This window comes from Pseudochaenichthys georgianus, chromosome 24 (assembly GCF_902827115.2).
Source record: "Pseudochaenichthys georgianus chromosome 24, fPseGeo1.2, whole genome shotgun sequence".
Classification (NCBI taxonomy): Eukaryota; Metazoa; Chordata; class Actinopteri; order Perciformes; family Channichthyidae; genus Pseudochaenichthys; species Pseudochaenichthys georgianus.
This window is the reverse complement of record NC_047526.1, coordinates 24,052,919-24,174,747: the sequence shown is the minus strand read 5'-3', so window position 1 is coordinate 24,174,747 and position 121,829 is coordinate 24,052,919. Positions and strand designations below refer to the sequence as shown.

General features: G+C 40.8%; 4 protein-coding genes, 1 long non-coding RNA gene and 8 other non-coding genes across 13 annotated transcripts; 9 read left to right on the top strand and 4 right to left on the bottom strand.

Moving 5' to 3' along the window:
- Nucleotides 1-12,394: 12,394 nt before the first annotated feature.
- LOC117440398 (U1 spliceosomal RNA) lies at nucleotides 12,395-12,558 on the top strand. The gene has a single exon (XR_004551258.1). It is a non-coding gene; the product is annotated as a U1 spliceosomal RNA (small nuclear RNA).
- A 48,355-nt stretch (nucleotides 12,559-60,913) lies between these two features.
- LOC117439522 (uncharacterized) lies at nucleotides 60,914-66,769 on the bottom strand. Its single transcript, XR_011642627.1, has 3 exons — nucleotides 66,421-66,769; nucleotides 64,214-65,297; nucleotides 60,914-61,548 (listed from the first exon to the last, which is right to left on the bottom strand). It is a non-coding gene; the product is annotated as an uncharacterized lncRNA (long non-coding RNA).
- A 982-nt stretch (nucleotides 66,770-67,751) lies between these two features.
- On the top strand, nucleotides 67,752-67,915 carry LOC117440401 (U1 spliceosomal RNA). Its single transcript, XR_004551261.1, has one exon. It is a non-coding gene; the product is annotated as a U1 spliceosomal RNA (small nuclear RNA).
- A 2,033-nt stretch (nucleotides 67,916-69,948) lies between these two features.
- On the top strand, nucleotides 69,949-70,112 carry LOC117440400 (U1 spliceosomal RNA). The gene has a single exon (XR_004551260.1). It is a non-coding gene; the product is annotated as a U1 spliceosomal RNA (small nuclear RNA).
- Nucleotides 70,113-72,146: 2,034 nt separating this feature from the next.
- Nucleotides 72,147-72,310, top strand: LOC117440399 (U1 spliceosomal RNA). The gene has a single exon (XR_004551259.1). It is a non-coding gene; the product is annotated as a U1 spliceosomal RNA (small nuclear RNA).
- A 2,030-nt stretch (nucleotides 72,311-74,340) lies between these two features.
- Nucleotides 74,341-74,504, top strand: LOC117440416 (U1 spliceosomal RNA). The gene has a single exon (XR_004551274.1). It is a non-coding gene; the product is annotated as a U1 spliceosomal RNA (small nuclear RNA).
- Nucleotides 74,505-76,537: 2,033 nt separating this feature from the next.
- LOC117440415 (U1 spliceosomal RNA) lies at nucleotides 76,538-76,701 on the top strand. The gene has a single exon (XR_004551273.1). It is a non-coding gene; the product is annotated as a U1 spliceosomal RNA (small nuclear RNA).
- Nucleotides 76,702-79,848: 3,147 nt separating this feature from the next.
- Nucleotides 79,849-80,012, top strand: LOC117440414 (U1 spliceosomal RNA). Its single transcript, XR_004551272.1, has one exon. It is a non-coding gene; the product is annotated as a U1 spliceosomal RNA (small nuclear RNA).
- Nucleotides 80,013-81,666: 1,654 nt separating this feature from the next.
- LOC117440409 (U1 spliceosomal RNA) lies at nucleotides 81,667-81,830 on the top strand. Its single transcript, XR_004551268.1, has one exon. It is a non-coding gene; the product is annotated as a U1 spliceosomal RNA (small nuclear RNA).
- An 8,088-nt stretch (nucleotides 81,831-89,918) lies between these two features.
- On the top strand, nucleotides 89,919-92,469 carry LOC117439645 (uncharacterized). The gene is made up of 5 exons (XM_034075630.2): nucleotides 89,919-90,212; nucleotides 90,317-90,505; nucleotides 90,913-91,394; nucleotides 91,483-91,615; nucleotides 91,733-92,469. Exons 2-5 carry the CDS (start codon nucleotides 90,331-90,333, stop codon nucleotides 92,467-92,469), a joined length of 1,527 nt encoding a protein of 508 aa, XP_033931521.1. The 5' UTR covers nucleotides 89,919-90,212; nucleotides 90,317-90,330.
- An 8,306-nt stretch (nucleotides 92,470-100,775) lies between these two features.
- On the bottom strand, nucleotides 100,776-101,859 carry gtf2h5 (general transcription factor IIH, polypeptide 5). The gene is made up of 3 exons (XM_034076039.1): nucleotides 101,780-101,859; nucleotides 101,318-101,404; nucleotides 100,776-101,161 (listed from the first exon to the last, which is right to left on the bottom strand). The coding sequence occupies exons 2-3, from the start codon at nucleotides 101,350-101,352 to the stop codon at nucleotides 100,981-100,983; spliced, it is 216 nt and encodes a 71-aa protein (XP_033931930.1). The 5' UTR covers nucleotides 101,353-101,404; nucleotides 101,780-101,859; the 3' UTR covers nucleotides 100,776-100,980.
- A 325-nt stretch (nucleotides 101,860-102,184) lies between these two features.
- On the bottom strand, nucleotides 102,185-109,178 carry serac1 (serine active site containing 1). Its single transcript, XM_034075923.1, has 17 exons — nucleotides 109,091-109,178; nucleotides 108,488-108,588; nucleotides 108,266-108,302; nucleotides 108,027-108,169; nucleotides 107,502-107,591; nucleotides 106,717-106,848; nucleotides 106,512-106,633; nucleotides 106,040-106,168; nucleotides 105,766-105,879; nucleotides 105,217-105,379; nucleotides 104,843-104,993; nucleotides 104,599-104,734; nucleotides 104,280-104,380; nucleotides 103,999-104,096; nucleotides 103,462-103,644; nucleotides 103,226-103,369; nucleotides 102,185-103,008 (listed from the first exon to the last, which is right to left on the bottom strand). Exons 2-17 carry the CDS (start codon nucleotides 108,579-108,581, stop codon nucleotides 102,872-102,874), a joined length of 1,974 nt encoding a protein of 657 aa, XP_033931814.1. The 5' UTR covers nucleotides 108,582-108,588; nucleotides 109,091-109,178; the 3' UTR covers nucleotides 102,185-102,871.
- A 710-nt stretch (nucleotides 109,179-109,888) lies between these two features.
- myct1a (myc target 1a) lies at nucleotides 109,889-112,824 on the bottom strand. The gene is made up of 2 exons (XM_034075924.1): nucleotides 112,493-112,824; nucleotides 109,889-111,606 (listed from the first exon to the last, which is right to left on the bottom strand). Exons 1-2 carry the CDS (start codon nucleotides 112,545-112,547, stop codon nucleotides 111,059-111,061), a joined length of 603 nt encoding a protein of 200 aa, XP_033931815.1. The 5' UTR covers nucleotides 112,548-112,824; the 3' UTR covers nucleotides 109,889-111,058.
- Between the last annotated feature and the right edge of the window lie 9,005 nt (nucleotides 112,825-121,829).

Genomic DNA, 121,829 nt, shown 5'->3' with positions numbered 1-121,829 from the left:
AAAACGAAGGCTAAAGCTAACGTTAGCAGATAGTGATGCTAGTTTGCTAGTTAAGTTTGCTCAACGATAATATTGCGACAAACACTTTTCAGTGCACATCACGCTCTGCGCTCCGACAGGGAGCTCTGCTCTGAACACCTGAACGGCCCGTTCACAGACTTCTGGCGTCTTTTTTGTCAACAAGCCGAGGCGCAGCGGCAGTTGCACTCCCACTTGCAGCCATGCTTCTCGTTTTCTCACATGCTCTGGCAGCTAGCGCGTGGCCGCGTGCACGAGAGAGGGGAGGGACTTAGAGCGTGCTTGAGAGGAGCGGGACTGCAGGCACAGCTGCAGTGCAGGGAGTGGAAACAGAGCGCTGAACACACACGGCTTTTTCACGGGAGTACTTTTCCCCGTCATTCTTAAAGTACCGATACTAATGAAACGGAGGAATCGTACCGTTTTTAACGGCAGGGTATCGCGGTACCTTTCAAGTATCGGTACACTGTGCAACACTGGTCGGGTCACTCATTACTGGATCCGCGAGCTGCATGATACTGGCATAATAGATTGCCCGATCGGGCAACCAGCAGGTGAGGCTTCATTGCCCGAGCTAAATGCTAGATGGCCCGGGGCCATCGGGCCATCCTTAAAGAGCTTACGAAATGCTTTTAGCACCTGTTAGTGGGCTTAGTATATGATAGAGGTTGCATTTGTATTGTGGAATGTGCCATATGATTTTTTTATTATTGATCTATTTTGAATAAATCACGATTATAACAGCATACAAAAGTTGTCAGTTAGTAACAATCGTTCGTTGCGCCGGAAACATCAACTTCGGCCATTTCCGGCGGTGACGTCATGAGTGGAACACAGCTGAGCTCAGTCCCGTTTGAATGCATTGAAGGGCCAAATATTACGACAAAGGATGCACAGCAATAAGACGCCAAGAATAATTGGCAAGCGATATGTTGTATGGGGATGTGGGGCCGTCTCAACATCTGGTTATGGGATGTTTTTGTGGCCAAAAAATGATCAAATGTTGCGTATATGGACAAAACAAGTGCGTCGTACGAGGCGGACGTTTGCTAGACCAGGTAACCCGGGGTCGATGAAACCGACGATGTGTGGGGCAGCACATCAAGAGATCGTGTTTCGAACAATCAACAATGCCCACTAAGGAGAGAGAGTAAACGCTTTCTCGAAGGTTCGTTTTGCTTTCTTACAACGTTACGTTAACTCAACCTTACGTTTGCCATGAGGCTATGTTACTAGCTGTCTTAGCTAACAACAGTTAGCAGCTAACGTTTTCTGCAGTTTGTGTTTCCACTGAAAAACGTGATGTAGTTATTTAAGGGTAAGTTAACTAAATGTTATCTTACAAGTAGAGAAAGTTAAGTTGTGTTTAAAATCGTCAATGTAATGCACGTTAAAGGTTTTGTGTTGAGCATGAAGTTAGCTTTACTGTAGCTCACCAAAGGTTAGCATGTTAAGCTGCACTTTCTGTGGCAGCTCGCTTAATACAAAGAGGGATTTTGTGCTTCATTGTAAACATTTCTTACAAATGTGTGTTAATCTACCTGAAATTGTAGGGACAGTTTTTTTCTACTCGACTATACAGACCATTATTGAGGAGATGCAAAACATACTGTAAATGAGTTGGGTCTGACATATACTTTGAGTAATGTTACTATGCTGCTAAAAAATGAAACATTATCAGATGAGGACATCACCAAAGTGTGTGAGTCTGTCAGGGGATTTGATCTGTTCTTTGCATGTCGTACAGGGCCTGTACACACTGCTCTGGTATGAATTAAAAATATAATTGTAAAATGTATGTCTCTCGCTCTTGTCATCATTCAGGCTTTGCATTTGAACTCCTATGACTGGTTGCGGACTTGAAGGGAACGACTCCATGGCCTTCCTGACATCCAGGAAAAAGGTGAGATTCTAATCCATTTCAATGCCAACAGCCAGTCATTGTTTTTAACTTTTTTAATAGGATTTTTTGGGGAATTTAAGTTGTATTGGACAGTAGAGATGTACTGGAAACAGTGGAGAGGGAGGAGATGATATGCAGCAAAAGGCCGAGCCGGATGGTTGCTGCTCCGTGTGGAGCGTGTTCTATCAGGTAAAGCACTTTGGTACCCAGTTATTTATGGTATTGAGTTTAAATTTAGCCTTTGGAAGGTCATTTCTGCATTGTAAAGACTGAAAAATCATTTATTTGTCTCAACATTCCTGTAATAATTTGTTTTTTTTATTGTTGATATTGTTTTGTTCTTTATTTTTGTTGTGAGAATCACTTTGCAATTGTGTAAGTGCTATATACATAATTATACATAATTATACTAATATTATTGTTGTTACCATCATTACCATTATTTAAAAAAATGTCTTTGTTTTCTTTATTTATCGCTGCAGAAAGGATCATGCCAGCCCACATCAAACACCTGATCAAGAACTTGTGAATCTTCAGGCAGAAAAGATGAAAACACCTGTTCAAAGTTCCAGTTTCCTGTACATGGAACCATGCCTGTCCTCTGTTCCACATGTCTTCAGTCAGTCCTGAGGCCTGTACTACGAAGCAGGATGTTCTCTTCGCGGCTAACTTCAGGGAAAACTCCGGCTTTCCGGTCCTACGACGCTGGTTCTCTTCTTAGCGGGCTAGATCTCCATGGTAACTTATGCTGAACGGCTAAACTGCCCCGGAGCAGGTTATGTTGCAGGCTAAGAGCTCAACTCAGTGAAAGCACCGCCTGCTGACCAATCAGAGCTCAGTGTGCGGAGTTTAAAGCGATCAAGTCATATTACAGGAGAAAGGAAACACAGAAAAGCTGCCGTTGCAGGAAAGACGGCCGGCAAAAATCACCGACTGTGTGAACGTGAACATGAACAGAATATCACCTCCCATCTTCAGAGCAATCTGACTATTATAACATTAGCGTTAAGAAAGCTTACTTAAATATCTGCCTCAACATCAGTAACCGGATCAGAGTACATTAAGTACAGTCCGCGGCATATCACTTCATAATGTATCATATCTCCTGATCTGAGTCAGCTGAGCCGTATATGGCCGTGCAACACTCACAGCGTCACGTATACTGTATGCAGAAGTATTATTTTAGCAACACGTTGAGTTGAGGAAACACTGGAGTCAGAGGTAATGAAAGTCAGATGGTGTGTTAGACGGGGCAGTGATATCATAAACCTGTTAATGTACGCATTCAAACACTTGTTCTGTTCCCAGCTGTATTCACCTTGCAGGTGCAGCTATGTGGCTTTGTTCCTGGATCAAGTGTTTAAGTCATGGATGTTTAAAGTTTAACTTCTTCATATTTGACTAATATTAAAGTGCACTTTTCATTCAGGAAGTATGACGCTGCGCTGTCAGTACGCTTCTCCATGTTTGTGATTGGTCGAATGCTCCAGATACCACCCCTTTCATGTGAACGCGCACCTAACTAGATGGGACACGGCTGGCTTGAGCGATCCACTTGATAACCCGCGTCGTAGGACAGTTTAGCGAGAGCACGTATGTTTTGGATTAGGCCAACCGGCTAACTCGAACATATCCAGGTTAGGTTGAACCGGCTTCGTAGTACAGGCCTCTGGACCCTATGACTCGGACACTAGTTCTACCAAGGCTTATTAGAGGTAAGAGTGGTAGGAGAGGAGTGGAGTTATCTTTGTATTTAGGCTGCAAGTCGACAAAGGTGATCAGATGCTAATAATGATCCGATTCATTTGATATTGATTGTCTGCCAATACCGAATCCTGATCCGATTCTTCTATTTCCCAGATAATACAGCTGCACCGTGTACACTAGCTCTATTTGTTTTTGCCATTGTAATTCACCATAAGCAATTGTTGACTGTAACGTCTAGACTCTATGCCAACCAACTGTAATTTGTAATGTATTTATACTTTAACGGTTCTGGCAACCACAGCAGCCCAAATGTTAACGTAAATATTAAGTTATCTTTTTACAGTGTACTTATATCTGTACATTTCTTTTCAGTTTGCTTCAAGAAGTGGCTTCAACAGATAGAAGTGCAGGCCAGATTGGGAAAGGCTGGACGCTACACAACGGGAAACATTATAGACATGAACAAGGAAAAACAACAAACACTTTCTTTGTTGCCTTGTTCTTATCATACATAGTGTTACGGTTTTTGTTACCATTTAAATATTGAATTCTATGTATTACTTTTATTTTAAATCAAATGCACCGGTTTTAGATAATATATTTATTTTGATGTGTAGGTTGATTTGCAGGTTGGTTGTTATTTGTATAATTATTGTATTGTTACTGTGTATTTTATTATATTAACTAGCTATTTATTAAATTAAAATACTATTATGAACACTATACAATGTCTTTATTTTGTAGATACCAGAATACATGACACAATGAATCTTTGTAATATATTTATGTTCTCTTATTTAAATAATCATACCAGTATTTAATGTATGCTGGTCACCTGGAATCCTGGTAAGCTCCCAGCAGGGTATATTTAATACTATTATTAAACATAAGCTGGTGATAGATGGATAAACCAGCCATCCTGGCCAGCTGAAGTGTCCAAAACCCCTCTCCAGCCAACCATTCCAGCCTAATATATACTGGCTGGTCAATTTACAACAGCCTGACCAGCTACATGTATCTAAACTGGTTATTTCAGCAGAGTCATTATTATTTATTTACTATTTTTTGAGAATCTCTATGAATTTTAGTCAAATGTATATACCAGTCTCTGTTCTGTTGCCTGAGCCAAGTTTGCCTGCTACATTACGATGTATTATTATTGATTTACTATTTTTTGAGAATCTCTGAATTAAAGTCAAATGTATACCAGTCTGTGTTCTGTTGCCGCATCGGATCTCCGCCAAATGAGTCTTGTCTGTCACTCGATTCTGTCTCCAGAGTCCGACATCAGCCACAGAGGTAGTGTATTATTCAACAGGTGTTCTACTCGTGACGTGCGTGACGTCACTAACCGGCAAAAGCTGTTTTGTTCGGAGCGGTCGTGTAACATCGGAAGTGAGCATGGAAAGTTGTAATAAACCACGATTTATAAATACTGCGGGCATATTGTCATGAATGACATGAATTCCCATTAATAATAGTATATATATTATCATAATAAGAAAAGTATTGTCCTTCATTTCGTAAGCTCTTTAATGTCGAGCCCTGGTAATGTACTTAAGATGGCTGGCATTCTTTATACTTTACGCAGGACCATATCTCTGGAACCCATTGGTCGATTTGGGTGATTTACACCTTTTTCTTAACCATTACATCCAATAGAATCAATGGGCAGTTCCCAAATCCACGTAAACATTACCATTGCGGACGTAATAGAGAAGCAAACTAAGCATATCTGAAAGTACAAGCCTGGACGGCAAAACTTTATGCCCAGTATATTGCCATAAATATGATGATGGATTATCAGTAAAAATGTCTACGTGACACAAAGACATTGGATTAACCTTGAGCGGCGTTTTTATTCCGTTGAACACAACTTTTGATCACAACTCAAAAAAGGTAAGACGTAATTATTGTAATATTTTTGAAACCGGATGTTGTTTACTTTCTCTTTTCTGGCTGATAGCTCCAGGAATTCGGGGTCGTATAGTGATGACATTACATGTGTGGAATCTGTGGAGTCTCAGCTTTAATCGGATATCTTGTTTGTGCAGTTACGATAAGTAATAAGGGCATTTCTACCGTGAGTGCTGTGCAAAAGTCCGTTAGCATTAGTTAGCATTTTTTCGCTACATGCTAATTCAAAGGTTTGGTATTACTCTTTCTTTTAGCTAAAAATGGTTCACATTGTCAGTTAGCTGAGTTTCTTACCGTTAAAAGGGTATGGAACATTAATAGTTTCATAAATGTTAAGAAGCCCTGAGACATAGTCTCGTAAAAAAAACGGTGGGAGGGGTCCACTGGGGGGACCCTCGGGCTTAAGAGGTTAAGGGCAGCCGACACAAATGAATGCCGTGCTTCCATGAGCGTCAAATCCCGCCGCAGATGGGAATACATTGCAATCAGTTGAAAGCTATTTGCGTCCCTTTATGAAGCTGAAGAAGCCTAGGAGCGTCACAACGGCACGCCACGGACACTGACCAAACGTCGCTCCTGGACGATTGTGGTGTGAGAGTGTGTTGGCTGACCCTAGCCGGACAGGGGATCGTGTCCGTCTCTGTGGCTTCAGGCTTGATTGCCGTTCAAATGACAGTTTTTTTTTTTTTTTTTATCACGATAGATACGATATCTCTGAAAAAGCATATCGTGGAGACCTAATATCGTCACGACGATATATATCGTCATATAGCCCACCCCTAAAACAAAGTATTATATTTCCATCTTACTGGAGTAACACAATTCAAATATAAAATGTAAACAAAAACATGGATATAAAATTGCAAGGCACTGGTTTTTTTGTTTTGTTTTTTAAATCAAGGGACGGTCAGCTCTTGAATGTGAGCTGCACTCTTACTTCTTACTCACTCTCACTCTCCGGCTTCACAATTAAGTGGAGGTTTTTTTTAAGGAAAATCAGCATCTCTACCCTGTCAGGTGAGAGCCGGTTCCGTTTCTCATCAAGAACGTTGGACACTGCACTAAAGAGTCTCTCACTGTCCACAGAGGTGCAGGGGGCACAGAGAAATCTGGTTGCAACAGCAGCCAGTGAGGGGAACCGTGAAGCATTATCTTTCCAGTAGTGTAGAGGATTGCTTTTCCTAGGGCTGGTTTTCTCTGAGATAGGTCTGTACCTGGACATCAGCTGATGTACTCACGGACCGGGCCTCTAGCTGATTCTCTTCCAAGATCTCGTCCAAGACGCTGCCCAGGCTGCTGCTTGCTTCTTGGCGTGGTGTCTTGCGCATAGGCTCTGCTGCCTCTGGCTCTTCACTGGCAGCCCTCTCTATCTTCGCCACCTCCAGGATGAGGACTTTGTGAAGAATCTGAAAATAGATAAATGTAACAATTACCCACAACAAAGAAAAACATAAGACAAGACACCACACAGCAGTTAAGTCAGGCAACGGCCTTACTTCTATAAAAATCTAACAGACCTACATTTAAAAGGAAAGAAAAATAGAAATTGGCTTGAATAATGAATACTGGTGGTTGGTTTGATATACATAATTCATAACGTAATAGATACGATTATAATAGCATTCAAATGGTACATTAATTTAATGTACTTGCCTGTCTTTGTATCTTGGATCCACTAAAGTGGCAATGCTGTACAGTGGCTCCTCCTCTACCTCAGCAAAGCGGGTCTCCACTGCCTCTAGGAGCGTGCTCTTCATTGTTCTGACCCCCTGGTCAGTGGTCTTCTCCCGAGAGAGTACACGTTTGAGGGCTGTTTGAATGAATTAAATGAATGGATGAATGGTTTATTTAGAATATAAAATAATTATAGTAAAATAAAAACATTTCTATTCTTTTATTTAAAAATATAGAAAATTATTATTATAATAACTACCTGTTATTGCAGGGATGACATCAGCTGCAGATGCAGTGGGATTGCTCACATCCCTCGTGAGTTCCTCAAATGGAGCCAACACCTCAGCTGTCTTCTCCATCAGGGTCCACTGGTTGGCTGTCAGTGTGGCTGGCAGGCTGTAGTCAGCTGCATACACAGAGAGAGCCCGCTTTTGCTCCAAGATGCTCTGCAGCATGTAGAGCAGGGTTCTCCAACCTTTCTCCACCTGAGAGCTACTTTGAAAAAATGAAAGTGGCCAAGAGCTACTTGCATCGCATCGCTTACATTTATTCACATGGCACTCATCAGTTGAATTAAGCTACTTTTGTACACGTGTGAAATTGCAATACCTAAAGCTTATCTATAATTTTAACGTCACATCAAGGTCCACAAAAACGACAATTTCTCACATATTATTATGGCCCTCATAGTAAATACATCGCCTTAATCACCACATTGCAAGCATCTTATGGCACATGTGTAAAATAAGTGCATTCACTCTTTTTTACAGTTAGTGAGATGAATGGCGCTGCATGGAGTCCACCATAGAGGTGTATGCTGGAGTGTACCCACTTAGGTTCACTCTAATAGTCATTTAAATGTTGATCAGTCGGTCTTGTTCTGTATTTAGATTTCATGACATTCATGTCAGAAAAAGCTGCTTCACAAAGGGATGTAGAGCCACATAAAGCAGACAGTTTCAGTGCTGCTTGGTGAATGTTCTCAGAGTTTTCTGGGTCTAAAAGTAGGGCTGGGCGATTTGGTCTAAAAATAAAATCTCGATTTATTTTTTTCCAACTAATGGACCATTTTCGATTTAAACCTCGATTTTTTTCTAAACAAACCAGACCAAGGCAACATTTAAATACATATCTTCTTTATTAACACAATACAAATAAATGAGATTACCAAGTAGCCTAGGCCTATGTGAACAAATCCGTTGTTCAAGAATAAAAAAAATAAAATAAAAACAGCACCAAGGCACTTGGCTGTCATTAATGTGCAAAGATTTTTTTAAATCAAACTGAAAAAAAAATCTCTTGTCGGCCATCCCTGAAAAAACTTGTAAAATGAAATACAACAAATAATGATAATGAAATGAATAATAAAAAAATACCCTCAAACAAAATAACATCCCTTTAACTTTCTAGGAAGTTGTCTTTCTACAGACCTTACACAGAACAGTTGTTTGTTCTATGTATGACCGCTTGTACCCGAACCACTTCCATACAACTGAAGTAGCACCTTTTTTAGGAATGAGTTCTTCATCTGTGTTTGTGGACATTTTTATGGTACATCTGTCGGTGAAGCGGTGAATGTGATTGTAGTAGGCTATGTGACTACCCGATCTGCAGCTCTGCACATGCGCACAGTGTTATAAATTAAAATCAATGTTTTTGATGGCATAAAGTACCTTAAACATACCGTCAGTTTAAATGCTGTTTTATACTGAAAAACCAGAAGTTCTCGTGCTCAGTTGTTAAGCTTTTATTCTGAAAATCCTTCATCTCCGGTTAGCATTTAGCATGTGGCTAATATACCATTTACTATAGAGGTGAATTTAGTAGCGATTTGACACGAGTGTTGCACACCGAAACCTACTGATTTCAACACTACAACTACTGTATAGACGTTGAGATACTATTATTGCTAAATATTAGGGATGTCCCGATCACCTTTTTTTGCTCCCGATCCGATTCCGATCATTTGATTTTGACAATCTGCCGATACCGATTTTTCCCGATCCGATCTTTATGCAATGCATTAAGAGAAAAAAAAGGTAACAGATAACGGCTGGTCATCTAACGCGATGAATTCAGCTATCTTGGCTGTTATTGTGTTGGCCTTTTCACTGTTCTGGGGCAGTTTCTCTTTCCTTTTAAAAGTGTCGGTTGTTTCAGTGCCGTTACCTGAGTGGCCGCTGTGTACTCGCCGTGTTGTTGTTGGTGTTTGTTTCTCAGGTAGCGTATTAGATTGGTCGTGTTGAACGTAGCTCTGTTCTTTCCACCACGCGGAACCTCTGCCTTGCAAACATTGCATCTGGCTGTTACACTGCCTTCGCTTTCAATTTTATAATACTTCCAAACTCCTGACATTTTCTCTGTCCCGACTCCCGAGTCACCAGCTGAACGTAGCCTCTCGTTAGCTTACTGCTACTATTAGACACTGCGCCCACTATGTTGCCAGATTTCAGAGAAATAAGCAACCAGGTCTGAAAACAAGCCCAAAGAAAGCAACACATACATGATGTCCGCTGTCATAGCCCCCTGCGCCGCGCACGGAGAGCCTCTTCCCCTACCGCTATTTTTTTCTTCCAATTTTTTTTTTATCACGATATGACGATATCTCTGAAAAAGCATATCGTGGAGACCTAATATCGTCACGACGATATATATCGTCATATCGCCCACCCCTAATGTGGGTGCATTCTGTCTTACTGTTGCATAAATCCCATGAATGTATGAGACTAAGTTAGCTTCATCATATCTCAATAATAAAGTTTCTATCGGGTCACTGTCAGCCATTAGGGGAGGGGGTGGGGTTTGGAGGAACGGAGAGGAGACTGTGATCGCGGAAGCTTTCCTCCTGCCTTCACAAACTTTACATACGTATTTATCAACTGAAAATAGCAAGAGGACATTCATACTCTGCAATCCAAGACTTGATTGAATCCACCAAAAATCTGACATGACGATAACGAGTGTTTTTCAAAAACACAAATCCCTCCCTGTGTGTCTCTGAGCCGCTGCGACGCGGACTGATTCAGAGCGGGTCATTTTGCTGTTGGTTCTGGACTGGTGTTGCTGGAGAAAGCAGACTGCTCCGTGTGTGGTGTCGCTGTGCCGCTGTCACATCTGCTCCTTGATCTCTGCGTCACGGACCAATTTTATATTTGTGTGACAGAAACAATTCTAAAATAAAAACACTTTATTGTCCGGCCGCGGCCGAAAAATCAAGAAGCAACGTTACTACGCTATAATCAATAATAGAGCGGCAAGCTACTGAAAAGCTGATCGACGTGTTGGAGACCCCTGATGTAGAGGCTGCTGTTCCATCTCACTTGCACGTCCTGCTGTAGACGCTTGACGTCCATCTTCAGATCCTTCTGGATATCTTCCAGCCGGAAATAGGCCAACGGGGAATGTTTGAAATGTCCAACAATTTTCCTCGCGGTGGCCAGTGCGTCTATGATGCTGCGCTGAGACCGCAGACCCTCATGCACAGCAAGTTGGAGCGTGTGTGCGACACAGCCCACACTCGTTACTTCCAAATCATCCATGGCTTTCACCATATTTCGCGCGTTGTCCCGCAAAATGACATGGACCCGTGGCTTATCTATTCCCCAACTGTTAAGCTGTTAAGTGGCTCCAAGTGCTCCATGAGATGGCGAAACCCCACGTTCTCCACCACAGATAACGGCTGGTCATCCAACGCGATGAATTCAGCTATCTTGGCTAGGGATGTCCCGATCACCTTTTTTTGCTCCCGATCTGATTCCGATCATTTGATTTTGACAATCTGCCGATACCGATTTTTCCCGATCCGATCTTTATGCAATGCATTAAGAGAAAAAAAAGGTAACCGATAACGGCTGGTCATCCAACGCGATGAATTCAGCTATCTTGGCTGTTATTGTGTTGGTCTTTTCACTGTTCTGGGGCAGTTTCTCTTTCCTTTTGAAAGTCTCTGAAAGTGTCGGTTGTTTCAGTGCCGTTACCTGAGTGGCCGCAGTGTACTCGTCGTGTTGTTGTTGGTGTTTGTTTCTCAGGTGGCGTATTAGATTGGTCGTGTTGAACGTAGCTCTGTTCTTTCCACCACGCGGAACCTCTGTCTTACAAACATTGCATCTGGCTGTTACACTGCCTTCGCTTTCAATTTTAAAATACTTCCAAACTCCTGACATATTCTCTGTCCCGACTCCGGAGTCACCAGCTGAACCTAGCTTCTCGTTAGCTTACTGCTACTATTAGTCACTGCGCCATGCCCACTCTGTTGCCAGATTTGAGAGAAATAAGCAACCAGGTCTTGGTTGCTTATTTCTCTCAAATCTGGAAACAGAGTGCCCAAAAGAAGCAACACATACATGATGTGTAATTATAAACCAAAACTAAGGCCTCAGGATGACTTTAAGATGTGAACATGGTCATTTTTGTTTTGTAACATTAAATAAAATAATAAAAATAATTTATAAAAAAAAAAATCCCAGATCTTTTTCTTCCGATCTTTTAAAAATCACGTGATCGACTCCGATCACGTGATCGGATCGGGACATCTCTACTTGTAATTGAATCATTATTTCATATATATTAACAGCTCATGTTTAGTTATTGTTCTTAGAAAGATGTGTTTATTTTGGAGGCTGCTGATTGTGATGCTGCTTTTCCTTTATATTTGCACAACCATCATTGTTACCACTCCAGACCACTAGGTGGCAGTACCAGGCATGTCAGTTGCCCGCCACCAGCAGAAAACAAAGAAAGAGGAAGTGTTTGAAATGTGAGTTGAGGGGGTGGGGGTTGCAAATGTGGGACATGTGTTTTTTGCATTTTCTCTAAATTATAAACGTGAATAGAACAACTTTTCAATACAGTATTATATATTCTCAATTTATCTAAACTTACCGGTTGATTGTTTCTCAATTGTTGGAGTAAAATTGATACAACTAGTGATTTTTAGTTGTCTTTCAATGTTGAAATGCAGCATTGCATCATGGGATATACCCCTGTTATATCCAAGTTAAATGTAAAGATCTTTGTCATCTTACGCACAAAAGACAGTATTTTGTGTTAAATTACCCGTAGATAATCCTCCCCTTTTTTACATGTCTTTGTTTTTGGTAGTCTCTATAATTGCAGCACCTTTATTCAGTGTATCATGTGTGTGAATGAGCTGCCTGTCTCCGATGTGTACAACTCATACTTACCTGGCAAGGGAGATACCATGATCAAGAAGGTGGTTCACCCAGGGTGAGGCTTGGCCATTGCACACCGGTCGAGCTGACCTCTGCGAATTCCTCAAATGTGGGAATCTCGATTGCATAATTTGTGGTAGTGGGGGACTGCGTTCGCGCTCTCCCCTGATAACTTGTAAAATGAAAAAAATATTGTTAAAAGTCTGCAACCCATTTTGAGAATCAATGTAACTGTAAGAGGTTTGAAGTTGACGTGTCAAACCAGGAATTTGGGAATCCACATTTTTTGGGAATCCAAATTTGAAAAAGTCTGCGCTACTATTTAAAAGACTTAAGAGTGCAGTTATAGTGTTATTAATATTCACTCACACATAGGCCTGTCACGATAATAAAAAAAATGTTGACGACAAATGTTCCCGGAAATTATTGCGATAAACAATAATATTGTCGGCACCGTTGTAAGACCATTTTAGACCACTGACATAATGATAATATATAATAATAATGGAAGTACATCCTTTCAAACAAAAGTTTTTTATTGAACATTCAACATTGCAAATGAAATGTGAAATAATATTCAATTATATAAATGATATACACTGAACAAAAATATAAATGCAACACTTTTGTTTTTGCTCCCATTTTTCAAGAGATGAACTCAAAGATCTAAAACATTTTCTATATACACAAAATAACCATTTCTCTCAAATATTGTTCACAAATCTGAAAAAATCTGTGATAGTGAGCACTTCTCCTTTGCCGAGATAATCCATCCCACCTCACAGGTGTGGCATATCAAGATGCTGATTAGACAGCATGATTATTGCACAGGTGTGCCTTAGGCTGGCCACAATGAAAGGCCACTCTAAAATGTGCAGCTGACTCGCTGACAGGGCTGGAATCAGAGCTTGCACACTAAAAAATGCTGGGTTAAAAACAACCCCATTTGGGTCGTTTTTTAACCAAACGCCAGGATCAATATTGGACCAACCCAGCGGTAGTTCATTTGACCCAACGAAATGGGTTGTGTATTTTAACCCAGCAGATGGGTTATACTACATTTAATCCAAATGCTGGGTCAAATTAATTACAGCCATGAAATTCTACCATGAATTGGGTTAAATATTACGCCCAAATGCTGGTTCATAATAGCTGCGATGGGTTAATTTTACAAGTTATTATCATGTTTTTAATGCAATACCCATGTCTCTTAAACATTTAAATTACAAACCCTTTTAAAATACATCCTATATTTGGTCATGCAAATAATATAATATGCAATAAATGCATTTAAACAATGTTGGAATCTTAGAAAAATATTCATTTTATTGTTATAACAATTGACAGTTCAATAAAGTGCAAAAGATTCAATTCACAATAAAGTGCAAAACTTTCTTTAAACAAAACTTAACATTTATGCATGTACAGTACAGCCTGTAAACAACATGCATGTCACTTCGTGCCACGCTATGAGCTTGTAGATCTGCTAGGATGCGTTTGTTCTAATGTGTGTTGTTTACAGGCTGTACTGTACATAACACACATTAGAACAAACACATCCTAACAGCATCCTAGCAGATCTACAAGCTCATGGCACGTCACTTTGTGCCACGCTATGAGCTTGTAGATCTGCCATTTCTAAATCTCAAAATCTTTGCTTCTGGTTTGAGAACCACTAATGGCAACATACGTTTTTTCAGAAAACTGTTAGATTTAAAAGACATTTGTAGAATCGGGTACTGCCAAAAAGGCTTTACATTCCCAATAAGGGTATCCCACCCACACCACAGATTCCCTTTTTTTCCTTAGATAGGCAATTAATAAAAATGTGCATCTAGTACTCGCCCTAACCAAAGCAGCATCTAAAAGGCATGTTTGTGTCAGACAAATTTGTCACCAACCATGATGAAAAACAGCAAATATGCCAGCCAGCATACCAAATTACTGGTTCATATACTGGCTATGTAAACGTTACAAAGAAAATCCTCCAACATGATCACAAAAATGTACTGCTCCTTTAGGTGATCCAAACTACAGGAAACTAAGATGTGCAAATAAACATTTTAACAATTTATGCTTCCACCATTTAGCTCTTTTAACTCGGCACACAACTTGCTCATAAAATACTTTGAGCATGAGGTAGTATTTTGAACATCACACACACACTTCACAAATCCAGCACCATTTGATTTGACCAGATATAATATAACTCTACTCTGAGCCAAAGAGCAGCAGAATAAAGAGGAAAGAAAAGGATCAAGTCCACAATATAGTATTATGAACATGAACACACTTCACAAATCCAGCAATATTTGATTTAACCAGATAGAACCCTACTTTGAGCCAAGCAGCAGAAGAGAGAGAATAGAACAGGAGGACCAGCAGAGGAAAAGAAAAGAATCAAGACCACAAGTCTACTTGCAAGCAAGTATTGCTGCACGCAAGGACGTAGCAGGTTTTGACTTCTCTCCTCCCTTGATTTCGTACACTGCCTTTTGGAGGAATTTCCATACAGCTTCACACTGCTTTGTGTAGTCGATGTCAAAGATATAGAATACCTTGAAACAGACATCTACTGCCTGAAGCAATGTGTTTTGTTCCAACGCCTCCCCATCAAGAATAACGAACGCCTGAGAGGTGTGCCAAATATCGTTTCCCAGGGACAGGACATATGGGTATGGTCTTGACACTAGGGATCGACCGATATGGCTTTTTCAAGACCGATACCGATTATTAGTAATCAAGGAGACCGATAACCGATATTTGGAACCGATATACATTTGCAGTAAAATCAGAAAATCTTGGTGTCAAAATGTAGAATAACACAAACTCCAACACAACTTCTTTGAAATGCATTTAAGCATATATTATGTTTAATGAACTTTTAAACATCTTACAACTGGTTTCCTCTCTGTGCCTTTTTCTTTAGTGCAGTCATCTGCAATGAGTTAGAGAGAGAGAGACAAGAAGTGGGGCTGCAGGCTGACATGCTTAACTAACAATAATGCTCAATTTATTAGATCTGTCTATCTAGCATAAAATCCCAATAAGCTGCTAGCAACTGCAAAACACTAGTGCAGGGGTGGCCAACCAGTCAGAGGTTAAGAGCCACAATTTTTCTCTGTTACTGCAAAGAGCCACATCAAACACAGTCACTGATGCCGCTTGTTTCAGTTTTTAGTTTTCTGGAGACAAGATTTCAACCACGTCACTGATGCATATTTGTGGCATTGTGATATATATTTTTTTAAATCCTCTGGAGCAGAGAGAGGAGCTGTGGATTATTGTTATTGATTAATGCATCAGTGTTTCTTAGGGTCAAAAACCCTAAACTCACAACTTCAAATGAAAGTGTTTAGTTTATTTAATAAAAGAGCACATGTTCAATGTGAAAAGTGACAGTAGTTATAGATTATTTGCAATTTGGTGCTATATATATATATATATATAAAAAAGAAATTATATATATTTTTTAAACACCTTGAATTTCAGGGGTGGGCTCCGTTGGCAATGGTAGGGGAAACACTGGATAGTGTTTAATCAACGATAGGTTCCCCCCCCTCAAAGGTGATGGGTTCACTGCATCGCAGGTATTATTGTGATTGGCTCTTGGGCCACATCAAAATTAGACGCGCTGTCATCCTCTCATACTGACACATGACACCACACATAGCCTACACACGTAGGGAGAGCCGGGACGAAAGTAACACGGGACGAAAGTAACACGGGACGAAAGTAACACGGGATTCTTAAAGTACCGATACTAATGAAACGGAGGAATCGTAACGTTTTTAACGGCAGGGTATCGCGGTACCTTTCAAGTATCGGTACACCGTGCAACACTAGTCAGGAGTCAGTGTCTCTCCCCCAAACTCACACATATACAATTCGATATGAATTGAAGAGCCACATGAAACTAGGCAAAGAGCCACATGTGGCTCGAGAGCCGCGGGTTGGCCACCACTGCAATAGTGCTAGCTAATGTTTTGCAAACTATTAAAAGTGAGGCTATTACAGTAGACCTAACGTTAGTCTAGTAGCCTCACTTCTAATATTTTGCTAAACATTTGCTAGATACATGTTGGCTAGCTAATGAGCTTCACATATCAACCTGAAAAACTTCAGAGTAATTTGCTCCCATTGTGTTCAACGCATAGAGCGAGCAAGTCAATTCATTGGACGAGCTGGTCAGAGGGATGCGTTCAAATGTAGTCAGTAATTTGAGGAACTGTCGAAATGGCGAACGCAGATAAAGTTGAGCTCGAAAATCCTCCAGCATCATTGAAGTCTCCGATTTGGGAACATTTTGGTTTCGCAGTTACGTACAAGGATGACGGACAAAGACAGGTGGACCGAACCAAAGCTGTTTGTCGGCATTGTTCAACTAAAATTGGTTACGCGGCTGGCAATACATCAAACTTGCACACTCATTTGAAAAGGCATCACCCGAACGTGAATATCACCGGTACCAAAAGACTGAAGTGCAAACCCAACTCCCGCTAGCATTTAAGCCTCCACCACTCGCAAAAACTTCAGACCGAGCCAAAGCTAATACAAACGGCAAATATCCTTATGTTGCCATGTTAGCAAAGCGCTACCTGGCTGTATCTGCTACTTCTGTCCCTAGTGAGAGGGTGTTCTCCACAGCAGGAGACATTGCTAGTGCCAGCAGATCTGCCCTTTCGGCAAGCAATGTGGACAAGTACATTTTTCTTTAAAAAAACATGAAAATACAATGACAAGCAAGTCATAATGTCAAGCTGGCTGCTTAGGTACTAGTACAGTAAAGTTCAAATACAGATTATTTCAGTTCATCGAAAAGCTGCACCTTAATGTTTATTTTATTATATTTTATATTTATTTGAGTGAATATTCATAGTTTAATAATAATTAAAAACCCAAAACTAATAGTTTATGTTTTGTGAGTACTAGTACAGTAAAGTTCAAATACAGATTATTTCAGTTCATCGAAATGCTGCACCTTAATGTTTATTTTATTATATTTTGCATTTATTTGAGTGAATACATTATTCACAGTTTAATAATAATTAAAAAAAAATATGTTATGTTTTGTGATAATTTTTTCTGCTTTACCGAACCGAACCGTGACCTAAAAACCGAGGTACGTACCGAACCGAAATGTTTGTGAACCGTTACACCCCTAATAGGTATCAATATGTGGCATGGCATATCTGTGAATTGGTCATTTAGTAGCAAAATAAAGTCTGCTGTACAATATAACAATGTATTACCGGGTGTTAATCCATCAAGCGACGAGATAAGTTTCCCTTCCCGTCTCGCCAGGTGCAGGATCTTGTCTTTAAACAAAGGTAGCCAGGTTTCGAAGAGCTTAGGCGCAGTCTCTCCATGTAGGATCTGAAAGTCCTGTGCAATCTAAATGAAAAATAGAAAAAGAAAATTCAATGTGGCAGCTGACATACTGATAAAAGATTTTTATAAACAATGCATCCACATCATATGTAAACTAGGGCTGTCAAACGATTAACATTTTTAATCAGATTAATCACAGCTTAAAAATTAATTAATCATGATTAATCACCATTCAAACTATGTCCAAAATATGCCATTTCTTTATGCATATTGTTGTGGGAATGGAAAGATAAATGAAAGAAGGCGGATATATCCATTTAACATACAGTATCTATGTTTATTATAAAAAAATTCTGTGTGTCAAAATGAAAGACAGCCCACACACCTATCAATCATCAAACCGTGGGGTTTTAATTCATTACGTGTTGATTTCTATCAACGGGGGAGTACTTCGGGAAAGTCGACAGGGGGGGGGGGTCTAGTGAAATACTTCGTGACCACAGAGTGTGAACGTTGTGATCAGCTGTTTTAGCGCAGTTCTCCAGTGAAGGGGGGAGTCTCCCTCCGCAGCCGGTTGGCGTAGTTTTGGCACAATTCCGTTGTACAGACCGACGTTAACAGCAGCCCTGTTGCATTGCAAGTTGCTGTACTCTGTCCTACCCTGAGCCATCCCACTATAGCATCATAATGAGCAGGGGTTAGGTCATAGGTGTGAGAGGTCTAGTAGTAGTTTGTTTTGAGAAGTCTGTACTTCAGATTTGAATGACTTGAGGTGCTACAGTACCATGAGGTGCATGCATAGGCAAAATGACATTGAATGAGTGCTGCAGCTAGTGTCCTCAGTGCATTCCTACTGACCTGTACACTGCTGTATCCTGCATGTATTGCTCCACCTGGTTGAGGGGCTGCGAATTGTGTTTCCGCCATTCTTTACACTGTATGGCTCTTTCTTCCGATATGGTACATTCTATAAAAGTACACAAGGATATTAACAATCTCAAAATTATATGTCTGTATTGATAAAACAAATTATTCAGTTCCAACGATTACCTGGTATGAATGTCCTATGAGTGCCAGCTTCACTACTGCTGCGTGCTCTGTGACCTGGCCCGTTTTCTCATCCTCTTTCTGATGTTCCGAAGCCTCTCTTCGAGGAATCCAGTGGCTGGGCGGCGGTTCCGTCCTTTGGTGAACCAGTATCCCTGTCAAGAAATGAAAGTCTTTGGTGAATAGAGATGAGGCACATTTTGATAGCGTGGCGACAACATGTGGCTGAGCCATCTAGAACAGGGTTTGTCTGTATGTCTGTCTGACAACACCGGGCATCAAACAGCACAGAAGTCCAGTACTCTGGTGCTGGGAGATGAGTTATATTGTGTTCAACTGACTGTTTTAGCATCAATTCCTCAATAAAATTGTAATACTTACGAAGCCACTGCTTGAGTCCAACTCGTCCTTCAAGGAGGGAAACCCATGAATCAAAGCTGCAGCCAAGGCCTTTTTTGTCTCACTGGTAGGACTGCAAACACAGAATAACTAAATTACCAGCAGAGTCAAATTAGATCTTAAGTATTTCTAAAACATGTGTTGCACCCCAGTATAATGGCTGTAGCATATTCTGCAGCTAATAGGCATCCTAATAAATTAAAAACACTACTGAACGTGTGTTTTGGTACATGTGTTGTGCATGTTTATGTTGGTGGTCTAGGTAACTGTCAGACTTGAAAGTAGTGTCCCGTCTTATCTTTTCCCCTGAAAGAAGATTCATATACCTTTTTCAAACTAACATATCATTCCACAAAAACAAGACAAAAAAAACACTATTTAATTACCTCTCTCCAAACTTCTCCATGAGGTGAGACACCGAAATACGGACAAGGCACTTTTCTTTGCGAAGGGATGATCACATCCTCATCAAGGCTCCCCAGGATCAGCTTGCCTTCAGTTGAGCCTGTGAGAATCTTGCAATTATCCTGAGAAAATTGCAAGAAGGGACAACATCACAGATATCGTTTATTACTCTTTAGTGTTGATTAAAGAAAAAAGTGAAACCCAAGTCTTCAAAAGTGGAGCTTACAAATTGTGGAATTATATGTATTGTATGTGTTTGAGGTATCATCGCTGGTACGACAGGTGCCGTTTGGTCCTCCATGGAGGGTGGACGTGTGGCAGTTGCCAGTCCTTCCTACATGAAGGGTGGAGTTGTGGCAGTTGGTTGGACATCAGGACTTGTAGGTGGCACAGCAGGTTAAATCTAAACAGAAAACCCAGGTTAATGTAACAAACAGTGACAGCCATCTAGAATTGCCGGGTGAGCATCAGTAATGTAAATCAGTGTACCACACCAGCGGACTCAGAAGACTGCACACAGTATGCATGGTGTGAGAGATGTGCACCAGAAAGGACACTGCCAAAGTTTTGATAAATTCAGAGACCTGTGTAAAGTATGGTTTATATTGGGGATGCACGGTATTGTTTTTTTGAAACCGATACCGATAACTTCCTGCTTCTCAAGACCGATAACCGATAATAATAATATAATATATATATATATATATATATATATTAAATGTACCTGTAGTTTTTGCACACCTGGTGGTAAAAAAAAGACTAGTAGTGAGCAAATGACATGAGCATTACTACTATGAACAAAACAAAGCCAAGAACAGTTTTGACTCTTCAAAGTGACCATATTTATTTTCCCAAATAAAGTTCTTGCCTTTTTCAAAAAGCCTCGTCGATAGGTAAAAGCCCCGGTGCCTTTGCAGCTGGCTTTGGATTCACCGCTAGTTTAGCAGCGCAGGCGTCTTCGTACGCTTTTAACACACCATCGTAGCGATGGTGATGTTTCAGGTGACTAATTAGGTTTGAAGTATTATAGCTCGTTGCCTTTTTCCCTCCTCGTGGAACTTCTGCATTGCATTTGTTAATACAAATAGCAAGCGAACTATCTAACTCTGAAACTTTGAAATAGTCCCATACTACCGACGACATGTTTGTTTACTGTCCTGGCTTCACGGCCGCACACCATTTACGTCACAGCCAGGCATGAGTTAGGGAGCGCTGGATTTGTGAAAAACTCCTCTCTTCCTAAACCACTAATACCACAGTACTGGCAAAACGGGAGGAGCCGAGTGAAAAACAAGCGCCCCTCATCCCAATCCACCCACATCTATCTTTTTCTTTTTTTTACCCAAAAAATATATTGTATATTATCGGGGCTATTAATACTTTTATCGGGATGACGTCATAATTCCTAATATCAGACCGATAATTATCGTGCACCACTAGTTTATATTGACCCCTAAGCAGACACAAAACCACTCACAAACCCTTCACCCGAGTGAATGAAAAATGCGACAAGTTTGGACCATGCAGATCTGCGGCAAATTGAAAAAGATATAAAACAAACATACTTCTTAAACGTAACTTCTTAACTGACAGTGACTACTACTGTACATCGTCGCCGTCGGGTGGAAACCGTGTATGTCCAAAATTGTTCTTTTTATGATTTTTAACATTTTAAAATTGTGAAATAGCCAATCGACAAGCTCTTGACGTTGGGAGCTTGTAGATCTATTTGTACTACTTTTGTACAACACTATGACGAATTAGTACATTTACAAATATAAAAAACATAGTTTAAATATGGAGTCACAAGGTTTCTGCCCAACAGCAACGATATGTACACTGTAAAAATATCCACCGTGAATTCACAATAATTACCTGGTAACTTGTTGCATGACTTTCACAGTAAGGTTCACAGCAATTTACTGTGAATGTCTTCACAGCAATGTATTGTAATTTCACATCCATGATATTACAATGCATTGTTGTAAAGGTACAACTGTATACTGTAACTTCACAGCTTCAATTACTGTGATATTACAGTATGTTACTGGGGAATTACATCATTTTGTTGTACATGCATTACAACAAGGGCCTGTACTTTTACATTTATATTGTGAAAGTACTGCAGGAGTAGCCAGTAATTTACTGTGAATTTACAATGTGTACTGTGAAAGTACTGCAGGAGTAGCCAGTAATTTACTGTGAATTTACAATGTGTGCTGTGAAAGTAATGCAGGAGTAGCCAGTAATTTACTGTGAATTTACAATGATACACATGCATAACTGTAATCCCCAGCTCCAGTACTTCCTGGAGGAAGCTCATACAATGGTTTCCTGTCCAAGTTTAACAGGAAACCAAAGTGTGAGCTTCCTCCTGGAAGTACTGGAGCTGCACTACAAAAATGCACGTAATCTTATTGTACAAAACAACACACCAAACGCACAAATCAGGTAAAATCAATGGAAGCCCACTGGCATATTTATTGACAAAATAAACAACAGAGTAAACAAACAGGAACATGAACTAGTTCACCTCAACTATCCATAAAAAACAGATGAAGCCTTAACGGATCCTTTAAACAAATAATCCCTCGCTGGTGAACTGACCGTAATGCTTCCCCCCGCACACCATGCAGTCTATGCAGACCATTCTACAGGGTTCGTACGGGTGCTTGAAATCCTTGAAAATGCTTGAAATTTGACGTGGTGTTTTCAAGGTTGGGAAAGTGCTTGAATTTTGGAAATGGTGCTTGAAATTGAGAAAGTGCTTGAAAATGTAAATGCTTTACTTTTACAATAAATTGCTGTCTGACTGAATAGTTCGCTTTTTAGATTAAAAGAAAAGCATTGCTTCGCTTCTACATAAAACAACTCCGCTGCGGCCTTCCCGCGCTATGCGCGCGACCTGCAAGTGTTTGTGTTACGTGTGACCTGGGCATTCTGATGAGAGATAGATGACTGTGTGCCAGGAGGTTGCCGTTTCAACGAGCGTTAGCTAGCAGAAGACAAATACAAGCCATGGCTAAGACGAGGGTCAAGCCCACGAGTATCCTCCTGCAAAGTGTGCAACATAACGATGCAAGAGTCTGCGCTGACGAGCCATGAAAGGTACGCCGTAGTAGAGCATTTTAGATTAGGCTAACGTTGCATGTTACGTTTGTTTAAGCTAACGTTAGCGAGCTGAATAGCGAACTCGATTGAGGGATAATAATAATTGCAGGGGACAATCATTTCAGAGGAGCGTACATATGTTATGTGCGTTACAGACGCCATCCTGTGGTCTTCAGAGGATGAAGCTCTAACGGCATTTCGTGTTATAGTCATGAAATATAATCTATTGATTCGACACAGAGCGATTTTGAAAGCGATGTATTTCTACTGGTAGTATGTTTCGTGCCTAAACCAAATGTGACTTGCTCTATCGAAATCAGTCACATTGACCCGAAGACACATTTTCGTTTGTATTACTGGTCTGGGGGAAGCTCGCGAGTGTGTGTGTGTGTGTGTGTGTGTCTGTGTGTGTCTGTGTGTGTTTGTGTATTTTTGGGTTTGTGCACCGGGGAAACACTCACAAGAAACACCGGCTGCTGTTATGCCTGCTGTGACGTTGCATTAGTCCGTTCTCTGCTTGTAATTATGCCGAAGCTTCAAAGTTGTATTTATCATCTGAATTTGCCGAAACAAGTTTAATATTCTGAAAGCCAAGACTTTGTTTATTTGAAAACATGAAAACAAACGGTCTTTTATATAAAATTGAAGTATTATACAAGTAAAACTACATTTTGCTTTAATCCCATGTCAGGGCTCTTGACTAACTTTTTTCCCCATCCTCCCGGAACCGTCCCGAAATACAATCCAAGCCGTCCCGAAATTAATGTGGACCGTCCCGAATTTTTTTTTTTCTTTTCTTCTACATTATCATTAGTTAAAATCATTCAAAGTGACTTTTAACATAAATAAAACATCATACAAATCATTAGATGATAATTCATCAACCTTTTTATTTTAGTAAATCATTCAATCACATAAACAAAGGCCAAATATATTTAAACAAACACACAAATGAGAAAATTACTCTAATATTGAATCCAATCAAGTCCCATCCAATTATCAAAAAAAATCCAACACTGTGTCCTGAAGACAGAACCCAGAGTAACCACTAACCAGGATGACAGTCTGTAACACAGTCAGGAGACCTTTACAAACTGCCCCGCCCCCTCGCACATAGACGGGACAGAGAGATCTCATCTGGATTGGAAAGCTCGAAAATACATCATAGACGCATGTTTTAGTCTTATTGCATATTAGAAACGGAGTTGGTGAAACTAAAACTGCGATATAATGTGTATGTAGCAATAATACATATGACATATTTTTTAAATGTCTCCTGTACACCCACGAAGAGAGGGAGTGATCTAAGGAAACACCAATTTTGAACTGCATGCCCACTTAGTTTGACACTGCCGGGAGAGAGGTCTGCTGGTTTATCCCTACCATCGTTCCCTTCATATCTGAACTGGTTCTTGCACCGATTTAACTGCAGGTACGTAAATTAATCTCCTCAACTAAATGGCGAATATATAAAGGAAGGTCATAAGCCATGACTCCCTCAAATAAGTCATGGCCTTGACATGGTGGGAGGCCAGGCTGGCAAACATGGAAATGAGAAAGCTGGTTGAAAGGAGAGTCAAACTTGATACCACATACAGAGTCTGTGGCACTAGTTTCCAGGTCTTGCAAATTACTTGTGTATGATTGGGCCGTTCTTGTGGTAGCACACAACACTGGATTCTTCACGAAATCATCTCTATGCACCTCACAGTAGCGACAAAAATATTTAGACTGACTGAAGTTTTCTAAGAATCCCCCAATAGAATGGGATCCCAAGTTGTCTCCTGCAATGGCAACCAAAGAGCCCTTTAGTATAGTGCCATCCAGAGGTGGGACCAAGTCATTGTTTTGAAAGTCCGAGTCAAGTCTCAAGTCTTTCGCTCAAGTCCGAGTCAAGTCTCAAGTCTTTGCGCTCAAGTCCAAGTCAAGTCTCAAGTCAGATTGGGAAAGTTCAAGTCAAGTCCAAGTCCTAAACTTTGACAAAACGAGTCATAAACAAGTCATGTGTTTTTCACCAAATGTAATGACATCGATCAACAGAATAATACTTAATAATCAAATTGCTCTTTATTAGTCACATTAATAATTTAATAATAAATGTTCTCTCTGCTGGTAAAGTAACGTGTTTTTTTCTATTTTAAGAGGGAACAATAAGGTAAGGCTATCGTGACGGTTTGATTCAGAAGGAGTTTAATGTATAAGATCCCTGATGTTGAGGTGATCAGAATGTTTATCACTGTGTACAACATGTTGTAAGGGACCCACAATCTATCTTTATGCAAGGGATAATGTGCAGCCAGGCGGTCTCTATGGGGAAAAGAACACCTGCACCTAGATCCCTCTGCAGTAGGGCTGCAACAAACGACTAATTTGATAGTCGATTAATCTATCGATTAATGAAACGATTAATCGACTATTCGGACTATTATGCCTTGCACAATTTCTCAAACGCTCTTATTTAGCCGTCAACTTTTAGATTTAGCTTGAGGTTGTTTTAGGCATGTGGAAACTAACAATGAAGACAATAAATATGAATACTTGATTAAAAAATACATATTATTAAATTAACTAAACAAATTGTTTACAAAATGAACATTGCTTTTCAGTTAAATTAAATAAATAATATTTCACATCAAAAGAAACAACAGTGTTTTAGCAAATAATAAATAATGTGACAACAGAATTGTAAACAGAATAGCTGAAACTTTAACAAACTAACTAATTCAGTTACCTCAAATCATTACCCCATGTTTATATAATTGCGTTAACTCCGTGTGTTGCTGCTAGCATACATAACACCTGACGTGGAAACGTTACTCGTGGACGGGGCTACAGAGCTGCTAGAAAGACAGTCGAACCCGGTGCATTCCTCCATCTGGATGTGGAGCACTTTTGCTAAATGTTTAGACAAATTGCTCGTGTTACCGCCCTTACATGCTAAACTCTTATTGCACTTTTGGCAACGAGCATCAAGATGGGTAAAGTTTAACCACACCTCGGAGCGGCGTTCTCTCCGCCATCTCCGCAGTGTGTTGCAGCCGCGTGTGTGTAAACTGCCCCGCCCCCTCCCACACAGACCAGGGAGAGATAATCTCGTCTGATCGAAAAATACATCATAGACGCATTTGTTTGTCTTTTTACATATTATAAACGAGCTGGCCACACTAAGACTGCGATATAATGTTTTTGTATCAATAATACATGACATATCTTTTTTAAATGTCTCCAGTACCAATAACGTTGTAGCTTAACGGCGCGTAAAACGCACGTGATGACGTCACCAACGAAACGACGACTGAATTAGTTGGCAACTAATTTGGTAATCGATTAAGTCGATTAGTTGTTGCACCCCTACTCTGCAGGTGGTACTTTAAGTATATTTTGATGCTAATACTTTTACTTGTAACATTTTGAATGCAGGACTTTTTATTGTAACAGAGTATTCCTACACTCTGGTACTTTTGTACTCAAGTACAAGATCTGAACTTCTCCCACCTCTGACAGTAAATCCTGAGTGGTTACCAAAATAAAAGGTAACCAAAAAAGGTTATTTTAATTTTACAAATCCTGCACTCAGCTTTGCTTTCTCCAATATCATTGAAATGCAGCCAGATGCTGCTTCTTTTTTTGGTTTTCGCTAATTTCTTGACTTTTTCCGACGCACTTGCATTTAAATCCGTCTCCCCGTCGCTCTGTGCAGCAGGCCTGTACCACTACACCTGCTGTGCCCCCCACCCTTCTTTCACATAATGGTATGATCCTAGTGTGTCCTCGCATATGATTGGCCGCATGGTGGCCCAGCTAAATAAAGTCCCGCCCCTGCCTGCAAGGATTCTCAGCAAGAGTAGGAGCGGCTGAAGATTCTGCTCTCCCCGACGGGAGTCTGCTCTTCTAGCAGCAGCTCGCGATCGGCATGTTGGAGACCTCTGAATTAAATGATCAAGTCACCTCAAGTCAGAAGGCTCAAGTCCAAGTCAAGTCCCGAGTCATTGGTGTTCAAGTCCAAGTCGAGTCGCAAGTGTTTTGTGATTTTGTCAAGTCGAGTCTCAAGTCATCAAATTGGTGACTCGAGTCTGATTCGAGTCCAAGTCATGTGACTCGAGTCCCCACCTCTGGTGCCATCAGATATGACTACACCTCTCTCCTCCAGGATTTTGAGGTCCTCAATTAGAGGTGCAAAAACCTTATTTACCCCAAAATACTTAAAAGTCCTACATAAGAGGACAAGTTGCATCTGCTCTATAGAAGATCTATTGTGAGGCAAGATGTCAGTCAGGGTTAGGTAAACAGCTAAAACGTTGTGCTTTTCCCCCCCTGAGCCCAGTGGGTTCACAACCTCAAAGGCATCTTGGTACAGTATCAAACCAAGTGAGGAAGGGTCAGCTTTCAACATTGGATTACTTTGAAATCCTTCTCCATCCTTGACATCCTGATAGACAGCATCAGTAGATGGCTGCAAACGTGTCATGGTATACTGTTCTTGTAGAGACTCATTTTTGAACAGTGTCACCAATGTCTCATGTATAGGTACATACTGAGCAAAGCATTCTTTGTCATTTTCATCATTGCCCAAGAGCAAAGGCACGGGATGAACATAGTTGAAACACTCTTTAAAAGCAGCCTTCCTCTTTGCATCTGTACTGAGTCTTCCCCTGTTAGAGTGTGAGTAGATCCTCTCTGTTCAGTTCATCGATGATGCTGCTTATAGTGGCCTGAGGATTCCAAGTTTCTTCAATTTCTCACTCAGAATGTTAAGTGAATGAGACAGACCAAGTTCATGAGCACTTTGAAAGCCATCAATAATGGTTTGTATGGTGCTTGCCGGTAAGAGTAGCTTAGATTGCAATTTCAAATACAAAAGTGTAAGGTTATGTAATGGCACTTCTGGTTCATCATCATGTTCACCAGCAGCTTCTGGAGATGACTGAATGGGTTCTGGCAATGACTCTGTAGTAATAGACTTGTCTAGTACCAAGTCATCTAAAACTGAATCCTCTGCACGCCTATGTTTCCTGTTAATATGTGAAGCAAAAGTCATCACGTTTGTGAACCTGCAATCACAACCTCTAAATGGGCATCTAGTTCCATTCCTCCCCTTACGTGTGTCTTCAAATACTTAATAAGAGAGGCTAAAGTGTCACATTTAAATGCACAAGCCTCAAGCACACATTTCAAGGATGTGTCAGGTGGTAGAGCTGATATGTTACATTACATTACATTGCATTTAGCTGACGCTTTTATCCAAAGCGACTTACAATAAGTACATTCGACCAGGAAGACACAACCTTGAAGAAAACAGAATCATAAAGTACATCAGGTTTCATAGAGCCAAGTATTTCAAGTGCTACTCAACTGGCTATAGATAAGCCAGTCCTTTATTCTTATATAAGTGCTCTGTTAGCAGTTCTTTGTTAGTAATTCTATCGCTCGAGGTGGAGTCGAAAGAGATGAGTTTTCAGTCTGCGCCGGAAGGTGTGTAAGCTTTCTGCCGTCCTGATGTCAATGGGGAGCTCATTCCACCATTTTGGAGCCAGGATAGCAAACCCACGTGTTTTTGCTGATGGGAACTTGGGTCCCCCTCGCAGCGAGGGTGCAGCGAGTCGTTTGGCTGATGCAGAGCGTAGAGCACGCGCTGGGGTGTACAGTTTAACCATGTCCTGGATGTAGGAAGGGCCAGATCCATTCGCAGCATGGTACGCAAGTACCAGTGTCTTGAAGTGAATTCTAGCAGTTACCGGAAGCCAATGAAGGGAGCGGAAGAGCGGCGTGGTGTGGGAAAATGTAGGAAGATTGAAGACCAGACGAGCCGCTGCATTCTGAATGAGCTGCAGAGGTCGGATGGCACATGCAGGTAGACCAGCCAGGAGGGAATTGCAGTAGTCTAGGTGTGAGGTGACGAGAGCCTGGACCAGAACCTGCGTCGCTTTCTGGGTCAGCTGGGGACGTATCTTCCTGATGTTGTGAAGCATGTATCTGCAGCAGCGGGTTGTAGCAGCGAAGGACAGGTTGTTATCTAGGATCACACCCAGATTCCTTGCAGTCTGGGTCGGGGAAACAACAGAGGTGCCGATGTTGATAGTCAGGTCAAGAGTGGGAAAATCTTTTCCCGGAAGAAAAAGCAGTTCAGTTTTGTCAAGGTTGAGCTTGAGATGATGAGCGGACATCCACTGAGAGATGTCAGCTAAACAAGCAGATATGCGTGCGACGACCTGGGTCTCTGAGCGGGGAAAGGACAGAATTTATTGGGTGTCGTCAGCGTAGCAGTGGTATGAAAAACCATGCGGGCTTATGACAGATCCGAGCGAGTTTGTGTACAGGGAGAAGAGGAGGGGACCAAGAACAGAGCCCTGAGGGACCCCTGTAGTTAATTGACAAGGGTCGGACTCTGACCCTCTCCAAGTAACCCTGTAGGTACGGTCTTTGAGGTATGAGGTGATGAGGGAAAGTGCAGAGCCTGAAACTCCAAGTTCTTGGAGAGTGCGAAGGAGGATCTGATGGTTCACCGTGTCGAATGCAGCAGACAGGTCCAACAGGATGATGACAGAGGAGAGGGAGGCTGCTTTAGCAGTGTGCAGTTCCTCAGTGACAGCAAGGAGGGCAGTTTCTGTGGAGTGACCTGCCTTGAAACCAGACTGGTGCGGATCCAGAAGGTTGTTCTGATGGAGATAACAGGAGAGTTGTTTAAAGACAGCGCGTTCAAGTGTTTTAGACAGGAACGGGAGGAGAGAGACAGGCCTGTAGTTTATAACATCAGACGGGTTGAGAGTGGGTTTCTTTAGGAGAGGGTTTACTCTTGCCTCCTTGAGACTGTTTGGAAAGTGCGGTATAGGCGGTATAGGCCGAGCAGCTTGCAGGTAGCACTTATGCAGCCTATATATATGCGATTTCAGTGCTGTGTGTTTTCTGTACCTCCATGAGCAGTCAGGCACCCCACACTGATAGTGAAAATTGGGGGCATTACTGTGCAGCTTTGTGTGCTGAACAAAGTTATGCACCTTCTCAGACACATGCTGACATCCAATATATTTACAGTGGAACATTGTTGTGCGTGGTAACTAGTTACCTACCCAAACATAATTCAATCTGCCTGACACTGAACAGGACGGTTAGCCTGGCTGCCTGACACTGAAGAGGACGGTTAGCCTGGCTGCTTGACACTGAAGAGGATGGTTGGCCTCTCTGATGACTGAGAAAAAAGGAGACCAGAGAAAGGAGAAATTACAAAGGCAACCAACAAAAGGAATTTTTCAGTTTGCATGCAGATTATGAACATGAGCATGTTGTAAAGGTGTTCAAGGTCAGGTAGTCGAGCATCCCATTTAGACGAGACCGCAGTCACACAATCATATCGAAATGTTAACTACCTTAGCTGCAACAACACTCGAACAGTCACTAGCAATTTCCTCGAGGATGGTGCACGCACACTAGGATCACGAGGATGTCAAATCTGGAATAGAGGCAGTAAAAAACCACCACAGGGAAGCAAGAGAGGTAAGCTCACATAAATGTACTGTCAAACAGTATTGGATGAAGTGATTAATCTCAGGTGTGCTGCACAGGTAACAAGTGTCTGAGCTTCAGTACTTCATGGAGGGAAGCACTGGAGCTGGGGACTGCAGTTATGCACAGTCTATAAACTACGGTCTGTGTTGCATACTAGGCCTACCTCCAACTAGGAAGCAATCCGTGGATTGGATTTAGGATTTAGGCAATACACCTAGTCAAGTCGGTCAACACCAGGCAGGAAATCTGTAGGCCTAGAGGAAGATACAAGATACAATATCTGTTTATTCGCCATGTAGTTTTACAACATACTAGAAATGTGTTGCTGGTAGGTACTGACATAAAGACAACATTGGACAGGGTGCAGGGACAAGACAGGACAAGTGCAAAACAGGACAGTGTACAAAATGCAGGTAAAAGTAGAAGCTAATTTAGGCTAGAATAGTATAGAAGTAAAATAAGATTTTAAAAAATGGTGTGTTCAGAGAAATAACATTACGCATTGCAATAACCTATAAACATTTCAAACCTATAAACATTGCGAACCTGTAAACATTGTGAAGAGGCAAGGGAGAGAGAGTTTAGTAATCCTTTATCATCCAGAGTAGTGTTAATGAAAGTATTGAGTGATTGAAACTTTGCTCGCTAGACGAGGCTTAAACTCTAAGTAAGCCACAGGCTACAATGAGGCTAAAAAATAGTTCAACTTTTTATGTCTATGCATGTTTTGAGAGCAGTGTTAAATCAGACTTTAGTTCAACCTGGTTCAACCAGCTATGAAATGGACCAATCTGCACAATGACTACTTTTACTGTCGCTATTTCCACTATATTTAGATGATAATACTTTTCTACTTTTACTTGAGGAACATTTTGAATGCAGGACTTTTACTTCTACTTTTACTAAGTACAAGATCTGAGTTCTTATAATTTCACTACAAGATCTGAGTACTTGTACTTTTACTCAAGTACAAGATCTGAGTACTTATTCCACCTCTAGTAGTAGTGTATTAGTCTGAATTGTAGCCACATAATCATAAAAATAGACTCACAATGGTAACAAGTGGAAAATAATATTTACAAATGTGTACAATGATTTGTAGGTAATCTTGACTACTCAAGACACCTGACTTATACATCTTCAAAGGAAGACTGTGTTCATTCTATAATTACATGGGATTAAAGCAAAATGTAGTTTTACTTGTATAATACTTCAATTTGATATAAAAGTCAGTTTGTTTTCATCTGTTTTCAAATAAACAAAGTATTGGCTTTCAGAATATTAAACTTGTTTCGGCAAATTCAGATGATAAATATAACTTTGAAGCTTGTAACGGCATAATTACAAGCAGAGAACGGACTAATGTAACGTCACAGCAAGCATAACAACAGCCGGTGTTTCTTGTGAGTGTTTCCCCATTACACAAACGCAAAAATACATACACACTCGCGAGCTTCCCCCAGACCAGTAATACAAACGAAAATGTGTCTTCGGGTCAATGTGACTGATTTCGATAGAGCAAGTCACATTTGGTTTAGGCACGAAACATACTACCAGTAGAAATACATTGCTTTCAAAATCGCTCTCTGTCGAATCAATAGATTATATTTCGTGACTATAACACGAAATGCAGTGAGTGCTTCATCCTCTGAACACCACAGGATGGCGTCTGTAACGCACATTAACATAGGTACGCTCCTCTGAAATGATTGTGCCCTGCAATTATTATTATCCCTCAATCGAGTTCGCTATTCAGCTAGCTAACATTAGCTTAAACAAACGTAACATGCAACATTAGCCTAATCTAAAATGCTTTACTACGGCGTACCTTTCATGTGGCTCGTCAGCACAGACTCTCGCATCGTTATTTTTGCAAACTTTGCAGGAGGCTACTCGTGGGCTTGACCCTCGTCTTAGCCATGGCTTGTATTTGTCTTCTGCTAGCCAACGCTTGTTGAAACTGCAACCTCCTGGCACACAGTCATCTATCTCTCATCAGAATGCCCAGGTCACACGTGACGTAAAACAAACACTTGCAGGTTGCGCGCATAGCGCGGGAAGGCCGCAGCGGAGCTGTTTTATGTGACAATGTGCAAACTTTGCAGCATACTTGTTGCAAACTTTGCACCCTTTGTCTTGACATCCGATTTTACAGGGCTTCCTGAACAAATATTCTAATGCCCTATCTTATGGGAAGGCCGGGACGCCCAGGTATATTAACGGCCGCCCAAGTATATTTCGTGACCAATTTAGTTTTTTTTTCTTTTTTATAGTTTTTTTTTTATTCGTCCGTGACCACGACGCCATCTGCGATCGATTAACTTGTGGACAATGATCCCTCGCTCCCTTGCTCTGATCTCGCCTCCTTCTGGCCTGTTAAGTGGCCTGCCTCACACAGGGTGACTGGCTGTCCACATGATGTGGCCTGCCGACATGGCCACTGTCATACAGATCATAAATCAAAGCCCTTGATTGGTCTCTGTGTGTCATTCAAGCTCGGGATAACCTCAGGTGAGGTAAAGGATTCTCTGAGTGTTTAGATAGTTAACTTAGTCTAAGTTCTCAGTGGGTCTCAAACGGTCTAATGCAGGGGTGCCCAACCAGTCGATCGCGATCGACCGGTCGATCGCGGGGAGATTCCCAACAATATTCTGTTATCGTTAATGTCCTATAACAACATCTTCCTGTGCCAGAATAATGCACTTGAACGCATCAAAGCTTTGTGATTGGCCGGCGTGACCCCATGTGTCGGCGCGTGACTGGTGGGCAGTGGGCACTATTTCGCTGACTTTGTCCGTGTCAACAGGAGTGACAGTCGGCACACACACAAGACGCAATTATGGCAGAAGCAAAAGAGCCCAAAATATATAATTTTCACTCCGAGTGGGAGGATGATTCTTTTTATCTATTCCAATTCAAAGTCCATCTGTCTCGTCTGCAATGCGAGTGTGGCTTTATCGAAGGGTAATTTAGGAGCGGCATTTCAAAACAGTGCACACACGCTACGAGACGGAATTCCCTCCTAATTCTGCCCTACGCTCAAAAAGGGGAGGGGCCTGAAAGGACAGCTAAATGCACAGCAGTCCATTTTCACCAGGCCCAACAACAAGAGCAAGGCTGCTACCATAGCATCTTATCGTGTCAGTCACGTTCTTGCGAAACACATGAAGTCTTTCAAAGATGGCGAAGTTGTGAAAGAAGCATTCCTGGAGGCTGCCGACCATCGCTGCCGACACGCTTTTAGTGACAGTAAACAACAACAATAACAGTAGCATTTCAACAGGTTTTTGATATAATAAAAACTCAAGTTGGATACCGTTATTAATCAGCTGTGAGTTTTAGCTTGTTTGAACTTAGTCATTATAATTATTGTACAAAATGGTATAAGAATGCAAACTTAAATTGATTATAGTCTATTATCAATTCAGGTTAAGAAACTGTTGCTTGCATCCTATTTTAAAGGCATTTCTTTTTATACTCTACTAAAAAGCAACACAAAAGGGTTTGGTGTTTGATCTTTTTTATTGCACTTTGGCAGCAGTTTCCTGTGTAGCTTCAGATCTGAGTTATCTTATTAGTAAGCCTCATTTATACTTTTGTAGCAACACTATTTTTATATAATGGCAAAGAAAGGGTTCAGAGTATTTTCTTTTTTCCTGTGTCATATGTGGCAGCAATGTTCAATGTTTCTTGAAAACATTACCCACTGTAATATGTGACGTGTGAATAAACTCCAACTCTGTATCAACAACACTGTTGTGTAACTTCAGTTAAATACTTGTATGTGTGTAGATTAGAAAGAGGTAAGATAAAGGATCTGCAGTATTTTATGAGGTATTAATCGTACAAAGGTCAGTTTTATACAAGTAGAAGCGTGTATTTACCTGGTAGGCTGTCAGTAAAGGCTACACCTCTCTATTTGGACTGTTAGATCTCGGCAGACTGGCAACTTTAAAAGTAGCTCTCGGTTCAAAAAATGTTGGGCACCCCTGGTCTAATGGATAGTGAGGTGGGCTGAAGATCAGAAGGCTGTGAGTTCAAATCCCGCCAGGAACACCACCACTAGTGTGCCCTTGAGTAAGGCACATAGCCCTTAGTTACTCCAGGGAGAATGTCCCTGTAATCGGTCATTATAAGTCGCTTTGGATAAAAGCTTCAGCTAAATGAAATGAAATGTAATTAGTAAAATATGCATGAATAAATAAATAAAAAGTTAACTAGGTGAAAAAAGGCAAGATACACTTTTAAAACTTGTTGAGAGAAAACTAGTCTTTGCTGCTGCCTCAAAGAGGAGCAGGGGGGAGAGGAGGGAGACAGGAGAGGCTGATTCAGGAACACAGACACACTCCCAACTATAAATGAACCAAAAATAAATTAATAAACAAGTTTCAGTGTTTTTTTTATATTGGAAATGGTATGTTATTGGCTATGGCCATGATTTTATGATTATTGAAATGTATACAGTTCTGTTTAATATAGGTGTTTCCATAGACCTAGTCTCTTTATTTTCCCCTCAAAATGCACCAGATTGATGCATTTAACTCCAAAAAAAAAAAATCTTAGCGGGGGGGCATGCCCCTGGACCCCCCTCGAGGATTTGAGGTCGACCCCCACTAAAAATCACATGGATAGGTTCCTAAATACATTTATAAATACATTTATTTTTTTAAATAGTAACCCATTTCCATATGTTCATGTGTGGGTAGTAGATTTAAACTATAGGGCTATCATTATGGGCCCCCACAATAAAAGGCCACTCTGAAACGTGCAGTTTTGCTTTATTGGGGGGGTCCGAAAACCAGTCAGTATCTGGTGTGAGGGGTAGGGTTAGGGTAATGTTGTGAATTGAGTGGCCCATAGTGGTAGTGGGGTTATGGTATGGGCAGGCGTATGTTATGGACGACGAACACAGGCCACTCGATTCACAACATTACCCTAATCCTACCCCTCACACCAGATACTGACTGGTTTTCGGACCCCCCCAGACCCCCCCAATAAAGCAAAAATGCACGTTTCAGAGTGGACTTTTATTGTGGCCAGCCTAAGGCACACCTGTGCAATAATCATGCCGTCTAATCAGCATCTTGATATGCCACACCTGTGAGGTGGGATGGATTATCTCGGCAAAGGAGAAGTGCTCACTATCACAGATTTTTTATTTTATTTATATTTTTGTTCAGTGTACTAACAATTCCATTAAGTGAAAGTTGTGCAAAGTTAATATTTTTTTTCCAGAAAATGTATCAAACATATACAAACTTCAGATTTTTATTACAAACTTCTGTTGTAAAAATACTGTAAAAAACAAAGATTTCCAATGATACTGAATATGTGTAACAACATTGAAAATACACCATCACTAAAAGTCTTCCATAAGGCTAGGGTTCCATAAAAATGTGCAAACCACCCTTTGAATAAGCCTGCTGTCAAAACAATAGCAGCTATGGAATAACAAATGGCAAAGTTAGTGTTTAATAACGAAAATGAACAATCTGTAAAACGGCATGTAAACAGCCTGTGATTTCTCCCAACACAACTCTGAGGGAACACACCATTTCCAACTCTTCCACTACTCATATGGCTCTTTATACAAAAAAAAAACAGCTGCAAGACAACAATTGTGGCAGTAACTACTAACTAGTCCTTGCAATATTACAACGAGTATGCAAGCCAGCTTGAGAAAAATGTGAAATAATGTTAGAGAAAAAAGGTGCTTGTGCCTTAAGAGTGAGAACATGTCTTTCAAAATGTTAACTAGTGACATGAACATCTTGATGTTCATGTCACTAGTTAACATTTTATCTGTAAAGATAAAGAACTTGGGTTATTTGGGTTAGTTAGTGGGTTAGTTAGTTGGGTTAGTTTGGTTTTGGGAACTGAATGTTCAAGTCACAAACAGCGGTGAAGGCAGGAAAATGAAATGGGGACATCTTGTGAATCCGTTTTTGAATTTGCCAATGCTCACTTAGATTAAGAGCTTTGTTTTCAAACTCCTGATCCGCTGTGAGCAACTGGTGGAAAGTCCCATGAAGATGTGCTGAACAATCTCAAAAGTGTACTTGTGTTCTTTTGGAAACTCAATGTTCAGGGCATAGAGTAGACCAAAAAGGTAGACAAATGCAGTTGGGATGTCTGGTAGATCCGAGAGTACAATTGTCTCTTCCAAGACAACAGCAATACTGTTGACCATTTGAGACGGGGTAGGTCCACCATCATCTACGAGAACAGTGAGGACTCCCATCTTGACACCAGCAGTCTGCTTTTCTTCCGGATCAGTGTCCTGCATGTAGAAAGCAGATAAGCAATTATTATTTACCAAATAAGGATATTATATAACTGCAAATAAAACACTGGTTTGATTGCTCAGCAATGACACAATAATTACTGTGAAAATGTTAACTGTTCTGTTGTACAACTAGTTCACTAGTAGTTATGTAGCAGGTCTAGTATTTAACCTGAGAATCGGGCTTCATCTTCAAAACAGATTTATCTATGATTATAGGAAAACTTAAAGGAATGGTCCACTCATTAGATAATTAATCAAAACTTCAGTATTTAGTGAAACATTATGTTTGAACCATACCCTGAAGAAATCTAAATAATGATTTTATAGCTCTTTTTTATCAAAACCTGTATATTCCGTCTGGCCGCCGCCATTTTTGCCATTTTCAGTAGTCACGTGATGGTCGTGACGTCATCCATGCGTTCACTTTGTCAACACACGGAAACATGGCGGAGTATTTGAGTTCGGACTCGTCAGCAGAGGAAGAAGTTTTGATGTTTTATCAGTATGACAATACGACACCCTCTGTCCTTAGACCCTCACATCGTACAAGGAAAAACTTCTGAAGAAAACCGGAAAATGGCGGCGCCCACAGTGTTGATGTTATTTCGGTATATAATCAGTTTAAAATCACTGATAATGTCATCGGATTAAAAAGACTGGTCTGTTTTATCGGATGATAATTATTTAAAAATGAGTGTCATGAGCATACCATTCCTTTAATAACTGCACTTGTATGACATTAAATGTAGACTTATGATTAATGGACAACCATACTGTACACACCAGGCATTTCAGGAAGAGCTTCTCTGCACTGTCACGGACAAATAAGGGCAGACCTTCCAGACACATTCTCATTCGTTGCTGTGCAATGTCAGATGTCTGTAAATCAGAAAAACAGAGCATTAGGATTTATGGTTAAAATGAGTGAATAAAGGGTCATTTCAGAATCTCAGAAGTCAGGATCCATTTGTGATTTATTTAAAACGGCAAGTCTTCTCTGAACAAAAGAACTTTGCAATAGTTGTTTGAACCGGAAGAGAGATTGAATTATTAAACAGGACTTATGTAAACTTTGTTGATGAGGTAAAAGTGAAGTAAGTACCAAAATATTATGCTTTTACAAGATAGGACACCCCTTTTAGATATTAATGGATTTTAACCTTTTTAATAACTTTCACATCTATTCTTGAGTTACGAGAAGTGCATTTTTGAGGCAACAGAAAACTTCACATTTGACATTCAAAATCAAAGATTTTTCGAGTCATTTGTCTCAAAATGTGTCTGGTGAAATGTTCTAATTATGTGATACTGCATTTTGGGTTATAAAAAAGGTGTAAACTGTAGTCATCCAGATTAAAACAAATAAACGCTTTAAATAATTCATTTTGTGTCTAATGCACCTATATAAAATATAAGTTTCACTCTTCAAATAGAATTACTGAAATTATTCAACTTTTCCACGATATTCTAATTTATTGAGATGCACCCGTTTGTTCTCTTTAAGAATATTGTAAATTATCATTACGACATTAAAGACAAAAGCTACCTGTTCATCAAGAGAATCCAATAGGTTTTCCATCCCTTGTCCGAAGGCTCCTTTCCTGGCGCTATACAGCTTTATCAGTCGAGGACAGTATTCATCCAAGGCTGCTCTAAATGTCCCAAACAGGTCCTTGGTAGTGATTCGAAGGAACTCATAGCAAATCTGTGGTACACAAAAATAGCATAAAAACAAAAGCATTAATACAATGAATGACAGTTTGTAGTCCTTTCAGAATTACTGTAGAAGCCATTTATATTGATGTTGGCATTTCAGTTTATTTAGTTTGGCTTAAGGGTAAGGTTTGAAAAACTGGTACTGTACAACTCAAGAGAATAAAAGTCAAACTAAACTGTAATCTCTGCGTAAGATCACTCCCACAACTCACCTGTGAATAATGGAAATGGCCACTACAATTACTTTATATTGTTAATCACTGTATCTTAAAAAAAAACTTAATCCATTTAGAATTCGCATGTGTAATTTGAAAAGTTTTGCCAAAAAGACCTTAAACATTTGTTGTCATAATAGTACTGTTAACTATCACTTACACATCAGCACTCTGAATAATTCACTGGATGACACTAAAAAGCACTAAAACAGACAATAAATAATATTTTAAAGGAAATCTGTCTTGCCTGTTCTTGAAGAAAGAGAGCAGGCCATCTCTCCTGGATCTCCATCACCATCGCTTGAACCTCAACAACTTCCTTTCTTCTTAGGGAGAATGTGAGGTCCATCTTGCTTCGTATGAGGTCCATGTCTTTGCTTCTCTTCTTCATTTCAGTCACCAGTATACCTCTGTGCTCCTCAAGTGAATCATCGTTGTAATTGTCTGGATGATCAGGCACATGATTCACTTCACCTCTTTTGGCTTTGGTCAAACACAACACAATGCTCGCCTTGAAACACGGTTTTCTCGTAGCTTCAGTGAAAATACTCCAAACAGCCCAGAACTTCACAGGTTTGATAATGATGCAGCCATAAATGCATCTAAGCGTAGTATGGGGTGTCATCAAATGTCGTTGCCATGGCGACAGACCACTCACCATGAGGCTGTAAATCCAATCGACACTGTCCAATCCTCCCCCAATCTTCACTTGTATATCACCGGTCCATGCCTCAACAGCTCTACGACAAATCTGAGATCTCACCATATGCCGTTTCCATGGAAACGCATCCCTCGCCATAAAATATGATGTCACTATAACTCCTATGCAAATGTTCAAAGAGTGCTCAAACTTCACATGTGTGCTAACAGTCCAGCCGTGAAGACATCTCAAGGACAGTTTAGAGATTTCTTCAAATGCCGTTGCCATGGCAACACAATGCTCACCATGAAACACGGTTTTCTCATAACTTCAGTGAAAATACTCGAAATGGCCCAAAACTTCACAGGTTTGGTAACAATGCAGCCATCAACACATCTAAGAGTATTATGGGATGTCATCAAATGCCGTTGCCATGGCGACAGATCATTCAAGTTTGTTCAAAAGTTTGCAGTTCAAATATTCTTCTGCTTTCCCAAGCCTTTTTACATTCTTTTCTCATCTTAATACAAATTCATTCACTAGTACTTATATCTGATATTTAACTCCTTCAGCCTATTTTCAGCTGCAGAAAACATTAAACTATTACATTATTCAGCTATTTCAGGACATCGAGGCTATACATGTTGTTGTTTATACCTTTTTTTAAACCTTTTCTTTGAAATAAAGCTTTTTCTGCATTTTTTTTTTTGCTAAAAGCAGCTACCATTCAGCTAATAACACATTCAGCTTTTTCTGCATTTACAGCATTCGCACGCGTTTTCTGCAGGAAATGCATTTTCTAGTTTTGTCTGTGTTCCTGTGCTTTCTGCAACGATGTGAACTAAAGGTTTTACATTTGTTCGTTTTAAATCCACAGCTGAGGAAGGGGCACTTCACAGTCTGTTGTTTTTTTAAATGATTTCCAAGATGAGTGAAAAACGTCTTTTGAGTACACTTTTCTCTGAAGTCACTTAGCTCACAAAAAAAGGTGCAGGTGTCTTGCCTTGATGCAGTCTTGCAGTGGGATCTGGTGAGGTGTGACCTCAATGCCCCATAGGTTCTGAAGGTGCAGACACAGTCGGTGTAGGCACAGGTCCAGTGATTTCCTCTTCCGTGCCGAAGTCGATGGTGCCTCAGTACACTCATGACTTGAGCTGACGAAATCACAATATTTGCATTTCATATTATATCTGTAATTAAAATTAAAAAGCCAAAATGGTCAATTTACCTTTCACAGTTTTTTTCTGCAATACATAGATATACACAAACTGTGTATGATATATATGGTGGGTCTGCAACCTTTACTATCACTTCAGCCCCATTTCCACAAAAAATAAATATCTGTAGCTGCAGAACACATTTGATAACACAAATTATATACTAAAGATATAGTTGGTGTATTTACAGTCTACAAAAACTACAGCTTGTTGCATTTATTTAAGAATGGCATTAAAAAGGAAACCGTTGTTTATTGCTATTTTGTTATAACAGAATAAAACACTAAACTTGCCAGATTTGCTCCAGTTTGTGACTCTTACAATCTCAGATCCAGTGCCTGGATACGGTTCCAGGTTCCTGCTGTGCGGACTGAGGCTGGGAAAAGGAGTCTTTTTTATTGTGGTCCTTGGTCTTGGAATGACCTTCAATCACGCCTCAAACTGACGGCACATGTCTCAATAGCATGTTTTAAATGTAAGTTGTCCGAGGTCCTTACCACTAGCTGCTCTTGCAGTAATAAGTAGTACCTTTCTTACTGTCCTATGCTAACGCTAATATGCACCATTGTATATTTTTCAAGCTAAAAGCCGACCATGTGGCAGACAACACACGTCCATGTTAGCATACCTTTGCAAATCAGCCGAACCTCAGCGTCGCAAAGGTTTTCCCTCCTGGAGCTCCGTTAGCGCGCCAGTCGCCACCTGAACCGGGGATTGTAGTTGTTCATATAGGCCGCTTCAACACACTCCGTCGGTCTGCTGCACTGACGGGGACAGAGAAATGACTGTTACCACCTATCAGACATGTCGATCTATGAAGCTGTAACACGTTTAACCTTAATTGTTGTTTAACATTTCACATTAACATTTAAAATAATATCGTTGGAGCTATGGTGAAAACATGTTTGCTGATATCGTGCTCTTAAACGGTTGATTCCCTCGCACACATTACATTCTAGTTGATCGTTAACTCACGGTAATCCTCCCTTAATTATGCAGTCCGTCTTTTACCATATATTCTGGCCATAAAACAGTTTAACGTTCTGTTTCCTCTCTCACGCCAGGCTCGACCTGACAGACCCGCATGCATGGATGTATAATAGGAACCCGCATGTCCTCAATGCTGGCCGAGAGACGGGTTGCCAGAATATTGCTAAAACCCCCATTCATAGTTATATTTTTCTGCCACTGATATTCAACTTGTATGTGCTAAGCTAACAGCCGACCACGTTTCTGGCTACACTTGTCCATCGTAGCATACCTTAGAAGTCTAAGGCCAGACATGATAAACGTTTCTAAAACATTGTTCCTGTTGAAGAGAAGTGTTAGCTAGCTAATGTTAAACTCGGTTAATGTACCACAAACTAAAATCTAGTGCCACATTAACTGATAATTCACTAACAATCAACTAAATAATTCGCAATCAATTAATGTTACACTTTAAATCAGTCATTTTCTATATTCATAATTTCAATACAACATTCAAACAAAGTGCTCACCTTGAGGATGATCAGTCCCGTTGAGAACAGCAGAGTGCCACTGCCGAACATGTAAAGGTGAAATACTGTAGAAAACCCCCTGCAGATTTCTGTTGGAGACCCCGTTCATAGCTCGAAGCATACACAAAGAACTTAGTTTGAACTCTAACCTTGGATTTTTAAGTTTTGCCAACTGAATTTATTAAATGACACACACTTTAAACAAGCAACATAATAAAGATAGTCGAGAGAACTACTTTAATGTAGTAAGCAACTCAATTCAATATTTTTTGTTCACTTTACAAACAAATTATTTTCAGGCCAACAATTTTAAGTTTGCGTTTTTACAGTGCAGTATGTTATCATAATGTTTGCTAGCTACAACAGCCATCTCTGTATCATCAAAACAAATTAACTAATGAGCAGTGAAAGTACCGTCAAAAAGACATTTCTACTGCATACCAATGGAGAACCAAAAGCACTCACTAAATGAATGTTTAGCCAGCATATTTAGCGTTAGGATATTAAAGCTAAACCTAACCTAAAGCAGCATTATTTGAAGCACCGTGAAAAACAAACACGTTGAGTTCATGGTTGCTACACCCAGTGAATGCATTTGGTCATCTAATGTTAATTTGATATTACATTTGCTATATCGACAACAGAATATCGCTTTCAGGATTTATAAATAATCTGAATTAGTCTTTAAAACTAACGCTAAACCCGTGGAAATGTTAGCTGAGCTCTGCTCAATGCTAGCAGAACAGGCCAAGTTAGCATTTAGCTAAACCTAAACTAACTAGCTAGCCTCAATAAAATAGCAGGGAAATTTAGACTTCTTGATGTTAGGTAATGTTAACTAAGGTAAAACAGACAATGCGACTTCGCTATGTAGATATAAAAGTACACAAACCTTTTTAATTTAATGTGCGATTCTTTGAGGGGCAGGGTAAAAAAAATTATTAAGTTCTTGTTGAGAAAAACAAGCATATCTGCCTTCTCAGGCATACCAGGAAGAAATGTTTGAACATTTTAAAGCAAAATGCTTCAATCTGGTGCACTTTAGGCAGAATTACTAGAGACCTCCTCGTCTGGACCGGGCCATCGTGGATGATGTCCTCCAGTGTAAAGGGGCCACAGTGTGAGAAAAAGTTTTTAGAGAGTACTTGTCCATGGACAAGTGAGTTTGGCAATTTACTTGTCCGAATACATTTTTCACTTGTCCAGAATGGACAAAAATTGGGGCCACTGGAATCTTCTTCTTCGCCATCGTATTTTACATTTTCCCACGGTTTTTACAACACCGCTAACGTAAGTGAGCGGTAAGATTTTACTGCATCACACATAGGGTTGGGTGTCGTTTGGATTTTAACGATTCCGGTTCTGCTTTTCGATTCCGGTTATTTTCGGTTCTCGATTCCGGTTCTTTGAAAGGGTAAAAATAAGTCAAACTGGGAGAAAAATATATTTATGAAAACATGAAGTCAAATCTGTATTCCTATTTACAAATAACTTCATTCTGTTTAATTTATTATGGTTATTGAATACAATTATATAAAAATAATCTCTGCATTGTTTAGTTAGTTCCAAGTGGTGCAGTTTGAGAATGTACAATTGGCCCAGTCTCCTCTGATGTTACACTGAGTCCAACCACACATGTCCAACACATAGGACATAACCTAACAATAATAATACATTATATTTATAGCCTATAGGCCTAGCGCTTTTCTACAACTCAAAGACGCTTGCACGCTTACACATGTCCTGCAATACACATGCTGCAGCTGCTCACTGTTTGTAAAAGTAAATAAATAGTATTTTCATTTCAATAATGTACTTTCTATACCCTGCTTCATAAACAATACTGTGCAGCGATCAGCTGATACGGAGGATAGAGAGAGAGAGCTGCAGTCGCGGAGCTCGGCCTCGCCTCCTGTCCTGTCACAAACGAGCTGAGGACCGAAATGCAGAACACGGGAAACCAGGGATAGTCGGTAACCAGCTTTATTGAAGGCAATAGGCTGGTAGGAGACAAAACGGCAGATAGTAGGCAAAGGGCTGGTCGGCGACAGGCGAGGGTTCCAGGAGAAAGCAGGACGGGAGTCGCAGGTACAGAACGGGTCAGGGAGCAGGCGAGGCAGGCTGGTCAGGGACAGGCAGGGTCGAAACCAGGAGAGCAATCTGAAGGGTAATGCGGGAAAGACTGGCATGCTGCAAAGTACAATCTGGCACTGAGGTGAAAGTGAAGTGGGCCTAAATACTAATGGAGCTGATGGGTGTAACAGAGTGAGAGAGAGACAGGGTGTGACTACCAGGTGACTAAGGAATGTTAATGCAGAAAATAGGTGAGTGAGAAAGCAGACTGTGACATGTCCTCACAACTCTTATTAATCCCGGTACCGGACAATTGTTATTTGTTCCTACTCGGAACCGAGTTTTGCTTCCCAACCCTGCCACTGTGCTACACTTCCCGCCCCGCCCCCGTCTAACTATACAGAAAGCGGCGAGATGCATTTCCTTAGGAATCGACAAGCAGAACCGAAACTAACAATTCTAAACGAACAATGACGGACACGTGCAATTTGCGAATGAGTTCTGCCTTTTGTAAACTGAATTTATCAATAATTTGTCAATAAATCAGGGCGAAAAACGCCACATGTCCGACGGACAAGTCAATTGAAAGATCTACTAGTCCGATATTGTAAATAATACGTCCCGGACGGTGGGACGTGTACTTTTTCGCACACTGGGCCAGATCCTGATTCACCAGTGCTCTGGCTGAAGAGGTACTCCAACCCCAGCAGCTCGTGGGAATCCACGTCAGCGGGGGCCCGGAAATTCTCCTCCACAGTCTCTCCAAACAGCTGCTGACAGCGGGTGTTGAGGCGGTGGATGAGAGGCGCCGAGTATGTCCTGTGACGCCGTCCCTTGCCACCAAACACTGCGTCGGAGCTCCTGTCGCAGTTCCACCGTGCGATGCCACTTATCAGGTAAACCTGATATGGCCGTGCTGCACAATGGGGACCTGAGAAGTAGTGCTGTAGCGACGCGTCGACTTCAAAATATCGTCGACGACATATTTCCGCGTCGACGCGTCGCTACACACACACATGGGTGTGTAAACAAAGCAACAAGCAGTTCGCAATCGCACTTCAAACACAATGGAGACTGAAACGGCTACCACCTCCTCCTCACAGGATTGCGCACGAAGCCCTCAAACGAAAACATCTCGCCCTAGGTCTTCAAAAGCATGGGAATATTTTAAAGTTAGTCCAAAACGCAAAGATATTGTCATTTGCAGTCTTTGCCAAATGGAGTTGGCATATCACACAAGCACAACGGCTATGTTGGAACATTTAAAGCGGCAGCTAGCTGTGGTGGCTACCATTAGCAGCTAGCATTTGCTCTCCGATTTTTACATAAAAATGGAATTATGGATTATAAATTCAATCATTTTTTTATACATAGACGTTAAAGACCTATGGATTAACCGATTCAGCCGCGTTTTTTCTCATTTTAATGCCATTGAACATGTCTTTTGATCAGATTGACAGCTACGGTGGTGAGACGATCTCCCTAGAAGCTCTGTAAAGGTACGTTTTGTGATGACTGTATTTGCTTCCCCTGTCGCGAGTCCGGATCACTCAGTGATGATACTATATACCTACATAATCTGTGGAGTCTCAGCTTTAATCGGCTTTTATTGTTGTGTACATGTTAGTGTTTTATTGTTTACACCAAATCCATCATTCGATGCAACAAAAAAGAAAAGAGATGGGCAGGCAACGTGTGACATCTGCAGATCAGCTTAGATATTTTGGTTATTACTGAGCTTGGGAAATGCTTATCTGCAACCTGGAATAACACGTAGAACAATTTTGAAGCGTACCATATTTGTATGCATAGGCCAAATGAAATGTTTAATGTTCTCCTATTTGACATGTTCTATTTCAAGAGGATTCATTTTCTTTTAATTCCAACTGCTTTCCTGTTCCGACGCTTTTTGAAATTGTGCTTTTATTGCTTTTTATTATTAGACGTGTATATTGTTATTATTAATGAAAGCGACTGCACTTGTGTACCTGGGATCATGTGGGGCAGAGACTTGGGGGGAATCCCTCCAGACTTTTATAATAGGGCAGGTCCACACCGTTGATAGTTGTGGTGCGGGCCACCCTATACATATTCATCCCTGGTGGATCCTGGATGCACTCCAGGTGTCTCTGCTGCCCTACCCACATCTCATCAATGGCTCCTGTAAAGGCACATATACATATAGTTTGTTATTCTCACTTTATATGCTACATCAATAATGTTTTTGTATGAGATCCTACCAGGTGTTTTAAAGAGGCTCACTCCACTCTGGTCCAGCCAAGCCCTTCAGCTCCTCGATGGCCAGGTGGATGAACCGGAATGTTTCCTGCGCTCCGAGCATGACCCTCCGCAAGTGGTGTTGCAGCTGATCCCTTGTGATGTACAGGCGGACAACATCTTCTTCCGACACGGACTTGAATGTGTCCGGGTCCTTGGCTCTGATGGCCTTGATCAGCAGCTCCAGATCGGTGCGGTTGTAGGCCCACACTGCCCCGGCCAGAGCGGACTTGAACACGGCGTACTTGCTGTGCGAGTCTGTGCGTACGGCTGCGTCAAACCGGTGGATCCAGTGAAATATGTTCAGACGCACAACCATACCACCGTCGAACCACTCCTGGAACATTGTCTCCACAGATGTAGGGCCCTGCGCACGACAACACCCGCGGTCAATGTAAAGGATCTTAGGGACTGGTTGATTGGCCAGCCTGAACCTTTCCATCACTCCACGGCACATGGGTTGCAGCTTCTGTGCAGACTCCTCACAAGTCAGCACAAAAGTGACAATCTGGGAGTACTCGTTGCCGATGCTGGTAAACCACTCGGCCGAGCCACGTCCCTGCCCAGACAGCTTCTTCACCACCTGAATTTAAAATAAATGAAGAATGCCTGGAATGTATGCCTCATTGCAGAGACGATCCCTCCGGGTGCAGCTATGGTCACGAGGAGTGTGGTGTACAGGTCCTTGCGCTGAAGGTACTCCTCCATGTGGTTCTCCTGTACCTGCCGCCACACCTTTTCCATTGTGTTCCCTTTGGTCCTGTCCCTCAGAAGGCGCACGACATTCCTGTCTACGCCACGTCTGTAAGTAGAGTCAGAAATTGATATGTGACAACTTTCAATTTTTTTTGAAATGCACACACATTATAGCATGTTAATGTATAGTTTGGTATAGAATGTGAAATAAACACACATGGTGGTAAGGACGCCAGGAAAGATGGCTTGGTGAGCCTCGCTGAGCTGGGATAGGATGGCGTTATCCCACGCAAGCCACCGGCCCACTGAGACACCCTCTTTGCTCCTGGCTGCCTCTGTACAGGGTCCGCAGGACAGCACCTCTATGATCACCGTGTACCAGCCGGACACATCACAGCAGAGATGGGGACTCGAGTCTGCGACTCGGACTCGAGTCGCACTTAAGTCGCACACACAGAGACTTCAGACTTGACTTGGACTCTTGACCAAAAGACTTCAGACTCGACTTGGACTCGTGTGTTGGGACTCGTGAACAATCATTGTGTTTTCTATTGTTGGCGTATTAAAGGTGGGGTAGGTAAATTTGAGAGAAACCGGCTCGAGATCGCTAGAATTTGAAAATACACAACCGGAGATAATCTGCTAGAGGCTGCTACATCCTTATAGAGCCCGCCTCCTCCAACACACACAAACGCGCACATGACCAATGAGGGCACGAGATAATTTTGTGCCCAGATAGAAGGCTGACAGGCAGGTAGGCCATCCAGTTACTTTAGCCGGGCTCATTACGCAGACGTGCGCGCCTCTGTTACTACCTCGTAGTAACACCATGGCGACCGGCGGCACACCTGCAGCTGTACCGCTTGTAATTAGGTTCAACTACAAAAACTTCGAACAAAACGCCGGCGGCACCAACAAAAGGAGCGCACACTGCAAAGTCTGCAATATCAAAATCAAGGATGCTGGCGCAACAACGTTGAATTTCATCAGGCACTTGAAAAGTCACCCGGAGAGGTCAGTCACATTAACGCATGGACGGTTAGCAAACATGTTTAGCTCAGCATCAGCTATGTAATGTTAACTTAGCTTGCTACTAGCTTTGTAACTGAATATTTGAAAAGATTAGTGAATTGCTTGTCACACTTGTTTGTGTTGAGTGGCGTTGACATCCAACTCTTGACATGACATAAAAAAGGTCGGTAACGTTAATCATTACCCTCTGCCACCATCTACTGGCTAACGTTAAACGTAGACAAATACATAGTTACATACATAAATACATCTGTCGGTTTATACAGTAGGCAGGTTACAGGTTTATTGTTGACCACGTAACGTTAATGTTACAGGTTTATCAGGTTACCATGACACTGGCTTTGAGTGAGAGGATAGAGGAATATGTTTATTAATAGTAGACTTAAAAGATGTCATTAGAGACCCAGTGTAATTAAACAATACGGTTGATACAAAGAGGTATTTGACGTATTTCTGATTCTGAATTGTTTTGCTTATAAGTTGTTTGCATTTAGCTAAAGTGTGATGTTTGTCCTCATATTGCATTGCAATAGCCTGTTTAAAGTGATCATATAACAAACAACTAATCAGTACTGATACTGTATGCTAATAGATATAGGAGTGATAATAACACAGTAAATGCTTTGAATTTCTTAGATATAGCTGTGCAGTATTCTTAACAGACTGGATAGCAGAAGACAATAGAAGGCTTATTACAACCAGAAGAGACATGAGACTTTTATTTTTTTAGAGACTTGAGACTTGACTTGGACCCGTGACCAAAGACTTGAGACTTGATCAAGTCTCACCCCACAAAGACTTGAGACTTGACTTGGACTCGTGACCAAAGACTTGAGACTTGACTTGGACTTGCAAAAAAAGACTTGTGTACATCTCTGCATCACAGATGAGACGTACCTATTAAATACACAGGGAAATCAAAATGAAGGCCAGCATAAAACTTTCAGTGCCCATTTCATACATGGAAACACATTTTCAACTGTATAGTAATGTCAGAGAGAATGTATACCTTGGAGTGGTAGCCAGACTTGGAGAGGTGCACATTTCTCCCACTGCCGACACAGTTATCTCCCCGCGGACACTTGAGCGAGTACCTCCACACTCCAACGGGGCGCCACACAAAGACCCGGCTCCAAACATTTTTTTCCGGAGTAGGCAGACCACCCCCGACAAAGCCAGGAGGTTCCGGGGGATAAAACCACATCAGGTCAGACTTCATCACCCGTCGCCTCTTGATCTGACCTCTGATGTCCTTGTACGTCTGAACGGGGGAAAACAGCCCTCTCTCTGTGTCCTCTTTCAGTGAGGATATGTCGGCAGATGGGATGCCACCAGGGTTCTCCCACAAACACACCCAGCCCTTTAGATCCACCAGTAACATGCATAACATGGAATACATTAGAGACTTATAGGGTAAGAAGTTATGGTATAACATTGTTCAATGAAGTAATTAAGCAATTTTCCACTAGTACAACTATCTTTACTTCTGCGTCACTCGGGTGAGATGCCATCGGAAGGTCTCTTGGATGTCGAAGGGGACATGTCTGGGTCAGCAGGGGCCGCAGGCTGCACAGGAGTGACTTCCGGGGTTTTTGGCCAGCAGAGGTTTTGTGCCTCGATGTTGGCTTCTTTGCCTTCACAGCAATAGTAGCAGGCTGGACAGCAGTAGCAGGCCGGACAGTAGGAGCAGGCTGGACAGCAGCAGTAGCAACATCTTCAGGTCGAGTGACCTCTGTTTCTTTGGGATGGCCAGCAGAGGTTTTATGCCCAGATGTATGCTTTTTTGCAGCATGCCGGGCGGCATAAGTTGTCACATATCAATTTCTGACTCTACAAACAATTGTATTAAACTTACAATGTTATGTAGCCCACGTCATTCTCCACTAGCCAATGCAAGGGTGCGTGTATATTAGGGCTGTAGCGATACACTAATTTCACGATACACGATATTCAGCTCACAATACCATTTATATCACGATATTCAGCCAACGATACGATTCGTTGTAATTCGATACACTTATATCATATTCTGAAAGATGTTAAAGGGACAGTGTGATTTTGGTGACATCTTGTGAGTGTTCCATTGACTTGGATTGAATTAATTCAACTGAAAACTGAAAGCATCAATTATACAATATATGGCTCTGACAGAGAGTCTACAGCTTGCAAATGCTGGACAAAATGAATCAAAAGATGTGGTGAGAAAATTAGTTTCATTTATTGAAACAGTGCAAACTGTAGCTTACAAGCCTTTGAAATGTAAGTACATAAAGTGCAGTATCACAATGGACAATGGAGAATGAAAAGGTGCAGCAGGTGGCGGAACACGGGGGATTTGAATGGGACTTGTTAGAAATGAAAATCAATGTTTTGATGGCATAAAGTACCTTAAACATACCGTCAGTTTAAATGCTGTTTTATACTGAAAAACCAGAAGTTCTTGTGCACAACCAGTTGTTAAGCTTTTATTCTGAAAATCCTTAATCTCCGGTTAGCATTTAGCATGTGGCTAATATACCATTTACTATAGAGGTGAATTTAGTAGCGATATGACACGGAGTGTTGCACACCGAAACCTACTGATTTCAACACTACAACTATAGACGTTGAGATATTATTATTGCTGAATATTAAATGAAGGTACAGTTTATTTGAATACGTTTGTTTACAGACGTGGGTAACATGAGACAACATCCGGAAATGATACCAGCCGTGAGGTATTTTTGGAGTATTGATTACAGCGTTTAAAATGTATTAAATGAAAAGTAATGAAAGAGATAAGGAGAAAAAGTGTGTTTAGTTATATATTTAATGTACAATGTCTGAATCCTCTGTAATGCGCAACAACGAACATTGGAGACGTGGAGGGCCGGCCCCCAGCAGCGCCAACCGGCCCACAGGGAGGAGTCAGCAGAGGATATTTAACAGCTGGAAAGGTGGAGCTCGCTCATGAGAGCCAGAACACAGCTGTTTTTCTGACTGAACCATCTTCTGCTTGTAACATTACCGCGCTTTTTATTAATTAAAGTATACATTTGAACCTTCTCAGAGACTCAATTAGTCTCCTTTTTAAAGCTTCTCTCCTGGACGCGAGAATAACGAACACAGTTATCAGACTTAATGTATCGATACCCGCGGCTGAAATATCGATACTTTCTCGGAAAACTAAATATCGATATATATCGCAGGATCGTTTAAATTGCACAGCCCAAGTGGATATATTGGCCAAAAGGCAAGACCAGCTTTCCCAGGCACTGCTGGCGTGAGGGTTTATGTGTCCCTTTGGCAGTGGCCTTGCTGAGCAGCTCCACTGGAGGTGTAGGAAAAGCCTTTCTCTTTTCCCGGTACAAACGGGCCTCTTTTGATGGCACCACAACAGCCTGTTGTCGATCCCCTGGAGCTTGGGGATTTACAATGCGCAGGACACGTGTCGCCATCTCTGCTTCTCACTGTAATCAAAATCAACATACATAACTTGTATACCAAAACATTTTAGTTTACAAGAGGTAATAGATACCCTAACATTGCTTTATACCAGATAGATACTTTAACTATCCCAAATTGGGAAATTCTTATGTTAGCTGTCACAATCTTATGAAGGACCCAAATGCACTACTCGAGAAACCAAGGAGTATTGGTAATGGGTAATAATACCAGAGCAGAGGGATACCAGCAGAACAGTATCAGTCGGATGATGTGCAGGCCAAGGAACCAGAGGACAGCGGGCAGAAGGTAAGTCAGGGCCGGGCAGAGGGTCAGGGAGCAGGCGAGGCGGTCAACGTCGGTACAGGCAGGGAGCAGGCAAGGCAGGATAGTCCAAGGACAGGCAGGATCAGGGATCAGGCCGGTCAGGGACAGGCAGGGTCGGAACCGGGTAGGCAATCTGGTAACAAACGCGTGAAAGACTAGCATGAAGGCAAAGTACGATCTGGCAACGGGTGTGTGTTAGGGGTGTAACGGTTCACAAACATTTCGGTTCGGTACGTACCTCGGTTTTTAGGTCACGGTTCGGTACGTTTTCGGTACAGCAGAAAATTATCACAAAACATAACATATTTTTTTTTAATTATTATTAAACCGTGAATAATGTATTCACTCAAATAAATACAAAATATTATAAAACAAACATTAAAGGAATGGTATGCTCATGACACTCATTTTTAAATAATTATCATCCGATAAAACAGACCAGTCTCTGCCAGTCTCTCTATTTTTTTTTTTAATCCGATGACATTATCAGTGATTTTAAACTGATTATATACCGAAATAACATCAACACTGTGGGCGCCGCCATTTTCCGGACGTGACGTAAACCATGCGTTTGGTTTTCGAAGACACGTTGATCTCCATGTTATTTACTGTAGTTTCTCTCTTCAAATATGCCTCACTGTATCGCGAAATATTGCCACAATTCGGATAGGAACAATCCACGGAATGCTCGGTTCCATCTGTTGCCAAAAGGTAAGCGTAAGAAGTACATTCGGAGGCAGTGGCTAGCGAAATGTGGCCGGCCCGAACCGAGAGATTCACAGGCTCATGTATGCAGCGAACATTTCAAATTTCCGGACGACTACTCTGAGAGTATGATAAAACATAACATGGGATTTATGGAACAACCATTACTCAATGGAGATGCAGTACTATCGGTCTTTCTGGTGTCATCACCGACCAGGACACCAGTTCGGCCAGTTGAGAAATCGCCCTCTGCAAGTGTGAAGCGACGGAGGAGCAGAAGTAGTGCTCGGAGTAAGAATAAGGTATGTTATAGCGCATTTCCATTGCAGCGGCTAGCCCCGTTTTAACGTCCTTTAGCGTCCAGGCCAGGACAGTTTTGCGTAGTACCGGCTAGTGTGTATTTTACCCCAGTTTTTTCCGGCCCCATAAAATCGTGATTCTATGGCCAGGGACAACGAAGCTGAGTATGCTAAACTAGAGAGGGAATCACTAGCAAGGGTGGTACTACATGCATACATATAGTATCTTATATCATCTTCCCATTATACACACATGCATTTCCAAACATTTGGACTACCTATGTTGTAAATGTATTATCTCTTCAATTTACACACGGCATCTATTGCACGTCTGTCCGTCCTGGGAGAGGGATCCCTCCTCTGCTGCTCTCCCTGAGGTTTCTCCCATGTTCCCTTTAAACTGTGGGTTTTCTTCGGAAGTTTTTCCTTGTACGATGTGAGGGTCTAAGGATAGAGGGTGTCGTATTGTCATACTGATATGTATGGCTGAATTCCCCCATCCAATCTCTTCACATTGGTCAAAACTTGTTCCTCTGCTGACGAGTCCGAACTGAAATACTCCACCATGTTTCCGTGTGTTGACAAAGTGAACGCATGGATGACGTCACGACCAAACATGGCGGCGGCCAGACGGAATATACAGGTCTTGATAAAAAAGAGCTATAAAATCATTATTTACCGGGGAATATCACTGATTTCTTCAGGGTATGGTTTAAACATAACGTTTCACTAAATACTGAAGTTTTGATTAATTATCTAATGAGTGGACCATTCCTTTAAGGTGGAGCATTTCGATTAACTGAAATAATCTGTATTTGAACTTTACTGTACTAGTAGGCCTACTCACAAAACATAAACTATTAGTTTTGGGTTTTTAATTATTATTAAACTGTAAATATTCACTCAAATAAATATAATAAAATAAACATTAAGGTGCAGCTTTTCGATTAACTGAAATCATCTGTATTTGAACTGTACTACCTAAGCAGCCAGTTTGACATTAGGACTTGCTTGTCATTGTATTTTCATGTTTTTTTAAAGAAAAATGTACTTGTCCACATTGCTTGCCGAAAGGGCAGATCTGCTGGCACTAGCAACGTCTCCTGCTGTGGAGAACACCCTCTCTAGGGACAGAGGTAGTAGCAGATACAGCCAGGTAGCGCTTTGCTAACATGGCAACATAAGGATATTTGCCGTTTGTAATAGCTTTGGCTCGGTCTGATGTTTTTGCGAGTGGTGGAGGCTTAAATGCTAGCGGGAGTTGGGTTTCCACTTCAGTCTTTTGGTACCGGTGATATTCACGTTCAGGTGATGCCTTTTCAAATGAGTGTGCAAGCTTGATGTATTGCCAGCCGCGTAACCAATGTTAGTTGAACAATGCCGACAAACAGCTTTGGTTCGGTCCACCTGTCTTTGTCCGTCATCCTTGTACGTAACTGCGAAACCAAAATGTTCCCAAACCGGAGACTTCAATGATGCTGGAGGATTTTCGAGCTCAACTTTATCTGCGTTCGCCATTTCGACAGTTCCTCAAATCACTGACTACATTTGAACGCATCCCTCTGACCAGCTTGTCCAATGAAATAACTTGCTCGCTCTATGACGCGTTGATCACAATGGGAGCAAATTACTCTGAATGCTGCGACGCAGCACCTGAGATTACTTCCAAGAAGTTGTTCACGTGTACCGAACCGAAGGGCCTGTACCGAATAATTTCGGTACGTGTACCGTTACACCCCTAGTGTGTGTGTCTGGTGAGGGTTTAAATACTGGCAGTAAAGCAACGGGGGAATACAGTATTGACACAATTACATTTGAATAAAAGAAACAGCAAATAATATAGGCTATAAACGTGCAGTATAAAACACATCAACAGTAGAGAAGACATGTCACAAATAATACACGTTTATACTTGTACTTTCTATTATTATGTAAAGTATATGTATCAATGTGTGGTATATATGTATTTATACATGATATTCTGTTTTTGAATGCAAAATAGAAGGTCGAGGGACTTGAATAACGTCAAGTTAATATCATTAAAACGATCAAAGCGATAACGTGACACGGACTGTACTATCAATTGTTAGAGTAATGTAACAGTAAACACAAGCAGTAATGAGCTGGTTAACCCGAGATTAGATAGATAATGACAAAGTGAGCCTTAAACTCTAGTGGGTAACGTTATAGCATATCAACCTAGAGTTTAACGGAGGTTTCATTGAGCGCTGCTAACCTTTAACTAGCGTCAATGGTAACGGGATACGGTGCCTGTCACTTTTAACAGTAATTTCATGATATACTGTACACAAGATAACACGGATAATGACAGAAAGTGTGCCTTAAACTGTAGTGGGTAACGTTATAGCATATCAAACTAGAGTTTGATAGATATTTCACTGAAGGACGCTGTCCCCAAACTAGCGGCCGTTAGCAGTATCATGGCCGTGGCCCGTCAGGTCATTGCCAAGGTATATACAGTAATGAAAAACACAAGATAAAAGAAATGTTGCCAAAGTACCGTGGCAATGACACAGGTGGCAGTGATGTCTGAGGGTGTGAGAGAGGCGCGATCATGCCCCTCCTTCCCTTCAATAACTTGGTCCCTGCCGTGCTGGGTGTCTGCATGTACTGCATCAGCGGGTAGTCTGGTGGAGGGAGGACTGCTGGCTGGTGTGGCGCTGGAGGCAAGTGGGCAGAGGAAACGGGAGTGGTCTTTGAGAACATCGCTGGCTGGTTGGTCGCATGCAGGTTGAGGAGGCATTCTTGAGCGCGGATGAAGTCACGCACCGTCTTAATGTTGATCTTTGGCAGAGGAAAGCCTGCTTTAGATATGACGGGATCGTCTACCAAAACTCGGTGCCGAATTTGCTCGTAAGCCTTTAAGATGGTGGTCTTCTCTGGGCTTGTGCGAGAACCCTCTGGTGACTTCAACCACAGCAGTTTCACCAGCGTGTACATTAGCCTGTTGTTCATTGCACTAATGTCTAAGCTCCTGTCGCAGTTCCAGCGTGCGATGCCACTTATCAGGTAAACCTGATATGGCCATGCTGCACAATGGGGACCTGAGGAGGGTAGAGTAACGGAAAGCTTTAATTGTTGTGTAAATGTTAGTGTTTTATTGTTTACACCAAATCCATCATTAGATGCAACAAAAAAGAAAAGAGATGGGCAGGCAACCTGTGACATCTACAGATCAGTCGGCTTTCCAAATTCCAAAGAATCTTCTCGCCCTTTACATTTCTTTGCTGCTCTCTTGTAATGAGGACCCTTTTTAAAAAAGTTTGAATATTTTTGTTATTACTGAGCTTGGGAAATGCTTATCTGCAACCTGGAATAACATGTAAAACAATTTTGAAGCGTACCATATTTGAATGCATAGGCCAATTGAAATGATTAATTTTCTCCTATTTTACATGTTCTACTTCAAAGTGGAGTCGAAAGAGATGAGTTTTCAGTCTCCCCCGGAAGATGTGCAAGCTATCTGCTATCCTGATTTCAATGGGGAGCTCATTCCACCATTTTGGAGCCAGGATAGCAAACCCACATGTTTTTGCTGATGGGAACTTGGGTCCCCCTCGCAGCCTGGAACATTGGGTGTTTCTCAATCTCGAGTATGCTTGCTTGGTAGCACATGTCTTCCGAGCGTCTTGCTTCAGAAGCGAGGCAAGAATACCTTCCTTGGCATTCGGAAAATAAAGAGTGGAACAGGCTAGCAAGTGTGCAGGTGTGCGTCATGAGAGGCCCCGCCTTACATTTTCCGCCATAGATTTGGGGAAATTGGTCCGTGCGCAAAGCATTGTGGGGATTTTAAGACCGGAGTCTCCACATGTGCAGCCTCGAAATGTCTGCAAACTAAGTACGCCGGGCTCGGTAGATTTCCAAGTATGCTGGACATTGGAACAGTACTTCGGCGGCACTCGATGACGTAGTATGCTTGAAATAGTGGCTCTGGAGCAGCTTTACTCGCGATTGAGAAACACCCTCTGTCTCCACAGATGTAGGGCCCTGAGCACGACAACACCCACGGTCAATGTAGAGGGTTTTAGGAACCGGTTGATTGGCCAGCCGGAACCTTTCCATGACTCCACGGCACATGGGTTGCAGCTTCTGTGTGGACTCCTCGCAAGTCAGCACAAAATAAACTATTTGGGAGTACTCATTTCCGATGCTGGTAAAAACACTCTGTGTGGGGCCTGAGTGGTCGTAAAAGACAAACGTAGTCGTGAGCGCGTCTGTCGACTCAAAGTTGATTGTTGTGATTGTTTTTGTTTGGAAAAAAATAATAATCACTAACTCATGGTGGGGGTGCACCTGGTCTGCCCCTGACTCCGCCTCTGCCCAGGTGTTCCAAATTCCACTCAGTCGTGGAGATATAAAGAGAATCTGGAGGAGAAGGATGTCTCGCCTCTCTTAACGCCGGGAGACACTCTCCTTAAGATATCTCTTTGCTATTTTGAGTAGTAGGCCATATTTTTGCTGATGTGTTTATGTTTAGCCTGGAGGACCTGGTAGTCCAGTTTTCGCGGCTTTATTTTGTTTCCCATAGGGTTTATATTTTGTTTCTGGTTAGGGGGGGGAAGCTCTGGGTCCTACGGCCCATTGTGTGGCTGGCTCGGGTTCCCTCCTTCTGTTTGTTCCTTTTGGCCAGTCCTCCAGACCTATTTTTGTTTCCCGTTTCGCTTGTGTGAGCAAACGGCTGATTATCAATCAATGCTCGTTACCAAGTACCGGTTATTGCGTGTATTCTTTCATGTTGCGGGTCTCAGCACGAGCCACTACCGCGGAGTAGAGGCTGGGGCCGTAACATATGGGGGCTCGTTCAAAAGCTGTCTCGGGCAGGTGCCAGTTTGGTGAGTAGTGCCAAGCTCAAAATACCCAGCTTTGCAGCATTAATTACTATGGTATAACATTAAAACTGATTTTCATTGTTATTTCCACAGATCATGTTGAAGCTGGCGGAAAGACGGATGTCGTGTGTTATTTGGACACAGCCCAGATCTGACGTAAGCGTGACGTATGCGGTGCTTGCTTTCTAGACTGACAACTTTTTGGTGCTTCAAACGAACCGGATTCCGGAGCTTAGAGGCGGCTCCGCTGCTGTGTGAACAGGAAAAAACGGTGCTTTTCAAGCTCCAGCTCCGAACCGGCCCTGGAACCGCGTTGGTGTGAAAGGGGCATGAGTGACAATTACACTGCAATAAGAGGGTCTTTACAAATGTTGGCAGCTGATGACAAAGAGCGTCAGGAAACACGGCGAGAGGCCTCTGCACCGTGTGGCAAACTTGGGAAACTAGAGACTGCTCTGCTGACAATATTTTTGGACACTGTACTGCACCAATTCAAGCTTTACGAGCACTGGCTTGTAAAATAAAGACATTGACCTAATGACCGCTGTGCGACTTTTGGAATCGCTGCGCACTTATGTTGCATCACTACGAGGAACATTTTCTGACTTTGAGACATCTGCCCGGGCCGTCACCGGCGTGACACAGACATACCAGCACGAGACTCACCGTGTTGATAAAAGACAAGTATTTGATGACGAGACAGTGGAGCACGAGGTGGCACTGACTGGCAGTAAAACATTCCAGGTTGAGACATTCAATGTAATTATTGACAGTTTGCTTTCAGGACAGAGCAAACGCCTGGATGCACACTTTGGAGTCCTATTTGACATCTCCGCAGACGGGCCAATATTCTCTCCTCGTCATATCCTACTGACTTGGATAAGTCATTAGCAGATGAGCTGATCCAGTTTAGGGCTTTTGTCATGTGCTGACAGCCAGATAAAACTCCTGCAAACAGACTGCAGGTGGTGCTTAAACATGGACTACAGACAACATTCCCCAATGTTTTTGTTGCGCTCGGGATTTTTCTCCCACTGCCTGTAACCAAATGCGAGGGTGAGGGGTCCTTTTCACAGCTTAAACGCTTCAAAAATTTACTTAGGACAACCATGGCTCAGAAGAGACTTTCAGCCCTTTCTTTGATGGCCATCGAGTCTGATCTTGTGAGGGATCTGGATTTTGATGACCTAATCACAGACTTTTCAAAGAGAAAGGCAAGGAAGAAACACTTCTAAAAGGTAAGATCCACTGTCTCTCGCACACTCATTCTCTCTCTCACACACACACTCACTCTCTCTTAGGGCTGCACGATATTGGAAAAAACTGACATTGCGATATTTTCTTTCCCCTGCGATATGACAAAATACAGGAATTGAAGAAAAGACAGTTTTTTTTTTTGTCCGCAAACCATCCTTTCTTGAACTTTAATGCTATACAATTGGTATTTTTCTAACTATATTTAACCGGATGAAGGATTTTAGTCACGGACGTCTGGATCTTAAGTTATCAGAGCAACAAGCTGAGCTAGCTTGATTAGCAGCGCCCGACCTGCCCTGGAGAAACACATGAAACTACTTTATTCAGTGTTTTTACCTTTAATCACCGGGTCAGTTTGCTTTGGAGATTTGATTGTGATTGGTGGTTTGCTGTGCATGCAGAGCCTGCATGTCACTCACTCAAGTACCCCTGACATGAGAGCCGTGCGAGTTTTCCTTTTGTAGCAAGCAGCAAAAGAATTGTAACATGACGTGTTTGAGTTAATTCGCCTACTTAATATCGCACGTCCTAAAAAAATATATATATATATTAGGGCTGTCAAGTTAACGCATTAATAACGCCCCCGGGAAGATTTTTTTTTTAAATATTGAAGTTAAAAGCATCAATCTGGTCACTTTGAGAGTAAAATTAAGAGATCTATGGATACATCTCTCAACACCCATATGAAACAGAACTGTAAGCAGATTTATTTTTCTTTGTGGATATTTTACAAATCACTCTCCTTTCAAACTGTTTTCTTAACAACTTTGTTTTACTGTCATATAGTATTTTATACCTGTTAGACAGGAATTGTATTTAAGAGCACATTTCAACAGCATGCAACTCAAAGATCTTGACAAAAATACTTTAAAAGCATTGAGACGTAGTGCAAAAGGAACCATATATATTACACTTAATTTAAATACATTTTGGGAAATTAATTAAAAAGCCAGGAGAACACTCACTAAAACAATCCAAAATAGGACAAGACGGGTTACGGTAATACCTGAACGCTGCTTCTCCATGTTTAATTGTGACTCTGACTGACCAGAGTAAGGCCAGTGTAAAGATTTCAAATGGCAGTGATGTGATCCACTCTCTTGTTAGTGAGGACTCGAGCAGCAGGGTTCTGAATCAGCTGCAGCTGTTGAGCAATTTTCTTTCTTAGACCTGCGATAAACAATTATTAGTAATCAAGTCTACTTCAGTTAAATGCAGTGTTGTAGTCAAGTCACCAATTCACGAGTCCAAGTCACTCTCGAGTCCCCACTCTTCGAGTCCGAGTCACCTAAGGAGAGTCGTAGTCGAGTCCGAGTCACCGAGTCACCATTACCTGTGTCCGAGTCCAAGTCCGAGTCACCCAAGAAGAGTCCAAGTCAAGTCCGAGTCACAAGTCTTCATGTATTAATCTTAGTGGATATATGTGTTGAAATGTAGCTGTAGCTCCTCTACATTGCTTTTATCCTGTCATGGTATACTAATGTGTCTATTGAACTGCTGTGAAGCGAGTGTGGCTACAATTGTTGTATTAAAAAAGGTGCTATACAAATATAAAGCTTATTACTAATAATAATACTAATTATTATTATCATCATCATCAAGGTTGAGTCCAGTTCCAATATTGCCTCTAGTGCTCCGTTCTGGCATCTTCAAAGAGCTGCTTTACAAATGAAAATGGTATACATTAAACACAATGTCACAATTGAACTTATTTAATGGTTTGAAAACCCACAGCAACTGAAAATACATTATTTAGAACATGAGAAAGCATGCAGGGCTTTCTACGCAATACAAGTAACATTTTCATTCAATTTCCAATTTGAATCTGGCTCGAATTACAAAGTCATAGAACCAATTCCTCTCTGTTAGTGAAGTGATGGGGTCCCCTCTCCTACCATAATGTGGCCCTATTGGACAGACACCCAGTTGAAATTATGCATTTAGAATACTTAAAAAGCATCTTACAGGTGTACGGAAAACCACAAACAACACCAGCAGAGCCGAATGAGGCCAATTCCAATAGAGTGCCACAGTGACGCGTCCTAAAACCCGGAAGTAAACTTCTTCCGGTTCCTTTGTCAAAGAAGCAATGCATTTTCTCCATAGGATTTTGGAAAATAGCTCGAAATAAGGTCTGTGGTTGAGACACATTTAAGAGACCGATCACGTGGAGATTATCCAAAACGTGATCTGTCTCTTAAATGTGTGTCAACCACAGACCTTATTTCGAGCTATTTTCCAAAATCCTATGGAGAAATTGCATTGCTTCTTTGTCGAAGGAACTCATGCGCAGCTTACTTCCGGGTTTTAGGACGCGTCACTGCCACTCTAGTCTGGCAGGGAACTTTAGTCTGGCATAACAATATGTTTTTAGCTGCTAGCGTCAGGAACAGATGAGCACCCACTCAGGCACACACACTTAAACATCCTTGTTGCATTTTAAAAGCATCAGATTTGACAACATCGAACAACTCAACCTTGCACGGTGAGGCCTCATAAAAATGCCTCCATGACTGAATACCCTTTCAATGGGTGCACTGGAAGCAGGGATGGAGAATACCTGTGTGGCAACCTGATAGAGGACAGGGAACTGGGATTTATTTTGTTGCCAAAACTTGAAGCATGGGTCTGAGGCCTGGTTGTCGATCAAGTCGAGGTATGCAGTCAGCTGAGCCTGGACAGACCGACTGTTGGTGGAGGAGGGAGTCTTGCTGTAGTGGGAGAACATTCTCAGCTTCTTCTGAGGAGCTTCAGGAGCAGGAGGAGACACTGGAACATCACCTTGTTCTGGTCCTGCTGCTTTGTCTGCTGTTGAGATCATTTGCTTCTCACCCTCTGCCTTGATACAATCTGAAATGAGAGGGTATACTTTTGTGAATAAATCTGCTACTGATCTTATTATTTTGTTTGTGATACCATTTATAGATGTTAATTTGTTTTACTTGAAGAGGCTAATGTGTAAAAATGGCCTTATAATTGGGTAATTATTTCCATAAGGATTGAGTATTCTTATTTTGGCTACACACACCCCAATATCTACAAACAGATAAACCACTTCTAGACATTCATGTACACATATAACTATAATTAATAATGGCTAGTATAAGTTAGAGCCCAGTGTGAGAAAAAGTTTTTAGAGGGTACTTGTCCATGGACAAGTGAGTTTGGCAATTTACTTGTCCGAAGACATTTTTCACTTGTCCAGAGTGGACACAAATTGGGGCCACTGGAATCTTCTTCTTCGTCATCGTATTTTACACTTTCCCACGGTTTTTACAACACCGCTAACGTAAGTGAGCGGTAAGATTTTACTGCATCACACATAGGGTTGGGTATCATTTGGATTTTAACGATTCCGGTACTGCTTTTCGATTCCGGTTCTTTGAGAGGGTAAAAATAAGTCCCATGGCAAACTGGGAGAAAAATGTATTTATGAAAACATTAAGTCAAATCTGTATTCCTATTTACAAATCACTTCATACTGTTTAATTTCTTACGGTTTGTGAAGCTGACCGTTATTACCCGGCCTGAAGCCGTCAGTCCATAGTGACGAAGTTCCCTTCGTCACACGGTTATTGAATACAATTATATAAAAATAATCTCTGCATTGTTTAGTTAGTTCTAAGTGGTGCAGTTTGAGAATGTACAGTTGGCCCAGTCTCCTCTGATGTTACACTGCAACCTGCCTGTGAGACAGAGTCCAACCACACATCTCCAACACATAGGCCTAATAATAATAATAATAATAATACATTATTATCTCAAAAAGAGAGACGCTAACAAATAATCTAGGAAGTTTAACCACTTGGATTAAACCGGAGGTGACAAGTCTCGGTGTCATCCTGGACTCAGATTTGAACTTCAACGCCCATTTAAACAAAGTGACCAAAATAGCTTTCTTTCATCTCAGAAACATAGCGAAGGTAAGACAGAGAAGCTAATTCAGGCTTTTATATCTAGCCGACTAGACTATTGCAATGCACTATTCACTGTTCTCCCCAAGAAAGCTATTGGAAGACTCCAGCTCATTCAAAACTCTGCAGCTAGACTACTAACGAATACCAAAAGGAGGGAACATGTTAGTCCTGTCTTAGCTACTCTACACTGGCTTCCTGTAACTTTTAGAATTGATTTTAAGGTGCTTCTCCTCATATACAAAGCTCTAAATGAACAAGAACCCAGCTACATTGCTGACTCTCTAATGAACTACACACCCGCCAGAACACTGCGATCATCAGATGCAGGTCTATTAGAGGTCACCAGAAAGAGTCATAAGAAGATCGGTGATGCAGCCTTTGTAAACTACGCCCCAAAACTGTGGAACACGTTGCCCAACAATATTAGGGAAGCCAATACATTAGGCATTTTTAAAAGGCTCTTTACCAAAGCATTTTACTGATTTCACACTATTATACTGCACTATTCTCTGTGATTGACATTGCACTATTTCTCTATGTTTTATTCCCCATGTTTTTATTTTTAATAATTTTATCCCACTTTATGCTTTGCTCTTGCTGCTTGTTTTACACTGATTTTATGTCTTATTTTTTACTGATGTAAAGCACTTTGAACTGCAATCCCCTGTATGAAAGGTGCTATACAAATAAAGTTATTATTATTATTATTAATATATTTATAGCCTATAGGCCTAGCGCTTTTCTACAACTCAAAGACGCTTGCACGCTTACACATGTCCTGCAATACACATGCTGCAGCTGCTCACTGTTTGTAAAAGTAAATAAATAGTATTTTCATTTCAATAATGTACTTTCTATACCCTGCTTCATAAACAATACAAACATCCCTGTGCTCCTCCGAGTCTGGGGGTCCGGGGATGTGAGGACACAGAGAGGTAGGATGCTTCACTTCATAAAGGAAATGGCGGTCAATATTAACAACACAGGAGTTAACACGCTTAATAACCTTCATTATGTGTTAGAGAAAGAAAATAAGAAAGTTTGACAAAGATGAGGCTGTTAAACGGGCAACGGATCCGCTGTGTGTAGAAAGAGAGAGAGACGCTGAGCTGCACCGTGCAGCGATCAGCTGATACGGAGCATAGAGAGAGAGAGAGCTGCGGTCCGCGGGGCTCGGCCTCCTGTCCTCACAACTCTTATTAATCCCGGTACCGGAAAAATTATTTGTTCCTACTCGGAACCGAGTTTTGCTTCCCAACCCTGCCACTGTGCTACACTTCCCGCCCTGCCCCCGTCTAACTGTACAGAAAGCGGCGAGATGCATTTCCTTAGGAATCGACAAGTAGAACCGAAACTAGCATTTCTAAACGAACAATGACGGACACGGACAATTTGCGAATGAGTTCTGCCTTTTGTAAACTGAATTTATCAATAATTTTGTCAATAAATCGGGGCGAAAAACGTCACTTGTCCGCCGGACAAGTCAATTGAAAGATCTACTTGTCCGATATTGTAAATAACACGTCCCGGACGGTGGGACGTGTACTTTTTCGCACACTGGAGCCTGCATACATATATAACAAGTGAACATGTCTCACCAATGATCTGAGTCATTAGCTGATCTTTGTCATTACTGTCCAGCTGCACATCATGTTTTAGCCACTGGAAACCAAACGATGGGTCCAACACAGATGCTATGAAGTAGGCAGTCGTGAAAGGAAATTTGGTGGGACCTCTTCCTTCAGCTGGCTCGCATCCTGGCATCTTCACTGCTTGGAAGATCTCTGTGAACCTTGTTTTCAAGGAGCTCGCCAGAGCTCTCACCAGGGGCCCACAGTATCTGACTCTTCCTCTTATTTCCTGCAGATGGCAGTGCAGAGAAAAAACACAGGGCACAACCACACTGGCTGTGACAGTTTTCTCTCCCTGAGTCAGGTCGGTTGCCTCCAGGAATGGGTCAAGAACTTCGATGAGTTCTTTCAGCTGAGCATAATCTCGCTGGGATAAGATGAGGGCTTTGTGTCCCTCTGAGTTCAACATATAAGAGAGATTTTGCATGTCAAATTTAACATACGCCTTTACCTGCTTTAAAGTTGAATTCCATCGTGTGGCATTTGCTGATGGAATCATTAGTCTCTTCCTCACACAGCACTGTAGCCTCCTCTGGTGGAAAGCTGGCCTGGAATGCTTTTCGCATGTTTGATGCATTGTCAGTTATAATAAAGTTGATCTTATCCTTAATAAGATATTCTTCTGCACACATTTCAAACATATTGGCTATCTTCTCTCCTGTGTGTTTTCCAAGCACTCTTTCACACATTAGCAGATGTGTCAGGAGTTCGTCTTTTTTTCAGACACTGTGTGCTGTCACTCCAAGGAACGACCACATCTTTCGATCGCTCTATTCCTGGAATGGTCACAGAGGAGATGGTTGATCTTGCTATTGGCCTGTATTGAGGGTCTAAGACATGGAGGAAGTCCTCGTTGTCGACAATGGAGAGAGGCAAACAGCATTTAATGATAAGGTCTTTCACAACAGCATCACTTATGGATTTCTGACGAGGATGACTGGGGTCATAGATCCTTCGCTGTCCTTCACTGAAAAATGACGTTATACTCTGACTACTAGACCCAGCAGCCGATGTCACATCGGAGGAAAGTGATGCACGGTATTGTTGGTGCCTAGGGGAAGAAAGAATACACACTTTAGCTTCTTGATGCCAAATAATTTCAAAAAATCTTTCTTATTGCTAAATAAATTGTATGGTTAAAAATAGGGCTACCCAACTACTAATCCTCAACCATTGCAAACTAGTTGTGGCATGTTTATGATAATAATTTAAATACATTTTTGGACCATCCAAATATGGTTTGAGTTCAAGGATTGAGAAACAATGTTAAAAGTAACATTGTTATCAGTGTGCTATATAACAGTGAAATACAAAACCATAATCCTGAGCCTTAAAAAATGGAATGTTCAAGCACAAACCAAGCAAGCCACTAATGGTAAAAAGGGATATTTAATCGTTTATTTAGCAGGGACAATGCACATCAATGAACACTTAAAACAATAAAATGTGTCAAGTGTAAATATGTAATATGATTCTAAATGTGTTGCAATGAACAAATATTTTGTTAATTTATTTCAACACAGTCGGCAAAACCTCACAACACAAAGCGAATATAATAAATATAATATCACAATGTCCAACAACCAATAAGTGAACGTTGAAATGATATCAATAAAGATTAAGCCCCAGAAAGCACATTGCTACTTAGCATGCACAATGATGACATTCTGCATGTTAAGTAGCCATGTGCTTTCATGTTATCAGCTGAATCTTTACTTATTGATTTGATCACATTACTCTGATGATAGTATTCAATACAGCCTACCTATATATATATATATATATATATACATATACATATATATATATATGTATATATATATATATATATATACATATACATATATATATATATATATATATATACATATATATATATGAACTCAATCCTTAGAGTAATGTGTTATGGAGCCTCCGTGACGGAGATCATTTTCAGTTTCTAATTTTCACGTTCATTGTAGGCTAGGGCTAGGCTACTCATCATCTGCAGTATCACCAAGGACATGTATAGCTTTTTAACAGTATCTATCTAGACAATAAAACTGCACTTGGTCCCTAGGATGTGATATCAACCCCTACCTCCATCTAACCCGACATCTTAAAACCTTTGTGGAGTCAATTTAGTGGCTAACGTTAACGTGGGTTAGCAAGCTAACAATAGCATTTCTACTTACTTTTCTGGGTGCCGCCGTGAAAGGTGTCGATTGAAATTCGACATTGTCCCAGTCTTCTCTTCTATCTTCTGTCCACATAATGTGCATTTTGCGCTGCTCTTTCCCAATATGGAAACGAAATCTTTAAAAGCATACAGCACGATGCGGGGTGTGTCTCTGGACATCTTTAGACTGGTATAGCAGCGGGGGCGCGCCCAGTACGTGAACTCGCCTCGCAGGTGCACACGCCAGGACAGAGGACATCAGACTCCAGAGAAAACTTGCTCGAGTCCGAGTCATCCAAGGAGTGTCCGAGCCAAGTCCAAGTCATCGTGCGTGAGAATTCACGAGTCCGAGTCGCGTCAATCAGTGCGCGATTCCGAGTCAAGTCACGAGTCCAGAAAATCGGCACTCGAGTACTCCATCTCTGGTTAAATGCATCGACTAGTATTTCCAAATCCTCATTCTGACTTTATACATTAAGATGGTAGGAGGCTGACTTTGTTTTTACCTTAATCTGGTTGTTGAAATGCAGGTCCAAGTCCATGACTACATCCAGGTGTCTGGCTTTTATTCATTATTTATAATATTACTGATTAAAACTGAGCGCTGTCTTTAGTTCATTACTTCTTGGCCTCAATAACTAATTATCTCGTTTTTATCTTTGTTAAATTGAAGAAAGCTCTTACGCATCAAATTATTGATTTGTGAATGCATTTACTCAGTGCTTGTAATTGAATCATCATTTCATGTATATTAACACATCATGTTTAGTTATTGTTTAAACTGTTAGAAAGATGGGTTTCTTTTGGAGGCTGCTGTTTGTGTTAATGCATTGCCTTTATATTTACAGAACCAGCATTGTTACCACTCCAGACCACTAGGTGGCAGTACCAGGAATGTCAGTTGCCTGCCACCAGCAGCAAACAAAGAGAGAGGAAGTGTTTGAAATGTGAGGGGAGGGGGGGGGGAGAGACATGTGTTTTTTGCATTTTCTCTAAATTATAACAGTGAATAGAACAACTTTTCAATACAGTATTATATATTCTCGATTTATCTAAACTTACCGGTTGATTGTTTCTCAGTTGTTGGAGTAAAATTGATACAACTAGTGATTTGTAGTTGTCTTTCGATGTTGAAATGCAGCATTGCATCATGGGATATATATCCAAGTTAAATTGAAAGATCTCTGTCATTTTACGTACAAAAGATAGTATTTTGTGTTACATTCCCTGTAGATAATCCTCCCCTTTTTTATAAGTCTTAGATGTTGGTAGTCTCTATATTTGCAGCACCTTTATTCAGTGTATCATGTGTGTGAATGAGATGCCTGACTCCGATGTGTACAACTCATACTTACCTGGCAAGGGAGATACCATGATCAAGAAGGTGGTTCACCCAGGGCGAGGCTTGGCCATTGCACACCGGTCGAGCTGACCTCTGCGAATTCCTCAAATGTGGGAATCTCGATTGCATAATTTGTGGTAGTGGGGGACTGCGTTCGCGCTCTCCCCTGATAACTTGTAAAATGACAAAATAATTCTTAAAAGTCTACAACACTGGCATTTTGAGAAGCAATGTAACTGTAAGAGGGTTGTGAGTTTTAAATTGAATCGTCAGTAAAAGTGGGAATACAAATTGTAAAAATTCTGAGCTGCCAGTAGTAGCTTCAGTTATAATGTTATTAATATTCACTCACATATATATATCATTTAAACACAAATATATTTTAAATTCTGTGGAGAGTTCCTGCTCTCGTAAAAATAATTATCCAAAATATTTTTTAAATATAAACCTTTTCAGAAAAATACTCACTTGGCATTTACGCATGCTCTGACCGTTTAATATGTAGATTTTCAGAACCTAGAGTTGTATGGGGACTTGTTCTGTCCAATCGCATCTAACTGTTATTGCAGTACTTCCAGGAAATATCCCTACATCTTTATTGTGTGAAAATAGTCATATTCTTTCCACGAGTGCATCAACATGTTTTTTTTTACTTTATTACAATGTGTATAAATCTTGTTTTCAGAGCTGGAAAGTATTATCCCAGAAAAAGCTGCAAGAAGTTGTTTATTTTATGGCAGGAAGTGTATTTAAGAGCATATTTCAACAGCATGCAACTCAAAGAGTTTGACAAAAATACTTTAAAAGCATTGGGACGTAGTGCAAAAGGAACCATATATATTACACTTAATTTAAATACATTTTGGGAAATTCATTAAAAAGCCAGGAGAACACTCACTAAAACAATCCAAAAATAGGACAAGACGAGTTAGAAATACAAGGATAAGATATAAATAGTGTTGTTAAAAAGCAATGGCAATTAAACAAGTCCTCCCCCTGGGTTTCAAAGAAAAGAGACTTCCAGCTAACCTGCAGTGTTCTGGTAGTGTGTTCCAGATATATGGAGCATAATACCTGAACGCTGCTTCTCCATGTTTAATTGTGACTCTGACTGACCAGAGTAAGGCCAGTGTAAAGATTTCAAATGGCAGTGATATGATCTACTCTGTTGTTAATGAGGACTTGAGCAGCAGGGTCCTGAATCAGCTGCAGCTGTTGAGCAATTTTCTTTCTAAGACCTGCGATAAACAATTATTAGTAATCAAGTCTACTTCAGTGAAATGCATCGACTAGTATTTCCAAATCCTCATTCTGACTTTATACATTAAGATGGTAGGAGGCTGACTTTGTTTTTACCTTAATGTGGCTGTTGAAATGCAGGTCCAAGTCCATGACTGCATCCAGGTGTCTGGCTTTTATTCATTATTTATAATATTACTGATTAAAACTGAGCGCTGTCTTTAGTTCATTACTTCTTGGCCTCAATAACTAATTATCTCGTTTTTATCTTTGTTAAATTGAAGAAAGCTCTTACGCATCAAATTATTGATTTGTGAATGCATTTACTCAGTGCTTGTAATTGAATCATCATTTCATGTATATTAACACATCATGTTTAGTTATTGTTTAAACTGTTAGAAAGATGGGTTTCTTTTGGAGGCTGCTGTTTGTGTTAATGCATTGCCTTTATATTTACAGAACCAGCATTGTTACCACTCCAGACCACTAGGTGGCAGTACCAGGAATGTCAGTTGCCTGCCAACAGCAGCAAACAAAGAGAGAGGAAGTGTTTGAAATGTGAGGGGAAGGGGGGGGAGAGAGACAGACATGTGTTTTTTTGCATTTTCTCTAAATTATAACAGTGAATAGAACAACTTTTCAATACAGTATTATATATTCTCGATTTATCTAAACTTACCGGTTGATTGTTTCTCAGTTGTTGGAGTAAAATTGATACAACTAGTGATTTGTAGTTGTCTTTCGATGTTGAAATGCAGCATTGCATCATGGGATATATATCCAAGTTAAATTGAAAGATCTCTGTCATTTTACGTACAAAAGACAGTATTTTGTGTTAAATTCCTTGTAGATAATCCTCCCCTTTTTATAAGTCTTAGTTTTTGGTAGTCTCTATATTTGCAGCACCTTTATTCAGTATATCATGTGTGTGAATGAGATGCCTGTCTCCGATGTGTACAACTCATACTTACCTGGCAAGGGAGATACCATGATCAAGAAGGTGGTTCACCCAGGGCGAGGCTTGGCCATTGCACACCGGTCGAGCTGACCTCTGCGAATTCCTCAAATGTGGGAATCTCGATTGCATAATTTGTGGTAGTGGGGGACTGCGTTCGCGCTCTCCCCTGATAACTTGTAAAATGACAAAATAATTCTTAAAAGTCTACAACACTGGCATTTTGAGAAGCAATGTAACTGTAAGAGGGTTGTGAGTTTTAAATTGAATCGTCAGTAAAAGTGGGAATACAAATTGTAAAAATTCTGAGCTGCCAGTAGTAGCTTCAGTTATAATGTTATTAATATTCACTCACATATATATATCATTTAAACACAAATATATTTTAAATTCTGTGGAGAGTTCCTGCTCTCGTAAAAATAATTATCCAAAATATTTTTTAAATATAAACCTTTTCAGAAAAATACTCACTTGGCATTTACGCATGCTCTGACCGTTTAATATGTAGATTTTCAGAACCTAGAGTTGTATGGGGACTTGTTCTGTCCAATCGCATCTAACTGTTATTGCAGTACTTCCAGGAAATATCCCTACATCTTTATTGTGTGAAAATAGTCATATTCTTTCCACGAGTGCATCAACATGTTTTTTTTTACTTTATTACAATGTGTATAAATCTTGTTTTCAGAGCTGGAAAGTATTATCCCAGAAAAAGCTGCAAGAAGTTGTTTATTTTATGGCAGGAAGTGTATTTAAGAGCATATTTCAACAGCATGCAACTCAAAGAGTTTGACAAAAATACTTTAAAAGCATTGGGACGTAGTGCAAAAGGAACCATATATATTACACTTAATTTAAATACATTTTGGGAAATTCATTAAAAAGCCAGGAGAACACTCACTAAAACAATCCAAAAATAGGACAAGACGAGTTAGAAATACAAGGATAAGATATAAATAGTGTTGTTAAAAAGCAATGGCAATTAAACAAGTCCTCCCCCTGGGTTTCAAAGAAAAGAGACTTCCAGCTAACCTGCAGTGTTCTGGTAGTGTGTTCCAGATATATGGAGCATAATACCTGAACGCTGCTTCTCCATGTTTAATTGTGACTCTGACTGACCAGAGTAAGGCCAGTGTAAAGATTTCAAATGGCAGTGATATGATCTACTCTGTTGTTAATGAGGACTTGAGCAGCAGGGTCCTGAATCAGCTGCAGCTGTTGAGCAATTTTCTTTCTAAGACCTGCGATAAACAATTATTAGTAATCAAGTCTACTTCAGTGAAATGCATCGACTAGTATTTCCAAATCCTCATTCTGACTTTATACATTAAGATGGTAGGAGGCTGACTTTGTTTTTACCTTAATGTGGCTGTTGAAATGCAGGTCCAAGTCCATGACTGCATCCAGGTGTCTGGCTTTTATTCATTATTTATAATATTACTGATTAAAACTGAGCGCTGTCTTTAGTTCATTACTTCTTGGCCTCAATAACTAATTATCTCGTTTTTATCTTTGTTAAATTGAAGAAAGCTCTTACGCATCAAATTATTGATTTGTGAATGCATTTACTCAGTGCTTGTAATTGAATCATCATTTCATGTATATTAACACATCATGTTTAGTTATTGTTTAAACTGTTAGAAAGATGGGTTTCTTTTGGAGGCTGCTGTTTGTGTTAATGCATTGCCTTTATATTTACAGAACCAGCATTGTTACCACTCCAGACCACTAGGTGGCAGTACCAGGAATGTCAGTTGCCTGCCAACAGCAGCAAACAAAGAGAGAGGAAGTGTTTGAAATGTGAGGGGAAGGGGGGGGAGAGAGACAGACATGTGTTTTTTTTGCATTTTCTCTAAATTATAACAGTGAATAGAACAACTTTTCAATACAGTATTATATATTCTCGATTTATCTAAACTTACCGGTTGATTGTTTCTCAGTTGTTGGAGTAAAATTGATACAACTAGTGATTTGTAGTTGTCTTTCGATGTTGAAATGCAGCATTGCATCATGGGATATATATCCAAGTTAAATTGAAAGATCTCTGTCATTTTACGTACAAAAGACAGTATTTTGTGTTAAATTCCTTGTAGATAATCCTCCCCTTTTTATAAGTCTTAGTTTTTGGTAGTCTCTATATTTGCAGCACCTTTATTCAGTATATCATGTGTGTGAATGAGATGCCTGTCTCCGATGTGTACAACTCATACTTACCTGGCAAGGGAGATACCATGATCAAGAAGGTGGTTCACCCAGGGCGAGGCTTGGCCATTGCACACCGGTCGAGCTGACCTCTGCGAATTCCTCAAATGTGGGAATCTCGATTGCATAATTTGTGGTAGTGGGGGACTGCGTTCGCGCTCTCCCCTGATAACTTGTAAAATGACAAAATAATTCTTAGAAGTCTACAACACTGGCATTTTGAGAAGCAATGTAACGGTAAGAGGGTTGTGAGTTTTAAATTAAATCGTCAGTAAAAGTGGGAATACAAATTGTAAAAATTCTGAGCTGCCAGTAGTAGCTTCAGTTATAATGCTATTAATATTCACTCACACATATATCATTTAAACAAAAATATATTTTAAATTCTGAGAAGAGTTCCTGCTCTCGTAAAAATAATTATCCAAAAATATTTTTAAATATAAACCTTTTCAGAAAAATACTCACTTGGCATTTACGCATGCTCTGACCGTTTTAATATGTAGATTTTCAGAACCTAGAGTTGTATGGGGACTTGTTCTGTCCAATCGCATCTAACTGTTATTGCAGTACTTCCAGGAAATATCCCTACATCTTTATTGTGTGAAAATAGTCATATTCTTTCCACGAGTGCATCAACATGTTTTTTTTTACTTTATTACAATGTGTATAAATCTTGTTTTCGGAGCTGGAAAGTATTGTCCCAGAAAAAGCTGCAAGAAGTTGTTTATTTTATGGCAGGAAGTGTATTTAAGAGCACATTTCAACAGCATGCAACTCAAAGAGTTTGACACAAATACTTTCAAAACATTGGGACGTAGTGCAAAAGGAACCATATATATTACACTTAATTTAAATACATTTTGGGAAATTCATTAAAAAGCCAGGAGAACACTCACTAAAACAATCCAAAATAGGACAAGACGGGTTAGAAATACAAGGATAAGATATAAATAGTGTTGTTAAAAAGCAATGGCAATTAAACAAGTCCTCCCCCTGGGTTTCAAAGAAAAGAGACTTCCAGCTAACCTGCAGTGTTCTGGTAGTGTGTTCCAGATATATGGAGCATAATACCTGAACGCTGCTTCTCCATGTTTAATTGTGACTCTGACTGACCAGAGTAAGGCCAGTGTAAAGATTTCAAATGGCAGTGATATGATCTACTCTGTTGTTAATGAGGACTTGAGCAGCAGGGTCCTGAATCAGCTGCAGCTGTTGAGCAATTTTCTTTCTAAGACCTGCGATAAACAATTATTAGTAATCAAGTCTACTTCAGTGAAATGCATCGACTAGTATTTCCAAATCCTCATTCTGACTTTATACATTAAGATGGTAGGAGGCTGACTTTGTTTTTACCTTAATGTGGCTGTTGAAATGCAGGTCCAAGTCCATGACTGCATCCAGGTGTCTGGCTTTTATTCATTATTTATAATATTACTGATTAAAACTGAGCGCTGTCTTTAGTTCATTACTTCTTGGCCTCAATAACTAATTATCTCGTTTTTATCTTTGTTAAATTGAAGAAAGCTCTTACGCATCAAATTATTGATTTGTGAATGCATTTACTCAGTGCTTGTAATTGAATCATCATTTCATGTATATTAACACATCATGTTTAGTTATTGTTTAAACTGTTAGAAAGATGGGTTTCTTTTGGAGGCTGCTGTTTGTGTTAATGCATTGCCTTTATATTTACAGAACCAGCATTGTTACCACTCCAGACCACTAGGTGGCAGTACCAGGAATGTCAGTTGCCTGCCAACAGCAGCAAACAAAGAGAGAGGAAGTGTTTGAAATGTGAGGGGAAGGGGGGGAGAGAGACAGACATGTGTTTTTTTGCATTTTCTCTAAATTATAACAGTGAATAGAACAACTTTTCAATACAGTATTATATATTCTCGATTTATCTAAACTTACCGGTTGATTGTTTCTCAGTTGTTGGAGTAAAATTGATACAACTAGTGATTTGTAGTTGTCTTTCGATGTTGAAATGCAGCATTGCATCATGGGATATATATCCAAGTTAAATTGAAAGATCTCTGTCATTTTACGTACAAAAGACAGTATTTTGTGTTAAATTCCTTGTAGATAATCCTCCCCTTTTTATAAGTCTTAGATGTTGGTAGTCTCTATATTTGCAGCACCTTTATTCAGTGTATCATGTGTGTGAATGAGATGCCTGTCTCCGATGTGTACAACTCATACTTACCTGGCAAGGGAGATACCATGATCAAGAAGGTGGTTCACCCAGGGCGAGGCTTGGCCATTGCACACCGGTCGAGCTGACCTCTGCGAATTCCTCAAATGTGGGAATCTCGATTGCATAATTTGTGGTAGTGGGGGACTGCGTTCGCGCTCTCCCCTGATAACTTGTAAAATGACAAAATAATTCTTAAAAGTCTACAACACTGGCATTTTGAGAAGCAATGTAACTGTAAGAGGGTTGTGAGTTTTAAATTGAATCGTCAGTAAAAGTGGGAATACAAATTGTAAAAATTCTGAGCTGCCAGTATTAGTTTCAGTTATAATGTTATTAATATTCACTCACATATATATATAATTTAAACACAAATATATTTTAAATTCTGTGGAGAGTTCCTGCTCTCGTAAAAATAATTATCCAAAATATAATTTAAATATAAACCTTTTCAGAAAAATACTCACTTGGCATTTACGCATGCTCTGACCGTTTAATATGTAGATTTTCAGAACCTAGAGTTGTATGGGGACTTGTTCTGTCCAATCACATATAACTGTTATTGCAGTACTTCCAGGAAATATCCCTACATCTTTATTGTGTGAACATAGTCATATTCTTTCCACGAGTGCATCAACATGTTTTTTTTTTTACTTTATTACAATGTGTATAAATCTTGTTTTCGGAGCTGGAAAGTATTGTCCCAGAAAAAGCTGCAAGAAGTTGTTTATTTTATGGCAGGAAGTGTATTTAAGAGCACATTTCAACAGCATGCAACTCAAAGAGTTTGACACAAATACTTTCAAAACATTGGGACGTAGTGCAAAAGGAACCATATATATTACACTTAATTTAAATACATTTTGGGAAATTCATTAAAAAGCCAGGAGAACACTCACTAAAACAATCCAAAATAGGACAAGACGGGTTAGAAATACAAGGATAAGATATAAATAGTGTTGTTAAAAAGCAATGGCAATTAAACAAGTCCTCCCCCTGGGTTTCAAAGAAAAGAGACTTCCAGCTAACCTGCAGTGTTCTGGTAGTGTGTTCCAGATATATGGAGCATAATACCTGAACGCTGCTTCTCCATGTTTAATTGTGACTCTGACTGACCAGAGTAAGGCCAGTGTAAAGATTTCAAATGGCAGTGATATGATCTACTCTGTTGTTAATGAGGACTTGAGCAGCAGGGTCCTGAATCAGCTGCAGCTGTTGAGCAATTTTCTTTCTAAGACCTGCGATAAACAATTATTAGTAATCAAGTCTACTTCAGTGAAATGCATCGACTAGTATTTCCAAATCCTCATTCTGACTTTATACATTAAGATGGTAGGAGGCTGACTTTGTTTTTACCTTAATGTGGCTGTTGAAATGCAGGTCCAAGTCCATGACTGCATCCAGGTGTCTGGCTTTTATTCATTATTTATAATATTACTGATTAAAACTGAGCGCTGTCTTTAGTTCATTACTTCTTGGCCTCAATAACTAATTATCTCGTTTTTATCTTTGTTAAATTGAAGAAAGCTCTTACGCATCAAATTATTGATTTGTGAATGCATTTACTCAGTGCTTGTAATTGAATCATCATTTCATGTATATTAACACATCATGTTTAGTTATTGTTTAAACTGTTAGAAAGATGGGTTTCTTTTGGAGGCTGCTGTTTGTGTTAATGCATTGCCTTTATATTTACAGAACCAGCATTGTTACCACTCCAGACCACTAGGTGGCAGTACCAGGAATGTCAGTTGCCTGCCAACAGCAGCAAACAAAGAGAGAGGAAGTGTTTGAAATGTGAGGGGAAGGGGGGGAGAGAGACAGACATGTGTTTTTTTGCATTTTCTCTAAATTATAACAGTGAATAGAACAACTTTTCAATACAGTATTATATATTCTCGATTTATCTAAACTTACCGGTTGATTGTTTCTCAGTTGTTGGAGTAAAATTGATACAACTAGTGATTTGTAGTTGTCTTTCGATGTTGAAATGCAGCATTGCATCATGGGATATATATCCAAGTTAAATTGAAAGATCTCTGTCATTTTACGTACAAAAGACAGTATTTTGTGTTAAATTCCTTGTAGATAATCCTCCCCTTTTTATAAGTCTTAGATGTTGGTAGTCTCTATATTTGCAGCACCTTTATTCAGTGTATCATGTGTGTGAATGAGATGCCTGTCTCCGATGTGTACAACTCATACTTACCTGGCAAGGGAGATACCATGATCAAGAAGGTGGTTCACCCAGGGCGAGGCTTGGCCATTGCACACCGGTCGAGCTGACCTCTGCGAATTCCTCAAATGTGGGAATCTCGATTGCATAATTTGTGGTAGTGGGGGACTGCGTTCGCGCTCTCCCCTGATAACTTGTAAAATGACAAAATAATTCTTAAAAGTCTACAACACTGGCATTTTGAGAAGCAATGTAACTGTAAGAGGGTTGTGAGTTTTAAATTGAATCGTCAGTAAAAGTGGGAATACAAATTGTAAAAATTCTGAGCTGCCAGTATTAGTTTCAGTTATAATGTTATTAATATTCACTCACATATATATATAATTTAAACACAAATATATTTTAAATTCTGTGGAGAGTTCCTGCTCTCGTAAAAATAATTATCCAAAATATAATTTAAATATAAACCTTTTCAGAAAAATACTCACTTGGCATTTACGCATGCTCTGACCGTTTAATATGTAGATTTTCAGAACCTAGAGTTGTATGGGGACTTGTTCTGTCCAATCACATATAACTGTTATTGCAGTACTTCCAGGAAATATCCCTACATCTTTATTGTGTGAACATAGTCATATTCTTTCCACGAGTGCATCAACATGTTTTTTTTTTTACTTTATTACAATGTGTATAAATCTTGTTTTCGGAGCTGGAAAGTATTGTCCCAGAAAAAGCTGCAAGAAGTTGTTTATTTTATGGCAGGAAGTGTATTTAAGAGCGCATTTCAACAGCATGCAACTCAAAGAGTTTGACACAAATACTTTAAAAGCATTGGGACGTAGTGCAAAAGGAACCATATATATTACACTTAATTTAAATACATTTTGGGAAATTAATTAAAAAGCCAGGAGAACACTCACTAAAACAATCCAAAAATAGGACAAGACGAGTTAGAAATACAAGGATAAGATATAAATAGTGTTGTTAAAAAGCAATGGCAATTAAACAAGTCCTCCCCCTGGGTTTAAAAGAAAAGAGACTTCCAGCTAACCTGCAGTGTTCTGGTAGTGTGTTCCAGATATATGGAGCATAATACCTGAACGCTGCTTCTCCATGTTTAATTGTGACTCTGACTGATCAGAGTAAGGCCAGTGTAAAGATTTCAAACGGCAGTGATGTGATATACTCTGTTGTTAGTAAGGACTCGTGTCTGGCTTTTATTCATTATTTATAATATTACTGATTAAAACTGAGCACTGTCTTTAGTTCATTACTTCTTGGCCTCAATAACTAATTATCTCGTTTTTATCTTTGTTAAATTGAAGAAGGCTCTTACGCATCAAATTAGTGATTTGTGAATGCATTTACTCGGTGCTTGTAAGGGTGCGTTCACACCTGCCTTGTATAGTCCGGTTGAATCGAACCCTGGTGCGTTTAGCCGCTTGGTGTGGTTCATTTGGGTCGGTGTGAACGCAGTCCGAGACCTCTTAAGTGAACTAAACAACCGGACTCTGGTCCGCTAAAATAGGTGGTCTCGGAGCGCTTGCTTGCGAACTCTGGAGCGGTTCATTGCTGGTGTGAACGCATTCCGCACCAAAACATAGGAAGCGCAGTATTTACGTGTCACAAGAACGCGGATATCTTCAAAAATCTTTAGCGAAAGAGTCTTTCAAGACATCCGCGGTTGTTTAGTTAAAGAGTAAAGCAGAATTAAGTGTTGAACAGTGTCGTGTAAAGTAAACATTCTCCGTCAGCTACATAAAAGTAAGAACACCTGTCGTCGGTGAAACACCCCTCCTCTGCAGAACGTCTCTCATGGATAAGCAGGAAACGAACACCGACAGGCTGATCAGGAGCCCGACGTGAAGCGGAGGGATCTAGATCGGCATGAAGGTGTTCTTTTCCCCATAATGACTGCTGCACATTATGCCGCTTATTACATAGCCACATTCTCTACAAAGTAACGACATGACTCCCAATATTAATTAAAATGCTTTTGTGGATTTAGAAAATTATTTTATTGATTTAAAAAATAGTTGTATGTATATAAATGTACATGCATCCGCTAAGAAAAATAGTCCGTTGTTACTGTTTGAACTAACGTAGCAACGGCAGGAACTGCTTCGATAGCGTTTTTGAGGAGTTTTTTTATTACAGATTTGAAAATCGTTGCTTGCTTTAAAAGTAGCACAATTCATTATGTCAAACCTTGGGAAGTATCTAGATATCCCTGCCCTAATGCCAAAGTAACTGGCAACTGAATATGTGTCGCCGTCTGACCTATGTCTGGAGTCTGGACCGCTGCGTAAAAAGGAGGGTTTCTGCCCGTTACTTCTCCGCTGTTTTCTTGTCGCTCTTGTCTTGTCAGTTAGTTTCAGCCAAACTGTATACAGTTAAATCGAACTGACTTCTTTGTGCAGATGTGAGCATCCCTAACAACGGTCAATAAATCCTTGACAGCGGTCTGTCTGTTCTGGATTAAAAACGTGTCACGTGTTTTGAATTGACCAATCAGAATCGAGTATTCAACAAAGCCATGTAATAATGTTTTTTAACGGACGTTGTTTGATTATATAATGTCTGTTGATCTCCAGACTAACAGCAGCATGAGAATAACCTGCCGAAAGTGCCGATGCTCCATGGCGGAGGCTCCGCTAGAAATTGCCGGGATTTGCGTTTGTACCCCCTTAATGTCTGACCAATGGTTGAACAGCATTTCCGTGCACATGACTTGTGTTTAAAGTTTATAGTCCCTTTGAGTTTTTGCCAGTGTGAACGCAAACCGAACCTTCTGAAAAATGAAACAATGTAACAAACTGTGGTCTGGTGCGCACCAGATAGCGGACTATTAGGTGTGAACACACCCTAATTGAATCATCATTTCATGTATATTAACACATCATGTTTAGTTATTGTTTAAACTGTTAGAACGATGGGTTTCTTTTGGAGGCTGCTGTTTGTGTTAATGCATTGCCTTTATATTTACAGAACCAGCATTGTTACCACTCCAGACCACTCGGTGGCAGTACCAGGAATGTCAGTTGCCTGCCAACAGCAGCAAAGTGTTTGAAATGAGAGGAAGTGTTTGAAATGGGAGTTGGGGGGGGGGGCGGGGTTGTTGCAATGTAGCATGTTGCTTCATGGGATATATATCCAAGTTAAATTGAAAGATCTTTGTCATCTTACGCACAAAAGACAGTATTTTGTGTTACATTCCCTGTAGATAATCCTCCCCTTTTTATATGTCTTAGTTTTTGGTAGTCTCTATATTTGCAGCACCTTTATTCAGTGTATCATGTGTGTGAATTAGGTGCCTGACTCCGATGTGTACAACTCATACTTACCTGGCAAGGGAGATACCATGATCAAGAAGGTGGTTCACCCAGGGCGAGGCTTGGCCATTGCACACCGGTCGAGCTGACCTCTGCGAATTCCTCAAATGTGGGAATCTCGATTGCATAATTTGTGGTAGTGGGGGACTGCGTTCGCGCTCTCCCCTGATAACTTGTAAAATGACAAAATAATTCTTAAAAGTCTACAACACTGGCATTTTGAGAAGCAATGTAACTGTAAGAGGGTTGTGAGTTTTAAATTGAATCGTCAGTAAAAGTGGGAATACAAATTGTAAAAATTCTGAGCTGCCAGTAGTAGTTTCAGTTATAATGTTATTAATATTCACTCACACATATATATAATTTAAACACAAATATATTTTAAATTCTGTGGAGAGTTCCTGCTCTCGTAAAAATAATTATCCAAAATATTTTTTAAATATAAACCTTTTCAGAAAAATACTCACTTGGCATTTACGCATGCTCTGGCCGTTTTAATATGTAGATTTTCAGAACCTAGAGTTGTATGGGGACTTGTTCTGTCCAATCGCATCTAACTGTTATTGCAGTACTTCCAGGAAATATCCCTACATCTTTATTGTGTGAAAATAGTCATATTCTTTCCACGAGTGCATCAACATGTTTTTTTTTACTTTATTACAATGTGTATAAATCTTGTTTTCGGAGCTGGAAAGTATTGTCCCAGAAAAAGCTGCAAGAAGTTGTTTATTTTATGGCAGGAAGTGTATTTAAGAGCGCATTTCAACAGCATGCAACTCAAAGAGTTTGACACAAATACTTTCAAAGCATTGGGACGTAGTGCAAAAGGAACCATATATATTACACTTAATTTAAATACATTTTGGGAAATTAATTAAAAAGCCAGGAGAACACTCACTAAAACAATCCAAAATAGGACAAGACGGGTTAGAAATACAAGGATAAGATATAAATAGTGTTGTTAAAAAGCAATGGCAATTAAACAAGTCCTCCCCCTGGGTTTAACAGAAAAGAGACTTCCAGCTAACCTGCAGTGTTCTGGTAGTGTGTTCCAGATATATGGAGCATAATACCTGAACGCTGCTTCTCCATGTTTAATTGTGACTCTGACTGATCAGAGTAAGGCCAGTGTAAAGATTTCAAACGGCAGTGATGTGATATACTCTGTTGTTAGTAAGGACTCGTGTCTGGCTTTTATTCATTATTTATAATATTACTGATTTAAAACTGAGCACTGTCTTTAGTTCATTACTTCTTGGCCTCAATAACTAATTGTCTCGTTTTTATCTTTGTTAAATTGAAGAAAGCTCTTACGCATCAAATTAGTGATTTGTGAATGCATTTACTCGGTGCTTGTAATTGAATCATCATTTCATGTATATTAACACATCATGTTTAGTTATTGTTTAAACTGTTAGAAAGATGGGTTTCTTTTGGAGGCTGCTGTTTGTGTTAATGCATTGCCTTTATATTTACAGAACCAGCATTGTTACCACTCCAGACCACTAGGTGGCAGTACCAGGAATGTCAGTTGCCTGCCAACAGCAGCAAAGTGTTTGAAATGAGAGGAAGTATTTGAAATGGGAGTTGGGGGGGGGCGGGGTTGTTGCAATGTAGCATTGCTTCATGGGATATATATCCAAGTTAAATTGAAAGATCTTTGTCATTTTACGCACAAAAGACAGTATTTTGTGTTACATTCCCTGTAGATAATCCTCCCCTTTTTATATGTCTTAGTTTTTGGTAGTCTCTATATTTGCAGCACCTTTATTCAGTGTATCATGTGTGTGAATGAGATGCCTGACTCCGATGTGTACAACTCATACTTACCTGGCAAGGGAGATACCATGATCAAGAAGGTGGTTCACCCAGGGCGAGGCTTGGCCATTGCACACCGGTCGAGCTGACCTCTGCGAATTCCTCAAATGTGGGAATCTCGATTGCATAATTTGTGGTAGTGGGGGACTGCGTTCGCGCTCTCCCCTGATAACTTGTTAAATGACAAAAATATTCTTAAAAGTCTGCAACACATTTCGATAATCAATATAACTGTAAGAGGGTTGTGAGTTTTACAAAATCGAAGTTGACTTGTCAGTGAAAGTGGGAATCCAAATTTGAAAAAGTCTGTGCTACTATTTAAAAGACTTGGGAAGTTCAGTTATAGTGTTATTAATATTCACTCACACACAGTGGTGTAGTGGCCGTTGGACGCGGGGGTACGCCGTACCCCCACTTATTTGGAGCATGATGTTTTTTTTCAATAGTCTAATAAATATAAAATCATTGCCAGTGTTATCAGTTGCAAGTGTGTATTTGTTGTAATAATGATAAAAACATAATACATTTCACAATAATTATAATAAGAAATAAAAACGATTTCCTTAAAAAATTATGATTCGTCATCAGGCTCGTGTGCGAGCCGATTTTGCCAATAGAGTCTGTCTGCAGACCGCAGCAAGGAGGCGTTTCCTATAGGGGCGTTTCCTATAGGGCGTTTCCTATAGGGGCGTTTCCTATAGTGAACGACGGGAGCCGGCTCTCGCCCGCGAACGAGACGTTTTTTGTTTTGTTTTTGCGGAGGGATCTAGATCGGCATGAAGGCACATTATGCAATGTGGACATTATCCCGCTTATTACACATGGCCACATTCTCAACAAAGTAACGACATGACTCCCAATAATAATTGAAATGCTTTTATGGATTTAGAAAAAGATTTTATTGATTTAAAAAATAGTTTTTTGTATTGATTTAAATTGACATGCATCCGCTAAGAAAAGTAGTCCGTTGTTACTGTTTGAACTAACGTAACAACGGCAGGAACTGCTTCTATAGTGTTTTTGAGGAGCTTTTTAATTACAGATTTGAAAACATCGTTGCTTGCTTTAAAAGTAGCACAACTCATTATGTCAAACCTTGAAAGATATCCCTGCCCTAATGCCAAAAGTAACTGGCAACTGAATATATGTCGCCGTAGCGATGATGTATATGGCTGGACCGCTGAGTTGATCTCAAAGCACGCTCCCCTCTCCTGCAGGGAGAAAAACTATATTTATATACTTTATATAGGTTGATACAGTAGCCCCTTTTTTAAAATAGTTTTTATAGGTGTTGCCATCTGTTTTGTGTAGCGTGGTTCTACAAGCAAGTCAATGCATTAATTGGGTGGTATCAGAGAGTTACACGGGTCTGTAAATGCAATGAAAACAATTGGCCACAGCAAATAATTTATATTAAACATGTAATTTTTACTTTTGAATACTTTAGTACAAAGGATGTCTTGAATAATTTAAGTGATATATGTGTACACATATAAATCATTAGTCAAAACAGCGCTACATTTGATTTAATTAAAAGGTATAATATGTGGTAAACTGAAGAGCCCTTTGGGAGCCGAAAGAGCCGGCTCTTCTTGGTGAGCCAAATGATCCGGCTCAGCAAGAAGAGCCGGAATTCCCATCACTAGAACAATGACTTCTTCTGCGAGGATTTATAAAAGCAGCTGGATAAAAAAAGTTAGGAAACGCCCCTATAGGAAACGCCTCCTTGCTGCAGTCTGCAGACAGACCCATCTCGATTTTGCGGCAGCTCTTTCCCTCAAGAACACTCACGAAAAAGCTCTATAATGGCAGAAAAAAATGTTACTTGACTTATTTTCTAAAAAGAATATAATTCACAAGAAGAAAGAGGCTAGCAGCACCGAAGCTACAAGTGAAGCTGCTACTACATCATCAGAAGAGCCGCCTGAAGACGTGGATAATTCTAGCACTAACGTTAACGTTAGCTGCGCTAGCAACGTTCCCCTGGCTAGCTCAAGCTCAGCTGTCCCAGAGGTATGGACGGAGGAGATGTGGCGGAGGAAACAAGAGTGTGTGTGTGTGTGTGTGTGTGTGTGTGTGTGTGTGTGTGTGTGTGTGTGTGTGTGTGTGTGTGTGTGTGTGTGTGTGTGTGTGTGTGTGTGTGTGTGTGTGTGTGTGTGTGTGTGTGTGTGTGTGTGTGTGTGTGTGTGCGCGTGCGCGCGCGTGCAATGTAGGCTAGGTCTAATCAGAATAATTTCAAGTCCAGATTCAATGTTGTTTGCATAAGTAGGCTATATTTTTCGTTTCGTTTATTTAATAAGTTAATTTCAAGACAACTTTGGGAATTTTGTTTGTTTTCAGAGAGAGAGAGAGAGAAATACTGTAGTTTATGCAATTTAGGCCTATACATTGTTTATGTAATTGATGTGCCAGTGTGTCCATGGTTTTGAGTCTGTGTGTGTTGAGCGCAGCGCCGTCTGCTTTTTGCAGTACAGTAACTAAAGTAGGACTAAGCATACCAGTAGTTTCTGTGGACCTGTCTGCCCGTTTTGTGAATGCACTGCGCACGTGCGCACTTGTGTGGCATTGTTTGGAGCTAATTAAAATAGCGTCCCCCCAGTAAAAAAATCCCCACTACACCACTGCTCACACATATATAATTTAAATAAAATGTGATTTTTTTTTATTCTGAGCCGAGATCATGCTCTTGTACAAAACATTTACAAAAATATTGTTTAATATAAACCTTTGCAAAAAAATATACACTATTGGCATTTACACGTGCTCTTACCGTTTAATATGTATATTTTTGGAACCTAGAGTTGTATGGGGACTTGTACTGTCCAATCGCATCTAGCTGTTATTGCAGTACTTCCAGGAACAGTGCATCCCCTAATAATTTAAACTAGTCCGATGATTAATATCACTGCATCTTTATTGTGGGTAAATAGTAATATTCTTTCCACAAGTGTATCAACATGTTTTTGTAAATATTAACTAATGCTTAACTAACAATAATGCTTAATTTATTATATCAAAACAATGCCTGTCTATCTAGCATAAAATCACAATAAGCTGCTAGCAACTGGGGGGGGGGGGGGGGGGTCAAACTGTTATTTTGAAGGCCCGATTTTCTAACGCTGTGCATTCAGTAAGCGTTGGACCGGAAGACCATAAACGGTTTTGAAAACTTCTGTCACGTAGTGATCATCTTCTCAATAAAACATCTTTGCTGATGTTTTTTCGAGTCTTCTGGCCAATCAGAATCAAGATTGTTGCCAGAAGTCTCCACGGAGAATAACTTTGCGGTAGAACTATTCTTTCATGGGTACAACTTCAGATACAAATGAACAGAATCAAATATGACCCCGGTTTGATGATTGACAGGTCACAGAACAATGGGAGCTATCTACCCTTACCCACAATTTAAAGTAATTCACACAGACTATCTCCTCTTTGCTCTTCTCTCTGTGTGGAGCAGCAAGTTCAGCTGTCAGAACAAAGTGAAAAACAAACAATAGCATAACATAATATTAATATGTTTGGTAGTAATAGTGTCAATACTTTATTCCACCGTTTTAATGCCTGACATAGTGCTAACATAAGCATTTCCCAATTTGGGATAGTTAAAGTATCCATCTATCTGGTATAAAGCAATGTTAGGGTATCAATTACCTCTTGTAAACTACAGTGATGCAAATTAGTCGCTTTTCGGCGCCTACCGCTTTTTTAACGCTGATTTGGGTGACTTGTGTAATTCGTGGAGAACCGAAGAGTTTTCGTTTTGGTGGGGGGGGTCCGACTACAGACAATTTCTCACTTCAAAAAAGAAGAAGAAATCTAGATCGCAAAATAATTAAACAAGGGAGTGCCTGTTTTTCCTGGCCAAGGACAGGTTCCTTGAACACAACACGAGCGTAACGTGTCTTCACGTGGTTATGTCTCGTCTGAAAGGAGTGTAGACTACTAGAGTGCTGACGGAGAGCACCGGAACGTCGCTCCAGCTCTTCAAATATTGCAGTACCCATAAGGAGCCGTACACATGCCGCAGTGTTTGCGTGGCTGTGTCTTTAGTTGTAAGCACAGTGGCGATCTGTTGTTATTAGCATCTGGTTAGCTAGCTATGCTAATGAATTTAAAGAGCTTTTCTACAACTAGGTGGAAGAGAGCTCTCTCCTGAGAGGCTCAAATAACCTCAGCTCAGTGAGGTTAAGGCACACCTTGATATGATCATTATAGTTATTAATGAGACATTAAAGACTAAATTAAAAACAGGTATAAAATACTATGACAGTGACAAAAAAGTTGTTAAAAATAACAAGAATAGAGTTTAAAAGAGTGATTTCTAAAATATCCAAAAAGAAAAATCTGCTTACAGTTCTGTTTCAAATGGGTGTTGAAAGATGTACCCATAGATCTCCTCATGTTGCTCTCAAAGTGCACCAGATTGATGCTTTTAACTTCAATATTTAAAAAAAAATCCATCCTTGTGTCCATATCTTTCTGTTTTGGTGGTCATGCCACAACCGTGCACGTGCATGCATGCGTGAGTCATAGTAAAATATCTGGATTAAGAGGTTGCTTTTTCTTTGCACAGAATGAAAGAAAGGCCAAATGAATGGGCTGTGATTTTAGTTTTTTTAATCAGAGGTTGAGTTCAATAATGTGTACGGCCCTCGGAGGATGTATAGGAAAAAGGTTCCCCACCCCTGCTGTAAATAATAATAAAAACCCTTGATTTATAACTTAACATCTCTGTCTCCTATTGATCTGAGTATATTATAAAGAATAGCCAGTTAATTGAAGTATTATAGCACAGGTCAGATGGTATATTACGCTGTTTTTTTTCTGCTTCGTATAGTTCTCTCTTTTTTCACCATACCTGTGTTTGCATCACTGAAACTAAAAAATGTTGGTATACAAGTTATGTATGTTGTTTTTGTCTATGCTGTCAGGCATTACAGTGAGAAGCAGAGATAGCGACCAGTTCTCCGCATCCTGAATCCCCAAGCTCCAGGAGATCGACAACAGGCTGTTGTGGTGCCATCAAAAGAGGCCCATTTGTATCGGGAAAAGAGAAAGGCTTTTCCACACCTCCGGTGGAGCTGCTCAGCAAGGCCACTGCCATGGCCAAAGCAGAGAAGCTCCTTCGAGCCAACCACAAGCCCTCACGCCAGCAGTGCCTGGGAAAGCTGGTCTTGCCATTTGGCCAGTATGTCAACGCACCCTTTCACTGGCTAGTGGAAAATGACGTGGGCTACATAACGTTGTAAGTATATTATATTTAATACAATGTTTTTGCTAAGCGTTTATATAAGTTGTGTTTATGGCTATTATAAAAGTGTAGTATTCATCTTTACAAAGTTCGTTTTTCTCCTCATCACAATTGCAGTGCTTTTACGACGATGACACTAAATGTTTATTATTGCAGTCTGCTTGATAAGCACAAAGTAGAAGTGGAAGACCCACACCGGAAGGGAGATGTGGGGAACCGGTGGGTAAAAGACTTTCTCACAGAATACGGAGAGAGCTTCCCACAAGTCTCCTGTCTCCTCGAGGCCAATGTGGACAGGTGGATCTACGGCCAAAAGGGCTTTGAGAACAGCACCTTTCAGGAGATGTGGGAACTCTATGGCCAGTACAAATCCCAAAAGGACAGCCCTGTGAAAGGCAATGGTGTCCAGAGGGAAAGGATGGGGAAAGCCTACAGGTCTGTGAGCAAGTGGTTGCACACACCAGTGACCCAAATTACCAGCGTACAGTTGAAGAGGTTCCGTAAATACATCACGGACAAGGAACAAGTAAGTGTTTAATTTATTATTCCTGTGTTATCACACAGGAAGAGTTGCAAATCATGGTCACATCATACTGTCATATCAATATCAGCACTCCTGCTAAATGTGTTGTTTTATTTTGGTCATTAAAAACTGGCATCAAATTATCATTACATTTGTTTTCACTAACCTCAGACGAGCACGCTGGACTCATCCTCGTTGCCAGGGGATGATGCTGAACTGGTAGCTGCGAGCCAGGCTGTGGAAGAAGGCAAGTGAGACACAGTTAATATATGAAGGAAAACATGTTCAAAAATAATAATCCTAATTCAAATGTGCTTTGTTTGGTACATTTTTAGATAGGATCAAGAAAAGGCCCAAAGCAACTGCTTACCGACCTGGAGGCACTGCTGTCAGGCCCGAAGCTGCTGCTCATTTTCCTGATGTGTCTGTCCAGCATGAAACTGCTGCCGCCGCCCGGCCTACTGTTGCTGCCGCCCTGCTGCTGCTGCTGCCGCCTGGCCTGCTGCAAAAAAGCATACATCTGGGCATAAAACCTCTGCTGGCCATCCCAAAGAAACAGAGGTCACTCGGCCTGAAGATGTTGCTACTGCTGCTGTCCAGCCTGCTCCTACTATCCGGCCTGCTACTGCTTCTGTGAAGGCAAAGAAGCCAACATCGAGGCACAAAACCTCTGCTGGCCATCCAAAAACCCCGGAAGTCACTAAGTCCTGCACAGTCCTGCTGACCCAGATATGTCCCCTTCATATGTCCCCTTCGACATCCACGGCTTTTGACCTTCCGATGGCATCTCACCCGAGTGACGCAGAAGTAAAGATAGTTGTACTAGTGGAAAATTGCTTAATTCCTTCATTGAATAATGTTATACCATAACTTCTTACCCTATAAGTCTCTAATGTATTCCATGTTATGCGTGTTACAGGTGGATCTAGAGGGCTGGGTGCGTTTGTGGGAGAACCCTGGTGGCATCCCATCTGCCGACATATCCTGGCTGAAAGAGGGCTGTTTTCCCCCGTTCAGACATACAAGGACATCAGAGGTCAGATCAAGAGGCGACGGGTGATGAAGTCTGACCGGATGTGGATTTATCCCCCGGGACCTCCTGGCTTTGTCGGGGGCGGTCTGCCTACTCCGCAGCTATTTTTTAGGAGCCGGGTCTTTGTGTGGCGCCCCGTTGGAGTGTGGAGGTACTCGCTCAAGTGTCCGCGGGGTATCTCCCCCGGACACTGTGTCGGCAGTGGGAGAAATGTGCACCTCTCCAAGTCTGGCTACCACTCCAAGGTATACATTCTCTCTGACATTACAGTTGAAAATGTGTTTCTATGTATGAAATGGGCACTGAAAGTTTTATGCTGGCCTTCATTTTGATTTCCCTGTCTATTTTATAGGTACGTCTCATCTGTGATGTGTCCGGCTGGTACACAGTGATCACAGAGGTGCTGTCCTGCGGACCCCGTACAAAGGCAGCCAGGAGCAAAGAGGGTGTCTCAGTGGGCCGGTGGCTTGCGTGGGATAACGCCATCCTATCCCAGCTCAGCGAGGCTCACCAAGCCATCTTTCCTGCCGTCCTTACCACCATGTGTGTTTATTTCACATTCTATACCAAACTATACTATACATTAACATGTGTGTGCATTTCAATTTTTTCAAAATGTGTCATATATCAACTGTGACTCTACTTACAGGCATGGCGTAGACAGGAATTCCGTGCACCTTCTGAGGGACGGGACTAAAGGGAACACAATGGAGAAGGTGTGGCGGCAGGTACAGGAGAATCACCTCCATCACAAGGACCTGTACACCACACTCCTCGTGACCATAGCTGCACCCGGAGGGATCGTCTCTGCAATGAGGCAGACATTCCAGGCTCCACCTGCCAAAAAACAGCTCCCCATAGCGCGGCTCTTGCGCCATGCCTTCCTGCTGGCAGAGGCGAACAATGTGCAGGATTACCGGAGCCAGATCCTCTCCACTTTTGGCACCGTCATGAAGATGGATTCCACCAAGAAAGAATGTAAATCAAAACATCGTTCTTTACCGTACGATGCAAATCACATACAATTATCACACAAATGATGATGTTACATATAATTACAATATACCACATTGTGCTTCCTTTAAATAATAATTATTTATTTATTTTAAATACAGTTCAGGTGGTGAAGAAGCTGTCTGGGCAGGGACGTGGCTCGGCCGAGTGGTTTACCAGCATCGGCAACGAATACTACCAGATTGTTTCTTTTGTGCTGACTTGTGAGGAGTCTGCACAGAAGCTGCAACCCATGTGCCGTGGAGTCATGGACAGGTTCCAGCTGGCCTATCAACCGGTCCCTAAGATCCTTTACATTGACCGCGGGTGTTGTCGTGCTCAGGGCCCTACCGCCGCAGAGACAATGTTCCAGGAGTGGTTCGACGGTGGTATGGTTGTGCGTCTGGACATCTTTCACTGGATCCACCGGTTTGACGCAGCCGTACGCACAGACTCGCACAGCAAATATGGCGTGTTCAAGTCCACACTAGCCGGGGCAGTGTTGGCCTACAACCGCACCGATCTCGAGCTGCTGATCAAGGCCATCAGAGCCAAGGACCCGGACACATTCAAGTCCGTGTCGGAACAGGATGTCGTCCACCTGTACATCACCAGAGGTCAGCTGCAACACCACGTGCGGAGGGTTACACTCGGAGCTCAGGAAACGTTCTGGCTCATCCACCTGGCCATCGAGGAGCTGAAGGGCTTGGCTGGACCAGAGTGGAGTGAGCCTCTTTAAAACACCTGGTATGATCTCATACAAAAACATTATTTCAGCTTCAATACAGATGATGTAGCATATAAAGTGAGAATAATAAACTGTATGTGTGTATGTATATGTGCCTTTACAGGAGCCATTGATGAGATGTGGGTTGGGCAGCAGAGACACCTGGAGTGCATCCAGGATCCACCAGGGATGAATATGTATAGGGTGGCCCGCACCACAACCATCAACAGTGTGGACCTGCCCTACTACAAAAGTCTGCGTGGAAGCAACAGCCTGGATCGATTCCACAAGTCTCTGCCTCACATGATCCCAGGTACACAAGTGTAGTCGCTTTAATTAATAATAACAATATACACGTCTAATAATAAAAAGCAATTTCAAAAAGCGTAGGAACAGGAAAGCAGTTGGAATTAAAAGCAAATTAATCCTCTTGAAATAGAACATGTCAAATAGGAGAACATTAAACATTTCAATTGGCCTATGCATACAAATATGGTACGCTTCAAAATTGTTCTACGTGTTATTCCAGGTTGCAGATAAGCATTTCCCAAGCTCAGTAATAACCAAAATATCTAAGCTGATCTGCAGATGTCACACGTTGCCTGCCCATCTCTTTTCTTTTTTGTTGCATCAAATGATGGATTTGGTGTAAACAATAAAACACTAACATTTACACAACAATAAAAGCTTTCCGTTACTCTGCTACCCTCCTCTTCTCAGGTCCCCATTGTGCAGCACGGCCATATCAGGTTTACCTGATAAGTGGCATCGCACGGTGGATCTGTGACAGGAGCACCGACGCAGTGTATGGTGGCAAGGGACGGCGTCACAGGACATACTCGGCGCCTCTCATCCACCGCCTCAACACCCGCTGTCAGCAGCTGTTTGGAGAGACTGTGGAGGAGAATTTCCAGGCCCCCGATGAGGTGGATTCCCACGAGCTGCTGGGGTTGGAGTACCTCTTCAGCCAGAGCACTGGTGAATCAGGATCTGGCCCCTTTACACTGGAGGACATCATCCACGATGGCCCGGTCCAGATGAGGAGGTGGTTAAGCCCGGGCAGCCAACTCCAGATCCAGAGGCAGATGAGGCGTACCAGAGCGACGGGGAGTCACATTGCGAGGGAGACAATGTGCTGGATGCCATCCTGCCCCACATCACACTCGTCAGACGAAACCTCCACTGTCCACCCGCCTGCTTTTGTAAGTGAATGAAATTTAAAATGCACTGTATCAGTGGTCAATGTATCCATTTTAACTTACCACATTTTCTATGTCATTTCTTTAACAGAAGGATGCCTGCAGTCAAAACCCTCTTCCCGGCTTCCAGCAGTTGGAGAGGTTCTGCTCCCTGCTGGTGGAGATGGGACTCGTAGATGACCACCATCTTGAAGGCGTACGAGAGGATCCAGCACCGGGTTTTGGTAGACGATCCCGTCTTATCTAAAGCAGGCTTTCCTCTGCCAAAGATCAACATTAAGACGGTGCGTGACTTCATCCGCGCTCAAGAACGCCTCCTCAACCTGCGTGCAACCAACCAGCCAGCGATGCTCTCCAAGACAACTTCCGTTTCCTGTGCCCACTTGCCTCCAGCGCCACACCAGCCAGCAGTCCTCCCTCCACCAGACTACCCGCTGATGCAGTACGTGCCGACACCCAGCACGGCAGGGACCAAGTCGTTGAAGGGAAGGAGGGACATGATCGCGCCTCTCTCACACCCTCAGACATCACTGCCACCTGTGTCACGGCCCCCAGACCTTTGCCCTCCCCCTCTCCATCCACAGTAACCCGGGCGATTGCTGGCCCCTCCACGAGGCCCATCGTGCCTGCCATTGCTGGACGTCCCATACTGCCTGCCACCAGTACCATCGCCAGACCTGTGCCCTCCCTTTTCCCTGGCCCCATCCTGCCTGCCAGTCAGCCAACCCCAGCCATTGCTAGGCCCTCCTCAATGCCCTTACTGCCTGCCATTCAGGCAACCCCGTCTGCTGATGTGTCTGTCCCCCCTACTCTCGAGTGCATTCCCTCATCATGGGCAAGGTCCACGCTTTACAAGCGCAAGGGGATGGACGAGCCCTCGGGAGTAGGAGCCAAAGTGTCCCGGGTTCAAAAGCTGCCGACGTGCACGTGCTGTGGCCAACCCACTCAGGGGCACAAAAAGTACAGGCGCAAAGTCTTCTGCCCTGTGAAGAGGATGTCTCCATCAAAGGGTCTGGAGAACACAGTCTACAACAGTTACCAACATTTTAGAGCTGTTGTTGACGTGTTGGAGCAATGACCTGTTGCTATGTAAATATTGTAAATGGTCATTTAAATGTTTTTCAACTTGCTGTGTTATCATTTTTATTTTTCATGTTGAGTTTTGTATTTATTATGTATATTGTAAATATATGTACGTCATTAATGTAAATAGTTTTATGTACATTACACGTTTTTATCCAAAGCGACTTACATACTCAATCCTGTGGGCAATCCCCACAGGAGCAATTTGGGGTGAAGTTTATTTTTCATGTCGACTTTTATATTTGATGTATATTGTAAATAGTTTTCATTCATATGTACGTCATTAATGTAAAAAGGTGTAAATACTTTTTATGTACATTACATGTTACTTGTTAGATGCGTTTATCCAAAGCGACTTACATACTCAATACTGTGGGGTGAAGTGTCTTGCCCAGGGACACAACGACATGCTGACTAGATCAGGGGAGCACAGGTTCAAACCCCACTGCAAACACCAATGCACTGCGCCACAGCCTCCCTGTACATAATTGTACATCTAATTTGTATCCATTTCAGCTTTTTTACCTGTGTTTACCTTAGTTTATGTTGCTGTTGCCATCCTTTATACTGAATCAATGAAGGTGAATGGTTGCTCAGAAAAAGTCCTAAAGAATCCAACTGGGTTCAATAGCTGGATCATTCCTGTTCTTCTTCTGCAGTGGAGTGAGATCTCGTTGTCGTTCACTTGCATAACAACAAATGTTACTTTACAAGAAGTCATTGATACCCTAACATTTGATTCATACTAGCTGATAACAAATAAATCCTGGGATCTACAAAAGTGAATGTGTTCCATGCATCTGATTTGTATCCAGTTGAGCTTTTTTACCTGTGAATGTATGTTAATGATAAACGTTATGTATATAAGAAATTCCAAAGCCAGGCTGATAAAGACAGCCATTGCTGCAAAAAGTAAACTGTGTTGATTATCTATTATTCCAACTGGCATCAGATAATTAATATAAGTTCAAAAAATAAATATTAAAATGCTTCAAATTGTTTATCCTATCAACACTAAGCTATTGTGATTACAATGAGCAGTTGATAATTTGGACTCCTTAGACTCTAAGGAGTCCAAATTATCAACTGACATTCCATTTGTTATAATTCTCAACACAAACGACCTTTTAGCCTGAACCTAACTCCATTTTGAAACATGAGAGGTCAGTCGACACAGACGACTTCCTCCCCCGTACAACCCTCCTGTGTCTCTGTGGAATCTGAGTTGGCGATTGGCCTACAACAAACAAAAACCTGCCCTACACTCCACTCTCCCACGGTGCCAACCTCTACCCACAATCTACATCCGCCTTTCCTCTCTTCCCTCCACTCTGCTGCAAATGCCCAAAGCCTCAGCGCTCACCAACCCCCAAAGGCAAACAGAAGACCACCTGGGGAACCATACCAGCAGTATGTCATCGGGTAGGCAATTCAGATCGGTTAATACTCATATTAAAAAGAGATGATGTCAAATCATTTCTGCTAAGAATGACACTAATGTTCCTTATGCAAAAAGTCACGGAATGTACACAGAGATTAGGTGAAACTGTGGTGCAATATTTTGCTCGTTTTAAGGGTTGTGTTTTGATGCAAACAGTGATAATACCCAAAACAAGTACGAGGCATCACCATATTCTCAACAGCAACAAATGGCCCAACTTCAGAGTTTGTCCAGAAACATCAAGTAAGATGGCAGACAGCTAGACTTTGACATCCTATGCTGTGCATGCAGCAATAACTATACAGGACAAGAACATTTGAGATAAGACGAAAGCAGGGTAATACATAATAATGGAAATGTTATGATCACCACACGTCTAACACATTTTCTGCTCAACTGTTCTTTTCTGAGGTGAACAGAGAGAGACTGGCGCGAGCGGAGCCGTGGAGGATGGAAAAAGGGGAGAGGAGGCACACTGGAGGGAACAGGCTTCATATGTGGCAAAAATGTAATGTAAAAAAAAGGACATTAAAACAAGTGACTGCAGGCTGAAGAGAGACACAGAGGAGCGGGGAGGAGGACAGTCAAGCAACTAGAATCTGCCACTTAATCAGGTCATGTACACCCACACAAACACGCCACACACGGAGGGAGTACATTCAATGACCGTTTCAGACTGACGACCTTTAACACCGGAACATTAGACAGAATTTGAGATGTTGGAACTAAACACAGTAGATAGGATACTATCACAATCAGAAACAACATTTGTAACTTAGGAAGTACAAGGAAAAGAGATTATTTTCTTATGTGATCCAGGCACATGTCAAACTGACATTTTGACACACACATTGATCAAGAGAGGGACATGCAAGCAAATGCACCTGAGGGACAAAAATCGTAATGGAAACACATCTATGCACACATGTATTTTTTTTTTGGATTAAATCAAGGAAACGTCAACTTGAACGCCAACACAAGAAAACCACACTAACAGTCCATCTTCAAATCTACAAAGACTATCTCCAGCAGTACAGTAACGCACTCAAAGCAGCCCGGTCTAATTACTACTCACAACTCATTCAGTCTGGCTCCAGCAACCCCAAGCGTCTGTTCTCCACCATCAGCAAACTCCTCAAACCCTGTGACAACGCCACCGAACAGTGCAACTCCTTCCTCTCGTTTTTCCAAACCAAAATCAGCAACATTTACAGCAATCTGACACCCTCATCAGCACCCCCCACCTCCCCTCCTGGCTCCCCCCCCCTTCACCTCACAGCCCCTGTCCCACTTCTCCCCTGTGACCCCCATGCAACTGTCCGACTTCATGACTGGAATTAACTCCACCTGCACACTTGACCCAATGCCCTCCAAATTTGTTAAAGAGAGCCTCCCTGCCATCTCCCAACTCATCGCCACCATCATTAACTCCTCCCTCAGATTTGGATCAGTTCCCCCCTCTCTCAAACTGGCTGCTGTCACACCCATTCTCAAAAGACCTGGACTCACACCTGACATCATGTCCAACTTCCGGCCCATCTCAAATCTCCCCTTTCTTTCAAAAATACTTGAACGTGTCGTTGCCTCACAACTTAAAGCCCACCTCAGCTCCAATGATCTCTTTGAGCCATTTCAATCCGGTTTCCGATCAAAACACAGCACCGAAACAGCTCTCAAAATCACAAACGACCTCCTCCTCTCCTCTGACTCCGGCAACCTTAACATCCTCATCCTCCTCGACCTCACCGCAGCATTCGACACCATCAACCACGCCATCCTGCTGTCCCTCCTCGAATCATCACTCAACATCACCGACACTGCACTCTCCTGGCTGAAATCCTACCTCACCGACAGACATCAGTTTATCAACATCAACAACTGCACGTCCTCCACTGCTCCTCTATCCCAAGGTGTCCCCCAGGGTTCGGTGCTTGGCCCCCTCCTCTTCATCCTCTACATGCTCCCCCTTGGCAAAATAATTCGTCGCCACAACCTTCAATTTCACTGCTACGCCGATGACATCCAACTTTATATCTCAACAAAAACCATCACCCCCACAACACACTCCACTCTCACCAACTGTCTCTCAGAAATAAAAGCATGGATGCAAACAAACTATCTCCAACTGAACAGTGCCAAATCAGACATCATCATCATCGGCCCCCCATCCCGTATCAAAGACATCCAGAATTTCAACTTCACCATTGACAGCCACACTCTATCTCCCCCCCTCACATCCGCAACCTCGGAGTCATCTTCGACAGTCAGCTCAAATTCAACCACCACATAAATCACATCACCAGGACCGCCAAAATAATTTGTAAGAGAGGATAACATCATTGGAGAAAACACAGCAGAAAATATTGCTAAAATGTTGAGAAGAAAAGAGATCACAAGTATTGTTGTTCCCCCTACACAGGAAACAACTGACCCCACACAGCCAGTGAGACCAGGACAGTGGGTCTTCATCTGAGTGATGAAGAGGAAAACCTGGCACTCGCCCAAGTGGGAGAGTCCCTAACAAGTGCTCCTGTCTACACCGACTGCAGTTGGAGGAGCAGAGACACTATCCTGGATTCACCTGACTGGAGCTGTTCAGGACTAAAGACAGAAACTCAACTCTGCTGTGGGGAATTCTGGCTACAAAGGGAGGTGTCACCAATAGAGCCACTTGTCTCAAACCAGTGAAGAAATCAACAGAATCCAGCAGAACTAGAGAGTGACTGTTAGCAGGAGAACAGTGACAAGTCTGAGCGACAGAAACTGGCACACCATGTACCAGCCAGCACATGATAGACCATGGCACCCCTTCAGGAGACCGGGGCTGTGGTTCATGCATCTTTTGAACTATAGCCCTCTTGATAGTAAAACCATTATTATTGGGGGAGACTGAGAACCTAAGACAGCGAAAACTTACATTTGAAACCAATGCTACCGAGACCTCATCCATTGTAACTAACAAATCAGATTCACAAATCAGAGTCAAGAGAAGAATGGTTAAATTGCCCAGACAAGATCACAACATGATGGACATCAAACTTTAAGGCTAGAAGACCTGAGGAAAAGGACCCCAGGGGTCCCTAACATAACATGCACCCTATCCTTAACAATACAGCCCCAGATTGCACAGTTACAAGGCCGTATATCCCTTTCAGAAGAATTGACTGACAAAGCAGAAAACATTGGACTATAACGACATGAGGATTCACATGAAAAAGTTAACAATCCGATTGAAATTGAAACATTTAAATTGTTATGCCTTACATTTATGCTGAGCTAATTGATTGAACTTTATTTTTGGCTTTTATCTTACATTTGAACATTTTGTATTTTCAATTAAGTTGTATACTGAGTATAAACAGGAGGGTTATGTTGGAAAAATACTGAATGTACTCTTCTAATATTAGAGTAGCACATGATAACAAAGGCCCTACGTAGCTGTGTACGTAACGAGATGTATGATTACCTAGAAGATGATCAGGACACACTGTTTTAGGCATATGATAGCTATGTTATCACGATTAACATGATGATTCAGCCTCTATGGAGATAGACATATGACTGTCATGTTTATTGTTTACGCAGGCCCTAGCTAATCTGAACTAAACATTGAATATTGCTTTGAACCGGTATTCTGCATCTTGTGACTGTAACACTCTCTTGTATATAAGCATGTCAAGGACACTGTTCTGGGAACTATTTGTCCGACGCAGCCCTGTGTGTGATGACTACTTCCATTTTTGCAAGAATAATAAATACATGTATCCTGATTTTGAAGACCAAGCCGGTGACGAGTGATATTTTACTAACAATACGTTACATAAATACAGTGTAGTTCTGTGTATGTTATGACAATACACTTTTAATCTTGAATTCCATGGGAAAGTCACAAGCCGTGGATGTGGAGGGGGACATATCCCGGGGCTGCATGCTGCACAGGAGGGACCTGAGGGGGTTTGGGACAGCCAGCAGTGGTTTTCTGCCGGGTAGAAGAGGCTGAATGCTTTTTTTGGCCGGACATCAGCAGCAGCTTCGGGCCGAACAAACGTAGCAGCAGCCGCCACAGGCTGGAAAGACACATGGGCAGGATGGACAGCAGTGGGTACAGGTTGATAAGCAGTTGCTTTGGGATGTTTCTTGAACATGTCTAAAAATGTAACATTTAAGACATTGTTTTTTAACATGTTTTCATTTATTAACTCTGTCTTACTTGCCTTCCTGGCTTGCAGCAACCAGTTCAGCATCATCACCTGGCCATGATGAAGGGTCCAACGTGCTCCTAATGATATATTATTAAAATAATGTATGATGTGCCTGTTTTTAATTACCACAAGCAAACAAACACATTTAGCAGTGGTGAGAACTGCCACAGGTAAGATCACAGAGAATGCAGCTTAACAGGTGGTGTTGAAGGTGAATGGTTGCTCCGAAAAAGTCCCAAAGAATCCAACTGTTCAATAGCTGGATCATTCCTGTTCTTCTTCTGCAGTTGAGAGAGATCTCGTTGTTGTTGTTGTTGACTTGTATAACAATAAATGTTAGTTTACAAGAAGTAATTGATACCCTAACATTTGATTCATACTAGCTGATAACAAATAAATCCTGGGATATACAAAAGTGAATGTGTTCCATGCATCTGATTTGTATCCAGTTCAGCTTTTTTAACTGTGTTTACCTTAGTTTATGTTGTTACTGTTGCCATAATTTATACTGAATCAATTAAATATTTTGCCAGAAAGGTCAAACTTTAGGAATACAGAGCAGTTCTTATCATGCCATAGCCGTGGAGGCAGTGCTAACTAAAATATAATACTGGTGACAAAAAACACACAGAGCAATCATTGCAATTGTTATATTCTAATTCCTCTGATATTATAGGTGTTAATTACCTATTGATTCACGAGTAATGAGTTGTTTTTGGTTGCAAAATAGAAGATCAAGGGGCATAAGTAGGACTACAGTATCTCTATAATTGTAGCTTAATATAATTAACATGCCAATGTTAAGGCCAGGTCAAGAGACACGGGCAATACAGTGAAGAATTTGAAAGGTATGTATTGATTAAATAAATAACAATGGATCTTGACAGAAGTTGTACCGCAATGGACATAACAAATATAATCTAAACATTAATAGGGTAATAATACATTAATAGAGTTTTCAACTATCGCTAGCGTTAACTACTGGTTACCTGACAACGCTGTAGGCTACTGTCTAATTTACCGACAATTAAATAGTGAACACAAGCAGAAATTAAATGGTTAACACTAGATTAAACATATAATGACAAAGTGTACCTTAAAGTACTGTAGTGGGTAACATCAAAGCATATAAAACATTGTTTATGGAGGTTTCATTGAGCGATGCTGACAATTAACGAGCGGCAACCAGCAGTAATATGGCCTGGTCCGTACGGCTATTGCCAAGGTTTAAAAAGTTATAAATAAATAACACAAGATAACATGTTTAATAAAATAATTGTTGCCGAAGTATGTGACGGGTAAAGTAAGAACATATACAAAAATATACTTTAATGAAGACAGATAAAAACAAGAAACCTCATGTCAACCCAAGTTTGTGCTAGCAATAAACCAGCAAGTCAACGATGAAGTCAGTGTAAAAAAAGTCACTTGACAACAAGGGATACTGTTATGCAGTATTAAAAGACAAATTGCACAGTATAAAACACAAAGTGTGAATATAAAGTGCGTATTTTCTCTCGTAATTACTGCAAGCTAACAGTCTCTGGCTGCTGTTTGTCTACGCTCGATGGGAATGTTCATACTGACATGTGATTGGAAGTCTACAGTTGTACTGTCCAATAGAGTTTGGAGTTACGTGTCCGACTGTAGACTTTTGTCAAATCAGAAAGCTTAACTTTCCAGTCACTGCAGACTCCATAATGTCCTTGTGATTGGAAGTCTACAGTATCTGACTGTAGACGTTTGTCAAATCAGAAAGCTTAATTTTCCACAGTCACTGTCGACTCCATATGTCCTTGTGATTGGAAGTCTACAGTATCTGACTGTAGACATTTGTCAAATCAGAATGCTTAACTTTCTAAAGTCCCCGTAGACAATGCACCATCAAGGTCTGATGAAATTCCCCAAATCTGGCAGCGAGGTAAGAAGTAGGCTACTTGGGCTAGCGGAGCTGCATCTTGCCACCAATTGATTCAACTCACAGGTAATAGCTAAATGTTTGGCTTATGTGAATGGTTATTTTGAATAGTTTAATGCTACGATCCATGTTTGAGTTACAGCTTATGGGACTGTTTGTTGAATCAAGATGTATTGTTGTCTACAAGGAATACAGCATAGGCTACTTGTGACTGTTTATTTTTTATAAGAAGTTTTTTGTTTATGCCTTTTTATTTGATTGTATTTCATGTTCTATTCTATATGAATATCTTCATGATAAAGTCTGCATTTAAAAAACAAAAAAGTCTAACTATCTGATGTTTTCAATAGCTTCCATATGATGTGACCGAAATAATCCAAATTAAAGCAGATTCATTTGATGTAACAGTACATGGAAGGTATGGGAACAAATTGAAACTTCCCACTGCTGAATTTGAATAAATCATATGAAATGGAAGGTGGGCTAAAAATCCGGGGTAGTAATACAATGCTGTAGGGCAGGCTATTGATGTATAGTCACTGGGTCACATGACATGAAAGCTATTGAAACTGAAATTATCTTTAATTAAAATGTTTGAAAAACGTTCTTGTTATTATTTTCACTGATATGGACAAGTGAGCTCAGAAATATTGAAAATAAGGTTGGTTAAGTCCCGCTTATGTTCTTCAGGGTCATAAAAAAAATATGTATGATGTTTGACATTTCAGAATGCTAACAAATGTGGTTTTTTTTTTAATCAGAAAAGAAATGCATTCTTTACAAAGCCAACACTGTAAAGCATTTTTCCTTCACATTATTGTAACAAAAAAGAGCAATTGCTCCATTTCCGTCTGCAGTTAAAACATTGCAAACCCTGTTCATTTAGAGACAAACTGTCTTACAGCCCCAAGTCCAAGAAGCTAGACTGCTTTGAAAGGTTGAGTGTTATTGCTGCTTGAAAGGGAATGAATTTTGGTCCATTAACTCGCCGACTCTCTCCTGCAGGGTCTTCACCACTTCTTCTAGGATGAACAAGTGTGTGTCGTCAAGGTCCTTGAGGATGAACTTCTTTCCCAGGGCCATTTTTTCATCCAGAAACAGGAGGAATTGTTTCATGGCGGGATCACTGGTCCGGCGAGCAGGATGGGAGCAAAGGGAATATTTTTGTAAGTCAATATACCCTTTACAAATGTCAAAAAATAACCTGCAGACATGGTTTTCTGTTTGTGTAGATCAGAATTACTTTGTCAAGATGCAAATGTCTCTGGACAGATTTACTTACCATTCAACAAGGACACCTTTGTGTACGTTGACCATGTTTACAGGTGCAGAGGAATAAGCAGTCGATGCTAAATAAAACGCTCGAAACCTGTAACACAAACATATTTTAATTTGCGACCGTAAACAAGAGAGGCTAACGAGAGTAATGGGTAAACTCAAGACAGTTTGTCAGTCAAGAAATATGAACGAACAATATAAAAAAGGTGTCATGTCCAGGTCTGACTTGTCAAATGAAAATAGTAACTTTAACATAAGATGCCGTTAACTTAGAGGGGGAAACGGTTAGGTAACGTTGGTGCCTCAAACACAAATGCTAACGTTAGCTTTAGGTTTTAACCTGGTTAGTTTGTTAGCCTTTTTAGTCCCGCAACAAATATTAAGCAGAACAAACTATCGTTAAACCTTAAGATACATAGTAATATTTAGGCAAAGGAGTTGAAAAGGACGAGGGACTCAAACCAACCTGAGAGCTGTGTCTGTTGTCTATGCTAATGTCTCATAGCATTGTAGATGTACGGTCTGCACCGAGGGACAACCTTCTGCGATGCAAAGAACGCGAAGGCGGAATAAATGGCAATATATAGTATCGCAAGTTAATTCAAGTGATGAAAGGAATATTGCGATTTTATTTTAGGTTCTAAAACTACAATATACAAATATTCCACTTAAAGTAAAAGTACTGCATTTAAGTTTTTAAGTGACCTTAAATTAGTATTGTCTGTAAGATCTAATAACAGTAAAAGTTCTACTTAAAACTAAAATGAATTTGATTTAATAATAAATCAAAGCCCATATTACCATAAAGCAGTCGTGCCTAGTGACTCACAACTTCTCCCTTAGTAGTTGAAAGATAGAAGAATAGACAAACTCCAACTTGATACATTTATTCATAGTCAGCATTGCTTGTGGCAATTTGGACAACAAACACATGGAGATTGAAAACCAATTGCCTGATTAGTCCTGTACAAATGAATAAAGCAACCTGAAATTATAACAACAGGTACATTTGAGGTAAAGTTCAGGAAGGAACATGTTTTGGCCAACAATATGACACACAGACTTGAATAAGAGTTAAATAAAACAATTTAAAAAATAGATTCTAATACCACTCGTCAAAAATACTGATTGGCATGAGTGGCAAAGACAAGTCAGTGCATCTTAATGTACATTTTGAATGACCATATGTCAAACTGGTAAGTAAAAGTGCCATAAAATAAAATATATTATACATTTGAATGATCTGAAACTCGTAATTTGGATCTTTCAAAAATGTCAATGATTTTAAAAATGCTTTATGTGAGAGAGACCAATCTAAAAGGATGACTAGAAAACTAAATAGCACCCAATATTTCACAACTGACTACTCTTTACAATTTGATGTGTAAGTTATAATTCATTTCACTATTTATACTATAATCACATTAGTGGTTGTTTATGTAAATGTACAACAAGGAAAGGCAGTTATGTTTCCATTTGGTTTAGAGGGGATGGGTGTCTGGTTCTACCCCATTTCAAGTAAAAAGTTTATCGGTGTGTTTATGTTCATATATTTTAGTCAGTGGCTGATGTAGCTCTGCAGAGCTTCCAGGATGAACTGGAGGCTGCGCTTGTACAGAAATGAGTCCTTCTTCTCTGGCTTGCAGATGTTGAGATGATCTACGTCCACCTCGATGAGCTCCCCGATGCCGAGATCTGAAACCAAACCAGAGCCTGATCAAGGTATGTGCTAAAATAACAATAGTACATCCTTATTGTTTTCAAGATCTATGCATTCATATTTAGGCTATATCGTTTGTGACAGGATTGCACTACAAAATCTCATTGTATATTTTGTGTATAATGACAATAAAGGCCTTCTATTCTATTCTACATCAAAACTACATTTCCCATGTTCATTAATGTTACATACTTGCTGACTGTGTTGGCACCACTAGGATCTTGATCATTGGACCGATGTTGGTTGGCAGCGTCTCTGTAAAGCTCAGCACCTTAAATTCCTTTTCTTTTGCCATATCCAGGAAGTTCTCATTCAGATTGCGCAGTGCTGGTGAGTCTTGAAAAGACATAGAACATTTAAATAATTATTTAAACATTTCTATGAAACATTTACAGTCTTGTACCTCAGAATGTATTTGTTTAACTTACCTTTACAAAGTTCTCTGACTTCTACTGAGGGAAAGAGGAGATATCTGACATTGACCGAGTACTCTGCCATAAAGGTGCCGTGGTGAGGAACACTATAGAACATAATGCCCTTGGTGTTGTTTAACAGTGCCTGCATTTCTGGGTCCTCAGAGGCATCCAGCAGCATTTTCTTCACCAGCAATCCTATTGGATGAGAGGATACAGACCGACAGTAAGCACAACCTTTAAATCAGCCAATTGCAATGTGTGTGAAATATTATTTGTTTGTTATATGTTTGGATAACACAAGGCAGATCTAATTCTCCAAATAGTATAATACTCAATATTAATGTAGCCTAATCTTGATCTGCTACTGTGCAGAGATTTGATTTACACAGACTGACTAGATACACAGAAGCTGCACAGCATTCAAATGTTCTTCTGGAATTCAAATTCCAATGTTTATAATAAAGCTTCAAACTATTCAGTACAGCCATAGTTTGAGCTATTTGTGCCAAATTCTGACATGTTTGTGGAAGGAAAGTTCTGACAGACTACCTCCCATACTGTGGGCTACCCAGACCACAGGTCTCTCTCCGACTCCAGCCAGCTTTAACTTCTTTAGCAGCTCTCGACTTCTGTAGGCCAAGGACTTTCTGGAAAAGTTAATGAATACTGGAGAATTCAGGATAATAAAACATTTAATTTCAATAAAATAAATCTTAAATATACGTAATGTTGGATGACTTTTGCAAAATATGAAAGTCATTATTATTGATAAGTAAGTTTCACAGCCCCTAATATGTTATGGAAACATGAAGAAACTACATATTCCTCACCTCTGATTCTCAACAGGACACTTGGCCATCCAGTCACTGAGGTGACTGTCATACTCCACTGATAGCACTCTCAGATTGGGACAGTCAGCAGCCAACCATGACTGTCAATAAAAAAGGACAAAACAAAGATTTGGGTAATGATTCATTTTCTCAAGATGAAGTCAAATCTTCATTAGACCTCACATTGAATTGAGCAAACACTACTAAGTCTCCCCAATCGCAACAAAGGCCAATCCATGGTTGTAACAAAGATGGATTTTTTATCGTAGGAGGGAGAACCTGGAAAGAGACTTAATGTTGATCCATGTTGATTTTTCACCTTCGGCCAGCACTCAGTGTAGTCACCCTTGCTTTCTGTCTCTTCCTCTAACCCATTACGGTCCTTTTGCCTCCAAGTCTTAAAAGCTGCCCCGAGAATCCCATGGATGAAGAGCACGTCAGCTTTGATTGGCTGGCTGGAAATGAACACATTGTTAGGGACAACTGTTGGTTTAAATAGTAAATCAAATGAAACGTATACTTTATAAACAATTATGTGGCAATATAAATAAGTGTTTACCTACTTGTCACGTGTTTGAGGGTGGAGGATATAGATGCCGTCTTGGTATTTCTCTTTCACCGTCTCCCTATCCAGGTTGGCGAGAGCGCGAGCTGCATGAGACGCCTGCATGACATGAGGAGACTGCATCATCTCAGCCAGTACAGATATCCAGCCTGAGGTAGTGATACAGGTAAGGAAGAAAAAAAGAAAATATTGGATTTATTTCTATACAGAAGACAAACATACATACAAGTCTTAACAATACGTATATTGTAAAGCAATTTGATACATGTTGAATGATGATCGTAGTGATAACATATTATGTAATCCATAGATGAAATAGGAATATTTCCTCCAAAGATCATCCTATAATAATCAGATGAGTGTCCGACTTACCAGACTGGGAAATGGCCTGGTAAGCACTTTCATTGAGCGCCAAATTTCCTATGATTCGAACAATGTTCCTCTGGATCTTCAGGGAGTCTTTACGAAGCTGATAAACCCTCTGGAGGAGCTGCAGACCCCCGTTGGAAACTATGTGTTCACAGTGGCTCTCTACCTGCAGGCAGGATGCGTTTCAGTAAGTTCCGGACATTTTGTTATGATTAGTATGTATTATGTAATTATAACAAATGTATTGGCTTTAAAAACCACAAGCTGCCATCTAATTCTATTACATTTAAAAGAAGAAATATATCTCTATGGTCAATATATCTAAACCCTCTGCACCTGAAAATAAACCAATGTCAGTATATAAATAGCACTGTAAGTAAGACGAACAAATATATGATTCAGTTCAACCCACCTGGCCAACAAGATGTGCTATTGAATGCACTTCTGTGTTGCGTTTAACTGATTGTTACTATGATCAGTTCCATTAAAGGAACCAGAAAACTTCCACCAAGACTAGATCAAATGGTTTAAATGTGTAATGGCCATCATTACCTTTGAGTGCTGTACCAGTGCCTGTAGGCAAAAGGATTCCACCTTCTCAGAGGGAACGGAGGTGAGGCTCTGTGCGTAAGGCAGTCCATTCCCTCCAAAACACCACAGACCGCCCTGCAACGTAGGAGAGCAAGTGTTAGAAAGAGGCTGGAGAAATAATATGTAGCCTTTTTGGACAAACAATTTATTTTCCTGCCAGTTTGAGTTCTAGATAAGTCTGAAAAAGGCAGTATAATAGAGTGCATGTGAGAGTTAACATTTCTGTCACAATTACCCGTTGTGCTGCCAGGGACTGGGTGCTCTCTCTGAGGGCCAGGGATGTGAAGTACTGAACACATTTATCCACCTCAGACTGAGGCAGAGACGCCAGCAGCTGTCTCAGTCCGTCCTCTGCCGACAAATTCTGTGAAGAATTCAACACACCATAGTTTTCATCTTATATTACTCTGTGATTTGAAGCTAAGGTAAACGAACTGCATTGAAAGAAAAACACTTTAATGAAAAAAAAGAGATTTAGAAAGTTTCTATTTTTTCTAACTACATCTTACTTTAGTCTTTCATTAAACAATATTGCAGTCAGTCAGTTAATGTCCATTCAAGTCAGTGTCATTGTTGTGTCTTAGTCATGAAAAAAAAGGTAATTGACAAACATATTGTGTCATAGTTTTAATTAATGAAATGAACAATGTCCGTATTACTGATATTGAAGGATTCTAAACTTTAGATTATTTATCAGAGCTACTTACGTTCTCCAGTTCAGGCAGTGCAGGTGAACGCAGGAAGAATCGAAGGTCTACCTTAGGGGTCCGGGCCAGACCCACTGCTGTCCGCTGGTCTATAATCTGGGCTGCTGTCTGGTACTGGTAGTCTGCGTTTTGAATAACAGTTCACTTCACTTGTTGTATACACGGTAAACCTTGAGTGATATGCAACAGTTTTAGAGTATTTTACCCTGCCAATGGTGATTCTCTGCCAGCTCCTGAACAGCCTGCACTCTGATGGCTTTATTGGGTGACATTGTCCTCTTCAGTAAGGCCCATAATGCCACCTCATGGGGGTCTGCATCTACATGGCTGAAGTGCTCTAAGATATACAGATAGAGAAAACAGTGACAGGCTCAACATTTACACAACAAAGTGATCACAACAAGGCACTACTCATATTTCTAAAGGCACGGTGAAATTGAACTCTGACTGCATCTACTATGGCCAACTACCAGTATCTACTGGACCACTGCTAGGATTTTACAAACCTTGTGGAGTCAAACATTGTGTCATCAACTTTGTCATCAACATCAACTGTCATCGCTTTTTATTTTTAAAAAGTCAAAAGTTAATTTATGATATGTCTTACTGGAAAAGAAGTTCACATGTTTCAAAAATCTAAAAACAGATGTGCATTTATGATTAAAAGTCATAAGTGAGAGGTAATATAAAGTCAGTAAAACAACCATTCATGTATGTTACAGCTGATTGCACAATATGCATGGACTGTGAGACATTCAAAACAGGATGTTCATGTACAAGGCAGGTGTTTCCTTTAGTCTTAACGTCAACACTCCACATAAAAATGAGTACAACTGTAGTTTCATGAGAATAAATAATTGGTTTCCACTTGCAGCTACATCTGCTTTGCAATCTTAGAAATGTTTTGGGAAATACTTTGGTCTTAAACTTTTGCACTTTAAATAAAATGTCAGGTGATCTGGATCAGTATAACAACTTTTCATTTCTTACCGTCTAGTGATTGCAGCAAAACCCTCGAGGATAATTCCAGAAACCGCCTTGCTGCTTTGTGAAGTTCCCTCCTTGCTTTGTGTGTGAGCCCTGAACACAGTGTAAAAAATGACTACAATGACCTAGAAAATCTATATTGTATTTCTCTCAAAACAGAAAGGAATAAAGATTGCTAGTTGGTATCTGAGTATTGGTTTGTAGGTGATTGTTTTCACCAAATGAGAAAACCTTGACCAGTGGGAGTGAGATCAGTTAACACCCGAATATTTAGGAAGGAAAGATTATATGGAGGGGAAGGAAGGAATCACAGGAAGTAATGATAACAGACGTCAATGGACACCTGGACATGGCAAACTCAGTAGGACTTTGTGCTGAGGCAAGACATAAATAAAGCCTAAAAAAAAATCTAATCCAAACCAAAATGTAAAATGGTCAAATTATTATTTGCAGTTTTATAAGGCGTTTATAAAAAAGGGACATCATTTCCAGCTTAGTCATAAAGTCTGGGTGGATGATTTTCAGTACCTGCAGTAAGGTTGTCCTTCTCATCTGAAGGAGTGGCTCTCAGATAGATGTAAGACTTGTACTTTTCCTGAAGAATTGCACTAGTATCAATGGTCACAGCCTTGTCCAAGGCCACCACTTCATAAGTGATAAAAAGACAGCCCCTGTAGAAAGTTAATGGATACGCTGTGGTTGAAAGCTCAGACAAGTTTGCAATTGATTACAAAGATTGAAACATGTTTGCAAATATTGTAACTTACCCAGAGACAACTGCAGCAGTTACTTTAGCAACCTTTCCTATATGTCAGCAAAACATGAAGAAGATTAACCTTTATTGATATACATTAGATAGTGATACATGTTTCAAACTGTACTCACAAACGCATACAGGTTAAATCCATGTATTACGAGTAGTTAGTTATGTGAGTTTGCTAACAATAATCGGTATACACGTATGAGAATTGTGTGCCATCATAACTTACTTAAATCTTTCCACAGAGGCACTTTCCTTACTCCAGGCGACCCAGCTGTGCTCAGTCTCCGACAGCGGATCAAACGGAGAGCAGCTGTAGACATCCTCCGCCTGCATGTCACCAAGTGTGTTGGGGATAAATGAATAAAACCGTAGGAATCTCAGGCAAGAAACGAATACAGCTGTGCATAGCATGGCCATGCGTGACACCTGATAATGCCAAGTGGTAAATGTATGTAACGCCAATCAAATCCGTCACAAGTTCTCTAGCTAACGTTAGCTAACTTAGCTGCAGTTGAGAAGCACCTCCTCAGCTGTATGTCAGTCTCAGCTCATCTTCCAGCTGTATGTCAGTCTCAGCTCATCTTCCAGCTGTATGTTACCCTAAAGTTAAACTAAGATATGAGACACTCGTTGGCATAAAAAACGTAACTGTTACAACGGCCCAAGCTAAATTAACAGTTAGCTAACACTAACCTGCACTAAGAACTAGCTTCAAAGCTAACGTTTTGCTTTAATAGCTTCCGCGCCAGCTAACTGTGAGCTACCGAGCTGGGGGGTTGGTTAACCGGTTCGTGCGGGGTTTATTTTCCTTGTTGAAATGTGACATTACCTTATTTATCGACTGCTGTCAATGCACTATCGTGATGTTCTCTGCAGCGCCCGGTGTTCATAAACACCACGGAAAGTTGTCTCACAAATAATACGTCATCCACAGCAACTAACTCTAACGCGATCAGGTACAACGAAAATAAGTGTTTATTATTTGTAACATTTAACACTAAACGTTTGCAGTGCAGTGAGTGTTCATTTGTGTTTTTGTTATATTTGTTCAAAATACAATAAAATATCTGACAATATGTTTTACTGTCGACAGGAGAGGAACAGGTCAGGTGTATGAAACGTTTTGCTGAAAGTCGCCAGGTAACAATGACTATTTATTTAACTATAACACTGGTCTTCCTTTTAAGGACAACACAACAATAATTTACTGGTTTGTGCATCGACATGCAGTAACAGTGCCATTTAAGTGCAAGAAAAACCAAGGCGAACTTTGTTGTTGTGGAGTGTGGATGATGAGTTTCAAGTATCAGTCCGAGGATAAAATCTTGTCTGTTGTCTAGTGGTAAGACAGATATTACTACTATTTCTCTTAATACATGGCAGGAAGGTGGATATACTTTGGGCTATTTGCAGGCACATCTTCTCCCCAATATCACTGATGCCCAGTAGACAGGTAACAATGATGTTAAGTCAGTTTTAATTACCTATGTCCTGTGCAAAACTTTTATTGTGATTGTCAAGATGGACATACAATGAATCTGCCTTCTTAATGTGGTGGACCTCATACCTATACTAATTTAAGAACACACATGCAGTCTAATACAATAGTCATGAAACAAATACAAACTATTTTCAAAGTTTATAATGTTCAGAGAAAGACATGTTGATGTTGGTGATACCGACTGACATGAGGCCGTAACATTTGTCTGGCACGGTCAACTAAAATCAAACTTCAAAACTATACAACTTAATACTTTTAATTTTAATACTTTATTGTGGTGCAATATTTTCACGACATAATTTCCATATCTTGTGTTCCCTTATGCAAGTTAAGGGCAGTGCTTTGTTTGTATTGGCAAACAGACTAGAAACCACAGTTTTTGCATAAAAAACTCATCATACTTTTTGATTCTAGCATTTATTTAATTAACTTATGAGCAAAATTCAGTAACGTAATTTCAAACATAAAACACAAAACTGTTGACACCTACTGTAATGCCCAATCTCTCTCCAGCTCACACATACTGTTCCTGCAATCGCAGACATACTTAATTACTTTGAATGCCACACAATCCCATAAACCAAAAGTCAATAAAAAACATGTGTGAGACAGCAATAAAAACATTAAACATCAGAGTTTAAAGTTGTCTCCAACAGGTTTTACATACGTTCATGACTCAACGTATACAAGTTAACACACAAACATTTACTTTCTTTTGGGATACACAATCATAATTTTTTTTTGCTGTGACAAAGAAGAAGTCTTCCCCTGCGTCGTACTTGCCTAATGACGAGTACGTTTTTGTATTTTTATATATTTGTCGGTTTTTGCCTTGTCTAAAGCAAACAAAGATTCTGTTTAGGTATACACGAGTGTCAATCACCACTGAATACAGACTGAATTTCATTAGCAACTATTGTCACTCTGCTGAGAGTGAAGATAAGATAAGATGGACCTTTATTTATCCCCATGGGGAAATTCAGGAGTTAAAGCAGCAACAGTGAGGGTGAAATACAGGACAGTACAGAATCACACAAGGTAAAAAAAAAAACGGTCTGTTATTTTATGATAGAAGTATGCCTAATCAATACCAGATATATATTAACAAACTAAAATACACACAGAACCTTTTGTAGTTTAAACAACGTTGATGTCCTTGTTGGCTCCACTCTGCATCATCTTGTCATATAAATCATCATCATCATCATCAATACATGTTCAGTCTGAAATCATTTGTAAATCCATTTACCACTCTGGGCTCATTTAGTAAAGAGTCATCTGGGTGCACTTACTCCTTCAGGTGCATGTTTCCTGATATGCTCTAATAATGCTCTCATAGGCTGGAGGTGGGGTCTGTGTAGCATTGAAACCCCTCAGGCCATTGTTCCCCCAAAATGACTCGGGTCTGGGTGAGGTGGCAGCCGGCTGAGCTGCTGTTTGAGCTGATCCGGTGGACATGGTCAGAGTTGGTGTACGAGGCAGCGTGGTCTGGCTCCCTTCCTCTGCCTCCCTTGCGATTTGGCTGCACTGCAGGAGAGGGTGGAAGGTAGAGGCCCTGAAGCTGGATTTGTGCCCCAGTGGGTCGAGGTGGTCCGGGGAGGAAGTCTGGCGGTGGAAGCTGAAAGCAGCACTGACCAAACTGTTGTTGCTGCGCCGGTCGTAGCTGCTGTTGCGGTTAAAACCTGGACGGCTACGGGAAGACGTGCGTGATTGGCGAGGAGTGCGGCGGGTGATGCTGGCAGAACCGGCTCTGCGTCGGGACATCCAGGTCAAAATCACATAAACCAAGGCCCCCAACACCAGGCCCACAGCAATGGACACACAGAAAGCTATGATCAGAGGGACTGTGAAGAGAGACACACATGTCAAAAAGGATATTTTAGGATTTATGCTTCAGTATAAAACTTAATTTCCTTTTTGATTTCCTCTACCCAACCAACTTATACACTCTTCAGCTTCACTTTTGGGGACAAGAGCTTAATAATAGCTATGCAATATATCAAAATGCACTGAATCGGTAATAACAGTCTTTTTTATTATCCCCTCGGAATGGAAGGAATCTTAACTAGAATCTATGCGTTTAGCAAGATTACAAAAAGCATCTGTTTGTTTAAAAATGGAGGATTGCCAACAGTGTCTTGCAAGATGGTGCCCCCTTGACTAAATAACAGGCTTTCCTCCTTTATGTTTACCAGAGCACCGGAAAACAAACCAGTTGCATTTTATTGCAACAAAAAAAGGACCGATTTTTTTCTTTCATTGCTTCTCTGCCTTAGAAGCAGTCGTACCAACATAAGTGTGCTTGAGAGAAGAGAGAGAATGCAGCAGCTAAGAAATATCCTTTGGATCGCTGCCAGAAAAAACAAATCAATTTCCTCTGAATACAGTTAAGCATTCAAAAGCTGAACCCGCTTTGCTATCATTCCATATTTCCACAGTCGTTTTTTTCTCTAACTTTTGGAAAAGGGGAAGGAGACACTGGTGAAAAGTCATCTGGAAATGACATTTCAGGGGGAAAACACTGAAAAAACATGTCGGGAGGACCTTATAGATTTAGAGTGAATTGAAAAAAAGTTTCAATTAAGTGATCTTCAAAGGAAATCAGGCCCACATATTGAATCTATTTCAGAGATAATTAAAGCTTGAATTCCCGAGAGAACAACAATGCCAATTATGCAGACCACATCAGAAAGACCAGCCTAAAGAGAAGGGAAATTAGAAAAAACTCACAGGCATCAAAGGACTGAAGTATTTCCAGAAAGAGATTTGTGTTGTTCTCAGCCATGACTTCGAGAAGAAAAAGAGAGACTGGTTCTCAATTCAGTCCGTCTTTTACTCTCCCTTCTCCTCTTCCTCTGTCAATTCCTGCCTGTCTCTCTAACTTCTGATGGGTATTCCTGTCTTTCTGGCTCCCCTCTTTCCTGTTCTCTAACTTTCTCCCTCTCTCGTACTTCGCTCACTTTCTCTGTCAGTATGTCTGTCTCCCTCAGAGGGAGACTCAGCCCAGAGGCACACAGGACTGGTGGCTAACCCTGGCAGTCGTCTTGTTTATGGAAGCGGAAAACGACACTGTCACATTTCCTGCTTTTCTGCTTGAAATTAGCAACAGGAGTGGCTTATCTCTCCAGGGCAGAGATCCTGGAGGTGGGGAGACGGGGTGTTGCTATAATCACTTCCTCTCCCATCATTTCCTTCAGGTTGATTAATGTAGAAGGGTAGCAGCCCAGCGCCATTAGACTAATAGTACTTCAGCTTTCACCATAGGAAACTAAGTCCACCACAATTTCACAATTTTCAGAAATGATAGATATTTCGCTCTAATATTTTTTCCTTCCACCACAGAGACCACAGGTGACAGTTTGGCAGTAACAGGCCTGCTGCAACCACAGCTGGATTTGATGGTGGCAATACTGTAAGTGCTTTTAAAACTGAGTTGTAATTATGCAAAAAATGACACTACTGCCTGCCCGTTCTGATTTCCAGCGTCTTTGTTATGAAGCTCAGTCTTTCCATACTGTCTGCCAGGTCAGCGGTGCCTGCATTGGACGTCTGGTCTTTTCTCAGTGCAAGAGATCCAGTAAAAACATTGTAGTTTGATAAGACAGAAAAGCTTATGTTACACATTCTTGATCCCACAGTCAGCATTGTTTTAATCCCCTCCGAACTAAATCTGCTAAGTCATCAGTACAGTCAGAGGGAAGGATGCAAGCAGTCATATTGGTTTGTATTTAATGTACACCAGCCCCACTTTTCCATCAGCTTTGGGTTTGCTTCCCATAGGTGATAAATAATCAATTATTTACTGGAAACCTGTTAATGTTGTCAAGTAAGATGAATAATTCTTAGATGTTGAGACACATTTTGTGAGTTCCTTATGAGTCAAGTAAAAGTTAATTATAGGCCAATATAACAAAGCATGCCTCAAAGGGCTAAACATATAATAAAAACAGCATTAAGCAAAGTTAGCAAAACACAGTAAAAGTTATGCAAAGTGCGTACAATTTTGATTAAGAAGTTGGCATTCGTCAGCCTTCTCATTGGCCAAAGGAGAGAGAGAGAGAATGCCCGACCAACTCTTGAACTTCCTTTAATTGTTGACTGTCGTAAAACCTGTCCTAAATATAAAAAAAACACCCATAACACTGAATGGTATTTGTAGCCATTGTGTTCTGCAATAGAGTAATTGGAGAGGTATGTGCTGCTGGGAGAGACATTCTTTGAGCTTTATAGCTTAAGTTCACGACCTTATCAAAATGTCATTGGCCAGAATGGAGGGGAAATGACAGTGTTCAGCCCTAAAATGTACTTTCTGTAAGGGTTTCAAGCAGTAACACAATAGGCAGTGACAAAGTATTTACTACATTATTGCAGTGTTTAAAATCAAACTTGAAATTAATAAATTAATAAAATGAATGATAAAGACCTTATCAATCCCAACAGTAGCTTTTATAATTCTGCCATTCCGATGCATAAAATAAGATATCATAGTAGCGATAAGTGATATGTTATGCGATCATTTTTACGATGAGGATTCATCATACAATAGTCTAATACCAGTCTCCACCATGCGTTCCTCTCATCCCCTCCTTGACCAGTAGATGGAGTAGTACTCCAGGATAACTTCCCAACATATCTAACCGTCATGTTTCCTGAACACCTCAGAGGGCAGGTGAACGCCCATATAAACATGCAGCTTGTTTTAAATAATCCATATATTAACCAGGTGAATCTCGTACTTAAAATGCAAACTGCTCATATTATTGTGAAATATAGGGTGTTTGTTCGGCTACACACTTTACATCATCCTCAACGTATTCATCAAACAGTTTTGAAATCACATATTTTGTAAGAGAACATTGCAATGAAAATCAGTCTCTGATATTTTATGGCATCCTGGCTCCAATATGGTGGAATGAGCTCCCCATTGACATCAGGACAGCAGAAAGTCTACACATCTTCCGGCGCAGACTGAAAACTCATCTCTTTCGACTCCACTTCGAGCAATACAATGAAAAACAAAAAACAAAACAAAATAAAAAGCACTTATATAATAATAATCCTTATATTTATTATAGCGCTTTATCAAAGACTCTCAAAGCGCTTTACAAATACACATTACACATACAGATCATACATGTAATGGTCATCTACTGTGGACAATACCCACAGGAGCAAATTCGGGTGAAGTGTCTTGCCCAAGGACACAACGGTCTGACGCAGTGGGGCGGGAGCGGGTTTCGAACTGGAGTTCCCCAACGCCCCCTTGATCTGATGATCAAACGCACAGACCACTGTGCCACCCGTCCGTTGGCTAACAAATATACTAACAAAGCACTTATATACTAACAAAGGACTGGCTTATCTAAAGGCAGTTGAGTAGCACTTAAAATGGTTTGGCTTTATGAAACCTACGCAAGGCAAGGCAAGTTTATTTATATAGCACTTTTCTGTACGCGACAATTCAAAGTGCTTTACAAAACAAATTAAAAGACTTTTTAGGAATAAATACAGTAAAAACACATTATATAATGGCATTTTACAACAGGCATTACAAAGCAAAGATATTAAAATAATAAAAAATAAACACCACAGGTATACAATACATATTTAAAAGGCATACTGTAGTTCGAATATGATCATTTCAATTAAAAGCAGCGGCAAAGAGATATGTTTTTACTCTCGATTTAAAAATAGTAAGCGTTTCTGCGGACGTGCATGATTTGGGTAGTTTGTTCCAGAGTGTCGGGGCATAACAGCTAAATGCTGCCTCTCCATGTTTTGTTGTTACTCTCGGAACCGATAGCAGACCCGTTCCAGAAGACCTGAGGCACCTTGATGGCTCGTAATTATGCAGGAGTTCAACAATATACTTTGGTCCTAAACCATGTAATGATTTAAAAACTAGCAATAGTACTGTAAAATCAATTATTTGGCCGACTGGAAGCCAATGTAGAGATTTCAGAACCGGACTGATGTGATCCACTCTTTTAGTGTTAGTGAGGACACGTGCAGCAGCGTTCTGAATCAGCTGCAGTTTTCTGATGGATTTTGTCAGCCCTGTGAATACACTATTGCAGTAGTCGAGTCTACTGAAAATAAAAGCATGGACAAGCTTTTCTAAGTCCTGTTGTGACATTAGTTTTTTATTCCTCGATATATTCTTCAGGTGATAATAAGCAGACCTAATGACTGTTGTAATGTGGCTGTTGAAATTCAGGTCTGAGTCCATCACTACACCTAGATTTCTGGCTTTATTAGTGGTTTTGTAGTCTGCTGACTGAAGCTCTGCGATTACTTTTAATCGGTCCTTCTTTGCTCCAAAAACAATGATCTCTGTTTTTTGTTTGTTCAGTTGGAGAAAGTTCTGAGTCATCCAGTCAGTGATGTGCTCAATGCACTTGCTCAGTGTTCTAATCGGAGAATAGTCTCCTGGTGTGATTTTAAAATAAATCTGGGTGTCGTCTGCATAGATGTGATAGATTCGATCACTCTTTTTAATAATTTCAGCCAGAGGTAGCATATAAATATTAAAAAGCAAAGGTCCTAAGATGGAGCCTTGAGGAACCCCGCATGACATATGATATTTGTCAAAGTTGATGTGTAGTTGCCTATTGAGACAACGTTTTTTCTGTCCTTTAAGTAGGTACTAAACCAATTTAGAGCTATTGCTGAAACTCCCATCCAGTTTTCTAGACGGTCTAGCAATATGTTGTGGTCAACAGTATCAAAGGCAGCGCTGAGATCTAATAATACTAAAACTGATATTCTGCCACTGTCTGTGTTTAAATGAATGTCATTTAAGACCTTTACAAGTGCAGTTTCAGTGCTGTGGTTAGGTCTAAAGCCTGACTGAAACACATCAAAACCGTCATTTAAAAACATGAAATGACTCAACTGTTGAAAAACAACTTTTTCAATCAATTTGCTTAAAAAAGGAAGGTTTGATATTGGCCTGTAATTATTCATTACGGTTGTGTCTAAGTTATGCTTTTTTAGGAGCGGTTTAATAATACCTAATGTACTTATATGATTCTGTTTTCTTCAAGTTTGTTTCTTCTTGGTCGAATGCACTTATTGTAAGTCGCTTTGGATAAAAGCGTCAGCTAAATGAAATGTAATGTAATGGCAGGGATTTGACAACTTTTTTCCAATATAAAACTATAAAAAGGGGTTGTAAGTTAAATCCACGTTTTTTATGTCTTATAAACTTTGTAAATCATTGGGTTACAAACATCAGTATAACTTATTTTATGTCACTTGTAACTATAGAGACATGTTACCTTTTTGTTAACACATCTGTCATTTTGCAGTACATGAAATCGAGTTGCAGAACAGTATTTCTCTCTTTTGAATTATTTTGATTTTGACATGCAGGCAACAACAAACTTTGTAATGAGATTTTAGAAGACCGCTGACTATGCATGCAAGAGATTACCACACTGGCTGTCTTGGTTCCAGCTCTCTGCCTGTGCAATGATTAGATAAGAAAATGGATCTTAACGGGGAAATGCCTGGCTACTGCAGGAAGAATTCCCATTGACCCCTTTGTCTCCGCTCTCAGCTCCCTCCTCTGCAGCAGCGTCTGCTCTCTCTTCTGCTGAATCTCTTTGGTCCTGACGGTAGAGGTCACCTCCAGCCGAGCTGCGTAAAAATGCAGGAATCAGCAGTCCGTGCCTGCTAAAAAAAAAACTAAATCCTACACTTTATCACAGTGGCAAGTCAAGCAGCTGGTTCAGACTTCGTAACTACAAAATGGTTTGTTTTCTATTTCTATTTGTCAGGATAAAATACTGATTTAGTTCTTACTGAGGGTTTTAAAGTTACACTCCCAATGTAGATTTGTCTCTGGTTTTACAATGACCTAAGGATAGGAAGGCAATTTAGAATGAATGATATTTATATTCAAGCAGTAGGCCTATATGGCATATTCTGGCCATAACAAGTTGTCATGTTTATTGTGTAAAAAAATTATTTTGCGGTAAGGTTTTCAAACAAACCCGTTCGATGAACCCAGTTGCCTGCTTTTGAATTGAGAGTTCTTTCACGTTCAATAATTCCTAAACTAAACCCACTCCTTATTACACAAGATTTTGGCTTGAAGGTTTTTCCCCAGTAAACATCATGTTTTCTCAGTCACTAAAGACAAATGAGAAACAACAGAGCTTAAAAAAAGAGGCTAGACGGAGATCAGGAAATCAGAACTCACAAATATTTAGTGTAGAGCATCTCTGTTGTCCTAAAGATTCACAGCCATGAAGTCACCCTTATTCACCTGCTGCTAATGCATGCTAATGCTAATGCTAATGGTGTCATTAACATAAAGCCATTCCATAAATGAATCCCAGAATCATATTGGACTACACTGTCTTCACAACAGACTGAATTCTACATGCATTACTTCTGTGCATTTCCCTTGTCCTTCATTCACCATAATTGAGCTGAGGATGTGCAATCAATAATAATTTATCAGCTTTTATGTTTGTCATGCCCACTCCTCTGTCTCACTTTGTTGGATGAGGCTGAGTCCAGATCAGTGCAGCTCCCCTCTCTGCTCCACTAAGAGCTCTCCCGAGATGATGATGAAAGGACTTGTCTAATGGGATTACACATCGCGATAAGTGCTCGGAGCCCGGTGGTTCATCACACCTCCCTTCTGCTTTTCAAAGGGTGGCATTGATCTGCTTTGTAGTTGCATATATCGGATATAGTTTTGGATAGATATTTTATTGGCAGGGTTTTGTTTAATCAATTGCTACTTGTATCATAGTTGTGTCTTCAAATGCAATTTTAAAGATAAAATCCACTTGAAGAGTTGTTGCTCAGTTTTTGTGTGTGAATTTTAACAAATCCCACTTTAACCCAAAGAGCAGCAATAGGCCAGATTGATTTTTTTTAAGGCAGGACATAGACTAGTAAAACATCTTAAACCATCCCTTTCAATGAACAATGAATAAAGGAGAAACTCATTGTTAACTGTTAGATCATGCAGGGTGACTAATTTAAAACACAAGCACATTTTCTGAGTGACTGCTGGAAGCCCTACATTCAAAAACAACAATTTATTTTACTTTATACTTTAGAACTTCATGATTGGGTCCAAGGAACCAAAGTCATCCTAATTGCACAGTTTTAAGATTTAAAATAATTTTTTTAAATGTACTAATGCTCTGATTTAGTCACAAGAAATAGTTATTGTGATTTCTGTTTTAAGGTGGATTTTATCTTCTCAGTGCAGTTGGGTGCCTTCTCCTCTGCCAAAGCCCCTCTTACCTGTGGGGTTCCCCAAGGCTCGATTCTGGGCCCCATCCTTTTTCTATTGTACATACTGCCCCTAGGTTTAATTATCACAAAACATAATATCCCCTTCCATTGTTACGCTGATGATGTACAGATCTATCTGCCTCTCAATCAAAATGCCAACTCACTACAGCAGTTGATGGACTGCTTAACAGAGATTAAATCCTGGCTGAGCCAAAACTTCCTCACCCTCAACGAGAGTATGACCGAGGTCATCTTTTTTGGACCCCGACATCCAATCTCCTCGGTTGATATTCTGGGCTCCCTCAATAAAAACATTCTCTCCTCTGTCACGAACCTTGGAGTGACCTTCAATAGCGCTTTTAAATTTGATAAGCAGGTCAGCACTGTAGTCAAGACCTGCTTTTTTTAAATACGACTATTGGCTAAGACCAAGTCGTTTTTATCTTTTAAAGACCTAGAAAGGGTTATTAACGCCTTTGTTACCTCGAGACTGGATTACTGCAACGCTCTGTATGTGGGTATGGACCAGGCCTCAATTAGACGCCTCCAGCTAGTTCAGAACGCAGCTGCACGTCTTCTAACTGGCCATAAAAAGCGTGACCACATCACCCCAATTCTGGCCTCCTTGCACTGGCTTCCAGTTCGGTTCAGAATAGATTTTAAACTCCTTTTATTTGTTTTCAAAGCCCTAAATGGGCTGGCTCCGGCCTATATAGCCGAACTCCTCCATCGCTACACCCTAGGCAGAGCCTTAAGGTCGGCTGATCAGCTGCTGCTGATAGTGCCTAAGACCAGGCTCAAATGTGCATTCGCAGCAGCCGGCCCCAGGCTCTGGAACACTTTGCCCCTCCATGTGAGGTCGGCCCAGACCCTGGGGGTTTTTAAATCAATACTTAAAACTCACTTTTTCTCTCTGGCCTTCTAGGCTTCTCTTATCAAGAATAATTTTTATCCAAGACCTTTTCCCTCTCTAACCTCTTGAGGTTTTTTTAGAGGGAAACAGATTTGCAGAGTGGCTTAGACAGGCCGGGGAGTGTTACGATTCGTAGACACAGCGTACCTCCCTATCTCTCATCAATTTCCAACTAAGGCTCCAGTGGGGACCTTGTTCCCTGAGTGTGCCTCTCCACCTATGTTTCTTACTCTCTTACTTGCTACCCTTTGCCCTCAACCTATTCTAAGGGAGTGCTTGTTCTTCCGTCTGTCTGTCTGTCTGTCTGTGTATTCTCTTGTTCCGATAAACCCAGCCAATATTGTTTTTCTTGTTTTGTGTCTATATCTACGCCGGGATCCGGAGTCGAGGCTGATCCTCTTGCTGTAGTCCTGTGTCTTGGATCCTCTATCCTGAGTTCTGGATTAAGTCATGGACTTTGGGTCGTGGTTAAACCTGTCTCTGCGGTCCTGCCTGGGTCTCGTCATGCTGCCTCCCTGAAGGCTCCCACAGGATTGTAGTTGACATCTTCGTAGATTCATCTTCTTATTACAGACACATGCATTTCCTAACATTCGGTCCACCTACCTATGCTGTAAAATGTCTTTACTCTTCGATTTACACACGGCATCTATTGCACGTCTGTCCGTCCTGGGAGAGGGATCCCTCCTCTGTTGCTCTCCCTGAGGTTTCTCCCATTTTCCCCCTTAAACTGTGGGTTTTCTCTGGAAGTTTTTCCTTGTACGATGTGAGGGTCTAAGGATAGAGGGTGTCGTTTTTCTCACACTGATATTCTGAACAATCTGTGCTGTTGTATTAGCTGTAAAGTGTCTCTACTGTAGGCTATTTTTATTATATGTACAGCACTTTGGCTCGACCAAAAATCGTTTATAAATGTGCTATATAAATAAAACTTGATAAACCTTAACATAGTAAGGATGATTACTTTTTCTGAATTTAAATCAATTCAAAAACGTCTTGCTGCCATCAGAAGCAAGGTTCTTGCTGCAGCACATGCTGTCCTCTCTTCTTCCATTGTTGTGTCTCTCACTTGCTGACAAACACTTTTTCTCCCTTTCACACAGACAACACACATCTCTTTCAGTGGCACTGGTTGGCACCAGAAGATACCTGCCACGCTATTGGTCCTGATGTCCCAGGGAAAAGGAAGAGCCATGCCTTTTGATTGGACAGCAGGTGGCAGTGCATGCAGACCAGGAAGCTGTCTTGTCTGCAGAAGTAAGAGGCTCAGGCTTACTGTACGGGACTGCTGGCATACACATACTGTATGCGCTTACATCATCATCGGGGGAGGAGCTTCTCTGAGTGTGAGGATTGCAGACTGCAACAAGGATGACTTGGAAATAAAAACACAGCAGCATGGACAGGATTCAGCCCTGATATACTGCAGTAAGTGTGAAAACACAAAACTCAGCCCTCAGCATGAGAGCATTACCAGGTTGACGCACAAGAGTTTGGACGTGACCTCGGGACAGCAGCATGGCATCACCCAGGCACTACGGACACTCTGATCGGGACATTACCAATGTGATGCAGAGGCTGCAAGGTAGGTGTAAAATGCTTACTCACTCATACCGCTCCATCTCAGTTTGCAGCGTTATTAGAGGTGACCTAGTGCTTGGCATGACACAGCAAATCAGTGTGAGCTAGAGACGCTCACTGTTACTGTAATAAATCAGTAAAAATCCTTTCTGCTAATGGACCTGTACATCTTATCTGTTAAGTGATGTTTTTGAAGATCATATGGCTAATAAATGTGTGGTATGAGATGGACATACCTGATTAATGCACAATCCCAGCATGCAGTATTTAAGTACATTGGACATTTTTAGGTTATAATCAGTTGTGGGTTTT

Bases quoted from the DNA above. Each gene is read 5' to 3' on its own strand.
- LOC117439645 (XM_034075630.2), top strand. From the start codon at position 90,331: ATGTGGGTTGGGCAGCAGAGACACCTGGAGTGCATCCAGGATCCACCA. The intron at 90,506-90,912 runs GTACACAAGTGT...TCCTCTTCTCAG, and splicing joins TCTGCCTCACATGATCCCAG to GTCCCCATTGTGCAGCACGG. The intron at 91,395-91,482 runs GTAAGTGAATGA...TTTCTTTAACAG, and splicing joins CTGTCCACCCGCCTGCTTTT to AAGGATGCCTGCAGTCAAAA.
- gtf2h5 (XM_034076039.1), bottom strand. From the start codon at position 101,352: ATGGTCAACGTACACAAAGGTGTCCTTGTTGAATG. The intron at 101,162-101,317 runs GTAAGTAAATCT...TCGCCGGACCAG, and splicing joins AAAGGTGTCCTTGTTGAATG to TGATCCCGCCATGAAACAAT.
- serac1 (XM_034075923.1), bottom strand. From the start codon at position 108,581: ATGTCTACAGCTGCTCTCCGTTTGATCCGCTGTCGGAGACTGAGCACA. The intron at 104,994-105,216 runs GTAAGTCGGACA...TCACTACCTCAG, and splicing joins CCAGGCCATTTCCCAGTCTG to GCTGGATATCTGTACTGGCT. The intron at 104,097-104,279 runs GTGAGGAATATG...TAACTTTTCCAG, and splicing joins TGTCCTGTTGAGAATCAGAG to AAAGTCCTTGGCCTACAGAA.
- myct1a (XM_034075924.1), bottom strand. From the start codon at position 112,547: ATGGCTGAGAACAACACAAATCTCTTTCTGGAAATACTTCAGTCCTTT. The intron at 111,607-112,492 runs GTGAGTTTTTTC...CTCTCTTCACAG, and splicing joins ACTTCAGTCCTTTGATGCCT to TCCCTCTGATCATAGCTTTC.